Here is a 122,809-nt window from a genome sequence, read left to right on the forward strand (position 1 = left end):
TTATTCACTTTCATCAATAGCCTCCAAACCTTGAAAATGAAGTCTGTTTTTCCTTCCAGATTCCTTTTCTCTCTATATCTCTTAGCTAAAACAGAGACTTGGGAGACAAAATACCTGGAGTGAAACTCTGATCCTATTGAAATCATTGTAAGCTTTACCGTTGACTTCAATGAGACCTGAGTTTCACCCCTGCATTATATTTGCAACTCTGCTAGTACTTCCTATGTGACCATTGGTGGCCTCTTAACATCTATGTGCTCCATTTCTCAGTCAGTAAAAACACAATAAAATGTATCTCCATCATGAGTATGTTATGAGGACAAATGTAATTGATGATGTGTAACGCTGATTGAAAAAATGGAGTTTCCATCCTGTGATGTTCTAATAATTTGACATATGTTTTGCCAGGAATAAAATATACACTACAATTATAGATACATCATCATATATATAGTAGCCCAATGTCTGTGATGCTGTAATGCTGAAATGCTGGCTGTTGCCTCTGGGTGGCGCTGTTGTTTGAGCCATGTCCTTCGCCTCCTGCCATGGTGCTTGGCTGACTTCTGTACCACTCAGCTGGGCCGCCGTGGGGGAGCAAGCGGTGTAAGTGGCCGTTTGGGCGCTGTGGTCCCCATGCAGCACCTTCGTGTTGCATGGGGAGTGCAGGGCCCAAACGGCCACCTACGCCACTTGCTCTCCCGTGGCAGCCTGGCTAAGTGGCGCAGAAATCAGCTGAGTGCCAAAGCAGGAGATAAAGGGGGCGGGAAGTGTATGTCACCACCCCACCCCCTTCACCTCCCGCCGTGGTGCTCAGCTGACTTCTGTGCTGCTCAACCGGGCGGGAGAGCCCAAATAGCTGCTTGTGCCGCTTGCTCCCCCGTGGCGGCCTGGCTGAGCAGTGCAGAACTCAGCCGAGTGCCAAAGCGGGAGGTGAGAGGGGCGGAGCGGTGATGTGCGGCATGACAGCGGCTCCTGGCTGTGAACATCACCTCCCTGCCCCCCTTCGCCTCCCGCAGTGGCACTTGACTGACTTCTGCGCTGCTCAGCCGGGCCGCAGCATGGAAGCAAGTGGCACAAACGGCCATTTGGGCTCCGCACACTCCGTGCACGAGGCAGAGGAGAAGAAAAAGAGAGAATGAGAGGCAGGAGGGGGAGGAGAAGAGGAGAAAGAGTGAGTGAGAGGCAGGAGGGGAAGAAGAGAAAGAGAGAGATGGAACGAGAGACCGGAGGCTCAGGAGAGAAGTGTGAGATAGAAAGGGAATAGGACGTGGAGGAGAGACCCATAAATCCCGTCTTATGACGGGCTATTGGCTAGTAATAATATAAGAACATATACTGGGTCCAGGGGCGGCCCGTGAGCCTAGGCGAACTAGGCAGTTGCCTAGAGCGCTGCTGGCCCAGGCGCCCAATGGTGACATCATGGCCCATGGAGGTGGGGGCGCCAATCGCGCCACCTGCCTGGGGCACCAGCTGCCACAGCCAGCCTTGGCTCACTCCTGACTGGGTCAGACCAAAGGTCCATCTAGCCCAGTATTCTGTCTTCCAACAGTGGCCAATGCCAGATGCCCCGGAGGGAGTGAACAGAACAGGGAATCATCAAGTAATCCCTCTCCTGTCATCCATTTCCAGCCTCTGACAGAGGCTAGGGACACCATTCTGACCCATCCTGGATAACAGCTATTGATGGACCTAACCTCCATGAATGTATCTAGTTCTTTCTTGAACCCTGTTAAAGCCCTGATCTTCACGACCTCTTCTGGCAAGGAGTTCCACAGGCCAACCGTGTGCTGTGTGAAGAAATACTTCCTTTTGTGTGTTTTAAACCTGCTACCTATTAGTTTCATTTGATGACCCCTAGTTCTTATGTTAAGGGAACAAATAATAACTTTTCCTTATTCACTTTTTCCACACCAGTCATGATTTTATAGACCTCTGTCATATCCCCAGTTAGTCTCCTCTTTTCTAAGCTGAAAAGTCCCAGAAAAGTCCCAGTCTTTTTAATCTCTCTTCATATGGGACCCATTCCAAACCCCACTAATTATTTTTGTTTCCCTTTTCTGAACATTACACACACAGACACACACAGACACACATGTTCTCTGTTTATTGACTTTGCAATGATATTTTCTGTACAGTGAGTAGGTCATATTTTGAGCCTACCAAACTTCACAGTGCACACTTAACCCGGCAGTATCAAACCAGATCACTTTTATCAAATACAAGACACTTCTAACCAGAAATCTATCTAGTGACAGTGAGCCTATAAATCAAAAAGGATAACTCCTCCTATGAAGGTTGACTTTTCAAATTATGTAGAAAACTTTTTCTTTGTTTTCCTTTCTGACAGGAGATCCAAAAATGGAATTTCACTTTGGATTATTATTTCACTAAAATTAATTTAATATCATAGCCCAACACTTATTTTAAAGAACTACCTCTGTAAAAACAAATTAAGATACTTCACATGCCTAAAATATAGGGATGCCTCTAAAAAACCCAGATAAATAACTTGATTTTCAACAGACGATATAGTTGGCTCAGCTGTAACGATAGAACCAAGGGCTGTCCCTAAGGAACATCATTCTGCTGTTATTAGGACTTGCTATAAATAAAATATGAAGCATGTACTCTGAAAACAAATCTCCATTATGATTAGAACAGGGCACCTAAAAGGAAAAAGACTGAACTTGTCTCTCCCTAACCATTTGTAGAATTCAATCAAAAAGAAATTAATCTCAAACAAAAACTTTTCCAATTTTTACTCTAAAAATCAAGTCATCTAAGCATGCTTTTCCTCCAACCACTTTAGCTGTCTTTACAATAATTAGGAGCATAGGATATTAACATCAAAATGAAGCAACATTATGGTGCTTGTGAATATAGTCTGTCACCTCAGAAATAAGAAAAAGGGAGAGCCAAACAAAATCAAAAGAGAAACCTGCAAGTTGGATTATGAAAATGAAGGTTATGTAACCTCCGGAAATCAAATGCAAAATGGCTACTGTACAGTTGCACCGAGTGTCTTCCCCATATTTAAAGGGCTAGCTTCTAATAGAGCATATTGAAAAAACCTAATTCCTTTTTAAAAGTTCAGCTCTCTGGTTACTTATAGCAAAAAGAGTGAAATGCATAAATCATTGAAGGCCAAAGATATGGTTGTAAGAAATACTGAGTTTTTATAACTAAAGTATTGTATATATTTTGGATTTATTTATGCCAATTTTGCTCTGCTATGGTACTATTAGGCATTGTAAACTTTAAAAAAATCCTAATGACTTTTGACATCATCATCATCTAACATCATCATCACATTCTCAGTATGGCCAATACCAAACATTCTAGCATCATGAATCAGACTGTCAAAATCATGGGATCAGCACAAAAACAATGGGACTTCTTCTAAAATTAACTCATGATTTTGGCCTATGCTTTGATTTTTAGTTCCCCCTGCCAATATCCAGAGTGTGTGACTATTACAGTCTCTGACACATTTACAGAATAAGATGATCATGGCTCCTGGTACGGGAGTTGTCACTGGAAAACCCAACTAAAATCAAATAAAGTTCTGCCACCTGGCGTGGCACTTCTGTTTTAACTCCAGATCTTAAAATTCTAATTGCTTGTGTGTTGTCGTTCCCTCTGACAACTACCCATTCACTACCCAGCAATTAGTTATGCTCCAACTCTGTACCCACATCATCTTTGCCCACCCTCAGAATACACATCATCTTTATCTCTCTGACAGCCATGCATCCACCCTATGCCCCTCCATTAACTTCTTCTTTTGCTGCGGCAGGAGCTCTCCCCCTCATCTCCCAGGCCTGCAGGTGTGGCAAAAGCAGGGTCCTCTTCACCCCCTTGACTAGGGTAGGAGAGAGAGTGTTGGCACCTCTGGATATTCAGAGTGACCTTGAGCCCACAAAATTTGCAGTCTGTGCTGATCACTATTACTGATTTCCTTGGACAGCTCCGTCAAAAATGGACAATCTAAAGCATGGGTTCCCAAACTGGGGGGTGTGCTGAAATTCTGGGGGGCACGAGGTGACCCAGCCCTCCTCCCCCCCCATCAATCTCTCCCCCGCTATTTTTCTATTTTTGTTTTTCAGCCCGGTCAGTTCCTTTTTTTTTACTCAACAAGTTTTGCTGCTATGGGGGAGGAGGGAGCTGAGGGTTTCTCAAAAAATCAAAAAGGGGCGTGATGCCAAAAAGTTTGGGAACTCCTGATCTAAGGAAAGCCTAAACAGGATGGAGGGCAGTTCCAGGGGTTCTTCTCTGCCTTTCCCAGGACTGGGATTGAAAGGATGAGAGGACAGAGCAGAGAGCAACTCAAACCGTTTTTCTCCCTCTTTCCACTAATGAAAATATTGCTGGCTGCTCCCCTTCCCCTCCTCCACACAAAAACTCCTCTTAACTCCTGAGGAGAGTGAGGAGAGAGCTACCTGACTTATGCAGCAGCCCGGAATGGTTGCTGTTTCCCAAGGTGGCAGGAAAATGGGGAAGTCAGACAATCAGAGGGCACTTTCCTCTGAGTGGGACTGAAAATTGCTAAGGTCTGGACACAGTAGACTAGTTCCCAATACAGTAGACTTGCTCCAGTTGGGGCTCCAACCACCTTACTCACGTGGCAGAAGTTTGCTACACTCTATTCCCATAGTAGAGCACAACGCTTAATGACATCCCAACATCTTATGATGTCTCTGATTTCTGATTTTGGATGACCTTAGAATGTAAGCACCCTAGATTGGAGCAGAAGAATGGGGCTTTCAACTATGTACAATGTTAGACACAATAGGGCTCTGCTCCTAGTGTGGCAATACATAAAAGTACAATAATCAGAAATAATAATAATTAATGCACTTAGTTCTAGTCAAGACAAGATAGTGTGGCTAGTTTTCACACCAATACCTAGTTTGCAAGTCTGACTATAGTAAACAATATGAGAAGTAGTTATGAAATGGTCTAATATTTATGCAATGGACTAGTTAGTATTTTAATAATAAACTCTTTTAGAGGATTCAGCTGTCCTAGTGTATTAGTTTGAACATAGAAAAATGCCTAGCATTTTCTGTTTATAATTTGGCAGATAACAACACTCATAAAACTATATAAAAAGCAAGGATGATATGAAGTGAACGTACACTATGTGTAACAGTAGCTCTGCTCAAATAGGGTATGTCTACACTACAAAGTTAATTCAAACTGACGGACATTAGTTCGAATTAACTTTGATAGGCGCTACACAAGCGATCCGCTAGTTCGAACTTAATTCGAACTAGCGGAGCGCTTAGTTCGAACTAGGTAAACCTCATTCTACGAGGACTAAGCCTAGTTCGAACTTACTAGTTCGAATTAAGGGCTGTGTAGTCCCTTAATTCGAACTACTGGGAGGCTAGCCCTCCCCAGCTTTCCCTGGTGGCCACTCTGGCCAACACCAGGGAAACTCGTATGCCCCCCTCCCGGCCCCGGACCCCTTAAAGGGGCACGGGCTGGCTACGGTGCCCGTGCCAGGTGCAAGCCTGCCAGCACCCAACCAGCAGACCCTGCACCTGGCACGGATTGAGCCACCCACCCAATGCCCCCCAGCCCTCCCCCTCTTCCCAGGACCAGGCTGGCGGCTCCTGGGAGCTTGCCCGGGACCACAAGAGGCGGGCACCCGCCTGGTCTAGTGCGGACATCGTGGACCTTGTCCACGACCTCCACACTAGGTACAGGAAAGTGGCCATCTAGGGCAGGAGAGCTGCCAGCCTGGCCACCCAGGAGCAGGTGTGCATGAAAATCAAGGTGGTCCACTCAGACCCCCAACCCTGAGCCCTGAGCTTACAATGGCCGTACTGCGTCAGACCAAAGGTCCATCTAGCCCAGTAGCCTGTCTGCCGACAGCGGCCAACTCTAGGGATCCTGGAGGGGATGGACCGAAGACAGTGACCAAGCCATTTTTCTCATGCCATCCCTCTCCAGCCTTCCACAAACTTTGGGCAGGGACACCACTCCTACCCCCTGGCTAATACCACTCCATGGACCCAACCTCCATCACTTTATCTCACTTCTCTTTAAACTCTGTTCTAGTTCTAGCCTTCACAGCCTCCTGCAGCAAGGAGTTCCACAGGTTGACTCTTTGCTTTGTGAAGAACAACTTTCTGTTACTAGTTTGAAGCCTGCTACCCATTCCTTTCCTTTGGTGTCCCCTAGTCCTTCTATTATGGGAACTAATTAAGAACTTTTCTGTATGCACCCTCTCCACCCCACTCATGCTTTTATAGACCTCTATCCTATCCCCCCTCAGTCTCCTCTTTTCTAAGCTGAAAAGTCCCAGTCTCTTTAGCCTCTCTTCATATGGGACCTGTTCCCAACCCCTGATCATTTTAGTTGCCCTCCCCTCTCCCAGCCTCTCTCTTCCCCTCTCTCACCTCCTTTTCCCAGTCTCCCCCAGTTTTGTTCAATAAAGACAGATTCTATTTTTGAACACAATTGTCCTTTATTTTGTACATCAGGAAGGGGGGCTAGGGAGGGGTAAGTGGAAGGACGCGAGGGAGGAATGGGGTACGAGCCCCCGATGGGGAGGACTGGGCTGGCTCTGCGGGTTTCTGGGGGTGGAACCTCTCCTGCAGCCCCCCAATTGTCCCGTCTCCCCAGATGGCAGCCTGCGGCAAGTGCAGCTGGTCCGATGGCCGAGTGCTGTGATGTGCCCAGTGTGGGTACTCTGGGCACTCCAAGCCAGGACTGCTTTGCAAGCGGGGCACCCCTGAGAACTGTCTGTCCGGGGTGGGGGTCGGGTCCCTTTAAGCACAGCCCTCGGCTAGCCTGAGACAGCAGCTCCACGCTCTAAGTCCTCATCTGATGCCCTGCCGGCACTGCTTCCGGCCATCCTTAACCCCGGTTCAGGGTCCACTCTGTGTGGACAAACTAGTTCGAATTAGCAAAATGCTAATTCGAACTAGTTTTTTAGTCTGGATGCATTAGTTTGAATTAGCTTAGTTCGTATTAACTAATTTAGTTAACTACTAACTAAGTTAGTTCGAATTAGCGCTGTAGTGTAGACATACCCATACTGAGCTGTTAGAACTCCTCTCCAGTATTCAGTGACAATTGGACTACTGCTCGGCTGAAATGTAGAATGAAAGCATTTTGCCTCCTAAGATGACTGATTGGCCCAGTTCACTGACTGATAGGCATGCCAGTCAGAAGCAGATCTAGAAAGGGCAAAGGAAAGTGTGGTATGCAAAAGCTCCACCCACTCCTGAACAAAAACTCAGTCATGGGGAGCAGCAGGAATGGCCTGATTCCTTAACTCTCCTTACATGGATATAGAACTCCACCTACTTCCTCAGGTGATTTGTCTAAATGCTAGCTACAAGAGGAGAACGGATTTGCAAGGAGATAACACTAAAGGGGCTACAGAGAGGCAAGGAAAAGTGTAGGCACTGCATCCCCAACAAAGACCCAGCATCTCCTTTCTGTCTCTCTTTGTATAAATCTACATAGGCAGCCATCGTGTCCATAATATTTTAATGCACATTTTTCATTTCAATAACTCACCTCATCACCTGGACTTGGGACTATAAGGGGAACACATGTCTCTTAGATGACCATCAGAGTCCTTGGGGCAGGGATCCATACTGTTCTGGAAATCACCTAATATTTTGGGGCTTCAGTCTATAGCTAAATGATAAAAATCAGAACTCTACCCCCTTGCCCTACCTCTAGGAACTGAATAGCCACAACACATGCAGGAGTGTATCTGAGAGAAGAGGAAGACAGAGGCAGATTACCCAAAGCAAATGCCATACTAGCCTTGGAGAGTGTATGCATCTGTTGTTCCTACAGCGCTAGTTAGCTCCTCGCCGCAGTGAAGGAACAGGCAGATGCATGAAAAGTGGGAAGAGAAGAGAACAGTGAGGTAAAATAGATTCTAAGCCAGAGCTTTCTATCCAATTTCTGTTACTGACCTCTAATCCCAGCCGTGTTGCAATGGGGAGTGAGCATTTCTCTTGACATAAAGTACATGTTCATTTAAAGGGTCGTCCTAGTGCAAATTAGTTCACCACATGAACCAGTGAAGCTATCTCCCAAGATGATTCTCTTTCATTCTCAGCAGCAGCAGTATCCAGTTGGGTAAGGGCTGGTGGAGTTGATTATTGATACTGTAATTATGTGTTGATTGGGTAGTGTAGTGCTATTTGTAGTTATGTTTTTAACAGTCACCTTGCTTTTCCTTTCTTTTATTAAATTCAGATTTTTATTACAACCAAACTCTTCTGATTCCATGTCCATCATTTGCTATTTCACTGTACAGTCCTCATCTCTTTAGTAGCTGAGTGCCCCCTGAGTATTTAAACAAAGAACTATTGAGTTGGGAAGAATGGCATAGATGATCTAGGCTCTTTATTGTTCTGTTCTTAGAGAAGAATGATTGGGAGTAAGTATCTTTAAGTGTAGGCTTGAGCCAAAATGTTCTGAGATTAGGCAGGCACGCCTCTGACGTATGACCAAAATGAAACATTCTGATGTTTCCTACAGAAGTCCCTCATTGCTATCTGGAACACCCACCACTATTGTTACGTAGAGTCTGAAAAATTTACACACTTTTTTCAGGGGCAAAGATACTTAAGTCAAAGGCTGTGACAATTGTTTGCCCTCTATCCTGGCTGCTTCCTGATAGAGATGAATATATTGTATGGGCCACATTCTGCTGCTAATATTCAGGATGAGTCGTTCTTCACTCCATAAGTAGTCTAAATCATATTTAGAATCTCAGCAAAGGAGATCAGAATCTGGCTCTGAAGAATTAGTTTTTATATTCTATATGAGAGATTTTGGAGAGAGATCTTTTATAGAGTCCTGACTCTCTGAGTGACTTCTATATAAGGGGCAGACGTTGTTACTCCCATCTGCAAGTAACCCCATCGACCTCAGTGGCATTTCTCACCATGTAAGATATTACTGAGTGCAAGTAAAGATGGCAGAATGGGAGCCTAAGGAATTTAAACAAACCTCTGAAGCAGGGTTTGTGGTTCTTAGTGTTTGACTGACTCATCGTTTTATTACTTTCCCTTTTAACATTAGGTTTATATTTCAAGTTACATTTCCAAAGAAGTAGCGATGATTATCTGTGGTGAGCTGATTAATAGACTTACGCAAATTTGAATTACCACAAAATTGTGAATGTGTGTATGTAAGTGATCTACTTCTTATAAAATAAATGAGTCTTTCTTTCACATATTCAATAATACTCAGAATTCTCTCTCTCGTCCCCCTCCCCTCTGCACTCATTCTCAAGTCCTCTCCTCTCATTTGTTGTTGTTGTGGCAGAGTTACTCTCTTCTCGACTATTTCCACTCACCCACAATTAATCATTTATGGTCTTTTCCACTGCAAACATGTAGAAAACACGTAAAAAGGAAGCCTGTTATCACACCATCAGCAACTCCGATTACAGCCTGATCAGAACTGACATCACTGTGGTTTCATTAGTGATATTAGATAAGTGCAATCTATTTTCAATCTTTTTCTGGCAATGTCAAAAGAGAAACTCACTCTGCCCAACTGGCTCTTTCTGACAGTGGCAGGAATGCATAAAGGATTCCTTTATCTTATTATCCCAAGACCATTTTACATGTCAAATAAATCAAAATTACACATCTCACTATTTTTATGAGAGGGTAAGAAGTATTTACAATCTTTGACTAGTTAACATTACACACCTACCTTCCATACTTCCTGAAGTGACTGTTAAGAGGTCGAGGGTATACATGCATGCATGCTTTACAATGTAAGTACAAAAGCAGAGAACTGCTCCAACAAGCAAGATTTACCAATGCAGACAGTGCACTCCACTTAAATTTCTTGCAGTGCCTCCTCTTCCTAACTTGGAAGGTATTGTATCTCTTCTGGAGGGATCTCTCTGCAGAACATCAAAGTTGTCAGTGGCTTTTGAGATCTCTATTTTATTGTTAGTTTGAATACTCACACCTTAATGCCAGTGAGTGAATAGAAATTTGGGAGAAACCACTGTTTTGGAGATTCACTGAGACATAAGGAACACTGAAACAAAAGACAGGACTATGAAGCACTTTAAAGACTAACAAGATGGTTTATTAGGCGATGCGCTTTCGTGGGTCAGACCCACTTCTGGCCCATGAAAGCTTATCACCTAATAAACCATCTTGTTAGTCTTTAAAGTGCTGCATAGTCCTGTCTTTTGTTTCAGCAAGACCAGACTAACACAGCTACATCTCTATTAAAAGGAACACTGGCTTCCTTTTCTTCCAAAGAAGATAAAATGCCATTTACATTTTTCTAAGTTACAAACACATTTCTCAAAGTGAGAACCCAGTGTCTTTGATCCCATTCCTATGTTCTTCTGCAAGTGAGAGTGTTTCTTCAACAATCCAGCTGTGGTCACACAGGGCCCTGGATTGAAGAGAAGGTAGCTGCATATTATCCCAGGTCTTCAGAGAATCATTTAGCCCTTGGTGTAATTTAGAGCAGCCTCAGAAGCATCAAAGCCTTACACTGGTGAATGACAGAAGCCTGGCACAGAGTCAACTATGCCATATATCAGTGGGACTCAGGTGCCTCGCTTGCTTAGGTGCTTTTGAAAAGTAAGTGACAATCTGATCCTATAAGTGCCCAAATACCTTTGAAAATCTGGCCCCTTGTGCACAGGGAGGGTGCAGTCCTGCCATCATATATAAATACATATATGCCTACCTGTAATTATCTGCTCATGTGAAAAGCTGGTATCAGGCTGGCTAGTATCAAAATATGGACATCTTACATGAATAACAAACTGATGTAACTCCCTGGTCTTCAATGAAGATGTTTTTTATTTTAAAAGGACTCTTATCTTCCTTAGATCTTGGCATCCTTCAGAAGGTGTATTTGTAGATACACCTACGTATTCCAAGCACATCTATGTCCAAGGATCCTTAAAATAGGATGTGGCATGCCCCCAAAGTCAGAGGCATTAGCCTTGCACCTCACTTGTTTTAATAATGCCACTGTACACAGATGTTATAAAGCATCGGGTTAATATCTGTACATTGGTATTAAGTCACAGAGGAAATTGTGACTGTCAGTTGACATTGTAATCATCATTTTTGAAGATGACCTACATGCAGAGACTATAAATATTTCTTATAGATGTAAAGGACAGACTAAGGACAGTTTTCTGTAATATTTAACTCCCTGTGGAGCTAACACAATAGTAATCAATTAAAGTGCTTTACCTGCTAGAACAATGTTTTTGCAGCAGGCAGTAGCCAGGTTAAAGAAAACTGGTGTTTTCCAGGGTGAACTCAAAGGGACTGGGACTTTCCAGTTCACCCCCGACTGAAGATCTGTGTTTCAACAGTTGGACACATAGCAGAGGGACTGAAACCTGTTAATTAAGAGGAAAAATGGTCCCAGCTCTTTCCCACTCTCTCAACAGCCAACCACCATCAGATAGCAGCAGACTTGCCGGAAGTGCACAAGGCAGAAGTGAGATACGGACTCAGCCTAAAAAATCCCAAGAAGGTGTGGAAAGGCCTAGCCTTAGAGCAAGCCGTTTGCCTTGGGACCAGCGCCTTCAGGGCCCCGTGCTGCCCACCGCCCGCTCGCTCGCTATCATGGCGGGGAGCCGCCCGGCCACATAATGCAGCCAACCACAACATGCCACATTGGGCTCTGCAAACTCTTTGGCCGGGCTTGGGTGTGGACATAGACAAGTGGTGCTAGATGAAGAGTCTGCACCATGTACTGTAAAATCTCAGCTCTAGAAACAATGACTAGATGCTGCACAGACCCGGATGCCTTGGATGCCTGGGCCACTGGGTCCAAAGACTGGATTAAATTAAAAGAGACTAGTTATCAGCCTCTGTGGGGAGTCAGCCCATCTGAAACCGAGGTCTCAGCAATAATTACATTTTTAAAGTCCTGGTGAAGAGCCATAATGACAGTAAAGCAAACTTCATGGAGAGGTTCTAGAACAGATGCTACATGTTGGTTGCCACACTATGACATGACAATTTTTGTATATGTAATCCAGGATACTTGTTATCCTCTAATATTTCAGATAAGTCACTGAAACCCTACTCTTTCTGCAGAAACTAATTTTGCTTCAGACTGCCTTCTCTCCAAGATACCAAGATAACGCAGCTGATATCAAAAGGCAGAGCATATTGCATACAAAAAGCACATGGGACATGGACACAGGCCATATTTGGCTTGAATGGGCAGTAGCGTGCTGGAAACCCTCTCACAGGTATAGGCATAGCAATTCAAAAGGAAGACAAAACAGGCTATAAGTACTACTCTTCTAGTTCTGATAAGAAGCAGAGATACTCTGGAACTTTTTAATGTACACACCTTTTTCTTCAAATTGGTGGGTATGAGATACCAGGAAAGAGATCCAGCAAAAAGATCCCGAGATCCAGAAACAAAGCAAAATCAATCATGTCAATGATTATAGCCCAAAATAAGTGCTGGCTTAATTAGGCACAACTCCAATGAAATCAATTGCAAGTGGGTGGACTTATTTGCCTTTATGGAAGCATACTGATTTCAGCATCTCACTTGGCTATATCCACATGCCAGGACATGCATCTCTCCCAATTTCACTAGACTGTCCCTTATTCAGACATGTATTTTCCCTACTTTTACCTCCTCTCATTCAGATGTAGCCTTTCCCTCAATTTATATAGACACGCCCTCTCCTTGATGCATCTATCCTCTCACTTAGACATATGCTCTTTCCTCATTCAAATGCTATCCATTCAATTACCCTCTCTACTCATTTGTCCAAAAGGGGTGCATCTGAAGGGAAGGGAGGAGATAGATGTGGTATTGGGAGTGATCAAAGTGTAAGTAGGTGGCTGGGTCTTTGAGAGGGAAGGAGACATATCTGTATGTAAGGTGATATGGCATGTCTGAACAAGACAGACAAAGGGAAAGGAGGGAAGAGCTGGCTGCATATCTGAGTGGAGGAGGAAATGGGAGCACCTGAACAGGGAGAGCTACAGACATTTCCACACAGGTGAAGATAAACACAATAAAAGCATTAAAGTCTAATTCTGGAGAACTTTTTAACAGCTATTTCCTGCTAATTATTCTCAAGTAATAAATGAATAGAATAGTAAATGCTATTAGAATAATTTACTATTCATCAAGAATAATAAATGAATAAAGTAATTCATTAGTCCCACATCTCAGTTCTTTGCACTTTCTAACTAGCTAACTAGGTATAGGAAGGGAGTGCTTTGGGAAGAGAGGAAAAAATAACACACTCTCAAATTTGAAAAGATCTTCCTATTTTTGGCACAAAGTTTGTCCATCCCAAGGCTTTTCTAACTGTGCCCCTGACTGAACTGAATATTATTACTGTATGGCTAGGACAACATATTACAAATCATATTTGATTAGACAGTGCCTAATGGCACAAGATAGTGGAATATGTTTGTTATCTTTTCAAATTAGTTGTGTATGTTTTGTTTTGTATTTTACTATTTCCTGTTCATGTTTTCTTAGACCACTGGGGTATGTAAACTATCATAGTGTGAGTATGTATAATACACAGAGGTCAAAAAGTTGAATGGGGACTCAGGAAGTCTGAGTTCAATTCCTGGATGTGCCATGGCCTTCCATATGACCTTGGGCAAGCCATTTAATATCCCTATGCCTCATTTCTCCATCTTTAATATGGGACTAATGCCTCCCTTCTCCTACGATTTGTGTTACTTTCTGTTTCAACTGTAAGTGCTTTGGCAAGAAAACTGTGTCATATAACTCATGTGTACGGAGTCTAGAACCACAGGCCATGATCTGAGTTACTGCTACTGTAAAATAAATAATAATGCGTGTGTGTGTGCATGCATACACACATTTTAAAGGAAATAGAAAAGTTCTAGGTCAGGTATATATGGGTATGTCTACACTACAAAGTTAATTCGAAGTAACAGACGTTAGTTCGAATTAACTTTAATAGGCGCTGCACATACAAACCGCTAGTTCGAACTTAATTCGAACTAGCGGAGCGCTTAATTCGAACTAGGTAAACCTCATTCTGCGAGGACTAACTCCTAGTTTGAATTAAGTAGTTCGAATTAAGGGCTGTGTAGCCACTTAATTCGAACTAGTGGGAGGCTAACCCTCCCCAGCTTTCCCTGGTGGCCACTCTGGGCACCACCAGGGAAACTCTTCTGCCCCCATCATGGCCCTGGAGCCCTTAAAGGGGCACAGTCTGGCTACCGTGCCCGTGCCAGGTGCAAGCCTGCCAGCACCCAGCCAGCAGACCCTGCACCTGGCACGACATGAGCCAGCCACCCGCTGCCACCCAGCCCTCCACCTCTTCCTGGGACCAGGCTGGGGTTTGGGTCCCTTTAAGCACAGCCCTCGGCTAGCCTGAGGCAGCAGCTCCACGCTCTAAGTCCTAATCTGATGCCCTGCCAGCACTGCTTCCGGCCATCCTTAACCTCAGTTCAGGGTCCACTCAATGTGGACATGCTAGTTCGAATTAGCAAAATACTAATTCGAACTAGTTTTTAGGTCTAGATGCACTAGTTCGAATTAGCTTAGTTTGAATTAACTAATTTGAATTAAGTTAGTTCGAAGTAGTGCTGTAGTGTAAGCATACCCAATGAGTTTTACTGCAATTCAGATTAATCAAGTAAATTAGAGAACATATTGTGAAAGAGTCTGAGACAGTGTTTCTTAAACTGTGTTCCATGGCACACCGGTGTGCTGCAAGGCAGTCGGAGGTATGCCGCGGAGAATAACAGAGTTCAAAATGGCTGGCCTTAATGGGGCAGGTGACCTTTTTTTTTCTCAATAACTTTCCCCCGACCCTTTTTGCTCAATAACTTCCCCCTGACCCTTTCCCTCCCCAGACTTTTTTTTTTTTTTTTTTTTGATCAACAAAAAATCCTTGGTGTGTCTCATAAAAAAAATTATTGTTTGGTGTTCCTCGGTCTTAAAAAAATTAAGAAACACTGGTCTAAGATGTGCAATGTTATGAAAGCTACTTCCATTACTGCAGGTTTGGTGTATATTACATGACAGATACATAGATATAATATTATATTTTACATTAATATAAATAATAATTTGTATTAGCCTAGCACCTATCAGCCCTAGTCATGAAGCAGGACCTCACTGAACTAGGCACTGTACAAACACAGGACAAAAAGATGCCCTACCCCAAAGAGCTTACTATCTGAAGTATAAGGCAAGGACAACAGGTAGATGCAGACAGAATGACACTGTGCAGTACTGGTCAGTATGATAGGCAGTGGGATCAGGACACCTGTGATCTTATCCTTATCAAGCCAGCACAGCACAGAAGAATTTTGAGCAGGGATCTGAAGGGTGATAATGAGCTGCTTTGTGGATTTGTATGGGAAGCTCCTCCCAAGTATGAGGAGCATAAAGATGCTTGTCTGAAAATTGAACAAGTGAGTGGTGGAGACTGACATTACTGGCAGATTGGAGGCAGGAGATGACATTTCAGTAGTCAATGAAAGATGATAATTAGAGTCAGGCCTGCTGATGGGGAAACAAAGAGGGAAATTGCCCCAGGACTCAGTGATTCAAAGAGGTCCGGGGTACCAGTCACCGCTGTCAGCAGTGCTCTGGGCAACATTTAGGACTGCCTGGGAGGTGGGGGTATTGCACGGCATGTACCAGGCAGCACTGCAGTGGGAGGGGTGCCACAGACCAGGCAGCAATGAGGACCAGCTGCCCTCAACCCGGCCCCTTCTGCCTGCAGCCCCACCCATTCTGAGAGCATGGAGCCAACTTCCCACCTTACCCACCGACCCTGAGTAGAGTAGACTCACAGGGCCCTGAAACGGAAGCCCAAATATTTTTGTTTGATACAATAGCAAAAAGGGAGCCAATGAAGGGATGCAAAGAGAGGATAAAAGTGATGGGCTAAGCAATAATCTTTGCTTTTAAAATAGAATATGTATTGTACTAGATTTCAGGTGTTGTGTGTCTAGATCTCATTTTCAGATGGTTCTTTGGACACCTAATTCAGAGGTATATTTAGAATTAACTGAAGTAATATAATGAATTTATAGACAGACAATTGTTCAGATTCCATCCCCTACCCGTTTATATGGATCAATTTCTTTAGGGCTAGATCTGGTAAAAAGAAATAACAAACGTGCTGTAAATTCCACCCTAAAATTCTGCGCGCTAACTATCCAAGCAAATAGGCCCTAAATCTCTCATCATAATGTACATTCTAACAGACCTGATTTGGATGGGACAGCTATGAGTTGTTGCAGTGGTCCAAGACTCCCTTCTCTGTAAGTTATGAAAAGAAGAACCTGTATACCAAATTTGGTGGTCCTAGCTCTTAGGCTACGTCTAGACTGACAAGATTTTCCGCAAATGCTTTTAACGGAAAAGTTTTTCATTAAAAGCATTTGCAGAAAAGAGCATCTAGATTGGCATGGATGCTTTTCTGCAAAAGCACTTTTTGTGGAAAAACATCCATGCCAATCTAGACGTGCTTTTGCGCAAAAAAGCCCCAATCGCCATTTTCGCGATCGGGGCTTTTTTGCGCAAAACAAATCTGAGCTGTCTACACTGGCCCTTTTGCACAAAAGCTTTTGCGCAAAAGCACTTTTGTCCAAATGGGAGCAGCATGGTATTTCCGCAAGAAGCACTGATTTTTTACATGAGATCGTAAGTGTTCTTGCAGAAATTCAAGCGGCCAGTGTAGACAGCTGCAAGTTTTTCCGCAACTTCCGCAGCTGCTTTTGCGGAAAAACTTTCCAGTCTAGACACAGCCTTAGTGTTTAGGATTTCTTGAAAAAAAAAACAGAGAGACACACAGACAAACTCAGTCAAATAGTTGCTATTTCATATTCAAGACAAGTTTTTGGCTGATAGGGTTTATGTTGCTTTACACATAGATTTAAAAAGTTCTCATTGCTACTCCAAATGTCCTTATTTTGGAAGTGTTAGAAATAAAGGTGGATGCAATTTTTTGAATGAAATATTTTAATTGAAAAAAACCCAGCCTTTTATTTTAAAAAGCCATCTTCTTCAAAAACTTCCGTTTTCATTTTTCAGTTGATTTTTTTTTCTTTTTTCTTACCCATGCTTTATCTTTAGATTCCCCTTTTCAGTGATAAAATGAAAAAGGAGAAAAATGGGGAGAGATAAAAAAACTTTGAAAACTGAAAACTTTCAATAAAATGTGTTATGAATATTTTGAAAACTTCAAAATGATGCATTAACTTCCTATGTGGCTACTCTTACTATATACTAAAAGTGCCTTTGTATGGTTTGGCTTAATACACTTTCAGCTGTACTAGGCAAAATTGCCCCACGGCACTTTTAAGCTAGGTCTACAGTGGGATCTGGGAGGTTGATTCACAGCTTGAGTACACATATTTGTTCTATCTTTCATTGAGCAACACTCTTAAAATAGTAAAGTAGCCATGGTAGCATGAGCAGCAGCAACATAAGAACATAAGAACAGCCATGCTGAGTCAGACCAAAGGTCCATCTAGCCCAGTATCCTGTCTGCCAACAGTGGCCAATGCCAGATGCCCCAGAGGTAGTCAACAGAAACAGGTAATTATCAAGTGATCCCTCTCCTGTCATCCATTTCCAGCTCCTGACAAACAGAGGCTAGGGACACCATTCCTACCCATCCTGGCTAACAGCTATTGATGGACCTAACCTCCATAAATTTATCTCGTTCTTTTTTGAATGCTTTTAAAGTCTTGGTCTTCACAACATCCCCTGGCAAGGAGTTCCACAGGTTGACTGTGAGCTGCATGAAGAAATATTTTTGTTTGTTTTAAACCTGCTATCTATTAATTTCATTTGGTGACCTCTAGTTCTTATGTTATGGAAACAAGCAAATAACTTTCTTTCTCCATACCTGTCATGATTTTATAGACCTCATGAGTTAGCTACCCCAAATACTAACAGGTCCAATCCCTCTTGCCCCCAGATCCAACTGTAGACATAGCCTTACGGCACAAGAAGAATGTCGACAAGGAGGTTATTGTGGAATAGCTTCCCATATAGACAAACCCTTAGCCAGACACTTCAGAAAGTAGTGGGAGAAAAAAACTCTTACCTTATACAAGCATATGGAATAGCAGATGAAAAGGACACTGAAGAATGCCACAGGAAGGCAATGGTTATAGCGATGCTCCATGGAGATGTTAGATATAATTATGTACCTGGAGAAGAGAATTCTTACTCAATGTTAGAAGTAGGTCTAAACCAAAACCCAAAATACAAACACCCCCTAACTTTGGTGGTATGAGGAGCAGAACTGAAGGGGGCAGAATACAAATCTGTATTCACAGTTTGTAGCTGGTATCAGTTTCTAGTAACCCAACATCCTGCATCTCTGGATCCAAATGTTGTGATTTGAGTTCATTTCTTATTGATGTTCCCTTAGGGTTTTGTGGGGAAAGTGACCCTTTGCACCTCAGAAAGTCACCCCAATAAATGTATGTAAATATGGATTTAATACCTGAATTTTGGCCTGAATCTTTATTCTTATTAACAGTGTTGATTAGCTAAAATGTGCCTTCTCTCAAAGGCATATTGCCTACTTTTCTATTTTCTTCTTTCTTCACCTTAACAGAGATTTATTTTGCAGTCTTGAAGTCTGAAAGCAGTAAAATAAGCACTACATCAACTTGTTTATCACAGTTATCAGTGCACTTGTTTGTATGCGATTTCCTGTGTTACCAGAAAGGAAGCAGACTATTAATAGATGGCAAATACATGTTTTTGAGTTTGTGCAACTGGGCTTAATATTTATATTTTGAGCAAATTAAGTTACTGGGTACTTGGAAAGAAAAGAATGAGAAATCCAGAACTAAAAGTGAAACAAGGTATCTGTCAGTATAATCAGCTCTTCACTGACACCTAAATTTCACTGAAAGACAGAGAAAACACATTTCTCACACCTGTAAATGCAAAGTAAAAGTCCATCAGTTCTGAGAGAAGTTTAAAGGCTTCAAGTATCAGAGGGGTAGCCGTGTTAATCTGAATCTGCAAAAGCGGCGAGGAGTCCTGTGGCACCTTATAGACTAACTGAAGTGTAGGTGCATAAGCTTTCGTGGGCAAAGACCCACTTCGTCAGATGCATGTAGTGGAAATTTCCAGAGGCAGGTATAAATATGCAGGCCAGGATCAGGCTGGAGATGACGAGGTGGATCCAATCAAGGAGGATGAGGCCCACTTTTAGCAGCTGATCTGGAGGTGTGAATTCCAAGAGAGCAGAAGCTGCTTTTGTAGTTAGCAAGCCATTCACAGTCTTTGTTTAATCCAGAGTTGATTGTGTCAAACTTGAAGATGAACTGTAGCTCAGCAGTTTCTCTTTGAAGTCTGGTCCTGAAGTTTTTTTGCTGCAGGATGGCTACCTTTGGATCTGCAATTGTGTGTCCAGGAAGATTGAAGTGTTCCCCTACAGGTTTTTGTATGTTGCCATTCCTAATATCAGATTTGTGTTCATTGATTCTTTTACGTAGGGACTGTCCAGTTTGGCCGATGTATATAGCAGTGGGGCTTTGTTGGCACATGATGGCATATATTACGTTGGTAGATGTGCAGGAGAACGTACCAGTGACAGTATGGCTGATCTGGTTAGGTCCTGTGATGGTGTTGCTGGTGTATATATGTGGGCAGAGTTGGCACCGAGGTTTGTTGCAAGGATTGGTTCCTGAGTTCGAATTATTATGGTGCGGTGTGTAGTTGCTGGTGAGAATATGCTTCAGGTTGGCGGGTTGTCTGTGGGCAAGGACCAGCCTACCTCCCAAGGCCTGTGAAAGCAAGGGATCATTGTCCAGGATGGGTTGTAGATCACTAATGATGCGTTGGAGAGGTTTTAGCTAAGGACTGTAGGTTATGGCCAGTGGTGTTCTGTTGGTTTCTTTCTTGGGCTTGTCCCGTAGCAGGAGGCTTCTGGGTACACATCTGGCTCTGTCAATCTGTCTCCTCACTTCCTCGTGTGGGTATCGCAGTTTACAGAATGCTTGTTGAAGATCTTGTAGGTGTAGGTCTCTGTCTGAGGGTTTGGAGCATATGCGGTTGTACCTCAGTGCTTGGCTTCAATCTTCCTGGACACACAATTGCAGATCTAAAGGTAGCCATCCTGCAGCAAAAAAACTTCAGGACCAGACTTCAAAGAGAAACTGCTGAGCTACAGTTCATCTTCAAGTTTGACACAATCAACTCTGGATTAAACAAAACCATTTGCGGAAAAGAGCGTCTAGATTGGCACGGATGCTTTTCCACAAAAGCACTTTTTGCGGAAAAGCATCCATGCCAATTTCGACGCGGTTTTGTGCAAAAAAGCCCCGATCGCCTTTTTCGCCATCAGGGACTTTTTGCGCAAAACAATACCGTGTTGTCTACACCGGCCCTTTTGCGCGGGCCCTCTTGAACGGGAGCAGCATAGCATTTCCTCAAGAAGCATTGATTTCAGACAGTAGGAAGTCAGTGTTCTTGTGGAAATTCAAGTGGCCAGTGTAGACAGCTGGCAAGTTTTTCCACAAAAGCAGGTGCTTTTGCGGAAAAACTTTCCATCTAGACGCAGCCCCTCAGAAGCTCCACCACACACCTTAGAAATTCTGCCAGCAAAGTTTCTTGCCACACTCTCCTTTCACTTCTACCAAACAAGCCGTCATACACCATCTTGTTTTCTCTTCTTTCCAACCTGGACACAGTGGACTTCCCCTTCTGCACTTCCAACATCTACAGACACTTTTACAATACTGGCATTATACCAAGGACCATCATCTGCAGTCAATGGACCATCTAGGAATTTGGGACGATGTAGGAGTTAAAATGTTCAAGCAAACAGCATGTAATAACTTTCCTAAAATAACCAAAGGTGGCAATACTCAATGAGGCCAACACAACAAATCTGGAGCTTCCAGGCTAAGAGATTTGAGAAACAAAGCCCTAAAAAGAGATTACAGAACGTCCCAAGAAATGCTAAATATTTTGAACCATATTTTTTTATTTTAGGTATAAACTCCTCACCTATATGTGTGTGAATATGTACACCTGCCTATTGGGGGTGGGAGGATTAATACCTGTCTGTATGTGTGCACCTAATCTTGAAAATGAGACTCCTTTTTTTTGAACCACATATCTGAAGTTTCTTGTGCAATCTGCATTAATTTCAAAAAGAATTTGTTTGATCTCATACCAGAGTGGGAGTTTTCAGATGGGATAGATTTAGTTTTAGCAAAGTTAGAGGGACACTTCTAGGTGAAAACTAGGCTGAAGGTAGAAGCTTCATCTTCAGCTGAAACCAGCACACTCCAAGTTACCTGAAAAAGAGAAAGTGGACTACAGTAAGACTAAAAATGCTGACTGTGCTCACATGACTGAGGTGAAACTTAACTGCGGGGTGCAGGAGAAAGTGACTGATGGTGATCCAAATCTACATGTCTCTTGAACAAAAAAGCAAAATATATTTCCATCCACTTAAGTTGTTACAACTCCTTTGACCCTGTGCTTTCTAGATGGAAAGGGTTACTTGAAGACAGACTAAGGAAATGTACACAGGCAGACTGTGGTCTGCAGAAGCAGAGCCAAACTCTATTACTAGAGGCTCTGTGGCCTGTACTAGGCATTACTAGAAGGCCAGGTCTCCTGCCACAGGACACGAGTAACTCCCATTGACATTTGCAGGAACTACCTGCATCCTATATGGGGAGAATCAGGCCACAAGTTTTTAGCTATGACTAATTTATCATTTATGCAACCGGTGTTTTTTATCTCTGAAAAATAGAAGTTTCCTGCAACATTGCTGTAGCTGCTTGCCCATCTACACTGCATACACTCACACCCAAGTAATAGGACAATTAGGAGAGTGACTGTTAATTAGACTATAAACACCTGGGAGCAGGGACCTTGTCTACTCCATGTTTATATAATACTGAACACACTGGCAGCACAAGGCAAATAATGAATAAGAATAATAGATCTCCCCATCTGTCTGCAAATAACACAGAGATCTTGGTTTCAGCCCAGCTTCTCCAACTGGCCTATTAGCTCCATGATACATATTCATTATTTGAGAATTTGAATAAACACAAGTTATTTCTTTAACTGTTTATTACAGGGATATACATTTATTACTGCATACAAGAGAGGAGTCCGTCACTTCTTGCCAGTGTGAGCATTTTAGAATGGCTGGAATTTATGACTCCACTTTTTAGGAAAAATTCAGGGTCCAGCTGAACAATTCAGTCTTGATCTGATTTCTTTTTGGAGGAGCCCTCTTCCTGCTGCTTGCACCATTAACAACCAATGGGAATTTGTACCTGGCTTAAAGAGAACAGGAGTGGGTTGTATGTCACCAGTAGGAACCGGGATTGTGAACAACCATGCTAGAGAAGTCAACAGAGGTTGTGTGAAGGCAGACGATCACAAGTCACTACTGCTTTAAATGCCTCACATGTATGGACAGTGGGAGGAAAGAGGGGCAGGAAAGGAGCAACACTTGTACTGCTCTATAATTAGTTAGTGGGGGAGAGGGGGAACAGGGATACAAATTCCCTTATGTGCAGACAGATGGTTGGGGGTGGGGGGATTGGGGAAGAGATACACATATGTCCTTCCCTCAGAAGATCAACAGCCTGTATCTCAGGGTATGTCTACACTACACCGCTATTTTGAATTAACTTATTTCAAATTAGTTAATTCAAAATAAGCTAATTCAAAATAACGCATCTAGACACAAAAACTGAATCGAAATAGCATTTTTCTAATTCGAAATAGCGCGTCTACATTGAGTGGACCCTGAATCGAAGGTAAGGCTCGCCAGAACCAGTGCCAAAAGGGCACCAGGGTTGGACTTAGTGTGTGGGACTGCTGCCTCAGGCTAGCCGAGGGCTGTGCTTATAGGGACCCGACCCCTGATCCCGGACAGACAGTTCTCAGGTTTCTCTGCTTGCTGGTCCACCTCGCTGAGGGACAGCAAAACATTTGTGTCTCGGAGTGCTCTGCTTGCCCTCACTCGGGACACCATAGCACTCTGCAAATTGGAACCAGACCTGTTCCCGGGGACTCTGCTGCATCTCATGGAGGAGAGAGGGTGGGAGAGGGGAGGAGGAAACCTGGGAGGAGGGAGCTGGAAGGGGGAAGCAAGGGGAAGAAGGGAGAGGGGTAGCTCAGGGCTCAGGGGTGGGGGTCTCGTCAGGCCACATGTCTCCTAGCATGGCAGGTGCAGGGGCCTCAGTATCCCCGGGGGATGGGGAGGAGGGTGCAGAGGTTGAGGTTGGGGGTGCAGAGGTTGAGGTGGGGGGGCAGGAGTGGGAGGAGGAACAGTAGCTGTGGGGGCAGCAGGTGTAGAACCGGCACGGGGCAGCATGCTCTGCAGCAGGGCCTGCAGGTTTGAGCACATGGCACGGTCCTTAGCAAGCTGCTGTCGGCGGAGCTGCAGGTCCTCCTGCATCCAAGCCTGGATGGTGCAGTGCAGGGCTCACGGGGCCCCCAGGTGCTGGTCCTGGTACCCCTGACACATGCTGGTGGTCCTGCTTAGGCCGCAGGTGTGGGAGCTTGTGGGATGGTGCACCCTGCACGAGCAGCTGGTGCAGCTGTAGAGAAAGAAAAGAAGTGGTCAGTTCTCCCTGGGGACACAGTGGATGATGCCCAGCCCTCCCCCGCGACGTGAAAGCGACCGTGCCCTGCACTGTCAGAGCCGATGTGCTTGAACAGAGGCCATGGTCAGGATGTCTGGCTCTCCCCGTGACTGGGAGCTGCCCCAAGACCGCACCCATGCCCCTGTGCTGTGTATAGTGTGGCCAGGGCGGGAGGTGGGGAGATGTTCCCTGCCTCTGTGCAGAGGGGGCGTGTGAAGGGAGAGCATACTGCTAGGTCCCACCCTGGGGTCAGGAGCATGTCAGGTCTCTTCACACACGCGTGTGCCTATTGGGCCACGGCCCCTGGGTATCACGCAGCTGGAGCCTCCTGCCCAAGGCTGGTATGGCACGTGCTTGCAGATGCACAGGTGGCTGCATGATCCGTGGGAGGCGTGGCCCACATGCTAGGTCCCTGGTCTCCCTCCCCGCCTTCCCCCCGGGAAGGGGACAGTGCTGGCACTTACCTGGTATGGCCTCCCCGGATGACCCTGCAGACTCTGGTGCCGGGACAGCTGGTGGTAGCCCCTCTGTTGCACCCAGGTCAGGGTCCTCAGATCCCGGCTCGCTGCCCCCCTGGGCTGGCATGGACCACCCTGCCCCCCAGGATTCGGTCGAGGGTGGGGAAGTAGGGCTAGTGTCAGCCCCTGCTGCGGTGCCACTCCTGGTGGCCCTGGCATGTGCCTGCCACAGCTCCTTCAGCTTCAGGTGCACCTGCTCCTGGGTACTCCTGTGGCCTTTTCTGGCCATGGTGGCTACTATGTGGCTGTAGATGGCCGCGTTCCTCCGCCTAGTGCGGAGATCATGGATATTGGGGGCCTCCCCCTAAACCTCAATGAGGTCCATGATGTCTGCACTACTCCATGAAGGGGCGCGCCGTCTACAGCCCCTGGCTGGCCCCTGGGTCTGGGGTACTGGGTGGGGGACAGCTAGCTGCCACTGGCTGATGGTCTGCAGCTGCTGGCAGGCCTGGCACTCGCACGTGCCTAGTGGTCAGATTCTACCCCTTTAAGAGCCCCAGGGCTGGGGAAGAGGAGAAGAGTTTTCCTGGTTTGGCCCAGAGTGGCCACCAGGGGAAACTAGGAAGGGCTGGAGGCCCCCTCATTTGAAACAAGTGTCTACATAGCACTTATTTCGAATTAGCTATTTCGAATTTGGTGTTATTCCTCGTAGAATGAGGTTTACCAAATTTGAAATAAGGGCTCCACTATTTCAAATTTATTTCAAAATGGCCGTTTGTATGTGTAGACCCTATTAAAGTTAATTGGAAATAACGGCTGTTATTTTGAATTAAATTTGTAGTGTAGACATACCCTCAGTCACTCCATTCTTACACTTAAGATAGGAAGGAAGGAAGGAAGGAAGGAAGGGGCTTTAAAATACCTTTGTGTTCCTGATATTCCACACTTGGGCAAGTACCCACCCACCCCTTAGTCTTAATTCATATTCTGCTTCACAAGGCCCCAGGAATCAGAGACTAGCCATTGTAGAGTTTAGTCTGTCCAGGCCCCAACACACACCCTTCTGCAGTGGGGAGTAGGCTGATACAAAGTCCTTGTATCAGCTTTACACTGAACAGGGAAGCTCTCTTTAAAAAGGAAAGAATTTTCAAGGCGGTATTTCTGCCTTCATTAAGGCTTCCTCAGGCTGCCACAGCAGCACAAAGGGGCCTTAGCATACCTGAGACTCTGTTCCCCAGCACCTAGAGGGGAGAGAAGCCCTCCTTCCCCCCCAAAGAAGAAAGTGAGCATTTCTGGGGAGATCAGGAGGCTGACCATCCCTGAATGCTAAGTTAATCTTCTTCCTCTCCCTCCTGCATCTGCCCTACACCCAGCAGCCCCGGAGCCCAGAGGAAATGTCAGAGACAAGGTAATAGAAATTAAAATCAATTCACAAAACATTTGAATAGTAAAAATAGCAATTGAACTGCGACACAGACAGAAAGAATGCATCTGAGAGCTATCTAATTGTGGTAAAGACTTTTTAATGAGAAATGGTACGTCTCTATGCTGCTTCATAATTCACTGTTCCATTCTGGATGCCTCTATAGTTTAAATACAATAAAATTTTAGAGGAATCTGAACACTCTGAATTAACAGGTGAGTCAATTTAAAGCCATAAAAAGAGATGTAACTCTGGAGATTTTAAATAATTTAATCAGATGTAACCATTTTTCCTAAAGGTCTGTGATGTTTGCTATCAGCCTAAAAAGCACTACAGCACAGCCGAACGCATGGCTTCAGGCAGAAGGAGTGACTGACTCGTGCCTGTTGCTGGGCAGTGAAAGCATTCTGCACCAGTCTTCACAGTCCCGGGGAACCTTGTGGAAAGGTTTTGCACTTTCATCAAAAGTAATTAAGGAAACATGCTGAAGAAAAGGCAGAAAACATGCTGCAACCCTTGAGCTGGAGTGACACCCTTAGACGTAGCATATGCCATCCCCAATAGTATGCAGAGAATCTCTTTCAGAAGAGAGGAATCAAATTCACGTAGTGTAAATACTGGTATTTTGGTGATGGGCCAACCTCGTGGGCCTTGGAAATTCCATCCAATTTGAATAAACCCCTGAAAATGATGACGTTTCTCTGAACTGGATGATCTCTCAGTGAGAGCCAGCTTTTTCTCAACCGGAAAAGCCTAGAGTAGGCCATCTAATTTGGGGGGGGCGGAAAGATGGGAACCATGGCTTTCATTCTTTTAATGCACCTTTCCATGTTAATAGAGTAATTAGTTTTCATTTTCATGCTCCAGGTTCAAAGCTTTCACTGATTTTAACTAGCGATTATAGATTATTCACAGTCCCTTACAGTCTACCCAGGGCTAGGCTTTAGGGTCCAGAAGATCCATATCCATACATCCCTGGGCTTTTGGAAACACTACAGATCAGTTCATGGCTGAAGGGGGCAGATCCACTTCTGCTGCCATTGACAGAGTCTGCAAGATCCCTATCAGCTGAAAAGCCAGCTGCCTGAGGTGAAGACAAATGAATGAGATTGTTCCAAGACTACTCTTCCAATTGTCCTGAAATATGTTTTGTGGATTAATAGCACAGAGCTGCCATAGTCCTTAGACCAGCCTCACAGTTTGAGCCTCACTAAATATAGTTAAAAACAAAAAGTGGTCCTGTGGCATAAGAACATAAGAATGGCTGTACTGGCTCAGACCAAAGGTCCATCTAGCCCAGTAGCATGTCTGCCAACAGTGGCCAGTGCCAGGTGCCCTACAGAGGGTGGACCAAAGACAATGATCGAGCGATTTGTTTCGTGCCATCCATTTCCAGCCTCTGACAAACAGAGGCCAGGGACACCATTTCTATCCCCTGGCTAATAGCCTTTTATGGACCTAATCTATCCACGAAATTCTCTAGCTTCTCTTTAAACTCTGTTATAGTCCTAGCCTTCACAGCCTCCTGACAAGGAGTTCCACAGGTTGACTATGTGCTGTGTGAAGAAGAACTTTCTTTTATTAGTTTTAAACCTGCTACTCATTAATTTCATTTGGTGTTCTCTAGTTCTTCTATTATGGGAACTAATACATAACTTTTCTTTATTCACCCTCTCCACACCACTCATGATTTTATATACCTCTATCATATCCCCCCTCAGTCTCCTCTTTTCTAAACTGAAAAGTCCTAATCGCTTTAGCCTCTCTTCATATGGGACCTGTTCCAAATCCCTAATCATTTTAGTTGCCCTTTCCAAAGCCAAAATATCTCTTTTGAGGTGAGGAGACCACATCTGTATACAGTATTCAAGATGTGAGCGTACCATAGTTTTATATAGGGGCAGTAAGATATTCTGTGTCTTATTTTCTATCCCTTTCTTAACATCCTATTTGCCTTTTTGACTGCCGCTGCACACTGTGTGGAAGTTTTCAGAGAACTATCCATGATAACTCCAAGATCTCTTTCCTGATTTGTCGTAGCCAAATTAGCCCCCATCATACTGTACATATAGTTGGGGTTATTTTTTCCAATGTGCTTTACTTTACACTTATCCACATTCAATTTCATTTGCCATTTTGTTGCCCAATCACTCAGTTTGGTGAGATCTTTTTGAAGTTCTTCACAGGCTGCTTCTGTCTTGACTATCTTAAACAGTTTAGTATCATCCACAAACTTTACCACCTCACTGCTTACCCCTTTCTCCAGATCATTTATGAATAAGTTGAAAAGGACACCACTAGTTACCTCTCTCCATTCCGAAAATTTACCATTTATTCCTACCCTTTGTTTCCTGTCTTTTAACCAGTTCTCAGTCCATTAAAGGACCTTCCCTCTTATCCCATGACAATGTAATTTACACAAGAGCCTTTGGTGAGGGACCTTGTCAAAGGCTTTCTGAAAATCTAAGTATACTTATATCTACTGGATCCCCCTTGTCCGCATGTTTGTTAACCCCTTCAAAGAACTCTAATAGATTAGTAAGACATGATTTCCCTTTACAGAAACCATGTTGACTTTTGTCCAACAAATTATGTTCTTCTACATGTCTCACAATTTTATTCTTTACTATTGTTTCGACTAATTTGCCCGATACCAACGTTAGACTTACTGGTCTGTAATTGCCAGGATCTCCTCTAGAACCCTTTTTAAATATTGGTGTCACATTAGCTATCTTCCAGTCACTAGGTACGGAAGCCGATTTAAAGGATAGGTTACAAACCACAGATAATAGTTCTGCAATTTCCCATTTGAGTTCTTTTAGAACCTTTGAATGAATGCCATCCGGTCCCGGGGATTTGTTAACATTAATTTTTCTATTTGTTCCAAAACCTCCTCTAATGACACTTCCATCCAGGACAGTTCCTCAGATTCATCACCCACAAAGGACGGTGCAGATTTGGGAATCTCCCCAATGTCCTCAGCCGTGAAGACCGAAGCAAAGAAATAATTTAGTTTCTCCGCAATGGCACTTTAGCAACTAACCAAAATACATAGAATCACGAGTTTTCAAGGGTAAAACTCACTTCATGAAATGAATTAGGGCACAAATAACAGAAACCAATATATATATATATATATATATATATATATATATATATATATATATATATATATATAAAAATCAGAAGTACCTGTCAATTGTAGGACCCATGTTAATGAGGCTAATTAAATAGACTGGATATGTCCCAGACATAGCTTTTGATGTGGAAACAGATTGACAGAGCCAAACAAGTACCCAGAAGTCAATTACTTTAACATAGTCCCAACAAGGAAAATAATAGAACATCACTGGTCATCACTTACAGCCCTCACCTTAAACCCTTCGGCTACGTCTACACTGGCACCCTTTTCCGGAAATGCTTAATACTGTTTTCCGTTATAAGTATTTCCGGAAAAAGCGCGTCTACATTGGCCGGATGCTTTTCCGGAAAAGCACTTTTTCCGGAAAAGCGTCCATGGCCAATGTAGACGCGCTTTTCCGCAAAAAAGCCCCGATCATCATTTTCGCGATCGGGGCTTTTTTGCGGAAAAGACTAATATGCTGTCTACACTGGCCCTTTTCTGGAACAGTTTTTCCGTAAAAGGACTTTTGCCCGAACGGGAGCAGCATAGTTTTTCCGGAAAAACACTGACAATTTTACAGTAGATCGTCATTGCTTTTCTGGAAAAGCAAGCGGCCAGTGTAGACAGCTGGCAAGTTATTCCAGAAAAGCGGCTGCTTTTACGGAATAAGTGGCCCAGTGTAGACACAGCCCTCCAGCATATCATTGACAATCTACAACCTATGCTGGAAAATGATTCCTCAGTCTCACAGGTCTTGGGAGATAGGCCAGCCCTTGCCTACAGACAACCCCCTAACCTGAAACAAATTCTTTCAAGCAGCCACCCTTACACCTCAGACATGTTACAGACTAATCTCTTGAAGATTTTTAAAATATAGTTAAGGCTTTATTTTTTTCTCAATCTTCTACTCCTGCGGTGGGCAACCTGGAGCCTGTGGGACCACTGGAGTGCAGCCCACACACTCCCACCCTGCCCCCTTTCCCCATGGCTCTTGTATGCTGTGGGCCCCACCTTTACCTATTCATCTCCCTCCGTCCTAGCACTTTTGGAGCACCATGAATCAGCTGATTCACAGTGTTCAAGCTCAGAGAGGTAGGGGGAGGAGTGGGGACAGGGTACAAATCAGCCATTAATGGTGCTCCAGAAGTGCTGGGAGGGTGGGAGGAAGAGTAGGGATGGGACATGCTTGGGAGAGGAGACATGAAAGAGGGATTTGATATTGTAAAGTGTGAATGTTTCTTTTTTCCGTATTTGAAACTGATGACAGTTCTATTACAGTATGAGTGACTGAAGCATTTCTACTTATTTTGAAATATTCAGCATGTCATGTATTAATATAGTTAATCTTATTCTTAGGTTCATGGTTAGTGCACATGCCCGATTTCAATCTTGTGGCCCACTGAGGTGAAGGAGGACTACTCAAGCAGCAGCCCACTCACTAGCCTAGGTTGCCCTTCACTATTCTACTCCATGTGCTTAGGCTGGAGATGGGGCTGTGAAGCCCTCTCTCCCGCCCCCCCACCGCCCTTCCTAGGCTTCCGCACCCAAGCTCCAGCCCGAGCCACAGTTTCAAAGCACTGTCTATACAACATTTTTAGACTGCTAATACAAGCCTCACTAGCCTGAATATGTCAACCCAGACTGGGGGGCCTGCTGGCCCTGGCTCCAAAATGCTGTGCAGACACGCAGTTCAGAGAAACAACATCCCTGATGAGGGCTGATTCAAACTGGACAGGCTCTCAAATGTCCATGAATAAAGCTCAACCAAATTCACAGTCCATTTTGGCCCAGCTAAAGAGTTTGTGGGACCCAAGGCATTGGCTGCACCTCGTGGCTGGGTGCCTCCCAGTCAGGGCAGTGAGCAAGTGGCCAGGCGAGCAGACACCGGGCTGCGTGGGGCCCTGAAGGCATGGAGCCCAAGGCAACTGCCAGGCCTATTGGTCAATTTCACAATTACAGGAGTTTAAAATTCATGAATTCCATGATCTCAGCTTTTTAAATCTGAAATGTCATGGAGCTGTAATTGTAGGGATTCTGACCCAAAAAGGGGTTGTGAAGAGGGCAGTTGCCAGGTTAGCATGGGGGGAGGGTTGCGGTACTTGACTTATTTCTGCACTGCTGCTTGCAGAAGTGCTGCCTTCAAAATTGAGCAGCTGAAGAGCAGTGGCTGCTGGCCAAAGCCCAGCTCTGAAGGCAGAGTTGCTATCGGGAGCAGCATGGAAATAAAGATGGCACGGTATGGCATTGCCACCCTTACTTCTATGCTGCTATTGGGGAGGGGCTGTCTTCAGAGTTGGGTACCCAGCTGATAGCCACTGCTCTCTGGCTGCCAGCTCTGAAGTCAGACCAGTAGTAAGCTTGACAATACCATGACCCTTAAAATAACCTTGCAAACCTCCTGCAATTCACTTTTGGGTCAGGAAATGCTGGTCCCTCCAGGAAATCTGTATAGTATACAGTAAATAGCACACAAAATACCAGATCGTGTGGCAGGATCCCAGATTTCATGGTCTGTAACGCATTTTTCATGGCTGTGAATTTGGTAGAGCCCTATCCATGAGGATGGCCCACCATTAAAACATCGTCTTTACACTGAATTAATTTGATTCCTCTCCTTTGAGATACATTGCATACGATTGGGGATAACATATAGAATTTGTAAAGGTGTCACTTCAGCTCCACAGTTACAGCATGTTTTCTACCTTTTCTTCAGCATGTTTCCTTAATTACTTTTGATGAAAAATTATTCCAGCTGCAGTTGTTTTGTTTCTTAAAAAAATGGTTTATAAAGCAAGGTGGGTTTAAAGCAGTATTTAAAGAGAGAAAATGACTGTTACATAAGTAAAATAGCTAAAAAGGGAAAATGTTTTAGTTATTAATATGGAATTTTTAGAGCATGAAATAAATGAATCCCATCATGCATGAACCACTATGAACATACCTTTTTTATTCATTGCTGCATAAATGTTCTGTGACTGATTACGGTTTGTCGAGAATTTAAAACAAAAACAAGCCAAATGGTTACAAAAACAGAAAAGGAATATTTGAACCCTATTCATAAGTCCAAGGCTGATGCAATAATATTTTCAAAGGTATATAATGAAACCCAGAGTATGGAAAACAAAAACAAAAAAGCCTCATCCCTATCTAAGGCTGTGTCTAGACTACATGGCTCCATCGACGGAGCCATGTAGATAAGGGTTGTAGGCAAAGGGAAATGAAGCGGCAATTTAAATAATCGCCGCTTCATTTAAATTTACATGGCTGCCGCGCTGAGCATTCCTCGTGGGATGAGGTTTACCGGGGCTGCCGACAAAGGGCTTTGATGTCGGCAGGGGAGCGTCCAGACTAGCGCGCTGAGCGGACAAACAGCTGATCAGCTGTTTGTCGGCTCAGCGCGGCAGCCATGTAAATTTAAATGAAGCCGCGATTATTTTAATCACGGCTTCATTTCCCTTTTTCGAATACACAAATCTACATGCCTCCGTCGACGGAGGCATGTAGTTTAGACGTACCCTTATTGTCATAGACAGAAACACGTAGGAGAAAAGTCACTCAGGTTATTAGGCCAGGTTGATAGGCCAGGTCCTGGAGAGCTATGCAGGTTGAGCTCAGAAGAGGAATCCTTTGCCATGGACTGTGAGGCAGCTGTAGCAAAGTTCCTTCAAAGACTATTCCCATCCAATGATCAGATTTTAACACACACTCACCATCAGGAATGAATGGAAGGATCTATTGCTACTTTTTCCACACACACTCTTCCTCCAGTTAGCTGCCACATAGGAAAGTCCACACCAAGAAGTTATTTTGATTATGTTCTGTGGCTCTATCACATCCAATCCTCCCTTTGTGCCTTAAGATCACATCAGCTGTCCTTCACAGGAGCTTCTGTGGCTGGTAAGGAGAGAGCTACATTTGCTCATGAAAGCAGATTAACATGGACACAATCATCAGAAGTTGCTCTTTTGGAGAGAATTACTTATTTAGATGATCAGCTCAGGCAAAATACTCCATGGCACCCAGAAACCTGACCACAGAAGAAAATCGACGAAACAGAAGAAAACTTGACATAGCATTTCCCCAAGCCAGGAAAATACAACTAATAGGGCCCCAAAAGAAAAGGAAAGCTCATCTAGCAGTAAACAGAACTGATGAGCAAAGATGACGCTGGAAAGATAGCAGAAGCAAGAATGCGGTTTTATTTTGTTTTAACTGCTGACATGATTACTAAAGAAACTCCTCTTCCTAAAGTGAAGAAGAGAAACATACCTTAGCTTGGTCAAGAAAGTGTATATCTTTATAGCTGTTTTAATGTAAAAAATCCTAGTGGAAACAAGGAACAGGCAACAAACTCGCTGTATTATATTTAACTAGCTTGGAGGGATGCCATTGTCACAAAGAGGGTTTCTGTTCCAGCAAACATGCCAGATTTGTAGCTGAGGTTTGCAAGGTTTGTCAACAGAAGTAAAACAGACATCCTCGAATGAATCATATTTTAGTCTTAGTAACTGAAATAATGAGGCAGCCCTAACTAGTATGACCACATAGTTCTAGAAACAGGCAGGTTTTGCAGCATGTTCTCAAGACTAACAGAGTTGGGCCCTGTCAGACCAAGGGGAAAAACTGAACGGATGTTATAGAATTAAAGGCCCTTTACTAACAAATGCCCTGCCAATAGCCCTTTCATGATTAAAACTAGGGGACTACTAACTCAGCTAATCTTAATTTCTGGGGAACTCCTTGAGGGAATGCAGACTTTCAGGTAGCTAAAGATCCAACCAATAAAGCTTTCTAATTAATGCCAACACCTTGAATTGCACCTAAAAACTAATTAGCAACCGGTGCAGTTACAAGTTTGGAATCTGTGAATGCACATTAAAAAAACCAGTCAATTGAATGTGTATAACTCATTTTCAACATAGTTTTTTTAAAGCTTACAACTGATAGTATCTAATGAAAGCACAACAGCCTGTAATTTCCTGGGTGAGTCCTTAGGTGATTTAAAGGAAGCAACAACTAACATAATGACAAAATTTAAACAATGTACCTAAGAACTGTTGTTACACTGTCTCCAAACTACCCACACATTCCCTAACATCACATCAGTGTGACTCCAGCTAAGTATTGGAAGTGGTACTGTAAAAAATACAATAGGTGTCATTCTCTTCTCACTTACACCACTTTTAAACCATCGTTATGCCACTGACTTCTCTGTAAGAGAGAATCTATCCCAAGAATGGAAATGGCTTCACAATTATAATATTACAAACAGGACTAATTAAAGGGTTCCAGCCCACTCTTCTGTGTCCAAACTTAATTTTCAAAGAAGTATATTATTATTCCTTTTTGTTCCAGTTGAGAACACAACACCTTGTTCTTGTGTAATCAAAGAAGAATTTCTGTGTCTTCGAGTAAAAAGTGTTCCAATTCATCTAGGCCAGGCAGTGACTCATTGGTATACCTTGGAAAAGGCCACGTGTGAAAGAGTTCTAGGGAATAAAACTGATTATCTGCATTATTCCTGGGCCAATCTAATTGTGAACTACTCTAAACTATAACATCACTTGATTCCTTTGCTGTTCCAGTGATTTCGTTATTGTAGCTGTTATGGAGGTGAGTACTATTAGGTCAGTGGAGATAAACCAGACTTGGCCATTAACACTTATAATATAATTACACTTATACATTTGAGAAGTTTGAGAAAACTTCAAGCAGATTTGCTTTGTTGAACACACTCAGGGTATGTCTACACTACCACCCTAGTTCGAACTAGGGTGGTTAATGTAGTCAATCGAAGTTGCAAATGAAGCCTGGGATTTAAATATCCCGTGCTTCATTTGCATCTTGCCGGGCGCTGCCATTTTTAAATCCCCGGTAGTTCCATGAGGAGTACCGGTAGTTCGAATTAGAAAGCCTAATTTGAACTACCTACTCCGTGCCGCATGTAGCCGCGGGCACGGAGTCCAAACTTCTGGGGATTTAAAAATGGCTGCGCCTGGCAAGATGCAAATAAAGCCCGGGATATTTAAATCCCGGGTTTCATTTGCAACTTCGATTGACTACATTAACCACCCTAGTTCAAACTAGGGTGGTAGTGTAGACATACCCTCAGAGTACAGCTACACAGCAGCATTATTTTGGAATTACTGACATTACTCAAAAATAACATAGCGCACATCTACGCTACAAGCCTTTAATTCAAAATAACGTTGAGCTGGAGGACTTCTTACTCCAACTCATGGTAACTCTCATTTCATGAGGAGTAAGGTAAGTCAAAGGAAGAACAGTCTTCCTTTGACTTCCTACTGTGTAGACAGTGCCAAAAGCCGAATTAAGCTATTTCGACTGAAGTTGAGTAGTTTAATTTGATTTTAGCCCTGCTGTGTAGATGTACCCCCAGAGAACAATAACAGTGCTTATAATAAGCTTTTATCAGGTTGTGGTTTAGATGGATTACTGTAAAGAAAAAAAGCAAGCTTTTTAAACTAGTTATTATCTTCTCAACTTTAAAAGGACACTGTAGTATCTTGGAATCATGATAGAAATGTAGCTGTGTTAGTCTGGTGTAGATTAAACAAAAAACAGGACTATGTAGCACTTTAAAGACTAACAAGATGGTTTATTAGGTGATGAGCTTTCGTGGGCCAGACCCACTTCCTCAGATCAAATAGTGGAAGAAAATTGGCACAACCATATATACCAAAGAATACAATAAAAAAATGAACACATATGAAAAGGACAAATCAAATTTCAGAACAGAAGGGGGATGAAAGGGGGGGAGGTAAATGTCTGTGAGCTAATGATATTAGAGGTGATAACTGGGGAAGCTATCTTTGTAATGGGTAAGATAATTAATGACTTTGTTTAGACCGAGGCCTAAAGTGTCGAATTTTAGCATGAATGACAGTTCAGAGGATTCTCTTTCAAGTCTGGTGTGAAAAGGTCTTTGAAGCAGGATGCAAGTAATCAAGTCGTTGAGACAATGCCCTTTCTGGTTGAAATGGCAAGAAACTGTTTTTTCTTTGTGATCCTGTCTAATATCTGTTTTGTGGGCATTGTAGTATCTTGTCACTCATTCAGCCCCTGCATGTGGATTTAATGCAAGCATGAACTACCATAAGGGTCAAAGGAAATGAATAGTTCAAAAGACTGCGTTCTTGTAGCCTTGAAAAGTGAGGGTTTCCTTCAGGAGCATTTAACAGTTACAGCTCAATGTAAATTAGAACACTCACTCCCTACTTTCCAGGCATAGCTAACACCCATGTGAGATATTATTGATTTTCACACAAGAGAATGGTTGCTTGCTTATTAAAGCTGGAGTAGTGCTCACTAGAGGCTGCACAAGCTCCAAGAGAAAGCAGTGATGAATGATTACCAGGTTCGGCATTGGGATCAGTGTGTCCCTTTTCCTTGCCCTGCTGTCTACCAGCCTTGTACTGCAGCGATTACAAATCACTGAATAAGCAGGAGATGTGAATTTTATGAAAAAGAGTGTAAAGTGATTAATTCTGAGGATTATTGTTGAAAGAAAAGCTCAGTTGTTTACATAAAAGGAAGAACTTTACAGTATTCTATATGGGATAGTTACAATATGTAAGGTTTGTAATTCATTACATTCGGAAAAATAGCTATTTTTAGAGACAGCAATGTTGTTATGCCAGTGAGTGTAGCAACATTGCTATTAAGATTTAATCAGTTTACAAACTTCACTAATGTTTATATATTTGGTAAGTTCATAACATTTCTTTAATAGCTTACCTCATGAACAACTTTGAGACAAATCATTATAAATTATGACTGGATATGCAGAATCTGTTTACAAATGTTTTGGCAGCCTTCAGTCCATGAAAATATTCAAGTGCATTGGACATATTTTATTGCATTATTTGCATTATAATATCACTGAGTTTGGAGACAAGTTGTTTTAGGTTATATATGTGCACAGCCCTTACCTCACACAGTTTATTATCTAAATTGGAAAACAAGACAAAAGAAGTAATATTATCCCCATTTTATACAATAAACGGGCTATGAATTATTTTACAGAATGGGAAGAGAACCACGCAGATATTAAGTGAGCACACAGAACATCTGTGGCACTACTGTCAAGTACACACAGCTCTTCTGAGTATCCAGTCCAGTGTATAACCATGAGATCTCACTGTATTTGAGAGAAAGCAGATTGGAGAATCAAGTTAAGGGGTGAATTTTCAAAAGTGCTCACAGACTGTGGATGCCTCAGATTTTGTGTGCTTGAAACACCATTGGTTTGATTTCCAGAAGAACTGAGCAACTCCAGCAGACCTAAAACATCTCCAGATGAGCACTCAGACTCTGAGGCATTCAAAAACAGTGGCCTCTTTTGAAAATTTGAGTCTAGGGCAATATCACCCAAAGAAAACAGGGAAATTTTTAAAATCTTAGCTGATTTTGTGGGTCAGATCTTCACATAGTGTAAATCAATGTAGTGGCACTGATGAAAACTGGGGGTCAGATCTTCAACTGATGTAAACTATGCTAGGTCCATTCATTCAGTGGGAATGCAACAATTTACACCAGCTGAGGAACTGACCCCGTCTGTATGCTACCCTTCATGTTTATGTGTTTAAAATCCCCTCTCTCCCATTATTTAAGGTCCCTCACTGGTTGGAGATACTGAAACAAATAAACACATGGGATAATTAAAAATAGGGATGGATGAACCAGCCTGAATACAACAATTACATGTAGCTATCACTACATTTTAATTTTTTAAATCTATGTCTTTTTTGAGATTGGACACAGTTGGATTATGTTTCTTCAATTGGGTTTTTGTGGCTCTGCAAATAACTAACTACAAATGGCAAATAGTTGAAGCAAACAACACATAAATAACGAATGTGCTGGAAACTAATCGCCCAAACCATTTAGTGAATACATACAAATCGCAAGTACTTAGAAAGAACATCTAGTTTGTTTGTGAATGATTCATTAAGTAAAAGAGAAATAAAATAAATAAGGGCTCCAGTTTACATACATTTAACGGAAGGAAATATTACCAAATGCCCAGATATACAAGGTTCTGACAGATAATTACAGTTACAGCGACAATAATCTATGTTCTACTAACTTCTTCTATACCTGCCCAATTGAATGTCTAGTAAATATGTAACGTATCTCTGTTGTTTTCAAAATACACACTGATTATTTAATTTACATTTTCTAATTATGGGAGTTTAATACCAATTTAAATGAAACCACAATATTTAACAAAACCTGCCAAGTCATGCAGATTAACTCTTTTCTATTAGTGGAAAACATCTGTGTGTAAGGGTTAAGTAAGCTTGTCTTCAGTACTGTGGGTGTTTACTTTTACTGTCTTAACTGCCAGGAAATGAACTTCAATTGTCAGAGATTGACAAAGAAAAGATAGTTTGTTGGTGCACACATTTCATTCTTGAATTTGTAAATATGGGATGTCCAGGTAACAGAATTGCTTATAGTTATTGAATATATAAATAAAACAGGTAACTGTAGTATCTGTACTTAACTGTACCATTTTAACAGTCCTCAAAATTCTGTTGTCCCAGAGATTTACTTTTGTTTCCTCTTTTGAGTGATAGGCTGTTGGTGAAAAGGGGTTAAATACAGTTTCTAAATGAAAAAAAAGTGTTTTATTGTGTCAAGTGTCAGGAAGTGAGTAGAGGTGTAAAGGAAAGAGAGAGCGAGAGAATGAGATCGTTAGAGCTGATATCATGAAGTGTAACATAAATTCAGAGATGACAGTGCAGGTGAGGACTTTGAAATGCAGCCATCTCAATAATGTTGTCTATAGCTGAGAATCCCACAAGAATAAAGAAAAAAAGATAACCATGCTGCAAATATGATCTAATTATATAGTAACAGACTCTACTACATAAGAACTGATTGAAGCAAATATTTTAAAATCCCCTTCTTATAAGCACCAAGTAATGCACCAGAGAAACCATGTAGATCTTTCAAGGTGTGTCTGTCATTACGCTCCAGTAAATAACTTCCTTTTCATGCTACCTTCTGTCTTAGGGTATGTCTACACTATGAAATAATTTCAAAATAAGTAAAATCAAAATAACTCTCAAAATAATAACATGGAAATAGAATGTCCACACTACAGGGCACCATCAAAATAGCTCGGAATTATTTGGAAATAGCATGTCTACACTGACTGGAGCCTGCATCAGATTTAAAGCCCCTGGAAGAACTCCAGAGAGGACACCAGGAGGGTGGAGACTTCCTGTGGCTGCTTGCTGAAGCTAGCTAAGACACGTGCTTACAGAGCCCTGTCTCTCTACAGCCTTGTCCCACACGCCACTACTCCACTGCCTACTCCTTCATGGGACTCCAAGCCCATGCTGTGCTCTCTGGTTCCTCTTGCAGATGTCACAGAGCTGACAACATAGAGCTGGCACTGCTGCAAAGCAGTGCCAGGCTCACAGGCCTCATGGCACAGTTCATCCACGCAGCCCTCGTGTGGCTTCAGCATGACAACAACCAGCCTGAAACGGAGGACCCCTTCACCCAGGTCCTGGCACTCTAAATGAACCTGCAAATGCAGCAAATGATCTTCAATCCCCTGGACACCATGGAACACTGCTTCTGGTGACAGGAGGTCAGTTTGGACTAGTGAGACTGCATCATCATGCAGGAATGGGATGACCAGCACTGCCTCCAGAACTTCGGCATGTTGAAGGCCACCTTCCTGGATCTGTGTGAGTGTCTTGCCCCTGCCCTTGGGTGACAGGACACCCGATTGCAACCCACCATCTACCTGTAGAAGCGCATCATAAGTTCACCACTCCAGACAGCTACTGCTGTTAGGAACCAGTTCAGTGTGGGGAAATCCATGGTCGGGGCCATGCTCCTGCAGGTGGTGAAAGAACCTCTATGGGGGCGGGGAGAGGAGGTGGGAGAGAGGCTCAGGGATGTGGCTGAGACTCGTGCCTACCTCAGGTAGCTCGGGAGGCTTCTGCTGCTCAAGAGATGCCACTACCACATATTCTGGGGGCCCGGTGGCCTTTGTGGAGGCTGACACTGGGCATGTCCTGGAAGGACTAAATGACGATGGGGGAGGGGGGCAGGTGACTGACCCCTCTACCAGGATGGCACTGAGCTACTTGTATCCACTTTGCTCACTGGCTTTATTGTAGGCCTGCTGCAGTGCCTTTATTTCCATGCTAATCTGTGTCTGTTCTGGGCTAAATTCTCTGCTGATGTAACTGGGTAAAACTCCCCTGTTAATGGAGCTGCACCTTTTGCACCAGCAAAGAATTTCAGGCCCATACGTGAAGGGTGCAAACGCACTCACCATGGCCCCCAAGTAAGCATGCTCCAGCTGGCCGGGGGAAGGCAAAAGCAGTGCACTGTCTGAGCTTCCCTCCTCGATGCTCTGGCCAGCTGTGGGCAGATTAGCCCCAGCCTCTGCCTTCTCGCATGTTTACCTGGGGGACCATGGCAGGGTGCTTTGGCACCCTTAGAGTCCACATTTACAAAAAAAGCACCCACTCACCCCCAGAAATTCCTGTGTACGGGCCTGAATTTGCCTCCTTGTGTTAGACACACCTATGTTTCCAAGGCAAGTTTCCATCCAGGGAAATGTCTGCAGGAAGCCCTCCTTTGGTTCTTTTCACACACTCTCACACTGCTTCACTGCACAGCCATTATGATACTGTAGAAGCAGGCATCTCTGGTCCCCAGGAGTCTCAGCTACAAGCATCCAACTGTGTCTTCTGCCTCAGGGCAAAATCCTCCAATCAGGATTATTCAGACAAAATGCCCGATGAGCTCAAGAGGAGTGTTACCCACATAAGGATAAGATTTGACCCCAGTTGATTAGGCCGTCATCTAGTCATTCAAATAACTAAACTATAGAGTGGTCAGAGCCTAAACTGGCATAAATCAGTGTGGCTCCACTCATGCCAATAGTGCAACCGTGCTTTACACCAACTGAAGATATGCATCACTTTCATACCATACAGGAGACATTATGGTACCAGGAAGTGTTCTACAGCCTTTGTGCTACAGAGGGCCTTGTTAATTAAAAACCAAACAATCGAAAAAAGCCAAATGCACCATTCTCAGTCTTCTGCCTAATTTTTTCCTCTGGTGATGATGGAAAACATGGAATAAACAATCTTTCCTCCAAGAGTTTACTTTCCAGGGTTCATTCAAGCAGCGTCCTTTTTTTATTATTATTACATCACAACTTCTTGGTAATTTCCTTTTTCTCTTAAAATACTAATGGCTGTGCAGCATCCCATGAAGTCTGCTTAAGTTTCCAAGTTAGGAAAGGGATGATAACAACCATTTTGGTATGACAAAGAGGGGCTACATGAAATCTGAGAGCTATCGAGAACAATCAGAAAGCATGTCAGATAAATATAAAAGAGAAGCAAAGCACGCAAGCAAAGTCAAAACAAAGAAAAAAGATTTTTCAAATGTAAACATGTATAAGCTATCAACAATTCTAAAATAAAAATCAACTTATTAGTTTGCCAAAATGGGAGGCTACCTGTCAAGCTTCAGCAATTTATGTGCCCTTGTTGACACCAGAATGTCAACATGGGATGATGCTCTAATAATTATCATTTAACTTGCCATGCATGACTGAGTACCTCAGGATCACCTTGTTTTGTGCCACAAGCATATGCCTTACTTACCTGTTCTGGGAAAACAAACAAAGAACTAAAAATACTGTGAAATACAGATTCTCTTTCTCTCTCTCTACAAATCTACCATTCTTCTTCCTTTTTACTACAAAACAGATTTACAGTGGTCATCTCAAAGAACTTGAAATGAAATTTTCAAAAGCACCTTAGGACTACAGTGACAAGAGGGGACATAGGCATTGCTGGGCACCCTGTTGCGAATAGTATTCACAACCCAGGCTATGTCTACACTACAGAGTTTTTTCAGAAAAAAAGCCATTTTTCCGAAAAATCTTCACTTATGTCCACACTGCAATCATGTTCTTTCAGGAAAAAAACAAAAGAACAGAGGGATTTTTCTGACATTGGTAAATCTCTTTCTACAAGGAAGAAGCCTTTTTCCGAAAGAAAAATGCAGGACTATGTAGCACTTTAAAGACTAACAAGATGGTTTATTAGATGATGAGCTTTCGTGGGCCAGACCCACTTCCTCAGATCAAATAGTAGAAGAAAATAGTCACAACCATATAAACCAAAGGATACAATTAAAAAAATGAACACATATGAGAAGGACAAATCACATTTCAGAACAGAAGGGGCGTGCAGGGGGGGAAGGAAGGTAAGTGTCTGTGAGTTAATGATATTAGAGATGGGGAAAGGTAAATGTCTGTGAGCTAATGGTATTAGAGGTGATAATTGGGGAAGCTATCTTTGTAATGGGTAAGGTGGTTGGGGTCTTTGTTCAATCCCCCCCGGAGAGTGTCGAATTTTAGCATGAATGACAGTTCAGAAAGAGCTCTTTTGGAAAAAGGCATGTGTGGATGGCGAAGAGGGAGTTCTTTCGAAAGAAGAGGAAAGAGGAAAAAAGTACAACTGTCTTGGTGGCCACACTGTCCATAGTAATCACAGCTTAAATGCGAGATAGCGTCCATTCAGTGTGGACACTATCTTTCAGAAAAGCAGATCGCTTTTTCAATGCACTTCGGCAGTGTGGACACTCTCTTTTGGAAGATCTCTTTTGGAAAAGTTTCTTCCGAAAGAAACTTGCAGTCTAGAAGTAGCCCCAGAGTTAGGCACTTAGGTTCCTTAAAAATGCATGAGAGAATTAGGCCTGTAAGAATGAGATTAACAGAAGCCAACACTCAGGCTACATCTACACTAAAGGGGTTTTGCACAAAAATGGACGTCTTTGCGCAAAAGCACGTGGAGCGTCCACACCTCAAGTGTGTTTTTGTTCAAGAAAATTTACAATAGAATAGCAGAAGAGAGGGCTTTGCTATGTAGGTATACCTCTTTCTATGAGGAATAACTCCTTTTTGCACAAGAGTCCTTGTGCAAAAAGGTGTATGTGGATTTCTTACACAACAGGGATTTCTTACACAAAAAGAGCCAATCAGGAAAAGCACAGGTGCTCTGATGGCTATTCTGTTAACAGAAATCGGAGCTTTCTTGTGCAAGAGCATCCATGTAGTGTGGATACTCTCTTGCACAAGAAGTTTTTGCGGAAGATCTCTTCTGCAAAAAGCTTCTTGTGCAAAAAGCCTGCAGTGTAGACGTAGCTTGAGTGGGGATCTGCCAGCAGGAAATGACAACAAGAGGGCTGTTATCTAAGCCTCACCACTTAAAGTGACTTAGGAGCCTCACTGCAGGCCAGAGACACTTCTCTCAATCAAGGATTCACAACCATGACTCTTCTGCTAGAGCTTGGTGCACAGGGAAGGCCAGAAATTTCTACACACACACACACACACACACACCAAAACCCCCTCAACCAATAATTTGTAAAGCTACTATAAGCCATTACAACTACTATCAATCATTTCTTTAAAAAAAAAAACAACACCTACAACCAATGCCTAGCAGTTACAACAGTCACCTAAGTAGAGGTAAGAAAGCTGGGTCTTAATCCCTGCTCTGAGTCCTACAGAGTGGGATTTGAACTTGGGTTTCTCACATCTCAAGTACTCAGAGCATTCCTACTGAATCAGAGAAAAGAAGAACAGAAACACTTTGGTTATGAATCCTGCCAGAGCTTAGACATGATCAAGGTACTAAACTGCTCAGCAGTGGTTGTCTTCATGCCTGCCAGCTGAAATGTAGGCTCCAGCACTTATGGAAATTTGGGTGCTCATGGAATTGAGGTGCCTACAGGATTAGGTAGCTACTGGGGAGGGGAGTTGTGAATGGCAGTAGCATATACATTTTGGACTTAAGCACTTAAGGGAGCACTTGGGCAGTTAAGCTCCCTTTGTGAATCTAGAGGAAGTGCTCAGATGCACCAGGTTCAATAGGACCTGTGCTCCTATATCACTTAGTTGCTTTTGAAAATCCTGCCCTCTGTCATTGGTGCCAGTTTAAATCTATATGCATTCCTTCCCTTCCCTGGCCATTGAACATACAAGATAATCCCAGAAGATCATACATGTCCCTTGAATGGTTACCAAATATTTATAATTATGACAGGTTTTCATACAAGCTCTATATCTGAGTAATGAAAATATCAGTATATAACCTGAATTAGGGAAAAGTCTGAGTGAGAAAGGGCAATTAAAATTTAAAGTCATCAGCAAAACTAAAATTCTTGATTGAAAAGATGCCCAAGTAATATCCAGTAACTCTCTCTGTTTTCCCTCTCATCTATATAGACCCAGGAGAACTCACACTGTAAGCATGACTTCTCCTTTTTGACATATTTGAAGTCATTAGTCCCACTCACAGCTATTGTTGCCATGCATACAGCACTTTCCCTGCAGGCATGACATACCCAGATAACCATTATCCAAGAGGCACATGAATCCTCCTCATTCACACAAGGATTTTTTATATTCGGATACACTAAAACAACAGCTATCAACTGTTAGTTGAGGAGGAGAACCATGAGACAACACAAGGGGGCTGGTTCTCTCCATTTTCTCATGTATATAAGTACATTCGATATATATATGTTTGCATAGGACAAGCTTGTGTTTAGCTGTATGGAATTGATATTATTCATTGTTATATCAGTGGGACACGTGACAACTTTGGACTGCCCTTTTTCTGGAAATCTGCAAAATAAACAAGTCCATGAATGTAAAGCTTATCCAAAAACTGTTACGTGTGAGTGTAGAATAAATAACTAGCTATGTTGCTATATAAATAAAGTGAGCGATCAATGGATAGACAGACAGTTAACAAACTATCCAATTTTTAAAGAGAAATAAATCGCATAATTCATTCAGATGATTGCCCAATACATGCAGTTCAAATTTACCTCTTAAAAATACTTGAAATGTGATAGATTGATGAATATGCCTCCTACAATAAAAGAAATTAACAAGTTATAAGAAATAGTATTTTCTCATGCAATGACTTGTTCAGCAATTCCTCATTAGAGAGAATTAGCCTGCATCAAGAATGCCAGTAGTTGCAGTATATGGGGGAAGGAGAGGAACTCCCCAACTACATTGTTTTCCTCTAGACTGGTTGTTTGTTGTTTGTACTTAAGCAACAGCACTGTAGCATTGTATTAGGAATTAATCTATCAAAGCTAGCTTCTGAGAAAGAAATCAGCTCATGTTTATGTAAATATTAGACCAGCTGCATGGCAAGTTCCTTCAGATGGTGTATCTATGCTCTTGGAATATGAGGTCACTGTTTCCGTGGTAATATATGCACTTTAATATTTTTTGAAGGGGCAAAAGTTATTTTGCTTTGTATACCTCCACAAGAGATATCCTGATCCACCTTAAAATGAATCATTTAGAAGCTATCTTTTCTTTTGCACCTGGATTGAAATGAAATAAACTTGGCAGGGGATTTGCTAAACTCTAAGATTTATGTGAGAAGAACCATCATTGTGCCACAGAAATCTAGGGTAAATGCCAAAGAACTTGTATGTGAAATTTAGGCTATGGGTAAAAGAAGGAAGGATGGAACAAGAGGAGAGGTAATTCTTGATTTACTCCTAAGTGGAGCACAGGATCTGGTCCAAGGGGTAAATATAACAGGACCACTTGGAAATAGCGAACATAATGTAATAAAATTTAATACCCCTGTGGTGGTAAAAACACCTCAACAGCCCAACACTGTGCCATTTAATTTCAGAAAGGAGAACTACACAAAAATGAAGAGGTTAAACAGAAATTAAAAGGTAGAGTGACAAAAGTAAAATCCCTGCAAGCTGCATGGAAACATTTTAAATACACCAACATAGAATCCCATTTTAAATATATATCCCAGATTTAAAAAACACACAATAAGAGAACCAAAAAAGTGCCACTGTGGCTTAAAAACCAAGTAAAACAAGCAATCAGAAATTAAAAGGCATTGTTTAAAAGGTGGAAGTTAAATCCCGGTGCGTAAAATAGAAAAGAGCATAAATTCTGTTAATTTAAGTGTAAAAATATAATAAAAGCCAAAAAGGAGTTTGAAGAACAGTTAGCCAAAAACTCAGAAAGTAATAGCAAAATGTTTTTAAGTACATCAGAAGCAAGAAGCTTGCTAAACAGCCAGTGGGACCATTGGATGATCAAGATGCTAAATAAGCACTCAAAGAAGATAAGGTCATAGCAGAGAAACTAAATAAATTATTTGCTTTGGACTTCATGGCTGAGGTAGTTAGGCCATTCTTTTTAGGTGACAAATCTGAGGAATTGTCTCAGATTGAGGTGTCATTAGAGGAGGTTTTGGAACAAATTGATAAACTTAACAGTTACAAGTCACCAGGACCAGATGGCATTCACCCAAGAATTCTGAAAGAACACAAATGTGAAATTGAGGAATTATTAACTGTAGTTTGTAACCTATCCTTTAAATCAGATCCTATACCTAATGACTGGAAGATAGCTAATGTGACACCAATATTTAAAAAGTGATCTAGAGGTGATCCTGCCAATTACAGACCGATATGTCTAACATCAGTACCAGGCAAATTAGTTGAAACTGTAATAAAGAATGATGGGGACTAATTTAGCTACAATTACTCAATAGAGAGACCGTGGAGTCATTGTGGATAGTTCTTTGAAAAGATCCACACAGGTTATGGCTACACTGTGGGGGGGGTTTCAGGAAGAGCAAACGTGATCTTTCAGAAGCCACTGTATTCTTCATTCCATGAGGAAAAAGGGGGCTTTCGAAAGAGGGTTTTTTTTCCAAAATTTGGCCCAGTCTAGATGAGCCAAATTTCGGAAAAGCTTCTTCCGACAAAAGTATCGGGAAAAGATACACAAAATGCGGAGTGCATTTTGTGTATCTTTTCCCAATAGATCCTTGCAGTCTAGTACCCTCTGTGTGCAGTGTCAGTCAAAAAAAGCAAACAGAACATTTGAAATCATTAATAAAGAGAGAATAAGACAGAGCATATCTTATTGCCTGTCTATAAAACTATGGTATGCCCACATCTTGAATACTGCATACAGATGTGGTCGCCTCACTCAAAAAAGTTATGTTGGCATTGGAAAAGGTTCAGAAAAGGACAACCAAAATGATTAGGGGGTTGGAATGGGTCCCTTATGAAGAGAGATTAAAAAGACTGGGACTTTTCAGCTTAGAAAAGAGGATACTAAGTCAGGATATGATAGAGGTCTATAAAATCATGACTGGTGTGGAAAAAGCAAATAAGGAAAAGTTATTTGATTGTTCCCACAACATTAGAACTAGGGGTCACCAAATGAAACTAATAGCTAGCAAGTTTAAAACAAACAAAAGGAAGTTTTTCTTCACAGTGCATGGTTGGCCCATAGAACTCCTTGCCAAAGGAAGTTGTAAAGACTGAATATTAACAGCATTCAAGAAAGAGCTAGATATTAATAGAGATATACCTACATCCTAGAACTGGAAGGGACCCTGAAAGGTCATTGAGTCCAGTCCCCTGCCTTCATAGCAGGACCAAGTACCATTCCTGATAGATTTGTTCCAGATCCCTAAATGGCCTTCTCAAGGATTGAACTCACAATGCTGGGTTTAGTAGGCCAATGTGGATACTACTGAGCTATACCTCACCCCCCCCCCCAAAAAAAAAGAACTAGATAAATTGATGGACATTAGGTCCATCAATGGCTATTAGCCAGGATGGGTAGGAATGGTGTCCTTAGTCTCTGTCAGAGGTTGGGACTACGTCTAGACTGCAGGCTTCTTTCGGAAGCAGCTTTTCCGGAAGAGAGCTTCCAAAAAAACTTCTTCCAAAAGAGAGCGTTCACACAGCAAAAGTACATGGAAAAAGCATTCTGCTTTTTTTCGAAAGATAGCGTCACACCGAATGGACGCTATCTCGCATTTAAGCTGTGATTACTATGGACAGAGCGGCCACCAAGGCACCTGTGCTTTTTCCTCTTTCCTTTTCTTTCGAAAGACCTCCCTCTTCCCAATCCACACGTCTTTTTCTGAAAAAGCTCTTTTGGAAAAAGGGTTCTTCCTCATAGAAAAAGGTTTACCAATGTTACCCCCGTTCTTTTTTTTTTTTTTTTTTTTGAAGGAACACAATTGTAGTGTGGATGTAAGTGAAGTTTTTTTGGAAAAACAGGTGTTTTTCCGAAAAAAACTCTGTAATGTAGACATAGCCTGGGAATGAGTGACAGGAGAGAGATTATTTATGCTTCCCTGTTCTCTTCATTCTCTCTGGGGAATCTGGCATTGGCCACTATTGGAAGAAAGGAAACTGGGCTAATGGTCCTTTGGTCAGTCCCAATATGGCCATTATTATGTATAGCCTGTAAAAACATCTGTAGAATGGAATTCAGGTGAAAAGGTCATATTTTTAAAACAATTTTATCCCATTCTTATTTATAAAATGCCCTGGAAGTATGAAACTGAAATCTGTTTCCTTTTTTGTCCAACATATACCCTTTCAGCTTTGCTGTACAGTAGGTCTATTTTTGTTTTGGTGTGATTCAATGTTGTATATAATTGAGGCAAGCCAAAACTCACAGAACTTGGTGGTTATAAGGGACTTCAACTATCCAGACATCTGTAGAGAAAATAACACAGCAGGGCACAGATTATCTAACAAGTGTTGGAATGGATTGGAGACAATTTTTTATTTCAGAAGGCTGAAAAAGATACTGCAGGAGGTTTTCCTAGATTTAATTTTAACAAATAGTGAGGAACTAGTTGAGAATTCAAAAGTGGAAGGCAACTTGAGTGAAAGTGATCATGAAATCACAGAGTTTATGATTCTGAGGAATGGTAGAAAGGAGAAAAGCAAAATAAAGACAATGGATTTCAGGAAGGCAGATTTTAGTAAACTCAGAGAGCTGTTAGGTAAGATCCCATGGGAAGCAAGTCTAAAAGGAAAAACAATTGAAGACAGTTGGCTATTTTTCAAAGGGACGTTATAAGGGCCCAAGAGCAAGCCAATCCACTGTGTAGGAAAGATAGGAAGTATGGCAAGAGACCACCTTGGCTTAGCCAGGAGATCTAAAATCATCTAAAAATCAAACAGGAGTCATACACAAAGTGGAAATTAGGTCACAGGACAAAAGATGAATGTAGACAAATAACACAAGTTTGCATAGGCAAAATTAGAAAGGTGAAGGCATAAAACCAACTCAGTCTAGCTAGCTAAACACATAAAGGGTAATAAGAAAACATTCTCCAAATATATTAGAAGACTAAGGCCAATAACAGAAAACACGAAAGAAAATGCCAGAAGTTCTTAATGACTTCTGTGTTTCAATTTTCACCAACAAGTTTGGTGGTGACTGGCTGCCTACCATAGTGACTTATAGTGAAGATGTGGTAGGTTTAGAAGATAAAATAGGAAAAGAACAAGTTAAAAATTACTTAGGTTATGTCTCCACTGCAATCTTTTTCCAGAAAAAGATACACAAATTGCAAACCGCAATTTGCGTACCTTTTTCCGCTTTTTTTTCCCCCAAAAAAGGCTTTTCTGACATTTGGCCCATCTACACAGGGCCAAATGTGGGGAAAACCTCCCATTTTGGAAGAGTCCTTATTGCTCATAAAATGAGAAATACAGGGCTTCTGAAAGAACGCACCCACTTTTTTGGAAACTGTTCCGAAAAAGCAGAAGCATTCCCTGGGTAGAGTTTTTCTGGGATAGCCTGAGAGAAGATAAATATATTCAAGTCACCAGAGTCTTATGAAATGCATCCTAGAATACAAAAGGTGATGAAAGAGGCGATACCTGAGCAACTAACTATCATCTCTGAAAAGTCATTGAAGTCAGGAGAGAGTCCAGAAGAATGGAAAAGGGCAAATATAGCGCCCATCTATAAAAAGGGAAATAAGAACAACCCAGGAAACTAAACACCAGTCAGTTTAACATCTCTGACAGGGAAGATAATGGAACAAGTAATTACAGAATTCATCGGCAAACAACTAGATGATAATAAGTTGATAGGAAACAGCCAGCATGGATTTGTAAGGAACAAATCATGTCAAATCAATCTGTTAGCTTTCTTAGGATATCGAGCCTTGTGGATAAGGGAGAAGTGGTGGATGTGGTATACCTAGACTTTAGTAAAACATCTGATACAGTCTCATATGACCTTCTTATCAATAAACTAAGGAAATACAACATAGATGAGGCTACTATAAAGTGGGTGCATATCTGGCTGGATAACCATTCTCAGAGAGTAGTTTTTAATGGTTCACAGTCATGCTGGAAGGGCATAATATGTGGGGTTCCACAGGGGTCTGTTTTGGGACCGGTTTTGTTTAATATCTTAATCAATTATTTAGATAATGGCATAGAGAGTACACTTATAAAGGTAACAGATGATACCAAGTTAGGAGCAGTTGCAAGTGCTTTGCAGGATAGGGTCAAAATTCAAAATGATCTGGACAAACTGGAGAAATGGTCTGAGGTAAATAGGATGAAGTTTAATAAGGACAAATGCAAAGTACTCCATTTAAGAAGGAACAATCAGTTTCACATAATACCAAATGAGAAATAACTGTCTAGGAAGGAGTACTGCAGAAAGGGGTCTAGGGATCATGGTGGACCACAAGCTGAATATGAGTCAACAGTATGACACTGTTGCCAAAAAAAGCAAACATGATACCTGGATGTATTAACAGGAGTGCTGTGAGCAAGACATGAGAAGACATTCTTTCACTGTATTCTGCACTGATTAGGCCTCTGTTGGAGTATTGTGTCCAGTTCTGGGCACCACATTTCGAGAAAGGTGTGAAAATATTGGAGAGGGTCCAGAGAAGAGCAACAAAAATGATTAAAGGTCTAGAATACATGACCTATGAGGGAAGACTGAAAGAACTGTGCTTGTTTAAAAAAAGACTGATCCTATAGCACGTTAGAGACTAACAAAAGAATACAGATAGTATCATGAGCTTTCATGGACACAACCCACTTCTTCAGATGAGTGGAGCAAGAAGAACAAAGGGCCACAGAAACCCCAAAAATTTAAAGCAGAAAAGAGAAGAGTGTGGAGGGGGAGGGGGGGACTGTCAGTTATAGTGTCCAGACTAAATGAGGCTAAGAGATTAGGCTGGAAGTGTCCCATACTTAGCTTCTGATGTCATTTGAGCATTGAATATAATGGCCCATCCAGTTAATGTCTTTGTTCAGTCCCTGTGTAAATGTGTCAAATTTGCATATGAAGGCCAGTTCCTTCCTCTCTCTCTCTCTCCCGCCCCACCCCCTCTCTCCCCTGAAATTACTCTGGAAGAGAATAGCTACTTTTAAATCCATTAGTGAGTGTCCAGGCAAGCTAAAATGTTCTCCAACTGGTTTCTGTGTGTTACCATTTAGAATATCTGATTTGTTTCCCTTAATCCTTTGTCGAAGAGAATGTCCAGTTTGGTCAATATACATGGCAGGGGAGCATAGCCGGCACTTGATGGCATAGATCATATTGGGGGATGTGCATTTGTATGAGCCTCTGATGCGGTGGCTGATGTAATTAGGTCCTGTGATGATGTCACTTGTATAGATGTGTGGACAGAGTTGGGAATGGAGTTCATTGCAGGGGTCGGTTCCTGGGTGAATATGCGTGAAGTGTGCTGCGTGGTTGCTGGAAAGAATTTGTTTCAGGTTCGGGGGTTGCTCTAGGCGAGGATTGGACTGTCTCCCATGACTTGTGAGAGTGAGGGGTCATTTTCTAGGATAGGTTGTAGAAAAGACTGAGATGAGATATGATAGCAGCTTTCAAATGCCTAAAACAGTGTTACAAGGAGGAGGAGAAAAATTGTTCTCCTTGACCTCTGATGCTCTATTATTTGATAATGATCACATTGATCAAGTTAGTCAAGATAGGAATCAGGTAAGCTGAGACAAGGGCTATGGGCAGATATGTCACTGCCATCAGGATATGGTGGCAAACACTAGAAAGAAGCCAAAAGAGCACAAAGTGGATAAGAGTTGGCAGAGGTATTGGCTATCTAGTGGTTATACTATACTGGAAGATTTAAAAAAAAAACACTCGGAAATTTGTTCTTGCTGCCTTATAAGTAATATCTCTGGGTATGTCTACACTACCCCGCTAGTTCGAACTAGCGGGGGTAATGTAGTCATCCGCAGTTGCAAATGAAGCCCGGGATTTGAATTTCCCGGGCTTCATTTGCATGAAGCCGGCCAGCGCCATTTTTAAATGCTGGCTAGTTCAGACCCCGTGCCGCGCGGCTACACACGGCACCGACTAGCTAGTTCGGATTAGGCTTCTAATCCGAACTAGCTGTACACCTAGTGGAACGAGGTGTACAGCTAGTTCGGATTAGAAGCCTAATCCGAACTAGCTAGTCCGTGCCGCGTGTAGCCGGCATTTAAAAATGGCGCCGGCCGGCTTCATGCAAATGAAGCCCGGGAAATTCAAATCCCGGGCTTCATTTGCAACTGCAGATAACTACATTACCTCCGCTAGTTCGAACTAGGGGGGTAGTGTAGACATACCCTCAAATCAAGCCTCCTTTTCTTCTTTATTTAGATGATTTATTTCCAATAACACCCACTATTTGCTGGGAACTTGCAAAACACTCAGGCCAGGTCTACACTAAAGGGGAAAGTAGACTTCAGATACACAACTCCAGCTACATTACTTACATCACTGCAGTTGAAGTGTCTTAAATATTTTGGTGCCTTCCATACAGCAGGAGGTCGACAGGAGCACACACTCCCATCAGCTTCCCTTACTCCTCCTGAGGAGCAGGGCTACCAGTGCCAACAGGAGTGCCCTGTCAGTTTGAATTACCACGTCTTCACTAGACTCACTAATTCAAACCCTAGAAGATTGACTATGGCAGCGTCAATCTTCTCTGTAGTGTAGACAAGCCCTCAAGAAGAATTGTCCCTGCTATACACTACCCACACTCAAAGGACAGGCAAACAAGCGGACAGAGGTGATGAAGAGGAAAAACAACAATAAGCAATTTATATGTAAGTCAACTCAAAGTATTGTCAATAGCACAACAGCAAGAAATCTTTAAGACTCTTCATTTTGAATTCTGCTCCCAAATGAAGGGCAATACTTACTTTAAGACCCTATTTTTAAGAACTGTTCATTTTCATTTTTGAGAGACTAAGAAAGGATTTTTAATCCCAACAGCAGCTTTTATTAATGAAGGTTCTTGTAATCTTTTTCCATGCTGCAGGTAAGGTGTCCATAACTCTAAAATGAAATAATACCTAAAATACAACTTCATCATTTTCTTCATAGTTCAAAGTTATTTGAAAAAGATGTATCACCTTTTACAAATATTTACTTTCCTGTAACTGAAGGCGCTTCAAATTATGTGTGATGGATTTGAACTCTTGTCTTTTGTACTCATCTTTGAATCTTTCTCTTGCTCAGTTTCAGAATGCAAAATAAATCCCTTCCCCAATAAGACCCAACATGGATTTTTAAAGAGAAAGACCTGAATTCTACCTATAAAATTTGATTATGCGCTGATTAAAAAGGAGAAAAAAAGCTGTATTCACAGGCTCATTACAGGCACAAAAAGGGGATGCTTATAGAGACCATAGAGAATTTAAAAGATTTATTTATGATGTATTACTGTAATTTTTAATTTAGACATGCAAATTTTTTAATTTGCACTGACTGCTTTGCCTTAATGGTTTTGATTAATACTTGGAGGTAGTGTTTGTGAAAGAGATTTATACTGTGATTCATCTGCAAAATAATCAAATCATTACCAGCTAATGACAAAGCTGTGAAAAATGATATAGATATTGTGTAACTCCCAGCTATTGCAGCACACGTGACAGCAGCCGATCCTTCCAGCAAACGTGGACTTGTGTTAATAACTGCTGGGAAGTTCACTCTAGGTCCACTCTAATTTGGCAACAAAAAACATTGATCTTAATAAAGCTGTCTGATAAAAGCAGCGTGATTAACATCCCTGAACTCTCCATTCTACTGAACATGCCAAGGGTTTGGTGTTTTTTTGTTAAGTTTTTGCTTTGTTTTGCAGGATTGTCTGTTCTCCTTTCTTCCCCAGAAAGGTAATTCTTCGTCACTTCCTACTTATCTCTGTTTCTCACCTTAGTCTTTATCGAGCACAAGGTCTGGTGATAAAGCAACATCAAAATGAACAGATGATGCCCATGGCTTTTATCGTTTTAGAATAACCCTTTGGCCTGTAGCTTTTTATGCATTTTGCAATTAAATCTTCCTTGTTTTTCAGTCTGAACTTCTCCCTTCATTTTCTCTTCTGGAAAATGTTTCACAACTGGCTTTGTGAGCACGTAACCCTTCTGTAGCATGCAGGTGTAACCTATCCACCTAGGCTATGTCTACAGTGCGGGCTTCTTGTGCAAGAACTTTTCGCGCAAGAGTTCTTTTGTGCTTTTGCTCAAGAGAGGTGCTTTTGCGTGAGAATATCTATGGCAGTGTGGACTCTCTCTTGCACAAGAAAGCTCTGATGGCCTGTTGCCAGTTCACACATGCCTTTTTGCACAAGAGTCCTTATGCAAAAAGGCTTATTTCTTGTAGAAAGAGGAATAACTCTTAAGCAAAAAGCCCTGTGTTCTTATGATTTACTGTACTTTTTCTTGTGCAAGAACACAGTTGTAGTGTGAACTCTCTGCAATTTTGCACAAAAAAGGCTGTTTTTGCACAAAAACTCTGCAGTGTAGACATAGCCCCAGGTTATGTCTACACTACGAGTTTTCTCGGCAAAAAATACGCTAATGAGGGACTCATTTGCATGAGTTGTGATATCATTTGCATATTTTCTGCTGATCCAGTTTTGCGCTAGGTTTTTGCGCAAAAAATCCTTTTCCCTCAAGATCAGTAAACCTCCTTTTTTGGGGCATAAGGATCTTGCGGGAAAAGGAGTTTTTGCGCAAAAAGAAAATGTCCACATTGCTTGTTTTTTCAGAAAAACCCTAGCACAAAAATGGATCGGCAGAAAATTTGCAAATGAGATTGCGACTCATGCAAATGAGTCCCTCATTAGCATATTTGTTGCAGAGAAAACTCGTAGTGTAGACATAGCCCTAGTGTGGTTCACTGTCCCATGTAGTGGCACTTAGACCACTTACAATGAGAGATAAGAACAAAGGAGCTCTACAGAAAAAACTGAGAGCCTGCTGACTTTATAGCACAAGCTAGAAAGGTTCCTACACTAAGCTCCAGAGGCACCAGGTTCAAATCTGTCTGGCAACTGATTTTTCTGAAGGACATTGTAATTCAAGTCTGCTGACTTCCCTTCACAAACAGCCTACAAGATCCATTCTCTGCTTCTGGTTTAAAAACAGTAGTTTGTTTCCTTGCAAAAGTCTCCTTTAAAAAAACAACCTCACTCTCTGCTATAAGGATTCAACTGTTACTAAAAATATGTCTAAATTTGGCCTACTTAGCATATCTAGATGAATTCCAATCTGTTGGGAATGAACCCAATTAGACCCAGGTCAGTGGGTCTCTAAGGCCTGGTCTACACTAAGAGGGAAAGTCGACTTAAGATACGCAACTCCAGCCACGTTAACTATGTAGCTGGAGTCAAAGTATCTTAAATCGCGTTCTGGTGCGGTCCATTCAGCGGGAGTTTGACAGGAGCACATGCTCCCATTAACTTCCTTTACTCCTCGTGAGGAGCAGGACTACCAGCGCCAAAAAGTGAGCCCTCAGTTCAAATGATCAGGTCTTTACTTGATCCGCTAATTCAAATGCCAGAAGATCGACTGTAACAGCGTCAATCTTCTCTGTATAGACCAGCGGTTCCCAACCTTTTTTATACCATGGACCGGCAAACCCAGTCAAAAACTGTTGGCAGCAAATAATGAATATGCAAATAAAATGTTACCGGTCTGCCAAAAGCCCTGGCCCACCAAGCTGCCCCAAACAACTGGCTTCAGCTCCACGTAGCAGGTGGCTGCTGCAGCTGAACAACTGGCTGTTCGTGGTGGCTCTGGGGGCTGTTCGTGATACCTCCCAGTACCAGTCCTAACTTCTAGAGCCCTCCAACCCTCCACTACCCCCCAGCACCTGCCACTGACCCCACAATCTCCTGCACCCAACCCCCTCAGTGCCAGACTCCCACCCTCAAAGCCCCTCAGTGCCAGCCCCTGCCCCTTAGAGCCCACCACCACTAGACACACACACCCCCGTGCCAGCCTCCTGTTTCCAGAGCCCTAGGCACCCAACCCCCCAACTGCCAGTCCCCAGTCACCAATATTAGCCCCATCCACAGAGCCTCCCAGCACTAGCCCTGCCCCCAGAGCCTCCCAGTGCCTGCCCCGCCCCTCTCACCTATTCCTGTGCTGCCTGCCAGCAGCCAACTGAGTGTTTCTGCCCAGGTTGTGGCTGCTATATAACTGCCATGTCAGGCTCCTTGCAGCCCTCCCACTGCTCAGAGAACAGCTCTTCTGTGTCCGGGAGGAGACCCCACTCCTGCTCAGCACTGGTTGGCTGAGAGGCAGGGCAGGACACGCCTCTCCCAACAGCTGTGGCAGGAGGGGAGGCACTGGGTGGTGTACCCCAGTCCCAGGCCCCAGAGCCGCTACAGCCCAGCAGCCAGCGGCTCATATCCCGACACTGGGCTGCGGACCGGCGGTTGGGACCCTCGTGTGTAGGCAGGCCCTAAAAATGTGTACACTGCAATAAAACACCTGCAGATGGATCACATCAGCTGACTCAAGCTTACAGGCTTGGACTGTAAAACTGTAAAACTGAAGTGTAGATCCTTGAATTGGAGCCCAATCTCCACTGCCACATTGTAGTTTTATAACTCAGTAGCCCAAGCCCAGACATCATGCATCAGCTGACGTAGGCCAGCCACAATGTTTTACTACAGTGTAGACAAGTTCTCAGGCCCACTTTCAGGTACAGACCCAGTGTCTGACACCCTCCATTGGGATGTGGGGCTCCACAACTCAGCTATCTTAAACCCACCAAACAGTGCCTCAGCCCTACCGAGCTCCCAAATGCTTCCACACATTCCCTCAAAGTTCCACCTCACCAGGCTTCTTACTGTGTAACAGGCATGGGCATAAAGAACTGGCTTGGACTGATAAGATGAGAAACTTGCTGAGGGGAGCAGTCTGCAATGGGAAGGATATGAGTAGCAGAGTGTTAAAAGGGTTAGTATTAAATTTGCTTGGGTTTGCTATCCATAAATGTAGCAGTGATGTAATGGGAGTTATCTTGCCAGCTGTCTATATGGTGTTAGGCATTGCTATGGTTGTAGAACCATTTGGAATACAATCCTTGCTCTTTAGAAATTCTTGGGAGGCTAAAACTAGTAGGACCATGGTGATGTTGCTCTCTCCCAATTACAGTTAGGATGATCACGTGTCCAGTATTTTAAAGGACATCTCTTATTTGGCCTATGCCTTGATCTGGCAAAGCACCCAGAAATGTGAACAGGTTGAAGTACATGAGTCAGTCTGTTGACTTCAAATACACACTTTGATGGAGCAGGGCCTAATGCTAGTTACTAAAAAGCACTGCTCCACTTGAAAAAAATGCAAAGATGCCTAGAGATCCAGATTCTCAGTACCTACCAGGGGCTAATTAAGGTGGGCCTGAGCATTAACCTTCTTTCACGCAGCTGCTCCACAGCACAAAGAAACTCCTGTAGTGAAAAAAAAACAGCAAGCAAATGGTAGCACTTTATAGACTAACAAAACATGTGGATGGTATCATGAGCTTTCGTGGGCACAGTCAAGTTCAGCTACACCAAGTGCATACTGGAGCTTGCTCCTTTGTGGGGTCTGATCCAAGGCCTATTGACAACAGGAAAGACCTCCCCTTTCCACTGACATCAGCAGATTCTGGATCAGGCCACTAGTTCCTTATTCAGAAAATGGACAGTGCCTAATGTACAAAGCCCTATGGCTGCTGCAGCCAATCTTTATGGGACCCATGGGTAATGTCCTCTGCATTTAACACTTTCTATGGAGAATTTCAAATTGATAGTTACAACCTATCTTAATGAACCATACAATTAACGTAATGAACATCTTTGCCATAGTAGCTTCTACTATGGATTATACCTCAAGAAAAAGGAATTCATCCTCAGAGGCACATTGCCAGGGCCCAGCTTTTGGATGTGAGCAATGTTCAGCATTTTTTCCTAATGGTGCAGGGGTTATCACTCTGTAGGGGTTACCTGTAGAGACTCCTTGGGGTTTTCCTAAAGTAGTTTGCTTTCTTCTCCCAGAGGCAGGCACTTTCACAATCTATCCTTAATACAATAACTTAGCTTGTCATTCTTGACCTATTTCTTACAAGATTTAGGCCTTTTATGTACTAAACTCTATTCATGCCATATTAGGTAAGTCTTGAGCCTGTCAGTCTTGACCCTGAAATATTAAACCAGGAGCCTAACTGGACTAGTGACAGAGTTTTTTTGTATAAAATTAATTTGATGCAGCTATTATATACATTAAAAAATAAACAGAACATTTCAGTCTTTAGAAAACAGCTGTGCAACACACCAGTTGCACATGACTCATTTTTAGTTACTTTGGTCCACCTGCTAATGAGCAAAACCCGAGACAGGCTAAGTGTCTCTCCTTTCACTGAAGTCAGTGAGAGTTGCAGGTGCACAGCAGATTCCAGTAGGGCAAAGATTTATAAAGACACACGTGAACTCAAAGGACCAAGTTAGTCCTAAGTGTGTCTGCTTTCACTGGACCACATATATATGTTCCCCCATCAAAACAGGCTGTTTTCCCACCAGTCACTGCACACTTCCATATCAGAGTGCAAAAAGTGCACTCAGTTCAATCAAATTGCAAAATTAAAGTTAATACAAACAGCATTAAATGCCAGCTATGAAATATAAGCAGGCAGGGTATTTTGTCGTTTACACTTGCAGTTGTGCAAAATTCAGTGCTTTCAACCTACATGAGTTTAAATGGTTTGGTTTGACTGGTTTGGTTCACATGGTTTCCTGATCCCCTTCTGGGTTTGTGAGAATCCAAAATTCAACATGAAACTTACTTAGATAAATCTGTCACGTTTTCCTCCGATCCATTGTGAAACTGATGAGTTACACATGATTCACTATGAAAGTGGCCAGTTCTAAACTGTGAAACTCTTTAATTAACTGACTGATTTGGGGCAAAACCCTAGTTGGAACTCAAAGACAGAAACAAAAAATCATTCCAGGAAAAGTTCATGCATATCATTAGTAGTTTTCTAGCAGGTATGAATCCATACGGTTCCATTTTAAAATGTAAACGGGGAAAAATATGTATGTGGAATTTTTTTAAAAGTAGATTTTACTTACAAGCCCCCTTTCCTCTCTGGAAATGCATGACTAACGTGGCTCTAGCTTCAAACATGCTCAGGTATATACATGGCCCTCATCAATGTATATCACAATCACTAGTAGATCTTATCCTCAAAAACACCCCTGCAAGATAAGGAAATATCATCCCCATTTTACATACCAGGAGAGGGGGAAGTTCCCTCAAACTGGAGGGGGGCACTTGGGCCTGAACCATGGCCCCCCTTCTCCTGTGGCTTCACCCCCACATTACTCCTTGTCCCTGAGGCCCCGCCTCCACACTGCCCCTTATCACTAGGCCCCCACTCTTGCTCCGCCCTGTCTCCATGAGGCACTGCTCTTACACCATCTCTTTTCCCCAAGCTCCCACCATAGCACTGCCCCCATGCCTGAGCTATCTGCCCCCATCCTTGTGCTATCTCTTGTCCCAAGGTTCTGCCTCTACCCTTCTTCCCTCACAACTTGCTCCTCTCTGCCTCGTAGAACGAGGAAGACAGGGCTTTGGAAAGAGCTTGTTTGCTCTTCCACAAAAAAAATGGAAGAGCAAAAGCGTTCCCTGGACACAGCAGAGTTTTTCCAGGATACTGGAGGTATCCCTAAAAAACCATGCAGTCTAGTCGTACCCACAGCCTGTAAATGCCCTGGTTCCTATATTTGCCACATGAAACCCTGGAAACACCGTGGCCCACATGGCATGGCTTCTGCTCAACTTTGCATGCCGATCTGTGATTTGAATACTGGCCTCCATTAAATAGTTTCAGGTACTCCTAACAAAGGTTCATTTAAGTGCTCCTCCGTTTAACCTGAATGGAAATGTGATTCTTATGCCCACCAGAGTCAGTGAAGTTTATCCCTACTTTTACCAATACTAAGTACCTCTCTATATATAGACTGGTATTAGAACTGTTTGAAAATTCTAAAAATTTTCCAAAACCCAGTTTATAGAATGGATATCATTTTTCAAAAAAATCAAAATTGAGAACATTTATTTATCCAAATATTTATTTTTGTCATGTCATAGTTTTTCTGCATTTTTGACTAGCTCTATCTGGCATGTCATATGAGCAGGAATTACTGTACCCCATTTAGGGATTTATTTTTATTTTATCCTGACATCAGACCATAATGAAACTGCAGTTATGAACCAGTGCAAAAACAGGAGTAAAAATCTTTAAAATGGGGACAAAAATCAGTAGAAGACAACTTTCAGTGTTGTAGTGAAATCCTGGCCTCAGTGAAGTCAATCGCAAAACTCACGTTGCTTTAGTGCCAGAAGATTTTCCCCTTTGATATTTATGATCTTCCCTGAATAAGTCCTAATGTCATTTGTGCCATTTACGACAAGGTCTGAGCTGAGAAAGAAGGCACGGGGCAAAGTATCAGTTAAAGTAATACTAACAGACTTACCTAATGTCTTCCCTGCATTTGCATTTGTTGGAAATGAATAAAGATATTTTTGTGAGAAAAGAAGGTATGAAACCTATAAAAAACTGCCTGTTTCCTTTTATGCTGACTCAATTTTATTTTCTGGGAATAACAGCAAAAAAGTGAACAACCGGGGAGGAGGAATTAAAAAATTACTCATTGTGGTTTTATTTATTGCCAAAGCAACACACAAAAAACTGGTGTCAATCAAATCTTAATAACTGTTGCTAGGAGAATAAATTAAGAGAAGCTTAAAACAATCCAGCACAGAGGATGTTCCCCCTGGTGTGGACACATGCTCAGTGGAATCCACCTGGCTTCATCAGACTTGGCTATCTTCCATATTGCCATCAGGGAGTCATACATATCTGAGTTTCTGTTGTGTTAGTTGAGGCAGTGGAGGTGGGGTGGAAGGTCAGAGACTGAATGGGCTCATGAATCATGACTAAATATTCTCAACAAGTGCCAGCTTTTAAAAGCTTGCACAGTCTCTACAGCCAACACCCAGAGTGACAGAGTCTTTACTAAACACGTCCCCATGGAATGTTTGTGCTGTATATTTTTAATGTTTATGCATCTCTGTTTTACCTTCCTCCTGCAAGCATAGTCATAAATTGAAAAGAGACCCTGAGATTTATTTTCAAGAATGCAAACAGTTTGAATACAATAGGAGATATACTCCTAATATGGCGGGGTGGAGGGAAATTTTCAGTATTTTTTATTATTCTCTTCCCCAGGTTCTGAGTATTTCCCAGATACATATCAACCCTCCCATCAAAGCTCTTTAGTCTATGGTTATATTTAACCTTAGACATCAATGGGATTACACATATGTCTGAAGTTGTGCATATACTTAACTACTTTTGCTGGACTGGCACCCATAAGAATCCCATTTATGGAAATATCAAGATATTCAAGAAGTGATCAGTAAGTTAAAATCTTTGAAATTAATATTAAAATGAAGGTACTGAGCTATCTTTGCAACATGACAAGGCCTTCAGATAGCATTCTCTGTCCAACTGACAAAAATAAAGAGGATTGCTGCAAGGCACATAAGATTGAGTCATGTCATTTTTAACTTCAAGTTAGCAAAAAAACAACTTTCTTCCCTATTACAAAGGGAAAAGTGATTATTTCACTCCAAATAGTAGATAAATATGCTTGTATTTTACAAATGTACTTGCTGCAAAATGTGCAATCTATAAGTACAGCAGAGATTGAAGGACTTACTGCTTGAAGACACAAAAAGGGCATGTAATACGATTTTGGCATCTGCCCAGCCAGCTTTGAGACAAATTCAGAGACAATGAGAGATCCTTTTTTAAGTATATTTGTCCAAGGTCTCATTCACAAATAGATAGAATCAACACATTTCTGCATGATCAGGGTCAATGGACTAGTGCATTAATTCGAGAAGAAAACCCATCTGCAATTTTCCTATACACAGTTATATGAGGCCACAACAGCAAAGCTGTCAGCATGACGGTTAGGGGTTTCTGCCAAGGAGCCAGATGCTAGTGTCAGCAGAACGTGTTCCGCAGCTTGGTATCTGGGCTTTCTTTTTGCCCTCCAAGAAGGAAAAAAAAGGGGGAGTGATAAGATACGCCCAAATGAATAAAATTACATGAAATTCCCACCCCAGCAGACATGAATCACTATTTCGTTCAGAAATTACTGAGCTGCACATTCCGTTGCATCTTTTTTCATTAACAGGTAAAGTTAGCAAAGTTACTCAAATAATGTTAAAATATATTCAAAAAACATGTAGAATTTGGAAAATGAAAATCTGTAATGATTTTAATTTAAAAATATTTAGGGTACATCTACACAGCACACTCCTTACAGCGGTAGGTAGAGTACATACATTGCACGCACACCTAGCACAGGTATAAATTACAGTGTAGATGGTGAGGTGCTACTTAGGTGATTAAAGACATGCCTGAAACATTAGGGTATGCACTCTACATGCTCTCAACATGCTAAAGCTGTACCTCTCCTGTCTACACTACTAGTGTTCCGCTGCCTTGCTACAGCCAGAGTCTTTCCCCACTGCTTCTCTCCTGCCAGCGCCTTTCACTGTAGCACCTTTGTCTACAGTGCACGTACCATACACATCATTGCAATTGGTGTGCACTGTAGACAAAGACATAGCGTGCAATTTGTTTTATTTTGATTATTACCGAAGAAATTGCTCTCCCAATCAATAAACCGTCTAAATCTTGTGGAGGTGCAACATTTCACTGATAAGTGAGCAGCAGAAAATGATGTACTAAGTTGCTCTTTCTCTGCCTAGCTAATGAGTCAGGGAAACTGGAAAATATATGGGGCAAAAGGTTAAGGACTGAATTAAGGCCTAGAGGTAGGAGGACCACCAGAAGAATGCTGTGTGTTGGATTGAGGAACACAGTCTAATACTACACCTTTAAATGAAGGTATGGCAGCCTGAAGCCCCTTTGCAGATGGTACTGAGTAGACAAGAGGCTGAGACCATGACCACAGCACCACCCATTTTAGACACGCTCCCTTTCAACTGACAGCCAACTAAGTCTAGTATCTGTATCTTGGTCCTTTTCTTGAGCCTATCGCTGCAGAATATTAGTGACTAACGTTTCTTCAAGGGAGCACCTTCTCAGTTTTCTCTCTTTAGTGTCTGATTCTCTGTTATGAGTCTGACAGGTTTATTGCTGCACTGGAACAAAGCTGATTGGTCCAATCTCATGGAGAATTTTAAAGATAAGGACTAAATCCTTGAATTTCACTGGGTGTTCCGTGAGGATCTGGGGAAGAGACTGAAATGCTGGGCTGATGTTCTCTCAAATTATCTGCCATGCTGAGTAATCAGGCCACTGTGTTCTGAATTAATTGTAGCCTTTTTAAGGGAGGATCATTTCAGTTTGGGTTAAAACGGTAAGTGGCATTAACTATTCCTTATCTTCCTAAGTGTAGTCAGACAAATTATATCCTCTTCATATTCTGGTCTATTGAAGTAGATGGAACTGATTTTTCCCTTCACCTAGAATAAGCCACAGTTTGAATCTAAAAGTACATGACAGATCTCTTATTTACTAACTAGAAAAGAAATCAGAAAAAAAGGAAGGTTGAAATAATTACACAAGGCATTTTCCTTACTGTTGTATGTCAGTGATAGAAATTTCTCCTATTACTATCTTGAGGCACATGCTATTTGAATAGAGACCATTGAAATAGTCTAAGCAAGCCTTGGAGCAGATTTTTATGAAGAAATGCCTAAAAATATTGTTCACTCCCTATGTTGGAAAAAAAAATATTGGTAAGATACAATGTGATTGCTGAAGAATACAGCCAGTCCCCGAGTTGTGAACGGTTGAGTTACGACTGTTCGCATTTGATCAGCCAATTGTTGAGAAACAAATAGACATGCACGATCAACATCTGACGAAGGCTGTTAGCACTGCCATTCACTTTGAGAAGAACCATGGGGCTGCTGACTGACCAAAGGGAAGTGTGGTGAATTGGTAGTGACATTGATTCATTACCAACCTGAGGAATCTCCTGTGTATGAGGAAGATGGAAATGTAGAAATAAGCATCTTTTAAATTGAGGACAGTGTGCCAGTCTCCTGTATCCAGGGAGGGAATGATGGAGGTCAGGAAAACTATGAAAAACCTTAGTTTCTTGAGATATTTCCAGAGGCATTGTATGTTCAGGATGGTCCATAGCCCCCCCCCCCCCCCCTTTGGCCTTGGGGATTAGGAAATAAGAAGAGTCCAAACTACTAAAGAAGCAGAGTAAGAGCAAGAAGGATCATTTTAGGTGACCATTATGGCAGTAAGAAAGAAATGAGAGGGTCTAGGCCCAGAAGATTCCCTTATATCTGTGCATATGCACACAGCACCACAGGGCACTTGAGCTGGTCCTATGGATACCACTAAGGGTATGTCTAGACTACATTGTTTTTTCAAAAAAACCTGCCCTTTTTAAAAATATATATATCACCTGCATCCACACTGCAATCATGTTCTTTCAAAATTAAATTGAAAGAACACAGGCTTTTTTTCGACATTGGTAAATCTCAAATTATGAGGAAGAACGCCTTTTTTTAAAAAGCTCTTTCAAAAAAAGGTGTGTGTGGATGCAGAACAGGGATATTTTTCGAAAGAAGAGTGTAGCCCATTGGGGTGCTCACTGGGGAATGAAGGGTATGCCCCTCGGGGTCAGTGGGTGGCCGCTCCCACCCACTGCTGTCAGGAGCCCGGCTCTAGTCCAGGGCAGGGGCTGTGACAGTCAAGCAGTCTAAGCAAACAATCAGTAACCCCACCCTAATACAAGGCAGGGGATGCAGCAGTTCAACAGGTAATAAGCACACAGTCAGTAGCCCAGCCCTAACATAAGGCAGGGGCTGCAATACGAAAGCTGTTTGTAAGCAGACAATGAGTAGCCCAACCCTGAGGCAGGACAAGGGTTTCTCCCAGGACAAACCAACCTGGGCACAGTCGGTACGCCCACGTATGCAGTCTGTCTCCTTGCTCAGGAAAGGTTCAGGCCCTTGCCTGTGGCTGCAAGCCACCAGAGGGGAGACTGCCACCCAATCAAGAGGTGGCAGGGGGGGCGTGGGCCCTCTCTTCACCACCACCCCCCGGCCCAGGGCCCTAATAGCAACTGGTACTCAACTGCCAGGTCAGAAGGAATCCGGGCCAAAACTCATTAACCTGTTGCACCGGGGTCAGTGGGGGATACACTCCTCAATCCACTGACCCCAGACCAGACCAAGGTCAGCTACCCCTGGGCCGGCTCCAGTTCTCCTTTCCATCCCTTGTACCTGGTCCCCTGGAAGGTCCTCCAGGTGGCAAGGGTCAGGGTCCTCTGGCCACAACAGCAGGCCCACGTGGTAGTCCTTCAGGTGAGGGCCAGGAGGCCCAAGCCAGTCGTCCAACTCCGCTGGCTCTGATTCCTCCGTGGGTCAGGAGGCTCCTGGCTCTTCAGCTATCAGGGAGGCAAAGGCCTCTGGCTCTGTTGCTGGCAGGGGAGAGAGTACCTCTGGCTCCTTCTCTGGCCAGCCCCCCACTGGCCTTGCAGGAAGTCTTTTTATATCCCTGGTCCCGCCCCCTGACTTTCTCTCAGGAGAGTCCTCCAGGTGAGCCCAACCTGGCTAAGGGAGAGGCATTTCCTTCTCAGGGTCAATGGGTGGCCCCTTCACCCCACTACAAAGAGGCAATCGAAAAAAGCACAGGTGCCCTGGTGGCCATTCTGGGTACGTCTGATCTACATTCCTCTTTCGAAAGAGGGATGCAAATTAGACATATTGAAATTGCAAATGAAGCTGGGATTTGAATTTCCCATGATTCATTTGCATAATTGCGCCATGGCGGGTTTTTTCCAAAAAACATTATTTTGAAGGTGAAACCGCAGTCTAGACGCAGTTCTTTCAAAAATAAAAACCTTTTTCAAAAGATCCTGTACTCCTCAAAAAATGAGGTTTTCAGGATCTTTGGAAAAAGGCTTTTCTTTTAAAAAAAACGCATCTAGACCACGGTTTCACTTTCGAAATAGCTTTTTTCGAAAAAAATGCCATGACGTGATTATGCAAACGAAGCACGGGAAATTCAAATCCCGGCTTCATTTGCTATTTTAATATGTCTAATTTACATCCCTCTTTCGAAAGAGGGATGTAGTCTGGACATAGCCTCTGTGAATAGCAATCAGGGCTTTCTTTCAAGAGAATCTTCAAAAAAGCAGATCACTTTTTCAATCCAGTTTTGAGGTGTGGATGCTCTCTTTTGAAAGAAGCTTGCAGTCTAGATGTACCCTGAGATAAAAACCTACAGCAAATGTGCATGTGGTGTGCATGAACCTGGCCCAGAATAAACATGAGCAAGCACTTGAACTATAGAACTCAACAAATATTGGATTTTTTGGTCCAGAGAAAGGCATCCCAGGTAACCACAATCACAGAGATGTCTTCTGAGAGCAACCTTTTTGAAGCTATTACCTTTGACTCTCAGATGCTGGTTCAACCTCATGTGGAACACCTGGTTTTCTATTCAGGGACACCAGGCTGGCTCATAGATCTGTATCTTGTCAGTCTGGGCCCATGTCAAATGCTGAGACTGTTTTTAGGAAGAAGTGTTTCTCTGAACAAGTCAGGGATGTCCTTTACCACAGAGCTGAAGAGCCTGCAAGAATGAGAGAACAAAAGGGACTCTTTCAGGCCTCAAACATTAATGGACTGCTGACTCAGACAAGGGTTGAGATTAGACTGGGGTGACTAGGTCTCAAGACTTCTGTTATTTTACTAAGATCTGTAACTCTTGGGTTGTTAAGATGTGTCCTTACTAAGCCTGTGCACCTTACTTTCCTGCCACATTGTTCCCCAAAGGGTTAAATTAGAAGCCCTGAGAGCTCATAACACTATGTGGCACTCTGAGGGAGTGGGTGTCAATAGGCAGTTCAGAAAGTCTGAAACAGTCTTTTGGGGGCTAGGTTGCCTGGAAGGAGGAATCCCACACCCAAAGGAAGGACTCAGAAAAAAATATCTGAGCCTAGGAGTGTTGCCTAAAATTCATGAGTTAGGAACAGTGACTAGATTCCTCCCAGCTCCAGTAGGCTGAGAAGCATGCAGGCCACAAGGTTTGCTCCAAGCCAGGAATGGAAGTACCAGTGTTGAAATAGCACAGGAAAATGTTACCTGTGATATTTCTTGCCTAACTGGAAATCAGAAATACTGGAAATCTCGTAAGACTTCCAACCCAGCCTGCAGGGTAAAGAGGTTCTGATAGTTTATAATATAATTTGTAGAAGACACGAGTCTTCCAAAACAGCAGTGATAAACATTTTTTCCAATCAGTCGTGAGCAAAAAAGAAACATTTAAAATCCCAGAGCATAGTATCTTTATTCATTTCAAACTGCCAAAAAATAAATGGGAGTACTGATTCATGAAAGGCAAACTTCAATATGTGTGTAAAGTCTTTAAAGATTTATATTATTAACAAAACAAGAATTTTTACAATCAATGAACATTTGTTTTGTTTCCCCCTCACCTGCTCCCTAGCTATCCAATCCCGCAACTAACACACACAATTTTAGTAGAATGTTTTGTGGGCTATAATTAAACTATGTGTGTTAATTAGGATTAGATTTTAAATGCACTGCTTGGAAGTAGAAAAAAAATACAGGATCTGAATGAATCCAAATTGAGATGACACTTGAATTTTCACAGATGTTTCCATAATCCTAATTTCAAATTGATTGTACTTCCTGAACAGTGAGAAGCCATTTTCAGCTATTTGTTCAGATGTGCATTACTTTTCCCTCTTCTAGTGAGTAGAAAATATCTAGGCCTATAGTTAACTCCTTAGAATAAACTGGTACCAAGAAAGATATGAACTAGATACAAACTAAGTGGGTCCATAATGCTCAAAGAATCTCAAAAATTTTACATGTGTATAGGCCTGTCTCCTCAGGGGTGCTGCAAGAGTTTTGCTAGTGCTCCTGGAAGAGCCGTAAAAGAACAGTAGTACTTATAGCCACCAACCAATCTGCTCATCCAGGTATTATTGTGACGTGCTCCCTGTGGAGCAGGACAAATCCGCTGCATCTATCACACAAAGCCTATAGACCTTGGCCCTGCACCAGGAGAATCCAGTGTTCATCATGAAATCAAGCAGAGACTGTGAGCTGCTTTGACTTATGCCAGCTGATAATGACCCTAAGGCAGTGGTCCCCAACCCTTTTGTGTGGTGGGCACCTCACCAGTGAGTGACGTCATCCCACTGCATCGCCCGGCTGGCCCTGTGCCAAGTGCGCCTGTGCCGGCACCAGACTCCCCACCACAGCCATTTTGCCGCCCTGCCCCGGCCGCCCTGCTCCCGTGGTTTCCCACTGCGCTCCCCAGCAGATTCTCCTGCCGCCAGCATTTCCCCACGCCCCGTCACGGTGAGAGTTCAGCCCCGCAGTATGTGCGGCCCCTCCTCCCCCGGCCATCCCGCATCATGACCCCAACTAGGTGGGTGCACATAAATGCTCCGGTGGGTGCCATGGTGCCCGCGGGCACCACGTTGGGGACCACTGCCCTAAGGGACCAAAACAGCAGCTAGGAATCTGGACAGGGTAGATGCATGCCCCTTTCATCTTTCCACATCTCATAAGTCACTAGCAGGGAAAGGCATAGGATGAGCCCTCCTCACTGATTACACCAACTTTTCAGCCGGAACATGCTGGTGGTGTGGCGCAAGGAGATCACACAATGCACGAGGCTCTAGCACAAATACTTCCGTTTATAACTAATGACAGTGCTGCTCAATGGTGAATAAGTTAGAATAAATGTACTATCCACCCACAGGAAGGGATTTGTCAGAACAGTTTATTTATTTCCTCTTTACAATACTGTAAGGCTACGTCTACACTGGCCCCTTTTCCGGAAGGGGCATGTAAATTTCAGCAGTCGTCGTAGGGAAATCCGCGGGGGATTTAAATATCCCCCGCGGCATTTAAATAAAAATGTCCGCCGCTTTTTTCCGGCTTTTAAAAAAGCCGGAAAAGAGCGTCTAGACTGGCCCCGATCCTCCGGAAAAAGTGCCCTTTTCCGGAGGCTCTTATTCCTACTTTGAAGTCTAGACGCTCTTTTCCGGCTTTTTTAAAAGCCGGAAAAAAGCGGCAGACATTTTTATTTAAATGCCGCGGGGGATATTTAAATCCCCCGCGGATTTCCCTACGACGACTGCTGAAATTTACATGCCCCTTCCGGAAAAGGGGCCAGTGTAGACGTAGCCTAAATGAATAAGTATTAGAGGTAAATAGGGCTGGACATAACACAGACAGTCTTCTAAACTTTTTACTGCAATATGTTCGCCCTTTTGAGAATTTCAGAAATTCAAATTTCCATTTTCTTTTTCATCCGCTCTCCACCAGCTCTTAACCTATCCTGAGCAGAAATTCAAATGGATTAAAACTTTACCAGACTGGAGGCTGATTAGAATGACAACATTCTTATGTTACATATGAAAAGTTAGCACACTACTTCTGTGGTCATTCTGGTGTAAATGCTTAAATGTACACCATTCGGATGCACCAGGTATTCTTAGGCTTTGTCTACACTACAGGTGTTGGTGGCAGAGAATATGCTAATGATGGACTCATTAGCATGAGTCGCAATGTCATTACGATATTTTCTGCCGATGCTTTTTGCACAAGGGGTTTATGTGCAAAAAGAAGCAGTGTAGCATCGGGAGAGGCATAAGGATCTTGTGCAAAACAGAAGTGGCTACCCTGCTTCTTTTTGTGCAAAAACCCCTTTAGCATATTTTCTGCCCATGCTTTTTGCACATGACATCGCAACTCGTGCTAATGAGTCCTTTATTAGCGTAAACAAAAGACAGGACTATGTAGCACTTTAAAAACTAACAAGATGGTTTATTAGGTGATGAGCTTTCATGGCCCAGACCCACTTCCTCAGATCAAATTATTAGCATAGTCTCTGCTGCAAAACCTTACAGTGTAGACATAGCCTTAGAGATGAAGAATATAAATGAAGAGAGGACAACTTTGGCCAGTGGGAGGAGTTATAGGAGTGGGTTTGATATCTATTCCCCACACCTCTCAAATTACACAGATTCAAACTGGGCTTGTTTAGTTTGGAAAAAAGAAGATTAAGGGGGGACATGATAGCGGTTTTCAAATATCTAAAAGGGTGTCTCAAGGAGGAAGGAGAAAATTTGTTCCTCTTGATTTCTGAGGACAGGACAAGGAGTAATGGGCTTAAAGTGCAGCAGGGGAGGTTTAGATTGGACATTAGGAAAAAATTCCTAACTGTCAGGGTGGTCAAATATTGGAATAAGTTGCCAAGGGAGGTGGTGGAATCTCCCTCTCTGGAGATATTTAAGAACAGGTTAGATAGACATCTGTCAGGGATGGTGTAGACGGAGCTTGGTCCTGCCTTGAGGGTGGGGGGCTGGACTCGATGACCTCTTGAGGCCCCTTCCAGTCCTATTATTCTATGATTCTATGAAATACTGATCAATAATCAAAAAAGCAGTACAAGCAGGAAAAGAGCAGGGCAAGGCACACACAGAGGAATCCCCAGCTAGCCCTTTCAAGCAGCTGTTGCACTGCTGCAGCAAAGCAAAGGGACCTAATATATGCAAGGATCTGATAGTCTATATTTTGTGAATTCTGAATAATAGCCCCTGTTGCAAGCGTATATGGCTTCACACAGCGGTCTGCACTCACAAGTTTATACACTAAACTGCAGCAAAAAATAAATTTGACTTATTTTCTATTCTATAGTTTTCTTCCTATTATTAAGAGTTTATTTGTTTGCCTAGGAGCAATCATTCAACCTGGACTAATCAAGACTAGAAACTCTTTAGTAAATGTCCTCCACCTTCCATTCACTAATATCAGCAAAAGTGACACCTTTGACTCTCACATAATTAATTAGAGTTTAAGTCTATAAAGGCTGCCCTCCTGGCATATTTAGTGTTACTTATTTCATTAAATGTCAGATTAACTGGCAATTAGTTCAATAGAATTACTTAATATTATTACTTCATATAAAATGCTCCATAACTTCTCTGCACATCCAAGTACGTGATTTAAACCAAAATCATTACATATCAATACTTTGGGGCATTAGTATGAAATCAAGATGCCATACAGTGTATTCAGCTAAAATGAAATTTCTTTAATTAATTCCTCTTGTACTATTTTTTTCCACACTTCTACTTCCATATTGCTGAGATTATCAAGCTAAGTGAATGTGCGGTTCAAACTCTTTATCTAAAATAAGTATCTTTAAAGGCAATATTAGCTGCTCAAAAATGACACAGCCGTGAACAAAACATCCTGCTTTTCAATGTTGATTTTAATTGTAAACACACAGGCTTCATTTTGCCCTCCCATATACAAAGACAACCTCTACAGAGGTCATAATCTGGTCTACAATTAAGGAAGTAGCACCAGCACAATGTTTCCACTGAAAAGTCAAAACAAGTTTATCAACTAAACAACATGGATTTCCTGAAAATGGCAACAGGGTTAGGCTTAATTTCTAGACAACTTGGGGGTTTCATGTAGGCTCTCTCTTTTTCCTTTTTCTTTTGAGAAATAATGCATTTTATCAGAAACTGCATATGTACGCCTTGTACGTGTGAATACACAGTCAGTACAGGACTGAGTTGGTAACCCAGCCTTGCGGTTTTTCTCAATTGTTTTCTGGCAAAGCAAGACCAATTTGTTTTGCTTCTGTTACTGTAATTATGGAATTATTGGAAGGTTATATTGAATCTATCATGTGTACCCTTAGCACAGTATGAGGCGATCTATAAATTTTCATATATATACACACACGCACACAAACACTTAAGTAGTAAAGATATCTTTTGGCCTTCTTTCTATTCAGTCCTTTATGAGGTAAATATAACCCTTGCTAAAGGTGTACACAAGCATCCAACATATAAGCATCACAAAGCACTTTGAAATCAGTCAATAAAAAGTATTATATACAGGTTCAGTATTGCTATTATCTCTAACCTCATTTATTCAGTTTTCTCTGGCATTCAAAAAAGTGGTTTCAGTTGGGTCCTTTGAATGGTAAACTCATATTTCATGTGGCCAAATAATGCAGTAAATGCATATTTACTACTGAAAGGAACAAATCTCATTAGTTTGCTGTGTTGGTATGTGTGCCAAGTAAACAATTTCATAGATGTGCTTTTACTTCTTATTAATGCTGGTTGGAAAGCTGAAGCTTCCACCCAAAAAAACCCCATCCGTTTTGGGGAGGGATTTTTCACTTTTTAGACAAATGAAAAAGAAAACTGAAAATTTTGTTGGGTTCTGAACATATCAAACAAAATTAAAAATGTTCACAAAAAGGCATCATTTGAAAAAAGGGTCTGTTATTCCTAGAAAGTAAGTTTTGAGAGAAAGAATTGTGTCAGCTCCACTTCTTTTAAATACATTTATGGCCAGGTTAGGTGCTAAGCAAATATGCAGGAGGAGCAGGTCTCACTGGGACCTTATATGGCCTTACAAATGATGAGAGGATGAGATAAACCAAACGTGAACCCATAACACTAGTACACACAAGGTACGTCTACACAGCAGGTCTAAAGTCAAATTAAGCTATGCAACTTCAGCTACGTTAACTGTGTAGCTTAAGTCAAAATACATTAGCTCGGCTTTAGGCACTGTCTACATACCAAGAAGTTGAAGGAAGAACACTCTTCCTTTGACTTCCCTTACTTGTCATAAAATGAGGATTAAAGGAGTCAGAGTAAGAAGTCTTCCATCTTGATGTTATTTCAAAGTAAAGGCTTGTAGTGTAGACACGCTCTTTGCTATTTTGGAATATCATCAGTTATTCCAAAATAATGCTGCTGTGTAGACATGCCAGAGAGTCCTGAAACATCAGGTTCTGAACCTGCAGTGATTGTACACCACCCACCCCACTCCCCATAAATCATATCCACTCCATCTTGCCCAATAAAACCAGACATGTTTTGCTCCCAGAGGAGCCTCTACACCTGTAGTAGTGTCCAACACACTAGCTCAGGGGTGTCCAAACTTTTTTCAAAGAGGGCTAGATTTGATGAAGTGAACATGCGTGAGGGCCGACCATTTTGCCTGACATTCTTTGATCCATTAAAATTAAATGCAAATTAACTATTTTATGCAAAGTTTATTGCAAACGGCATACTTTTCATTTCGTCACATGGATGACAAATCTAAACAGGTGTTAAATCACTCTGCCTTTCATATCTGAAGGCCAGATGAAAAAAAAATCCAGGAAGCTGAAATATATGTCAGGAACATTGTAAAGTACATTACATATTATTGGTAATAAAGGTTGTCTGTCAACTTTTAAGTTCAAAAAATATGAACAGGAACATAACACCAAGTATACATGTTGTGTCCAAATATATTTATAACTGATTTAGACCAACTGACATTAACTGAGATTTTACAATGTATTCATCTCAATACATATGGATTCGTTGGGGGCCATAAAAGATAGATATTGCCAAATTACCTGTGGGGCCATATTAAACCGGAACACGGGCCGCAATAGGCCCACAGGCCGGACTTTGGACATGCCTGCACTAGCTATTAGCCACATGTGGCTATTTGGCCAGTTGAGCATGTCTAGTTGGCTAAAGCAGTAGCCACTATTGGTGGCTACACACACAAAACAGGGTAGAATTTACTCACAACTGAATTATAACACAAACTATGTAACAAACGTGTATTAAATATAGACTCTGGCATAATCCAAGAAAATGAGAGAGAAGGCTGAAAATTCACTCTTACTTCTCCCTACCTTCTAGTCTTGTTAGACACAAGAATCATAGGACAGAGGTTGAATGTGATATTGCCCCCTGTTTGGAGACCACATCCTTATTTAGTCACAAGAGAAGGGGAAAATTAATGAATTTTCAGCATTCACTACAAACTGCCAGGCTTGGTCAGCTGAAGTCAGATTCTGAAAGTTAATCATGGTTTCCCAAGAAAATGTAACATTAATTGTAAATTATTAAAATGAAATATTAAAATGATACATAATTTCTAATAAATAAATATTTTGTAGGTGATGCATTACTAATGGTATTAAATATTCATCTACATATGGAAAACTATAAAGTATAATAAACTGTAAAAGGGTTATAAGCTTTTCTTAAAGATAAATAAAATGGAAATTGTGATAAATATGATGGATACATTAAGTTAAAATCCTTCTTGCCATATTAGTCCATGTGTTTTATGTACAAATCTCACAAAAGTGTTAAAGATACTTAAAAACAAAATATATTGAATGAAAATAAAGTCTACGGAAAGCCATTTTAAATATTTCATGATATGATTAACTCTTATTAATGTAATGTTCTTTATTTTTCAGATAAAAAATTCACAAGATTTGTCATCCTCTTACATCTTAATCAGAGGCTGTGTATGTCATAATTATTTTTATGTGTTTTATTGCCATCTGATGGATATTAAGTTTCTGAAATAGAATAATGGGCCCAATCCTCCTCCCAAAGAACTCAATAGGAGCAATACAGGGTCAATATTGTGTCCCTTACCTGAGTAATTATGTGGAAATATTTGACCTGATCCTGCTGGCAAAGAAGTTAGTAGAAGACCTCGCACTGGCTTCAGCTGGGGTAGCATATGGTACTTATCAAGTTACTAGCTAGTAACATCCTAGAGTAGGCATCATAAATTGAGATCCGCAGCAATCCCCGATCTGAATTCTATGCCTGCCTATACAGACACTGGGGAACCTGACACTCAGCTGGTGTGAATAAGTGCATCTCTATAGCTATATCCATTTACAGTAGCTGAAAATCTGTCCCAAACCACAGTGGTTCTGAGAATAAGTACTGTCTCATCTCCATCCTTGTCGTATTGCTGCTCTCCCTGCCTGTCATTTCAAACTGTGCTCATCATCTAGCTCATATTTACTTCTGCAATCACTTGATGCAGGTCAGGCTATTTTTGTTGAGTTGAAAAATCCATTTATGAGGCACTAGTAAGGTCTCTGAGCCTGATTCTTCACCAGCTTCCACCTTTTGTAGATGTTTATAATATGTATGAATGTGTGTAATCAGATTACTCCCCTTGATTGAACCAATAGCAGTTTTTCACCTTCACTTTGCAGAGATGTAAATTAGTAGACACAATGAAGGCAATGGAAAATGAGGCTCTCCTCCGGTCTTGTCTCATTTCCTGCTTTCTGAGTGCTTTTCAGTAAAACGGAGTAAATAATTGATTTTTCAGCTCAGTGGCTGAACTGAAAATAATAACAACAATAATTATATTAATTATTATTATTATTATGGGTAAACCTAAAGTGAATTTTTTTAATTTTAAAAGTAAAGAAAATTGGGGGTGCAGGTGTCAAAAAAAATGTTCACATTTAAAAATGTTTTTGTTTGTTTTAGCTTCCAAGGAGAGTTAAACTTTTTTAATCTAGCTAAATTTTTAACAAAATAGTTTAAATGAAAATTCAAAGCATTTAATTTTGAAAATGTCAATACAAACTGTTTTCATTTTTGTGAACTTTTCCAGCTGACAGGTTGACCCAAAACTGCATTTTTCAATGAATAAACTATTTGTCTGGAAAATTTACCCAACTCTACTTAACAGTGTTACCTTTGGGTAAGATTCCAACCCCCATGGTCATGTGATATGGTACAACTGAAGTCAATGAACATAAGAACAGTTCTACTGGGTCAGACCAAAGGTCCATCTAGACCAGTATCCTGTCTTCTGAAAGTGGCCAATATCAGGTGCTCCAGAAGGAATGAACAGAACAGGAAATCATCAAGTGATCCTTCTCCTGTAATACACATCCAGCCTCTGATAAACCGAGGTTAGGGACATCATTCCTACCCATCCTGACTAATAGCCATTCATGGACCTCACCTCCATTAATTTATCTAGTTCTTCTTTGAACCTTGTTAAAGTCCTTTTCTGAACCTTTTCCAGTGCCAACATAACATTTTTGAGATGAAGCCACCATATCTGTATGCAGTATGCAAGATGTGGGCGTACCACGGTTTTATACAAAGGCAATAAGATATTCTCTATCCCTTTTTTAATGATCCCAAACATTCTGTTTGCTTTTTTGACTGCAGCTGCTGTACACTGAGTGGATGTTTTCAGAGAACTAGCCACAATGACTCCAAGGTCTATCTGTTGAGTAGTCATAGCTAAATTCGTCCCTGTCAATGGCCCAAATGGCCCCCAAATGCTTGTGAGGCTGTGAACCCACCTCGTGGTAGCAAGGAGCACCCCACCCCGGATTTGTTCTAGCCCCACTTTGGTAGGGGCAGTGGCCTGGCCTGAACAATGGGGCCTGCAGCCGGCATCCAGGTAGGCTGCTACCTGTGGGGCGTTCGAGCCCTTCGGTGGTATCCCACACCCTTTCCGAAGATGTTTGGTCCTTGGGTTGTCGGGTTCTTCACTAACAGTCTCCTTGAGCTGGTGCTGGTCAAGTGGAAGACCTTTGTCCCCACTGCCCCCTCTATGATCTCCAGTGAGTTCCTGGGGGGAGATGGTGGAGTAGGGGAACCTGGGGCCCACCCACTTTCCCAGGTCCTGGCCCAGGGCCCTCAGGGCAGAAGATGGTGGTCTTACCGGTCTGGCGGGGATATCCCCGTACCCTGTCAACCATCCCTGGAACTCCTCGCTCTCCTCCCTGGGCCTCTTCCTACCCCATTAGATGCTGTGCCTCCTCCTCTGTGCCACGACACCACCCTCAAATCTCACCGACCCTTGGCATCTTCTCCCGTTGAGGTGTTGTGGTCCCACTGGTGTAGGGCCTCCCGTGTTGCTCCCAACGTTAGGGTCCTCCGGGCCACCCTCCTCGTTCCACGAGGGTGAGCCTTCTCACTCAAGGGACCCTCTTGAGCTGGACCCTCCCTGGGGCTCACCCAAGTCATCCCCATCTGGCACTCTGCTTCGCCGCCTTACTCGCTCCGCACCTGCCACCTCTTCCTCTGCTCCTTCTCCGGGCGGTTATTTCCCACCTTGCCCTTGCTCCCTGGGCAGCTCTGGGCCTTCCCCTTGCCCCTCTGACTCGAGGGGGATCCTCCTCCAGCAGCATCTTCCCCGCTCCGTGCTCCCACTAGCCGTCCCCTGCTTCCGGGTAGATGCCGGCCACTCCCCCTACGTCTGCACCACCTCCTCCCAAGCATGCCAACACAGCCTTTAATCTGCCTGCACCATCACCCGAACATGCACTGCACTGCCTGGGAGCACTGTACCACTCTGTCCAGAGTGTGGTGTTTTCCTCAGTGAGGGGGCGGGGCAAGGCCGTCCCGTCACAGTCCCCATCATTTTGTATGTATAGTTGGGATTATTTTTATAAATGTAAAGTAATGTACCTTGATCAACATTAAATTTCATTTGCTATTTTGTTGCCTAATCACTTGGTTTGGTGAGATCTTTTTGAAGCCCTTCACAGTCTGCTTTGGTCTTAACTTTCTTCAGCAGTTTGGTATCATCTGCAAATTTTGCCACCTCACTGTTTACTCCTTTCTCCGGATCATTTATAAATAGGAGTGAATAGGATTGGTCCCAGTATGGACCCTTGGGGGTCATCACTAGTTACCTCTCTCTATTCTGAAAACTTATCATTTATTAATACCCTTCATTTCCCATCTTCTAACCAGTTATCAATCCATTAGAGGACCTTCCCTCTTATCCCATGACAACTTACCTTACTTAAGACCCTTGGGGTCCTTATTTTAAAAGCTTTCTAGGAATTAGTAAGGCATGATTTCTCTTTACAGAAACCATGTTGATTTTTCCCCAACAAATTATGTTCATCTATGTGTCTGACAATTTTATTCTTTACAATAGTTCAACTAATTTGCCCGGTACTGACAGACTTTCCAGTCTGTAATTGCCAGGATCACTTCAAGATCCTTTTTTAAATATTGGCATCACATTAGCTATCTTCCAGTCATTAGGTACAGAAGCTGATTTAAAGGATAGGTTACAAACCATAGTTAATAGTTCTGTAATTTCACATCTGAGTTCTTCCAGAAATCTTGGTGAATGCCATCTGGTCCCAGTGACTTGCTACTGTTAAGTTTATCAGTTTGTTCCAAAACCTCCTCTAATGACACTTCAGTCTGGGACAATTCCTTAGATTTGTCACCTAAAAAGAAAGGCCTAAACATCCTCAACCATGAAGACCAAAGCAAACAATTCATTTAGTTTCTCCACTATGATCTTATCTTCGAGTGCTCGTTTAGCATCTCGATCATCCAGTGGCCCCACTGGCTGTTTAGCAGGCTTCCTGCTTCTGATGTACTTTAAAACATTTTGCTATTACTTTTTGAGATTTTGGCTAACCGTTCTTCAAACTCCTTTTTGGCTTTTATTATATTTTTACACTTAAATTAACAGAATTTATGCTCCATTCTATTTTCCTTACTAGGATTTACCTTCCACATTTTAAACTATGCCTTTTTCTCTCTCACTGGTTCTTTTACTTTGTCGTTAAGCCACAGTGGCACTTTTTTGGTTCTCTTACAGTGTTGTTGTTTTAAATTTGGGGTATACATTTAAGTTGGGACTCTATTATGGTGGCTAAAAAGTTACCATGTGACTTGCAGAGATTTTACTTTTGTCACTGTATCTTTTAATTTGTTTAACCTCATTTTTTGTGGTTCAGCATTTCTGAAATTAAATGCCACAGTGTAAGGATACAGAGATGTTAAAATTTATTACATTATGTTCACAATTTTTAAGTGGTCCAGTTATATTTACCTCTTGGACCAAATCCTATGCTTCACTTGGGACTAAATCAAGAATTGCCTCTCTCCTTTGTGAGTTCCAGACCCAGCTGCTCCAAGAAGCAGTCAACGAGACAACTTGTTTGTAAGATGCCATTCAACATGAGTCAGAGAATCGCAATCTAACCTTTAATGTTCTTGTAACATAGTTGTGGAACATTTATATATGCATTAGCACACGTGCAATCTTATTGCTTGTGTAGGAATCCCAGTGTTACTATCAGCATATAAATGTTAACAGACATCTCTACAGAAAACATAAAAATGTTTTAGTCAAATAAAGAAAAAGCTAAAATAATATCAGAGGCTGTGTACACAGACAGGCAATGCTATATTCAGCCAATATTGTTTACTCAAAACAGTGGCATCATATCATTTTTAAAGACTTGATTTTGTCTTCTTTTTAATTATGAAGTATAAAATAAAACTGAATGACTGAGAGAAATAAATAGATAATGAAGTATCAAGCATTTTTATATTGAAGCTCCTTATTAAAAAGATTGGCTCCTTTGACTGTTTAATCTGATTTCTGTAAGGCAGGTTTTCGCTTGTTCCGCTAATATAAATGCACAGGTATTAGCTATATTAATATATGATACCATGTGGGTCATACTCAGAACATGAAGGATCACTTTAACTTCTTCCCTGCCTGTAGGTATAAGTGGGCTGCACTCCTTTTTCATGTGTGAGCTATAAAAAGATGTCTTCCTGTAGATCAGAACATGTCAGTTGCATCTATGCTATCTTTCTTTTGGCTGTCTCCATCTGAATCTTGTCTCCACTAATCTGATCATTGTAGTTGGTGTCAACGGAGGGAGTCACTCAGCACTATTTTGACAAGCCAAATGTAAAGCACAGCCACATTACTATGAGTTCATGCAGTTCCCATTGAAGTAAATAGATCATGAGCCCTTTCATTAAGTACCGTATATTCCGGCGTACAAGACGACCTCTGAAGTTAAAAAACATCCCCCAAAAATCGGGGGTCGTCTTGTACGCCGGATGCCCCGCCGCCGGAGCCCCTCCGCGGCTTTGAAAGCCTCGGGGGAAGCCGGCGGGGAGGCATCCCAGGCGCGCATGGGCTGCCCGCCCGCCGGAGCCCCTCCGCGGCTTTGAAAGCCTCGGGGGAAGCCGGCGGGGGGGGGGCATCCCAGGCGCGCATGGGCTGCCCGCCCGCCGGAGCCCCTCCGCGGCTTTGAAAGCCTCGGGGGAAGCCGGCGGGGGGGCATCCCAGGCGCGCATGGGCTGCCCGCCCGCCGGAGCCCCTCCGCGGCTTTGAAAGCCTCCGGGGAAGCCGGCGGGGGGGGGCATCCCAGGCGCGCATGGGCTGCCCGCCCGCCGGAGCCCCTCCGCGGCTTTGAAAGTCTCGGGGGAAGCCGGCGGGGGGGCATCCCAGGCGCGCATGGGCTGCCCCCCCTCCGGAGCCCCTCCGCGCCGCCGCGGAGGGGCTCCGGAGGGGGGGCAGCCCATGCGCGCCTGGGATGCCCCCCCGCCGGCTTCCCCCGAGGCTTTCAAAGCCGCGGAGGGGCTCCGGAGGGGGGGCAGCCCATGCGCGCCTGGGATGCCCCCCCGCCGGCTTCCCCCGAGGCTTTCAAAGCCGCGGAGGGGCTCCGGCGGGCGGGCAGCCCATGCGCGCCTGGGATGCCCCCCCCGCCGGCTTCCCCCGAGGCTTTCAAAGCCGCGGAGGGGCTCCGGCGGGCGGGCAGCCCATGCGCGCCTGGGATGCCCCCCCCCCCCCCCGCCGGCTTCCCCCGAGGCTTTCAAAGCCGCGGAGGGGCTCCGGCGGGCGGGCAGCCCAGGCGCTCCTGGCGGCTTTGCTCCCGGTGCCTCTGGTCTGCTGGGGACCATCTCCAGCAGACCAGGGACACCGGGAGCAAAGGAGGCGGAAGGGCGCTGGGGTATAAGATGAAACCCTATCTTTTAATTAAAAAGATAGGGGGTCGTCTTATACGCCCAGTCGCCCTATACACCGGAAAATACGGTATTAGACAAGAAACTGGAAAAAAAAAACTATAGAAACTATATATATAGAAAATGCCTATTAGAGCTCCAGCCCTTGCTCCCCCACCCCCAACATAAATAAGTGATATTTTCATCTTCATAACTGTTTTATATTTAAGGTGAAAATACCAAAAATGTCACAGTACATTGCAGTTATAAAACAAGTTTGTACAAAATACAGGAATTTGTGAGCTCAGACAAACTACACCCCCTACATTTCCCTTTTTAGCAGGTATTTATCCATTATGTAGGCTGTGTCTAGACTACACCTCTCTGTCGACAGAGAGATGTAGATTAGGCACATTGAAATTGCTAATGAAGCAGGGATTTAAATATCCCATGCTTCATTAGCATAAACATGGCCGCCGCTTTTTTTCAAAATGGAGCTTTTTTTAAAAAACGGCAGTCTAGATGTGGATCTGTCGAAAATAAACCCTTTTTCGACAGATCCTGTAAACCTCATTTTTTGAGGAATACAATATCTGTCGAAAAAGGGTTTATTTTTGACAGATCTGCATCTAGACTGCTGGGGTTTTTTTCGAAAAAGTTCCGTTTAAAAAAAAAGAGGCAGCCATGTTTATGCTAATGAAGCACGGGATATTTAAATCCCTGCCTCATTAGCAATTTTGACATGCCTAATCTATATCTCTCTGTCAACAGAGGGATGCAGTCTAGATGTAGCCGTACTGTCTAGATCAAGGAGCTAAGGGTCAAGGGTCACTAGTGTTCTCTTACAAGGTCATGCCACTGACACACTGTGCCAATGGGAGCGAAAAGCCTTAAACACCTCACAGAGTCAGGTCTTTCCCCCCTGTATGGTCAGGTCTCTCCTTCTTGTTTAATGGAAATAACAATCTCTGATATGCTAAGAAATGTTGAGGCTATGGATAATAGGTGCAATAGAAATGCAAGGAATTAATAATTATATCATGTGGACGCATGCACAAACTAGTTCCACTGAAATCCATGGAGTGAGGAGAAGTTAGCCCTTCATTTCTTTTGTGATTGATGCATTTTAACCTTGTTCCATTTCACTTTTCCTCTTCTTTACTTGTCCAGTTTGTTTCACATAAAAACATCCTGGTTATATAGTTAAGGATAATAGCATGCTTGACAACACACTGATGACACAGGACAATTCTATATACTGCAGATATGAACACCCATGGCCTAGGCTCTACTGAAAGACACAAACACAGGAACCTACAGTGCTCACTTGTCTACAGTTACTTTATCTCAGCTGGAGGCACTATTTTTTTTTCTAAACTACACTAGCACAGATCTATAGATTCCTACTCAGCTAGGGTCTTGTAGAGTTCCATCCTTAGCTCTGAATTTCCTGGCTTTTAGCCAGCTCTTTAACACTAAATAACCTTTCCCAGGGCAAAGTGTTTCAAGCTGCCTATAGGTGGAGGAAGCAGCACAGATTTCCACTTGTTACACCTTTTCAAGGTTTGCCTCACAAAATTCATGGCTACAGGCAATGTTTTCAAATGGCAGCTTGACTTCTGGAGCACAATTCTGCAGTAACATTGGATTCTAAAGCCTTCCATCACCGAGCGCTTGGGGCCCTGTCTTTTCTTTCACAAGAAAGTGCTTAAATCTAGCACCTTATGCAAACAAACCATGGAGAGGGGGCGGGAGGGGAAACACTCCATGTTGCATAGCTTACATAAGTTCCAGCCACAATGTCAGTCTCTTGCCTTCAAAACAGGGCAGGAAGAGGAGAACTGGGGCAGGAAGCAGGTAGAGCCATGACTCCATACCTCCTTTACAATGTGCTGGCTGGCAAAACTGGCCAGCCCTGCAAGGGAGTACAGTGACCCTCTTGCAGGGGTTCAGCAGTGTGCACTCTCCTCAGCACAAGTCTGGAGCTCAGGAAAGATGCCTCCTGAAGCTGCTTAGGGCAATCCAGCTCCACCATGCCCCCAACGTGAGGCAATGCTGAACAGGCATAATCCAGCCTTCAGTGACTGACAGAAGGCTACTTAGACTGACAATGTGTTCCTGGAATTCTGGAGATCTCTTTGGAGTGTATTATTGTTTGCTTGACAAAAAACCCAATGACATTGATGGTCTTCACTGCTGAGGATGTGAGGGAGATTTCCAAACCTCAGCAGTTCTTTTCAAGTGACAAATCAGAGAAACTGTCCAGATTGAGCTGTTAGTAGTGGCGGTTTTGGAACAAATTGATAAATTAAACAATAATAAGTCACCAGAACCAGTTGGTATTCACCCAAGTGTTACCAAAAATGATTAGGGACATGGAACTGCTCCTGTAGGAGGAAGAGATTAATAAGGCTGGGACTTTTTGGCTGTGTCTAAACTGGCTAGTTTTTCTGGAAAATCAGCCGCTTTTCCAGAAAAACTCGCCAGCTGTCTACACTGGCTGCTTGAATTTCCACAAAAGCACTGACTTCCTACTGTAAGAAATCAGTGCTTTTTGCGGAAATACTATGCTGCTCCCATTCGGGCAAAAGTCCCTTTTGTGCAAAACTTTTGCGAAAACGGGCCAGTGTAGCCAGCTGAGATTTGTTTTGCGCAAAAAAGCCCTGATCGTGAAAATGGCGATTGGGACTTTTTTATGCAAAAGCGCATCTAGATTGGCCACGGACACTTTTCCGCAAAAAGTGCTTTTGCGGAAAAGCGTCCGTGTCAATTTAGACGCTCTTTTCCGAAAATGCTTTTAACGGAAAACTTTTCCATTAAAAGCATTTCCGGAAAATCATGCCAGTGTAGACGTAGCTTTTAAGTTGGAAAAGAGATGAAGGGAGGATATTATTGAAGAATCATGACTGGTGTACAGAAAGTAGATAAGGAAGTGCAATATACTCCTTCCCATGACATAAAAACAAGGGGTCACCAAATGAAATTAATAAGCAGCAGGTTTAAAACAAAAGAGTATTTCTTCACACTATACACAATCAAACCTGTGAAACTCTTTGCTAGAGGATGTTGTGAAGGTCAACACTATAACAGTGTTCAAAAAGAACTAAAATGCATGGAGGATTAGTCTATCAATGGCTAATAGCCAGGATGGGCAGGGATGGTGTCCCTAGCCTCTCTTTGTCAGAAGCTGGGAGAATGGATCATTTGATGATTGCCGGTTCTGTTCATTCCCTCTGAGGAACCTGATATCGACCACTGTCAGAAGACAGGATATGTGGCTGATGGACCTTTGATCTGACCTTGTAGGTGTTCTTATGTCACTAAAGGGACTGGGAACTCTTCCTACACACCAAAATAATATATCTTATTATATGTTTATACTTCAGAGTAGGGATGTGAAACGGTTGCCAGTAAACTCTGCTGGTGCCCAGCCATGCCTGGCTAGAGCAGCTGCAGCCCCATCCGTGGAGGGCCTGGTGGGATCCCACAGCCATGGCAGGGTAGCAGCTGTAGCAGGGCTGAGCAGCGGACTGGGTGGCAGGGCCTAATTTAAAGCGTTTAACCGGTTAACTGTTTCAATATCCCTATTTCATAGATGTGCACCTGTTAATTAAGAGCACAGAGACAAAAATAATTACATTTTAACCGAATAATTTTGCTACCATTTCATTTGTAATTTTATTATCCTTTGACCAGGGAACAACAAGACTTCAAACCAATGAAAAGCTCAGGGTGCATCAAGCAAATTAGTATGCCAGGGATTCCCAATAAAAAAATGCTTTGATTGAGATAATGAAGCGTCTTAGCTACAAAATTACATATTTGCTACAGCCAGGTTAACTGTAAGTGGCTTTAGCGTGAGTCTCAGCTTGACAAAACCCTGGCTGGGTTGATTTAGTTGGGATTGGTCCTGCTTTGGGCAGGGAGCTGGACTTGATGACCTTCTGAGGTCTCTTCCATCTCTATAAGTCTATGATTCTATGAAAGGAGTTAATACTAGGGTGCTAATCAGACAAACAAGCATTTTATTGTGCTTGATATGAAGCACTTTTTGATAAACAGTAGCATGTCTTGTTTCAATAGTTTCCCAAAGGAGGTGTAGGGACCATAATGTACAAGGTCTGGCAATGAAGGTTATGTAATAACTTTAAAGATCTCAGCAATACAAAACTACAGATAGCCAAACCTTTTTTATCAAAAACATGCTTTTAATAGTAGCTCTGCACAAGAGATGTCTCTGTGAAAATGACAATATAAATGGGATTTTTTTTCTATTGTTAACAAGCTGGACAAATAGAAAACCAAGCAATCCACATAAAGCTATTGCCAAACCTCAGGGGAAACCCCATAGGTGAAGACTGAGTCATAATAAGAATTATTTGTTGCACCTAATTATACCATCAATCAAGCTTTCAGATGGAGAAGACTTTTACCCTCTGTCTCTATCACATAAACCCGTTAGTCCTTTAGAAGACTTTAAATCACACGTACATTTTTGTAATGCATGTGTAACTTAAAGTAAATTGGCACCAATGTTTATTGAGTGTAGGGGTTCTCCACTGTTCTCCATTTAGGAGACCAAAGCTGGCAAAAAAAGATATTGGGGTCACAGCAAGAAACTACATCTGGTTTTGGGAGGGTGTGTTCTGGGCAATGGAAGTGAAGGAATTAAGTGGGAGCTGGAGGTGTACTAGTGTGCGGGGGAGTGATAGACTGAAAATGGTTTCCAGGGTGGTGAATCTGGAAGGGTACTGCTGAATGGGGGATAGGGTGTAGCAGATGATGTAGCAGATAGGATGTAGCAAATGAATGGGCGATAGGGTGTAGCAGATCTGAGGATAGAACAAGAAGCAATGGGCTTAAACTGCAGCAAGGGAGGTTTAGGTTGGACATTAGGAAAAAGTTCCTAACTGTCAGGGTAGTCAAATACTGGAATAAATTACCCAGGGAGGTTGTGGAATCCCCATCTCTGGAGATATTTAAGAGTAGCTTAGATAAATATCTATCAGGGATGGTCTAGACAAGATTTGGTCCTGCCATGGGGGCAGGGGACTGGACTCAATGACCCCTCGAGGTCCCTTCCAGTCCTAGTATTCTATGATTCTATGTTACTGAAAAGGTACACAGTCCTCTTCTCCACATCCCCCTGCTTACACAACTCTCGGTTCCAAGAAAAGGCCTGCACTAAGTTAGTGAGAGCCAACTGACAGCTGTGGGTGGGGAGGCAAAGGGAACCAGAATGCCCTGATGTAAATTAAAAGTAACATCCTTGTTGGAAGGATAATACCAAAAAACCCACCGTGGTAACATTTAATTTTAAAAGAGGGAACTACACAAGAATGTGGATGCCTGTTAGAAATTAAAAGGAGATGTCACAAAGGTTAAATGCCTACAGGTAGCATGGGAACTATTTAAAAACACCAGAATAGTGGCATTAACTAAATGTCTAATCCAATTAAGAAAAGACAATAAGAGGACTAACAGAACAGCACCATAGTTAAACAGCAGAGCAATGGATGTCATCAGAGGCAAAAAAAAAAAGTATCTTTTTCAAAACTGGCAATCAAATCTTAGCGAGGACAACATGATGCCCAAATTGTGTAACGCTAAGAATAAAAACCTAAGACAGATCATGAAAAATTTGAAAAGTAATTTCTTAAAGACACAAAAACTAACCATAAGAATTTCATCAGAAGCACGAAGCCTGCCAAACAGGTAGTTGGGCCATTAGATGACCAAGATGCTAAAGAAGCACTAAAGAAAGACAAAGCCATTGCAGAAATAAGGGATAAGGGATCTTTCAGAAAAGGCTTTATTTTTCGAAAGATCAGCATCTAGACTGGCGCTTTTCTCCGACAAAACTCCATGCCAAAAAAAAGCAGCAGCCATTGTTATGCAATTGCGATACGTCTAATTTACATCCCTTTTCCAAAAAAGAGATGTAGTCTAGATGTAGCCAATGCCAACTATACCTACAAAATGTTAGGATCTAAATTACGTTTTACCACTCAAGAGAGAGAGAGATCCTGGACTCACTGTGGACAGTTCTCTGAAATCATCTATTCAGTATGCAGCAACAGTGGGGGGGGGGGAGCTAACAAAACTTCTCTTAGGAGTCATAAGAGAAGGGATAAATAATAAGACAAAAAATACCCTAATGCCATTATAAATGTCATGGTATGCCTACACCTTGACTACTGCATGCAGTTCTGGTTGCCACAGCTCAAAAAGATATTAGAATTGGAAAAGTCAGAGAAGGGCAACAGAAATTATTAAGGTTATGGAACAGCGTCCATATGAGAATAGATTAAAAAGGCAGGGCAGTTCATCTCTGAAAAGAGATGACTAAGGGTACAGCTACATGGCAACATTATTTCAGAATAACTAGTGTTATTTCAAAATAACTTAGTCTGTGTCTACACAGCAAGCAGTTCTTTTGAAATATTGTCAAAATACTGTCAAGCTGGAGGACTTCTTACCCCGACTCCTGTAACCCTCATTGTATGAGGAGTAAGGGAAGTCTGAGGAAGAGTGCTCTATTTCAAAATAAGTGCTGTGTAGACACTCCCAATTTCAAAATAAGCTATTTTGAAGTAAGCTATGCAATTGACGTAGCTCAATTTGTGTAGCTTATTTTGAGGTAAGCCCTGCTATGTAGACGTACCCTAAGAGTTGTTATAATTGAGATCTATAAAATAATGAAATGTTTAGAGAACATCAATGGCTGTTTACCAAAATGGTCAGAGATGCTGTGGGTGTCCCCAGCCTTTGATTGCCGAAAGCTGGGAATAGAGGATAAGGGATGGACCACTCAATAATTGACCTGTTCTGTTCAGTTCCTCTGAAGTTCCTGGCATTACACACTTCCAGATGACAGGATAGTGGGTTTAAATGGTCTGACCCAGAACAGCCATTCTCGTATAGATTCTGGTGAGCCTAACTTCAATATTAGGTAAATTAGCAAAAACTATAGTAAAGAATAGAATCATCAGTTAGATAGATAAAAATTGTTGGAGGAAAAGCCAACATGGCTTTTGTAAAGAGAAATCATGCATCACCAATCTATTAGAATTGTTTGAGGGGATCAACACATGTGAATAATTACATTCAACTTAACTCCCGATTTTACAAAATCAAAATAGTGTGTCCCCATTACGGGAAAGCCTTGAAATTAGTCTGAGGCAGGCTCCTCTAATGAGTACATGCTATCATGACTTAGAGCCCCAGGAAGCACTGGGGAGCAATTAGTTCAAAATATTCTGGGGGTTAGTTATTTCAAAACAGCACCCACATTAATGCTATTTCAAAATAACTATTTCAAAGTTAGTGTTATTCCCTGAGAAAAGGAGGGATACAGATTTTGAAATAAGCTGCCCCCTATTTTGAAATAACAGGCTTAGTGGTGTGGACCCTCTGCTTATAAATTTGACCTAAGGGCGGGGGGGGGGGCGTAATTTCAAAATAAAGCCCTACTGTAGACCTGGGCTAAGAAAAGTAAACGGCAGATCCTGGAACTCATGTGCATGGAATATTGTGGAGGTCAAAATATAAGTGGGTTGAAAAAACCCTAGATAAGCTCCTGAAAGATAGGCCCATCCGCAGCTAATAGCCAAAAAATCCAGAGAGATGTAATTATCCCTAAAAGCTATGAGTTCCAGAAGCTTAAAGGTGAGGATGGGGTCGATCACTCCTACTTCCCTGTTCTGTTAACTTACATACTGGCCATTGTCATAGACAGGATACTAAGCTAGATATTTTGACCCAGATGGCAGTTCTCATGTCATAATATTGACTCAGTACCATATTGGAACTGGGTAGGAGATGAGAAATGGAGGGAGAAATAAGGATCTGCTGTACAGATGTGTGAGGGCGGGGTGGCAATAAAGGAAACAGGTGTGTCCTCACCCTGGGTCCTAGCATATGCCTTGTGTTGAACAGTCTGAACTTTTACTTTGTGTAGAGATTTTCTGGAAACTAGAAGGCAACCCCTGTAACCTATCTTGGACTTTCACTCTCAAGATGGAGAAACAGGGCTCCACATCTACCCAGCAACAGGGATATTCATTTAAACTGCTTCTGGTTGGCTTCTCTGCTATGTTTTGTCAATATTTTCCTTCCCCTATAAAAGCTTGGCCTGTCCCTCCTACTATCTCTTATTTTTGTCTAGGTTTGTTATTTTGTATTATGGTGCTTCACCATCAGCATAAATGGAACTGGGTAAATACTGCAAAAAAATTCTGTTGAACATTGATTCAAATAAAAACCATGGTTTCACTTCAACAGCACTACTGATTTTATGCACTTTCCTCAAATATTTGTATAAACAAAATTTTGTTTGCACAAATGTCCATGGAAAACTAGATTGCTCTGAAAACTCATATGGGTGTGTATTCCATCAGAAATATTCATGTGTTCATCTTAAAAGATCTGTGAATTTGGGTGTCATCCTGTCAGCAGACAGAAGCAATACCATGTGCTCAATTCCATAGCATGAATCGTGAATAATATAAAGCAATTTACACCTGTTTTCTCACTATGTATTTTAGAAATCTGCACCTGTCTTTCTGACCATCCATCTGAGAGTTCATGTGTTCAAGAACTCCTATGTGGTAAGAGTTGGACCACCAAATTGGGTATGCAGCTTTCTCTTATCATAACTTAAAGCAAAATCAGGGTTTGATTGTACCAGGACAATGGGATCTGCCTGGAAATCAATTATTTCTCATAAAATGGAAAGGGAAGAGTCTGGCAAGAAAGATAATCATACTGCGGAATGACCACAAGCAGGCAACAAGGGTCCAGTTATGGGGACTGGGAAATCTATAACCCCACTGGGCCAGCAGGGGGAAAGAGCAGAAAAAGGGACAGCTATCTACTATATATTTCAGAAAGTGTGTCTGTTTGTGTGTCTGTGTGTCTTTGTCTCTATCCTCCAGCTGGGAGACATGCACCCCTCCCACAGCTGTGCCTGCTGCAGCTGCAGCAGCCATGGGCAGGCACTTCTTGCCTGGCCCCTAGCTGCTGCGGTGAGAGAGGCATGGGGGTTGTCCTTTCTCCCGGGAGCAGCCTGCTTACTGAACCACTTACCCGCAACACCACCCCAGAGCAATGATTTAAATGAAGAGAAACAAAACGTATTTGAGTTAAGGACCCAAGCAATGCCAGGTAAATCCTCTAGTAAATAACTACAGAAGGTTCAGGGCAGTGAAAAATCAAGACACAAGTGGTCATTGCCATATTTACATCTTCTAGTTTATTATGTGCTTGTCTACTTCCACTAGTTCATTATCATTGGTTAATCAATAATAAACAAAATATGATCATGCTATGCCCATTTAACACATAGACCTTATTCTACAAATTGACACTAACTACTGTACAGAAGGGAATTTCAATGAAACTGACCTTTGGAGTGAAATTGACCTTCTCTGGGGTCATTTCAGTGCTAGTTGCACAATTAGTTATCGGTCAATGGTGTCTCTGCAATAAACCCAGTTCCTATAGGGTGTTTACACAATGGGAGTTAGCCAACAAATATAAACCATTACTACTTATGTTTTATTTACACTGTGTGCTAAAAAGTCAGCGAACTAGTCAGAAATTAGAATAGCTCTAGATTAACACACATATATGCAAGTTCTGAATCCATGCTTCCATTACAGCCATTTGGAATGGGAAAGAAATCCTGAGTGTGGTTATGTAAATATAGTTCACTCTGTTTGCTTAGGCCTGCTAGATATTCGACTGTTAGAAGGTGTTTTGCCCATTGTAACCAATTTGGCTGTTAACAAACTGTATTAACTCTAAGTGCAGGATCCCTAAATGCATTGTAACATGCTTGCAGTTATTGGGAATGAAAAAAATCTGACTGTGTTTAACTTAGTTCAAAGGAAAGAAACTGTCAATGTAAAGAATCTTGGATGGACAAAGGCTACACTTCCAGAGCTCTATAGATTAAGCTGGGGAGGGAAGTGAGTCAGTAGGCTGCATGTCCTCCAGGCATTACCTGTAAGACTGGTTTGACCTGTTTCTCCCCACAGTTTCAATGATAGCATTAAAGATAGGTTCCATAAGGAGTCTCTTTTGTATGTAAATTTGCTCCAGTGGTTGCTGGAATCTCTCGTGGCTGTACAGTGCTTTGGGCCAAGAGCTGAGATCATGAGGTTTGGCCCAGAGTCAAATCTACCACAAGTCAGCGGAAGATGAGACAAGCAGCTTGAGCAGCCAACAGGGTGGTGATGGAGAGATGCGGGGCACAGCCAGCAGAGTGGTGGCAGCAATGGTCGACTAATGGCCAGCAGAACAGCACCAGATAGCAGTGAGCAGTGGATGGCGAGTGAGTGACAAGCCATGCCGGTGAGATGCCTCCTTACCCCTCCCCCCACTTAGTATATGAGGTGAACTCTGCAGATGCGCCTTGGTACTGTGGTCTGCCCTGACCAAGGGCAGTGACCGAGTGGGGTGCAGAGGAGGGTTGGGCATATGAAGGGGACCTGTACATTGCTGGACTTGAGAGCCTGAAAGATAAAGGATGTTGCACAACCTACTTGAGCTGGGACTGTTACTCGTGGTTTTGGTTATTAACTTTGTGGTGTTTTCCCAAATTAATGCCATGTTACTTCTCTCCCTTTTTATTAGAAGTTTCTTTTCTACACTCAGACTCTGTGCTTGTGAGTGGGGAAGCATTGCCTCCAGGGAGTGAATTTTCCAGATTACTGGGTAGGGGTTTGAGCCAGTTCTGTGTTGGATGGATGGAGAGGTATCCCTACATATTGAACCCAGCCCTGACTGCTGATGGAGCTACCTGGCAGAAGGGGTATATGCACAATAAACCAACTTTCCATCCATCTCACACTTCTGGTCTCCCTTCTTAGTCCCCAGCCTTCTCAGACATAATCCTATCGCTCCTATCAGTAAGCACTTGCACATATCATGATTCTAGGAGTTCCACTTTTCCTCCGGCCCAGCATTTGCAGATAGGCACATATGCAGTCACAGTGACAGCCTAAGACGAGTCAGAAGTGCAGACAGGAACTGCCAGGTGAAGACTTGTTACAGACAAGCAGTACCACAAATCAGGCTTTTAAGGCTGCAGATACTAGGCTTTTCTCCAAAGCCTGTACAAATAAAGTTCCAGGCATCAGACTTCCCTCCAGCACTATTGTCATTAATCCCTCATTTACAGGTGAGAATCAGCAGGGTACAGAACAAGTACAAAACAAAGCAGAGAGTTGCTCACCAGACTTCCTGAACAAGGTGAGCAGAATCTCTAGAGCAAGAACCCACCATTCGCAGTCCTACAGCACAAAATTATGGGGCCCACTGATCCTTTGGGGGGTGATCCTTTGGGGGGTGATCTCCTGTTTAGCAAAGCTGCCTCTGGGGTGCCCTATCAGAGAGTGACTCAAAGTGTTTGAGTCTTAGAGGGGCAGTCTCTGTGCTCCCTGTTTCCTCCTTTTCAACTTGGAAAGAGCCAAATTTGGCTAGTTTAAAGCACTGGCTGTCTGTGAACCAACACAAGCAAGCAGAGATTGTCCTCTTTTGTCTTCTTTTTATTCTCTGAACAAAGTGCTGGAGCTGGTGGCTTCTGCAGAACTCTGCTACTTGTGTTCAGAACAGCTGGCTGAGGGGCCTGGAGTTCATGAAAGGAGGCTATAAGTTCCCTGTTCTGGCTACCCTCTCCTGGAATCCCTTTCTGCCCTGGCCTGGTTTCTCTATTATAAATTAGTGGAGATTGCTTATCTCCTAGAACTGGAAGGTCATCAAGACCAGTCCCCTGCCTTCACAGCAGGAGCAAGTACCATCCCTGACAATTTTTGCTCCAAATCCGTAAATGGCCTCTGCAAGGATTGAACTCACAAGCTGGGTTTAGCAGGCCAATGCTCAAACCACTGAGCTCTCCCTCCCCCTCCTGTCATGGTGTGGTTTTCTCCCTCTCTAACCTTTCCAGCAATATTTCAGGAGAGGCTGACATAGGAGATCAGCCTGAAGAACAGGTTTTTCCTTACATTTCCCAATATGCTAATCCTTTGCTTGAGCTGACAGTGTTTGTTAAGGCAGTGTTGTAGCCATGTCAGCCCCAGGATATCAGAGAGACAAGGTGGGGTGAGTTGCTATCTTTTATTGGGCCAACTTCCACTGATGAGAAAGACAAGCTTTTTGTTACAAGTTACGAGAGACCAGTGTTGGGAAAGGCAATGGGCATCAGTGGTGCACCTGTGCCCTGAGAGAGTAGACCCAGTCTTGAATACAGTCACTTCTGTGTTGATTCTGACTGAACCCTGGCCTTGGGGTAACTGCAGTGCCCCTAGGAGCTGAATTAAATACCCAGCTGTGGGAGTGGTGCCAACATAATTACAAAGTAGTACAAATACTCTTAAAATGAAAAAAGGTAACATTTGAAAAGTGTTATGAAACCTATGGCCTACCTAACATCTAGTTGCACTGGTAACTATAATTCACATGCTGGTGTCTCAACATAACTTGGAGGGTGGTTTTATCTCCAATACTAACACAATTCCTTATTCTTTCTTATACAAGCATGGCAAAAAGGTGAGAAGTGCAGTAGACAATCATCCCCTGGGAACTAGAGCAAGACACACTTATCTCTCACTGACAACTAACGAGCTTCGAGGGAGAAAAGCTTCTCAGTCACCAGCTCCTATGTTTAATTTCAGAGCCCTTTATTTCTTTTTTTTAAAGGCATGCCTATTGAGCTGCTCTGAATTATTTTGTAAACATCTTCTTAAATATCCTTTCCCTACTCCATCACCACACCATCCTTGCTCTTGGGACTGAAGGATCTTTTCTCTGACATTTTAGAGCATTAAAATAGCTCCAGGGCTGAAGAAAACATTTTTTCATATAGTCTTTGAAAAGTTTTGTTGTCAAGGAGACTGAGATCTTAGCGACCAGGTAAGAAGGCCTATGCAATGTACTAACACATTTGTGAAAAGAAGGTGCCAGGATGCCAGTTATACCTGGAGGCAAACAGATTTAGTGTTTCAGAGCATCTTGTTTCCTGGCATACCTTTTATCCTACAATTAAACAGCACACCCTCCCCAGCCCCCTTTGCTACTGTTTGTATGGTACTATCTTTTGATGAAAAGATCATTAAAGCACCATGCTCGGATGATGTATTACCTTCATAAATCACAAGATTGAGGAGTGCTTTGGAAATGTCATTCACAGAAATGCCGCTTTGCAGGGAAGAAAGGCTCCTAGAGCAGATTTGATATAATTACAGAGTACACAGCAGTCAACAAGCAGCACGCTGAAAAGCCAGGTGTCAGGACGGGGGACTCATGTGCAAGCCCCAGAAAAATGGGGGAAGAGACTTACATTAAAATCCAAGTTTATTTGCACACTTTTCTTATCCTTCATTAGCATTGAGACTGAGGATAGAAATGGATCAGCTTCCAGCAAAGGCCATGAAATTCCACCAGAGTCTCCATAAACCCAGAATCATTGGAAATGTGATAAAGCCAAGGAAGAAAAACAAAAGCAAAAAAACGGTCTTAAGGATAAAACCAGAAGCCATTCAATATTAAATATTAAACATATTAAATACATGCTGCATTTATAGCTACTAATAAATGATTTATTCATGGTAATACATTATTATTAAAAGCTAGTTTTTCATCAAACGGGGTTCTGTAGGTGTCTCAAACTCCCTGCTGAAGGGGAGTGTGGGGGGAGAGAGGACACAACTGCTGAGCAGAACCAGCCCCGTGGTGATGCCCAAAGCTGCATGCTTGGGGGACAGGGAGCCATGGTGAGCGGGGGGGGAGAGGGCAGGATGATGGCAGGAAGGGGCAGGACTTAGAAGCCAGCATGGCTTGAGGGCCAATAATGGGCAGGGCAGGGCTTCCCCCCCCCCCAAGTCTTCGGGAGTCCAGGCTTGGATAGTGCAATTGACGGGACTAGACTACATGCTGGGAGTTGTAGACCCCTTGTCCAGGTCATTGTAAAGTTGCAGAAAGGCCTGTATAAATCATTTTGCATCCTACCATCCTTAAGTCTTTGTAAGATCTCCATTATTCCATCTATAAAGCCTTTTAGTGCTGGTCCTCCTTACAGTAGCATCTGTACTGTGCCAAAATGCCACTATTTCTTTGACATGCCAGTATCTCACTGGAATGTTAGCAAATCAGAAGTGACGTGATGCCATGGCTGGATCATGGGTAGCCAGACCTAATGGTCAGAGCCAGAAACAAGAATCAAGAATTAACTTGATCGGGAACCTGGAAGATCAGAAGCATGACAGAATCAGGCTGAGTCAGAATCAGGGGTTCAGAAGAAGGAAATAAACGGGATATCAGAACTATGAATCAGATGTCAGAAATCACACTGGGTCAGGATGCCAGGAAATCATAGGAGCAGGAGGCACACAGTCCAGAACAGGAAGGAACCCAGCTGTTCAGACAGCTTCCTGTTCCTGCTACTGCTTAAAATAGGGCCAGGATTCCAATAGCTTCTCTGCGAATCTGCCAACAGGATCTCAGGGGCAGAACCTCATGGTAGTGCTGACTTCCTGGGTCCTAGGTAAGTGGCTGCCAACATGCTAGGTGGAGGGGTGGAGTGTAGCTGTTCCTCTGAACTTTGAAGAGCTGGGTTGCATGGTCCTTATTCCAGTGGTCCTTCTCACCGTCTTTAAAATATGTTGACCCTCCTTAGAGAGGTGTGTGTCTATGGAAGCATTGACCATAAATATCCCTTATTATGTGAAAAAAGTGGCCCGTGTTGTATTTATCACCATAAAGTTCAGGCTCATTGGCCTTTCCTCACGACCACTTATTTTTTACATCACAGATCTTCCTTTGGGCTTCAGCCTTGAGTTTCTTGTATGACTCTTTCTTCTGCTGGTGTGATAAGTCATTTTGCCACATGCTTTTATTTTTCTGGCAAAGCAGGCCCTGAATCTTAGCATCATTCTTATCAAACCAATTTTTGTGATGGTGGGTGACATAGCCAATGGACTCAGCTCATGTTAAGAGACTGGCAGTCTTTGATCCCTTACAGAAATTTTCATAATGAAAAGAGTGTTTTGACTAACTCCTGAACCGTGAATCAACTGTCTCTGATGCCATTATTGAATCTATACCTCAACAACCTACAAAACAATCTCTTCCTGACCTCCCACCCTCAAATAAGTAACAGGAGCCATTATGCAAACCAAGTACAACAAGGCAGCATGGCAAGATGACATATCAGCTGAAGTTCACCAGTTTGAAGGTGAAGAACTGGTGAGAAAGGTCCACAAACTCTATGTGGTAAAATGAGACAATTCAAGAAGACTTAAGATAAGGTAGCATTGTTACAGTCTTTAAGAAAGGAGACCAGTCAGAGTATTGATGCATTACCTAGCTATCTGTAGCAGGGAAAATTCTTATCTCTTAAACCAATTGCTTATCCTTGCTGAGGAAATATTGCTAAAATCTCCATGCATTTTAGACCATCCCCCAGGACAACTGACATGATCTTTGTAGCCCATCAAATCCATGAAAAGTCTAGGGAGGAAAACCAGGACTTGTACATGGCCTTAATGAATTTCTCAGAGGCCTCTGACTCTATTAGGGCATATCTACACTAGGAGTACAGATTTCAAAACAACCAGTCTGTTATTTTGAAATAACAGGCCTAGTAGTGTGGACACTCCACGTGTTATTTCAAAATAAAGGGAATTATTTTGAAGTAACTCCCTCATATAGACCAGAGGTTACGTGTAAACCCCTGTGGAAGGTGCTGGCCCGATTTGGCTGCCCTCCAAATTTATTGAGGCACTAAGCCCTTCTCCATGATCTGATGACTGCCATGGCTCTCTGTAATGACCTTTAGACAGAACCTTTCATCATCAAAACTGGAGTTAAGCAAAGATGCCCCAACCCTGTTCTCCATCTTTAGAGCAGTCATTTTGGTCCTCATTAAAGATCAGCTCCCCATTGGAGTTGACTTTCAGCATTCAATGTCTTTTTCATCTTTGATGCCTTTGCTCCAAGTCTACAGTCTTCAGGGCATCAGTCTTCCATTTGCTGATAACTGTGTCATCTTCATGAACACTGAGAATGACCACTATCAATCACAAATCAGACTTTGGATACATTTGAGCACTTTTGCTACCTTGGTAGCAAAATGTCTCATAACAAAATAAATAAATAAATAAATAAATATAGTGAGATCCAGCACAGGATCCAGTGTGCAATTGTGTTCTTTGGGAAATGGTCTGAAGCATTTTCATGGAACGTGACCGACAGCAGGACACCGAGATACAGGTCTTTTAAAAAAAAAAAAAAAAAAAAAAACAATTGTTGTTCTTAAACGCCTTCAGGGATGCAAAACCTGGGTGACCTATCAACAGCACCTCAAGAGTCTGGAGAGGTACCATTAATGATGCCTCTGGAACATGGGCAAGGGTATAAGAGGCAAGGGAAGGCAAAGTCTTCCTAGGGTGTTAGTGCTTAAGCTCTCCCCTCTTCCTGATGTTCCTTTCTGGCTCCCATAGCAGGTTGTTGCAACCTGATGAGTCTCCCCATCCTTCCCCCACCCCACAGTGGATCTATTAATTTTAAAGTGAAAAGCCTTCCAGCTTTTCAGACCTATTAGCATAACACTGAACCTGTGAAAGAGCTATTAAGTGGTAATGAAGCCATTTAACAGGCATGTGCCAACTCTGAGGTAGATATTGTCAGTTTCTGAATGTATTGACAAAAAACAGTTGTCCATTGCTGTAATATAGCTACCGCACCTTAGTTTAAAAATTGCTTTAAATATTTCATAATTTTGTTGCTGAAGATTATAAAATCTAATCTATAAAAAAAAATCCTTGCATGGAATTTTAGATGCACAATCTGAGTATTCAGCTTTATCCTTAGATGCTTGGATCTTCAGACAATTTTTTAAATAAATTCTTCAACATTTATCTAAGTTACCCTTATCTAAAATATACATTTTAATTTTAATTACCATACTACAGAAATGTGCTTCCAAAGTCTTCCTGCCCTGTATGTCCATTCCGGCTCTCCTTCCACCCCCTGCTGAAGAAAGCTCTTAAAGGGACAACATTTCTCTTCTTCCAGATAGCTGGTCAAATGAGTTTCTCTTTCTTTAGTATTTGATGAACTAGTTTTAAGAGCACCTTCTACCTAAATCAGTACCTTGGTAGGATATAAAATCCTTTGTTATGCTTGAAATCTTTGGAAACATATTTTAGCATAAACATATGGTGACATTTCATAAACATTTCTATTGTTGCAGAGATCACACAAAATAAATTAGTGTTCCCTTTTTCTAAAAGCAATGAACTTTGTTCTGAACACACTAAACCACTCTGACTGATTAATTTAAAATAATGCCTTTGTTTCAGTGCATTAAATATGTAGTAATCTGGAATGATTACTTTATGAAGGCTTAAGAGTACATTTAAAATATAAAATCATCTTAGAAATACTGATTAAGAAAATGTAAAACAGAAAAGAACTGCATCTTGTATTTCATAATATTTAATATTGTATTCAGCAGGACAGCTGACTTGTCCTTGCTACTAAGCTTTTGCAAATAAATCTCCGACAAATCTCAGGGTATATCAAAGAACCTGTGGCTGACATTTTTTATTCCCCAACTCAGTGGTTTTATTAGGTATCTTCAGCATGTCTAGTCTTCACAACCTGGCATGCAATGGAAAACATGCTCTGTTTTCTTTAGAAATCGTAGAAGACAGTGTTTTCTTATGTAATTTGCTGCATTTGGGTTCAGGGATTTGGCTGGAAGGGGTGAGCAGAGAAGGGCAGGGATGCGGAGGGTAGTAGTGGGGACACGGTCAGAGTGGGGGCAGGGTCTGGACAGAGCAAGGGTGGAGTAGAGATGGGGCCACAAACTCTGGAGCTTGCTTCCCCAAGCAGCAGCTTTACCCACTCTCCTTGCTCCAGAACAATCATGTCAAACATGGGCCCAATCGACTTTATTTTGCAGTCCACGACTACAACTTTTTAAATTATCTAAGTGCAGCCTACCCGGTTACATTGTTTATAACAGGGGTGGCCAACCCGTGGCTCTTTGATTAAAGAAATGCATTTCCTGCAGGTTCTGAGCCACATGCCAGGACTGCTTATGGACGGCCGCGCTGTGCATGTGTCCCAGCACGTGGAGGAAGAAGCGCAGCGGTGGCAGTGGTGCCATGACCCAGGCATTGGGTTAGAGCAGAGGAGGGGTTGGGGGTGCCCGGCTCGGGGGGGGGGAGGGGAATTGGGTTAGAGCAGGGGGGAATGGGAGTGTGATTCTGGGGGAGAGGAAGGGGATTGGGTTAGAGCGGGGGGGAGGGGCTGGGAGTGCCTGACTCTGGGGGAGGGTGAGGCACTGGGTTAGGGCGGGGCAACTGGGGAGTGCTTGGCTCTGTGGGAGGGGGAGGGCCTTGGGTTAGAGCAGGGGAAGCTGAAGCACCTTAAACTCAAAGTCTTCATGGATGCAAATAACAATTTTACACATCAAATCATTGTATGATATTCAATGAAGACCTGAAAAAAATATTAAAAAATATACCTAAAACATAATTTATTATAATAATAAATAATAATAATAATAATAACAATAACAACAACTTTCCAATAGAAGTACTTTTTCTTTGGTGGCCCTGAAAGCCATCAGTTTGTTTGTGCGGCCTTCGGCAGGCTTCGAGTTTGACACACCGGCTCTAGAATGTCCTTCATATCAAGTGGCAAGATCCCTGCATTAATGACAGTTTCTTTGCTGAAGCCATTGGCACCAGCATTGAAGCAATGATAATCATGCACCAACATCACTGGGCTGGACATTGTGCTCAGATGCCAGACTTCCCTCCCAAAGCAAGTTGTCTACTCACAGCTCTTCCATGGGCAGAGATCCCAGGGTGGTCAGAGGAAACACAACAAACGCTATGTCTACAGTACAGGGTTTTTCCCAGGATGCCAGCAGTCCAGGGAATGCTTCTGCTCTTCCACTTTTTTTTGCAGAAGAGCAGACGTGTTTTTTCAGAAGCCCTATCTTCCTCCTCCACAAGGAAGAAGGGCTCTTCTGAAAGAAGAGGCTTTTCCGAAATTTGGCCCAATGTAGATGGGCCAAATTTCAGAAAAGCCTCTTCTGACAATGTGGAGTGCATTTTGTGTATCTTTTTCTGATAGATCCTTGCAGTCTAGATGTACACTCAGTGTGCAGTGTCAGTCAAAAAACCAAAAAGAATGTTAGGAATCATTAATAAAGGGATAGCGAATAAGACAGAGAATATCAGTGTGGTGTAGACATAGCCATAAATACACTGGAAGTGTATCTTAAGAAAACCGATGAGGACATTACTAGCTGGGAGGAGCAAGCCCAATGGTGCCATGTCCTCCATCAGTCAGTGGTCCACTTCGAGAGGTAGCTGAAAAAAGAGAGAGAGAGAGAGAAGGGAGAAAGCTGAAAGAACTTCCTGCCACCAAGCAGCTGGCCTGCCGTGAAATGTGTGTCCCTACTGTAGGCAAATTAGTGGTTCCAGAAACGGACTCCTGAACCATCTCAGGACCCATATGTAAATCTGTGGTAGAGATCACCCTCAAACTGAGGGACCACCAATGAATGAATGAATTCCAGTGGGAACCCAGTTATGTCAGGCAGCATGGTAGATGCTATTCTGAAAGCCATAACACATGGAAGTGCAAGGGTTAAACCACATTTTAAAAATCAATTTTTATTAATCACTTTTAATAATGATTAATTTGTGTGTGACTAATGTAAAATGCTAACTATTTTTTCCCAGTTCAGAAGAAGGGGAACAAATAGAAAAATAAAGGTGCTAGGAGAATAATAAAAGAAGAGAGACCAAGACAAGATATAATGTTCGTAAGGATACGAGCCATCTATATTCTGGTTTACAAATTACATAGCATGCCAATTATTAACAATCCTTTATGTACTCAGCCAGCCAGCCAGCCACAGGATGTGTGTCATCTAGGGACCAATACAGAGCCCATCATAGTCAAATCTTAAGCAGACTTAGTGTGTACCTTGAATCTTGCTGCGAGATAAAATGATTGCTCACTCCTATCTGTGGATGGAACAACTGCCCTTAAAAAAATAGGTTTCAATGTGGCAATGAATATAGAAGTACATAGCCCAGCCAAGTGCTTGTTAACAATAAAGAGTCAGGTACATCTGCTATTGACAAGACCCTTCAGAACCCACAGAAAGTAGTTTGTTTCAGTGCATTTATTAGGGCCCGACTGTGCCAGAAATTACTGGGGCAATCCACAAGCAGATTCCCCTCCCATCCTGTGATCCCTATAAGGGCCTTTCACAACTACAGGCCCCTCACTCAGATAGCACAGAATTATTCATTCTGAGCTATATTGCACCACTCCAATTCACGATGAGTAGCACTGTATTTCATGAAGATCTCACTGATTTTATGAGAGTAAATGTATTAGTCACTATAAGGATAAGGAAATCTGTGCTTCTATGGGGTGCCTGGAAAGGGATGTATTGTAGAGATGGGACTATTTAGGTCATTCTGTGCCCTGGTGTGATGCATGCTTCCTTCTAAGCAGGCCAGTGACTAACGGTCACATCTTATCCCTTTGCATCTTCCTTTACTATAGCGATATATGTATTCCCAAGACTCAGTAAAGACCTCTTCAAATATATCTGCTATAATATATACACTAGATACAATTTAGTGAACCATTAAAATGGAAACAATTTAGTGAACTGAAAGAAACCCCTCCCTCCCACACACAAACACACTAAATCTAAAATTAGAAGCTAACTTCAGATTAAGATATTCTCTTTATTTTAAAAGGACCCTGTCAAGTAACTTGTTATAGGTTTTTAGCTTTCTTCCTCTCTATTGTTTATAACACCCTCTTAGAGGCTTGAAAATGATTTTTTCTCTCCATATTGATTTTTTCTCCTCTGTGTTAAATGAAGTTGAAATTAACATGGCCATTTTTGTTTAACAACTAGAAATTCAACCTGTGAAGTGCATTATCATGCCAAAACATTTCTGTTTGTTCACCAGAATCGATCTATGTCAGCACAAAACTAAGAATGAAGATCTTTGAGTACAAGCTGTGGGCAACACACCAAGAAGAACACAAAATATTGTTTTTCTTTTGGCTATTAAAAATCAAATGGTTTGCTGGAATGACTTCCATATAGGACAAACAAAATGAAGAGTAAAAATAAAAGAATAGATGGAAAAAATATGCAATAAGTTTTTAAGTAAGAATCTCTTCATTGTGTATTTTATTTGAAATATCTGGTTCTCTTTTTTTTCCTAATACATTTCCTTAAACACATTTCTTAATGTGTTTCCTCCTCATTGAGCTATAGTTATGGCATCTTCTTTTAACCATAATCTTTAAATAAAAATCCTTTAGTTAGTGACAATTTAGAACACCGCGAGAATGCTAAAATAATTGCTTACTTAGCAACAGTTGTGGGGTGATCTGAGGTAAATACCCAACAGCGGATGGATAAAGCAAAGATGAGGGGAACTCTGGTGAAGCAGAGCTCAGACACACCTGATATCTTGCATTAGGCCAGAAAACTACACGAGAGTAGAAGGAAGTTCAAACAGGTTAAGCTTGTCTTGGCCAGAGGAGAAAGCTATTTCTTTTCAAATGCAAAAGGGTGGATCAGAGCTTAGAAGAAAGCTGTCTGGACTGGCAGATACTAGTCCAAGCAAAGCTTTTTGGACAAAATGATAAACAGTGCACTTCACAGATTCCTAACATTCATGATGTACCTTTCTGTAGTGTGTGTGTTAAGGCTTTAGTTGCCTTCTAGTGATAAGAGTTATTTCATATTTTAACTTAAAAATAACTATATGAAAGCTGTCATTTGTGAAGTTGAGATGGTGAAGTTGAGATGGTCATCCAATATTCCTTCCATTTATAAGCTTTGATAGTGTAGCCTGGGAAGGAGTTTTAGTAAAATTGGAATGGGTAAGGCTCGCCAATCTGACCAGAAAAATCTAACAAGCTTCAGGGTGTAGCCATGTTAGTCTGTACAGCATAAACTTAAAAAACAACAAATGCTAGCAGACCATTTGTTGTTTTTTTAAGTTTATCCAGAAAATCTAAGTTCATCATCTATCCCAGATTACAGTGCAGTGGAACCATAAGATTCCCCCTCCTGAGGACTGACAGCAATCACACCTTAACTCAGGAAATGAAACAGAAAACAATTTTATTGCTAAAGGAAAGATAATGATAGTTACCACAACGAATACAGCGGCAAAAACACAAATCACTTGGATTCCTTCCCCAGATGTCATTAATACAATCAAATTAAAACTTATATAAGTGTACAAAGAGTAATCATATAACAATATTTCCTAACCACAAGATCTTAATACCCCCAAGGTTGGATGGGGAAGGGTGGCCTCCCTTCACCTGGAAGGCCTTGGAGCTGGTGGGAGTGAAATTCCTAAAAGCAAACTTAAGTAGAATTAAAGAAGCAAGACAGCAGTAAAGAGATAGAATAGATATATGTATTTGGTTTCTGTCCTGAAAAGATAAAACACTCCAGAGTGGGCTCTGTCAGCAATGGCTAAAGCAGCAGCCACGACTTCCCAGATCCCTAGGCCTAAATACCCCTTTTGGCACCAAAATGTCCTGGGTGTTCAACCCCTCGTCCATAGTTGGGCCTGGGACCCTAAGATTTCTGAGGGTACCATCTTTAATTGGAGAAAACATTTGGGGAACACATGTATATTCATTAGACATGACTGATGCTTTCTTGAATGACCTCCCAGAACCCCTAAGAAAAGGCGGTGAGTTGCGATTTGGGCTTAAACAGCTGGCGCCAATTGCACAGGAAATTCAAAATGACAGTTATCACCAAGTTAGCAGATTTTATTTGCAAATTCCAAGCAGAATTAAAACATAGCCTATTGCCAACCACAAACTCTTGCCTCACACATCTTATGGAAAAATCACAAGAACAACCCCAAATATTACCTAACTACTATACTTCAGCTATAAGCAATCTCACAGAAAATTAATTCTGCAGGCACCTTGCATTACCAGCCTATTCAAAACTATATAAAGACAACATATACAGCTGCTCCCCGAGTTACGACCACCTCCACTTATGACCATCCGCACTTACGACCAAAGCAGTCGTAAATGCAGATCCGAGTTATGAACGGTGATCAGCGCTTACAAACAGCATGGTTGCCATGTAACTCTGCCAAGTGTTGGTCCGTAACTTGTTCGTAACTCGGGGAGCGGCTGTAATAAGCTTCAGGGTGTAGTCAAGTTAGTCTGTACAGAAAAAAACAACAAATTGTCTGGTAGCACTTTATAGACTAACAAAACACATAGATGGTATCATGAGCTTTTGTGGGCACAGCCCACTTCTTCAGATGAAAAATCCGATCTGAAGAAGTGGGCTATGCCCCCGAAAGCTCATGATACCATATACGTGTTTTGTTAGTCTATAAAGTGCTAACAGACCATTTGTTCTTTTTTTTTTAAAACATAAAATAAAACAGCTATCAATTAGTAGGTTAAGATCGAGCAGATATCATTTAGTAGGCTACATTAATTCCTCTTTTTCTCCTCAGTCAGAACCTTAGAACCAGCTGGCTATTCCCTATTTTTCAGTTTTATGATCCCAACTAAAGTAAGCAGTAGCCGGCAGCACTCTACCTCTGACACTTACGTATATTGTTGTGATTCTTGTGCATGTGCATCACTTGCTAGTTGTCCTTGCAAGTTAGGGATCGTTACACCTTTTTATGTTGATAGGTTTTGGAGAATCAGTTTCTGTTTTGGATATGCAGAGTGGGCCAAATTCCTTACCCCCTGAGTAACCCCAATGATGGAGTAAAAACAGGGCTCTTAGAACCAGCCTAGTGAGGAAGTGAGTGAGTAGATGTAATTCCCAAGCTAAAGGTAGTAAATGAAGTAAATAAATCAGCAATATGATTTGCATCTCCCCTGTGCTAATATAAGTGAATCCAGTCCAGTGTTAAGAACCCAACTTGTTTTTGTGAGTTAAGAACTGTGTTTTCACAACTAAAATATCCCAACTCCCTCTGTAATTTGTTCAATAACAATAAACATAAAATATATAATTACTTCTTTGTTCATGACTCTTGTACCTACCCTGTGATCTATATACAAACCTCACTTTCATTCAATGCTAAGGACATGCAAAAAACCTCAAAACATGTCCTCAAAATAAAAACTTTCTTGGTCCCAGATAAAATCTCAGAATAACCTCAATCACAGCCCTTGCCCTGATGGTACTTCTTCCTCTTCTCCATTGTATGTCCTGCCACTTTGATTGTCACCTTCCTTTGGTTTTGAAATACAAATATCTGATAGCAAAATGAGGAACTAATGAGGAGCCAGTAAGGGTATCCAGTGGGGATGACAGAATTACCAGGCCCTTGGGCAAGTTGGATGAGGGGGATGCTGTGCGCTCACAGAAGAGGTGGACCTTGGGTGGATGGAGTGGAACAGTGGGCAGCCAGCCCTCAGTGCCATCCAGACCATGTCATCCTGCCATTCCCAACCAGGCCTTAGCACCATCCGGAGCATGCTATCCGGGGTTCTGGTGGCGTTTTAGAAGGCTGGGGCTCCCAATCATCATCGCCACTATTGCATCAATGGCAGCCAGGAGCCATGGGCCCTTTTGAATCGCCAGGCCCAAGGACAGTTGTGCCCTTTCTTTCCCATCCATAAGTGGGGGTGGGGACATCAAGTATTTCCTTTTTCTGCTGTATATCGCTGGGAGAAGGAAATGATATATAGTTCTCACCATAACATTTTTAGTATCTTCATATAAATCTTTAAGTTGAGGAGAGACTTTAAATGCAGTCTTAGGGGCCAGTCCCATGCTTATCGCCATAAGTAATGTCACTGATTTCTACTTACTCATCTTATATGCACTTCACAGTTAATCTTGGTTCTTCCTTGGGTTTCTGATTGTTGACCTGCTCTAGTTTTGAAAGAAAATGTTCTTTCTTAAAATGGAATGATGTTTTGGGTGGAAAGGAGTTCCTTCCAAGCCCTATGCCACCCACGCAGAAAAGCCTCTGGCCCAGGTTTGGAAGTGCTTTCAGGTTGAGCTGGCTTTCCTAGCTGAAGAGGTTAGCACCCAGACACCTTTCACTTCAGGCTGAAACCCACCTGCTTTGCAGTGAAGATTCAGGCAAAAATAATGTAAGTGTGAATAGTCCTTCAATGCCTTCCCATAATTCTCTCCCCTCCTCCACCCAGACCTAAGGAAAGACTGACCTATTCTCTCACAACTGACTTCATTGACTGGGAAGAACCATAGATTTTCTGAGCACAAAGCACCATGGGATATACTCCCCCCGCATACACATACACATGCAGAAGCCATAAGAACCCAATGAGTAACTTGGGTAAATCTCTACAGTGGGTGTGTGCATGCCCAGGCTAACCTAACATGAGTGCTGAGGCCAAGGCACAGATCAGCTAGGCTAACTGAGCAGAGAAGACATATCTTAACAGTGAAGGAGCACTGCCAGGATAGCATTATTTTTCATGACAAAGGTCTGCTGTTGTTTTTATGACTTTCCCAATCCCCTTACAATGATAAAAAAATGAGATTTTTTTTCTATTTAATTTTCATCTTCTCATTGGAGTTCTAAAAGTGAGATTGTTTTCTAATTATTGGTAATTATTCTCTATTTTCTAAAAAAATTTCTGATCCAAATCAACTGAAGCGTCATAACAGTTTTCCAATTAATTATTAGATTATTTTCCCTTTCTTAAATTAGACACATATTAGAAAATCTGATTGATATATTGACATCATTAATTACTTATTTGACCCATTAATTTTGTCTATTTGTACAGGCCTAATTGAAACAGCCCACACTGAATCCAGGATCTCATTTAATGAATTGAAAATTAAGCTTTGTAAACACTTGATTGCTGAGTTTCTGCAATGGTGAAAGACTCTTTGCACTTTTTGCAGCTGTTTAAGGTTCCCAGACTTCTTTCTGATACCCTGATAGAATCTCAAATTCTGCCCCCAAAAGATTACAGTCAGCTTCTCTCCCTTACCTCTAACAATCAATAAACCCCAAACTGCCCATCCTCATATTCAAACATTCCAATCCTCCTTCCTATTCTCCTGGTAGGTTTCTTTAAACAGACTTTCAATTCCCATTATTCCATTATACTTGATTAGTATAAATGTCTGTCATTATTAGGTGAAATCCTGGCCCCGCTGAAGACAATAGAAGCTTTGGCATTGACTTTGCCATTGCTAGGTTTTAATTAAAGTTCTTCATTTTGTCACATTTGACTGCTAATACAAGATAATTGTTCCTGACTTAAGGCCCAGACTCTAGTGCTGTTGTTTTACCTCAGTACTCACTGGAGTTGCAAGATCTCAACAATTTTCTAGATAGGCCCCAATCCTGCTTTATATTGCACCTGCGGGGACAGTGATGCAAGTAGGAAAGTACACACAAAATAGAGAATTGCCAGGGGGAGAGAGAGAGGAATGTAAAATTGAAATTGTCCTGTTATTTTGGATTAAAAAAAAAAATCAGACATGATAATCATAAACCTGATAAATATAAGAATTTAAAAAATTATTTCCAAAAAAATGGGATCCTGATTGTTGACCTGCCCTAGCTTTGAAGGAAAATATACTTTCTTTAAATGGAATGTTTCATGTGGATTGGAGTTTAATTCTGACTAAACTTTGAAAAATGAATTTGAAGTGTTTTTCAGATTACAAATGGAGATTATGTTTTTAAATACTATGAATAAAGCCAACCTTTATCAAATACTGAATCCTATAAATATTGTTTATTTATACTTTCAAAGTCTCTAGACTAACGCTAACTGCAGAAAGCAAAATAAAGAAATAGCCTGTGACATCTTGGATATGTTCATTGCTGACATGTTATATACATTATTTAAAAAATCGCATAGAATCATAGAACACTAGAACTGGAAGGGACCTCAAGAGGTCATTGACTCCAGTCCCCTGCCCTCACAGAAGGACCAAGCACCATCATTCTAGATCAGTGTTTCTCAAACTGTGCTCCGCAGAGCCCTACATCTCCAGGGGCTCCGCGAGGTTGACAAACTGGAAACATCCGCATAAGCACAACACATACAATCAGTGGACCACTGGGGCTCCGCAAAAAATTTTTACACATGTAAAAGGCTCCGGAGCCCAAAAAGTTTGAGAACCACTGTTCTAGATCATACCCGATAAATGTCTACCCTACTTTTAAATAACTGCAGTGATGGAAATTCTACAACCTCCCTAGGCAATTTATTCCAGTGTTTAATCATCCCGACAGTTAGGAAGATTCTCAGGCTACGTCTAGACCAGCGTTTCCCAAACTATGGGCCACAGCCCGGTACCGGGCCATGGGAAAAAAATACCAGGCCTCAGTGTGGCTGCCGGTAGAGGAGCAGAGCGGGCTGGGAGGAGGTGGGGGGAGGGGAGAAGGGAGAACCGGCTGCCGGGAAGAAGGGTTGGAGGCAGTGGGGCGGTCCCGCGAAGATCAGGGCAGGCGGGTGGGTGGCCGGTGGAAGCAGGGTTAGGGGTAGCAGGGCTGACCCGTGGAGATCCAGGTGGATGGGCGGCGGGCAGCAGAAGCAGGGTTGGAGGCAGCAGTGATGTCCCGCGGAGATCCAGGGGAGCGAGCAGCAGAAGCAGGGTAGGAGGCAGCAGCGCTGTCCCATGGAGATCCAGGCAGGCAGCCAGCAGAAGCAGGGTTGGAGGCAACTGGACTGTCCCCTGGAGATGAGGGGGAGGGGGAGAGCGGGTGGCAGAATCAGGTTTGGGGGCAGCAGGACTGTCCTGCAGAGATGAGGGGGGCTGGCAGGAGGCAGAAGCAAGGTTGGGGGCAGTGGGGCTGTCCAGCAGAAATCGGGGAGCGCAGGCGGCGGAACCAGGGCTGGACGGGGGCGGGGGGCCTGGCCAGGGGAGAACAGGAGGAAGAAGAGAGGAGAATCAGCTGTGGGAAGCAGGGCTGGATGGGGGCAGCTGGGATGGTTGGGGGGGTCGTTGGGGGAGCAGGGCTGACTGGAGAGATTGGTGGGAGGCAGGGGGAACTGGCTGCCAGAAGCAGGGCTTGACTGGGAGATCGGGAGGAGAAGGGGGGGAGCGGGACTGACCTGGGCACATGCAGACCCTACAGACTTTGGCAGAGGAGTGAGTCTGCCTGGGGATTCCATTTTGCTCCCTCTCCCCACCACATGCCCTCCCTCGAGTTGTTGCAAACTGCCTGGCAGATAGACACACTCAGACAGCGTGAGCACATCTACCAACCAGGCAGTTCGCAGCTAAGGACTGATACACCTAATTATAATAAAACTTACTTAATTAGAAGATACCAGACATTTTATATGTCTGGTAATTTCTCAATTTGTTTCTCTGACATAACACTCAAATACCAGATTGTCTGGTACAATACCGAACATCTGGCAACCCTACCCTTTCTTGCACCCTCCCTCCTAGCCAGATACCCTATCCCAGTCTGCTCCTGCTCCCATCTCCTGGAGTGCCCATGCAGCGTCAGGTCCCCCAAGCCCTGGCCCAGGCTGGGTGGAGGATGCAGCCGAGTGAAAACTGAAAATTTATTCATTTTTCATTTTTTTTTTTTAAATATGTGTTTATATTTTTGGGCTGCAAAAAACAGTACTAAAAAAAAAAATGGGATCCAGCTAAAGTAAAAAGTTTGGGAAACCCTGATCTAGCCAGGTTTCTATCCATCTTACAGTCCATTTATCCAATTCATATTCCCTTAAGTGATGGCAAGAATATTGTGGGTGACTATCAAAAGCTTTGCTAATGCTGGCACTGGGGCCTTTGGGAGGATCAGAAACAACTTATCTGAATATTCATCATTTGCTTAATGAATATGCAAATGAATGTTACTAGCCCTCCAAAAGCTCGTGAATGGATTTACTGGTCCCCGTGTCAAAAAGTTTGGGAACCCCGGGTCTAGACTACAGGCTTCTTTTGGAAGAAGCTTTTCCAGAAGATATCTTCCAAAAAAACTTCTTCTGAAAGAGCGTGTCCACACTGCCAAAAAAAAAAAAAAAAAAAAAAAAAAAAAAAAAGTACTCCACATCGAAAAAAGTGATCTGCTTTTTCGAGAGATAGCATCCATTCAGCATGGATGCCATCTCACATTTAAACTGTGATTACCAGGGCTCAACAAACTATACAATCTACTCATCCGTGGGGAGTAGATTTCAGCCGCACGCGCATACGCAATGCGGCTCTTGCTTATGTGCAGTACGGGGCTGGCAAGTGGTTTTCGCCACCGTTTGTCAAGCCCAGGTGATTATTATGGACAGAGTGGCCACCAGGGCACCTGTGCTTTTTCCTCTTTCCTCTTCTTCTGAAAGAACTCCCTCTTCCCCATCGTAGAAAGGAATTACCAATGCCAGAAAAACCCTCTGTTCTTTCGATTTTCTTTCGAAAGAACGTGATTGCAGTGTTGACGTAATTGAAGTTTTTTTGGAAAAACAATTGTTTTTCCTAAAAAACTCTGTAGTGTAGTCATACCCCCAATGTCCAACCTAAACCTCCCTTGCTGCAGTTTAAGCCCATTGCTTCTTGTCCTATCATCAGAAGCCAAGGAGAACAATTTTTCCCCCTTCTCTCTGTGCCACCCTTTTAGATACCTGAAAACTGCTATCATGTCCCCTCTCGGTCTTCTCTTTTCCAAATTAAACAAGCCCAGTTCCATCAACCTTCCCTCATAGCTCATGTTTTCTAGATGTTTAACCATTTTTGTTGCTCTTTTCTGGACCTTCTCCAATTTCTCCCCAATTTTCTTGAAATGCGGTGCCCAGAACTGGACACAATACTCCAACTGAGGCTTAATCAGTGCAGAGTCGAGCAGAAGAATGACTTCTCATGTCTTGCTCACAACACTACTATTAATGCATCCCAGAATCATGTTTTCTTTTTTTTTTGCAATAGTGTCACACTGTTGACTCATTTAGCTTGTGGTCCACTATAACCTCTAAATTCCTTTCTGTCATACTCCTTCCTAGACAGTCACTTCCCATTCTGAATATGTAAAACAGATTGTTCCTTCCTAAGTGGAGTACTTTGCATTTGTCCTTATTAAACTTCATCCTATTTAATATGGACAAATGCAAAGTACTCCACTTAAATGGATTGCTCCTTCCTCACACATAAAGAATAGGAAGTGACTGTCTTGGAAGAAGTACTGCAATAATGTGTTACTTATGGACTTCTGTGAAGAATCATCTTTGGTGAAAGAAGCTTATTGAAATTACAAATATTGTACCCCAGGGCCCACTAAAAACTGCATCTCTGGCTAAAAAGCAGGGGATCAATCACAAATGAGGTGTTTATCAAATTAAATTGGAAGGCTAAAATTCCCCAAAGTGTCTACTCCCTTTGAGTATTTTATTCAAAGTTCACAAGTTATTTACTTGTTCCCAGAACATAAGAACTAGGGGTCACCAATGAAATTGATAGTTAGCAGGTTTAAAACAAACAAAAGGAAGTATTTCTTCATGCAGTGCAGAGTCAACCTGTGGAACTCCTTGTCAGAGGATGTTGTGAAGACCAGGATTTTAACATGGTTTAAAAAATATTAGATAAATTTATGGAGGTTAGGTCCATCAGTACTTATTAGCCAGGATAGGTGGGAATGGTACACGTAGCCTCTCTTTGTCAGAGGTTAGAAAAGGATGACAGGGGAGGGATTACTTGATGATTACGTGTTCTGTTTACTCCCTGTGGGGGTCTCTGGCATTGGCCACTGTCAGAAGACTGGATACTGGGTTAGATGGACATTTGGTCTGACCCAGTATGGTCGTTCTTATGAGAGTCCAACTTGACACCTATACCTTGATTTCCACAGGTATGGGGCATTCACAGCTTAAACCCCTGCAAAATCAAGGTATCAGGATGGGTGTAAAAAATTGAAGCCCGCTTCTCCAGAATTAATGCACACTTTTGGAAAGTTAAGTCTCTGATCCAGACCTCCCCTTCCCCAGCTATTTTGTACTAGCAAATGCCTTCATGGAGCCCCACTGATTTCAAGGGACTCCAAGCATATTCAGTGATTCATCCACATAGATCCAACTGCAGGATCAATGCCTAAATGAATAGCACTGAGAATACAGTAATGTACACTGCCATACAAACAGATTTGTTTTTTGAATGTTTTCTTCTCATTCTGCCATGCTCAATCTTTTCAATTAGCTTCAACTTCTGTCTCCAATGAACCTCAGAAATCAGGTTGCAGAATCAAAGTCTAGTGTGTCCTAGAGAGATAGGTGAACAAGGGGACAGGGTCTTGCTTTTCCACACTGGCCTATAAGCACACCAGCCACATGGGGAAAACAATCTGCATCCTGTGTCCAGAGGGCTGACCAAGCCACTTGGTAAATGATTGTCCAATTCTTCCCTGAACTCCCCATAAGGTGGGGTAGCTGCACTGCTCCCTACTCAGGTCAGTGGCAAAATGCCACCAATCAGTCCTTAGAGGGCAAGACACTGGATTCAGAGATTATAAGGCCCATTGTGATCATCTAGTCTCAATTCTAACACAAGCCATAGAAGCTCACTCTGATTTTTCTGCTTCAAACCCAGAACTTCTGTTTGAGCTCCTTTTATTAAGGCAGAGCCAGCTGTAACACAGTGCTGGTGTGCTTCTACTGTGTCGTGAGCATTTGGCCTCCATATCGTCCTGCCTATTACAGTACTTCCAATAGCACTAGGCCTAGATATAACAAATGATGGCATATGGAGGTCATGTCACTTAACAAGGTACCCAACATCTTTCCCTTGTTTGACAGTAATTACTGACAATGATACATTCTCATCATCTGCATAATCTTGCAGTTATACAACATTCCCCTAGCCTGGTGCTTGCCTTGTGTGTTTGTGTTGGAATTGAACAGAAAATATACACTACAAAGTGACACCTGTATATATAAGCATTTTCAAGTATTTATAACATTTACTGTAGGTCATCAAATATATTCCCCACTGTGAAAGAGTGCCTTTGTTGTTTTTAGGCTCTTCTTTTACTTGTTTCGTCTTTCACAAAGAGAAATACTCTTATCCATGCTTAACCACTCTAACACAAACCACAATCTTCAGTTTTTATCTTGATTGTTCTTGGGGGAAAATACATCATTCTATATGAACAGAGATAAATCCCAGTAAAATATGTTACAAATGAATTAATTTACAACAGTGCAGCTCTATGGGCATGTTTTATGCAGGTTTCAAATCCTTCCATTGTTTGTCAGAGCCATAAAGAGAGTATAGTATTATAAGGATCTTGATGTGTTTTTTTAAGGCAGATTAATAGGTACGTTTTTAATGTCCGTTTTCTATTGTGACACTTTGAAAAAGACTGTCGGGAGAAAAAACCAGAATGAAAGTAGTTGTTTGTTGGGTTCTAAAATAGTAGGCCACAAAGCTTGCACATTTTAAAGCTCTAAACCATGGGTTCCCAAACTGAAGGGCATGCCCCCCTGAGGGGGCCTGAAGAAATTCCAAGGGGGGCGCGAGGCAGCCCAGCCACATACACACCCCATCAATCCCACCCCAAGTTTTTCTACTATTTTTTGGGAGGGGGGGTGTGAGGGTTTCTCAAAAATCAAAAAGGGGGGCGTGATGCCAAAAAGTTTGGGAATCACTGCTCTAAACCCTTATCCCAACTTGACATTTGTAAATCTATGCATATGGAATGATATAGTCCTGATAGGTGGAAAGTATTCAGTAGCCGCTTTGGACATTGTTATGTCTGTTGAGCTGTAGTTAAAAAAAATAATAAGCACAGATGGAGTACACAAGTGCAATTTGTGCATGGCCCTCTCCCCACCATCACTGTTCCCTGACCACTGCCTGAGATCTGCGCAGATAGCTCAGCACAAATTACAGCAGGTTATTTTACATGGAGCTGGCTGCCAATGGCCTGTATAGGGATTCTGGCAGCTGGGGATCACTAAGGCAACAGGATGTATTGGCCACACCTCCTTCACCAGGGGGCCAGGACTACCATTGTGTAGAGCTACTAGAGTTGCTCAGTACCACCTGAGCAGGAGCAGGATCCCAGAAGTGGCTTAGCCAGCCCTGTGTTACAAGAATGGAAAGCAGCCAGAAAAGGGCCAAAGATCTGGCCCATATCTTGTATAATAAATGTTCATCAAAAATCCTGGCCACGATTTAAAAGAAAATGGATGCCTAACGGTAGAATAAATGGAGAGCTCAATTTTGCAAAGTGCTCAGTGTCTGGCAGTTCCCACTGGGGGGATTATGGGAACTGCAGGATGTTAAGCTCTGTCAGGGGTGCACGCCCCCTGTGTGCCTCAGTGCCCCTGACTGTCCTCATATAGCCCCTCGCAGGGCAAGTTACAGTCTGTTTGGGTTGCTCATCATAGGCACAAAGCAGTTTATAACTGGCCCTTTAAGCAAGGCCAAGTCCACAAAACAGATTATCGTTGTAGCAGGATTTACCCCAGGTAGGGGGACCCGGGCCCACCCTACTCCACCAGGTCCCAGCCCAGGGCCCTGTGAGCGACCATGTACCGGGTCACTCCCTCAGCGGGGCCATCCAGCCGAAACGCACCGAGGTTCCCAGGCCAGGAGGGGCGGCTCCCGCTCCTGCCCTGGGCCACTTCCTACCTGGATCCCCAGGCTTCCTTCCCCTGGACTTGCCCAGCTGGCTACAATCTCCCTCCAAGGAGCTCCTGCTTCCTCTGCAATCAGCCCTCCACTGCCTTCCCTAAGCAACCTGTGCTTCTCTATATATACCTGCCAGTTGGGCTCTCACTCCCCTAATGGGTTCAGCTGGCTTCCACAAGCCAATTGTGCTGCCCTAGATAGTTGCCAGCTGGGCTCTCTCTGGCCCTAAACCGCTCCAGCTGGCCTCTTTCTTTCTAGCCCTGGCTCAGGGCCTGAGTCCTGGTCTTAAAGGGCCAGTGCAGGGCAGGCACCCTGTCACAAGCACTTTTGAAAATCTGACCACTTAAAAGGTTAGTGAGCTCTTCTCAGACTCCAGATGCTGAGCTCTTTGAAAGATCTGCTCCCAGTTCCTCGTCTGAATAATGATTTAGTTACCCAGGTTTGAACACCCATTTTTGGAATTCTTGGGCCTTGGGCTTTTTGTTGGTTTTTAAAATATATATATATTTAATGGCTTCATAGATTTTTATAGAACTATTTAAGTTCAAATTTATTTTATTGCAATTTGCATGGCCTGTTCAAACTTCAGCAGTTATGCCAGGTGTTTTTTAAACCTTTGTTTTTACACAAATTAGCAATAAACCAATAGTATTGCACAGTGTTTCCATTATTCATAAAAAAGCACTGCCTCAGTGACTGTATAATCAGCCATGTGTCCTATAAACAATAGAAAGAAGGGCACCTCCTGATCTTACACAAAGAAGCTTAATGTCTAACTGTCCAGTCAAGTGTGTCTTCTAAAAGAACAAGAGACTATTTGCAAAATCATTTGAATGATTACTAGGACTGGATTCTATGGGAATCGGATATTCTGAAAAGGTTTGCTGCTTAGCAGAAATCCACCATGCACTTCTGCTAAGAAAAATCAAAGGACGAGCAAAGCAGAAGTGAAGGGTTGTAAAGCTGGCACTGGGAGAAGTTTCCAGTGGAATTGGACAGAAACATCCTCTTTCACTTTTTTTTAAGAGTATAAAGGAACAGATTCTGGTACCTTTATTCATGCTGTGCAGCACCTTACTCCATTAATAATTGCACTGACTTCAATAAGACTATGCATGGAATAAGGTGTTATCCAACATGAGGAAATATAATCTGTTTCATATAAGATACTAAGAATTAGGATGAGGATGTTATGTTCATGACATACAAACACAGAAACTGGGTGGGAAGCAGGGGATACTCTTGATGGAAGGTTGCAACATACCACTACTTTATTTCTTGGAATTAAGAACTCTGACACACAAGACAGCAAGACAAAGCAATTGTTCCTTGAAGTACAGAGGTACCACTCACCTGACCTTACTCTAGTCTGGCTCTCTGCAGACTGCTGCTAGACCCTCTGCTAGAATTACAATTTCCCTATAGAGTCCCATTCCTGTAAGCAGGATGTCAGCTAACGGTCAGGGCAGGGTGTGTGTGTGTGTGTGTTACCGAGAAAAAGGTTTAACGTCCGTGACTTTACTGCTAGGACCGGGGTCCCATCGCAGAAGGCAGCCAACAGGCTGACAGATGCCCTGGGCTTATAGGAAGAGCCTATTACATCTCAGATTTTAGCTGCTAGATTACAAGATCCCTTCGCAGCGGGCAGTCTAGGAAAGACTGAGAGATGCCCCAACAGATCTGTCACCTGGGAGTGACACAATCCAAACGCCCAAGCTCTTCCTATACCTGTCCCTTATGACCGGCTGAAGTTCTTTTAAATTGTGCTTGGTTCTGTTACAGCAACTGAAGGAGTCAGGTTAAAGCTTAAACAGTTACAGGTTTATTAAGGAAGCTTATAAATCATATGGTTACAATGGCTATTGCTCTATTTCTTAACGGCTAGCAAATATAGATCTTAAAAATGGTTACAAAGAAAATAAAGATAGAAAATAGAAATAATGGTACCAAGTAACAGCTTAATCTTTAAAGAGCTCTAAGTCTATGTGTACACTTAAGACAGAGGACCACATCCAGGTACAATTTTTACCCCTTTCTATGCCTCTCGACTCCAGCGTGTCAGACGAGGGCCAGTCCCTCAATTCCTAGGAAAGACGAAAATACGAGGTGGGCATCCCTGTGGAACCTCGGAAGGTCAAAACACCTAACCCGACCAGCAGGTAAATGGTAGATTGACATTCAAAGTGAGTGTGCTGCTGGACCCATCTTTATACCCATGGGGTCACGTATTTCTCTTTCTTTTCTGTGATGCCAAATAGTGCTGGTCTGTCTTTTGTGAGACCAGTTCTTACAAGGGAGTTGTGAACTTAATTTACACTTGTAAGAGAGAGAACTAAATTGGAAGTACTGGGGATTCTTTTCTCAGTGGGAGATTCCTCTCCCAGAGATTGTGTGTGATCGTATCAACATGGGTGCCAGCTGGGGCAGTTCTCGCAGCCTCAAGGTCAGCTTATTGCCTTAATCGCTCTCTCCTCATATCTATGTTTTCAGCTTCTCAGGATCAGATGAGCCAGCATAGACTATGCTGATTTTATTGCTCCTTCTCTGTCCTGTATGCTTCAGGAACCTCAGAGAGGCAAATAAGATGGATGTGAGGGAGGGCGGGGGTCTGTCTGGCTACACAGGACCAGCACCCCATGAGAATCTAAAGTGATAGATCTCAATTTTCAATATATCACAGAAGACGGTGCATGGACTTAATCCTGCAAGTGCTCACCATGTTGGCTTCAATCCAGGAAAACACGAAGGCATATGCTTAAGCATCGTTCAGGATCAGAAGCCGAGCAAAAACTTGGAGGGTCAAGCCTTATCTGATCATCATGGACAGAACCAACTCAAAAGCTGAGTTTATAACAAAATTCCTATTTAATTAAAAAGTGTGTGATGTATGTTCTTTACAACAGAGCCAGGGAAACTGGCATCTTTTAACATCTCTATAGTGCTAGACAATATTATCATATTGCTGCCTCGATCTTAGTAGTTATGGTGCTTTAAAAAAAACTTCAATTACAGGTAAGTTATCAATATTCTGCTGATGATGACACATTAAAACCATACCTTCATTCTTTCATGGCTAATGCACTACATAAACTGTGTAAGAAAAGTGAAAAATCAAATTGTACCAATGCACACTTTCTGCCACACCACAGATCAAATTCTGCATTGGTTATACCCATACAACCTGCATGAGTGAAACTGAGGGCAAAACAAAACACCTTTTGTGTGCTTATTTCTGCAGGTGTTCAATTGGGCTGACCATGCAAGACTCGATTTTGTGTACTAAGGAGTTTTTGATTTGTAAAAAAGTATGTTTCCCCATTCCTGCCTCGGTCCCTTAAAAAAGACAATGCAAATAGGAACAATGGTAATTACGGTTAGCTTGCAGTTTAAGAATGGGCAGGAAGATGGGGAGGCATAGAAAACAGGCCCCTATGGAAAATGAGCTATGGGGGGGAGGGGGCAAAGTTCTCCTGAGATGGAGAGAAGTTTCTGTTCTGCAGCCTTCCAAATGAATGGTTCAGATGTTGTGAACACAATGGATAGTAATGATGATTACTTTTGCCAATGCCTATGGTGATGTTATAAGCTAATTATATTAGTCATTTACGCAAAGGCAAGATGCATTTGATAGCTACTATTTGGAGCAACAATTCAGCTTGTTGAGTCACTTTTATGGCACTCCAGAGTCAGATTCAGATCTCAATGACATCAGTGCAAATCTGGAACAACTTCTTCAAACACAATGGATTTACACCAGTGTTACTGAGATTGGAATCTCGCTGCTTTTTAAAACATATCTATAACATTTTACTTTGGTTTGAGTGTTTTTAATAAACTAAAAATAATCATGTCATGAGTGTTACACTAATGTAAAGTCCATATTTCACAAGACATGTCAGATGTCCACAAAATCATTGGTCCTCATTTCATTTTCCTATATTGGCAAATGAACTACACTGGCACTTTGGAGTAACTTCTTGATAAATTACTAGAATTCTAGGACTTTGGCATGTAATGCATTTAGTATTTACATTCCTCACATGGCAAAAATAGCTGAAGTGATATTCAAAGGAGTCTTTCAACATCTTGGTGTGCTTTTGTGACTTGTTCATTTCTCTTACTTTACAGATACTATGTATTCCTGCATTGTAAATATCTGAGGCTACCTCTACACAGTGGAACTATTAGGACCTCTGTGTCCCGAAATAGTTATTCTGTGTCTTAAGAGGAAGCCCGTTATATCAAAATACAATGGGCTCACTATTCCAACGTCCCTGTAAACCTCATTGTACAAGGGATAAGAGACGTTTTGGAAAAGAACCTAATTTCAAAAGTTGGCGCTGTGTAGACAGCACCAAATTTTGAAATAACATTGAAATAAGCTACGCAATTTGCATAGTGCAAATTGTGTCGCTTATTTCGAGGTAAGGGTGCTGTTTACACTCACCCTGAGATATTTTCAGGTATGAAATTAACAGAAGCATAGGTATAATTTACCCTGACTCATATATTAGTTAATTTGAGGCAATTTGTCAGGCCCAGAAAAAGCAAAAGGCCCATATTTACAAATACAATATACCCAATAAGTAAACTCTTTTTTTTATCATAACACAGTATTTTAAACCTCTGGAAGCACCAGAATCACTGACCACTAAACACTCTTTGCTTCACATATTACTGCTTATTGATGCCCATTCTTCTCCATTCAGTGCTGCCCTGTAGACCTAGGCTATGTCTAGACTGCAAGCCTCTTTTGAAAGAGGCTTTTTCGAAAGGTACTTTTGAAAAAGCCTCTTTTGAAAGAGAGCGTCTAGACTGCACGCGGAACTTTCGAAAAAGCAAGCCACTTTTTTGAAAGAAAGCAGCAAGTGAGTCTGGATGCTCTCTTTCTAAAAAGCCCTGTTTGCTTTCAAGAACGCCTTTTTTTGAAAGAGCACTTTCGAAAAAAGGCGTTCTTCCTCGTGGAATTAGGTTTACCGCCGTCGAAAGAAAAGCCGCGTTCTTTCGATTTAATTTTGAAAGAACGCAGCTGCAGTCTAGACGCAGGTGAAGTTTTTTCGAAAAAACCTCTACCTTCTTCGAAAAAACCTCTGAGTCTGGACACAGCCCTAATGTTGCCACTGCTTTTTCTGAAAGGGTCGGGTGAACTGTTTGATTCCTTTGAATTTTGGCTGATACCAAGGGTTTAGAGAGGTGGGTAAATGGTGACAATAGCATAACATCCCTTTCCTGAAGACATGACTTTCTCAAGGTCAGCTCAGGCGCATGAGATTGAAATGCTGAAAGTGTGAATACAGATTACAGACTAAAATTTGATTCTCGACCTATGCGCTTTTTGTGCTTCCTAGTTTTTAAAGTTTCTCCTAAAGGATCTTTCTAGTTTGTAGAACCTTTTATCTGAAAAAAAGCATTTGATGTCAGTTTTGCTTTAGAGAAATTACTTTCTGAGTTTGAAAGTGAGAAGACGATGCCTCTATTAGATAGCTTTGTTGCTGCGTCTTTTTGAATAAAGAACTTTCAAACACTAACTGTTCATATTTATAAACCCTATCTCCTAGACAAGGCTATTAGGTGTTTTATGAGTAGCTGTTATGATGCGAAATCCTATCTGATACTTGCCCATAGAATGCTAGCATCCAGCAGTGTTGTTACATTTAGAGGTCCATCAGCGTTGCTATTAAAAATCTAATCTTTCATTTGTTTCAAAATTGTTGTTACTTGCTCAGTCTGACACATTCACAAACACTATTTACCCTTTGAACAGTCTTTTGATATGTCTGGTTCCAGTCCTCAATAAACTAGGAAATTTAGAAGGACATGTTGTAATCCCTCACCTCCAAAACAAAACAAAACAAAACCCACTTTATCAGGCTCAGAGACATTCCAATTCCACGACTTCAACCTGCAGAGGCCCAAATGTAGGATACCAGGTGTAACAGATACCTTAAAAGAGGGACACAGAAAATTATCCTTGCAGGAAATGTAAAATGCTGCATTCCTTTAGTGTAAATGACTCTCTCTATACTCTTACTTTCTCGAGTCTCCTCTCTTAATGTAAATTTTCAACAATAAAAGCGATAAGGCACTAAATTTATGTGAGATGTAAATAGAGAAGGCAAGTGAGGTAATAGCTTTTATTGGACCAACTTCTGTTGGTTGAAAAAACAAGCATGTAAGCTATACAGTGCTCTTCTTCAGATCTGGGGAAAATACTCAGAGTAACAACAATAGCACAAACAATGGAAGATATCGACTTTTACTGTCCATAATGGAAACTCTACAACCTGTAAGATGTTGTTCATCTGGGACAAAAAGAGGGACAGAGGTATGTCCCACTTGGTTCAGGTTGAGTTTAAGGTGTTGCTCTGGGTCAGTTTTTATTTTAATTAGAACTTGTTAATCTAATAACTAATAATGAAATTATCATTTTTGTAGATCTCCGTGCATCTTCCCAGACCCGACTTCTTTCCTAAGGCCCATTTGTGAATCATTTACTCTCATAGATAAGCAGTTACTCATCTGAATGGTCTCATTGACTCCAGTACTCATGGAAGCTGACTGATGTTTCCTTGAATAAAGCAGGGGAAATATAAGTAAAGAATCTGCCCCTATTATATTACTTTAACACTAAACTCCTTGGGAGAGGAAAAACATCTGTACCATTCACACCTTGGAAGATGTATACATTGTTAATAATACCAGTAATGAGATTACTTCCAAAGAAGACAGTTTGGGACTGGTCCAAAGTCTGCTGAAGTTTATGGAAAGTTTTAAACTGATTTCAATGAATTTTGAATCACAGTCATAATGCAGGAATGTCCTACAAGATGAACTACTGCTATTAGTTATAACATCAGTCTTCAGTGTTTCATCACTCTGCACTAGGTTAGGCTATCATTTTATTATTCTGTGGGAGACAAACCTTGATATATATAAACTCTGGGAATACAACTGATTACAATCAGTGAGCGTACTTAAAACACACTTGTAATAATTACTAAAAAATTCCAAACCAGTAAGAGAAGATAATTCTGCTGCTAAAACATTTATTCTACTAGTAGTTTTAATAGTGTTGAATTCTTGCCAACCAGGAAACACCTAGAGGCTTATGTTTCACACCCACTATTGGAAAGGTGAAAAGGTAGAATGTTCTGCCTTAACAAATATGCATGGAGCAATGTCAAGCGGAAACAAGTTTAGCACCTAGCTCCTACTGGCTCAGACACAGGAAAACAACTCCTTTTGGAAACTTGCTTGGTACACCGGCTTCTCATAAAATGTAAGTTTGATGGCATGAATATTGGCTGTGCCAATATGCAGGAGACATATACAATAATTCTAATTGCCACGTGTAGGTCTCCACTAACTGGAATCCCTCTGTCTTAATGTAATGAAAGATATGACTGAATTTTATTTAAAAAAAAAACCCCACACACACATGAGCAAAGATATGCATTTTATTCATTAGGGGCAAAACTAGTTTTCCTTTAAAAACTTAGTGTAGAAAAATAGTTAACCTTTTACAAAGTAAACCTTTTCATTAAGCATTCTAAACATGAAGTGCAGGTCACAAATGCTACCCATCTATTACCATATGAACTAGGCTTTTAAAAAGTGAATAATTCTGAATATACTTGTCCACAAAAGTGTGGTATTTCTGTACTACAGGTCACCATGATCTGACTGACACTAGCAGAAGATTCAAACTGTAAAGAAAAAGTCATCCTGACATTGCTCATGTTAGTGTTTTTCTATGTTTCTGCAAGGAACTAAAGGTAATTTTTCACCAGACCTTTCTCCCCCCAGTTCTCTCTCTTGATCACTTTATGGGTTAGGGTTGCCAGGTGTCCAGTTTTGAACCGAACAGTCCAGTATTTGAGCTTTCTGTTCGGGAAACAAATTGAGAAAATAGAAATGTCCGGTATTTTCTAAATCAGATGGAATGTAGGTTGTGATGGAATGTCAGCTGTGTCCGGTATTTTTGTTGAAACCATCTGGCAACCCTATTGTGGGGGCGTATACACAGCAGGACTTAACTTGAAGTAAGCTATGCAAATTGAGCTATGTCAATTGCATAGCTCATTTCAAAATAGCTTATTTCAAAATTGGGAGTGTCTACACAGCATTTATTTTGAAATAGAGCACTCTTCCTCTGATTTCCCTTACTCCTCATACAATGAGGATCACAGGAGTCAGAGTAAGAAGTCCTCCAGCTTGACAGTATTTCAACATGATTTCAAAATAACTGCCTGCAGTGGAGATGTGGACTAAGTTATTTTGAAATAATGTTGCTGTGTAGATGTACCCTGAGTGTGCTGATGATTAGTAAAGGTGGATACAAATATAACTGCCAAGACTTAATTAACCAAACAAATTGTCAAAATGTTCCATAAATCCTAGCCCAATCCTTAGTCACTTATTATGCAGTTAAAGTCTTGCCTTTTTCTTCCAACCTAACACCAAACAAACCCATATAGGCTTCTTGCACCTAAGTATTAATGCTCATTACTAATGGTGACAGAAAAGGGTAAACTATTACATTCAGGAAATGCATGTGAAATACTTCTATGAAGTGCCTAACATCAGCAGCACCATAAGAAGAGAATGTGTTTTTTAAAAAATCCAAGGCCAGATCCTGGGC

General features: G+C 42.3%; 1 long non-coding RNA gene across 1 annotated transcript; it reads right to left on the reverse strand.

Annotated features, from left to right (window-relative positions):
- Window positions 1-18,077: 18,077 nt before the first annotated feature.
- On the reverse strand, window positions 18,078-114,237 carry LOC142826829 (uncharacterized). The gene is made up of 3 exons (XR_012901087.1): window positions 114,169-114,237; window positions 21,176-21,299; window positions 18,078-18,185 (listed from the first exon to the last, which is right to left on the reverse strand). It is a non-coding gene; the product is annotated as an uncharacterized LOC142826829 (long non-coding RNA).
- Window positions 114,238-122,809: the final 8,572 nt, after the last annotated feature.

This window comes from Pelodiscus sinensis, chromosome 2 (assembly GCF_049634645.1).
Source record: "Pelodiscus sinensis isolate JC-2024 chromosome 2, ASM4963464v1, whole genome shotgun sequence".
NCBI lineage: Eukaryota > Metazoa > Chordata > Testudines > Trionychidae > Pelodiscus > Pelodiscus sinensis.